Raw genomic sequence first — 144,179 nt, 5'->3', positions numbered from 1 at the left:
AAACTTACCGATTCTGTAAAATACCGAATCGGTAAATTTACCGAATCGGTAAATACAGATGTAGGTGGCACTGAAAACAGTGCCACAGGCCATTACCGATTCGTTATTTACCATGTAATACTATTACATGGTAAATAACTAATTCCAGTTTACATGCACACCTGTGCATGTACACCTGTGCCATGTGGCACACAGACATGCCCTAAGGGCATGTCTGTGTGTCACATGGCACACAAGCCAGAAACATGGGTGCAACAGGGTGTCAAAGTGACACCGTGTCCCCCTTGTAAAATCGGTAATTTTAATGATTCGGTAATTACCGAATCGGTATTTGCTATTTAATCCTATGGGCTTCAAGGCCCATAGGAATCAATGGCAAATACTGATTTGGTAATTACCGAATCAGTAATTACCGAATCTTACCGATTCGGTATTTTTATCGCATTTTTTACCTACATAGCAATTACCGATTAGTAAATACCGAATCGGTAAAATTCGGTATTTACCATTCGGTAATTTGCTATTACCTACATCTGGGCTTAAATGGTTTTGTCAAAAGCCTGCCTGGACCATAGGAATTGCCCCTGGATGTTGCCCAGTGATTCGGATGGTCCAATACACTGGCCAAAAAGATCTTCCCTGTGGCATTCAGGAGGGTGGTTTGATGATAATTGTTTGGAGAAATATGGGAACCTTATTTCAAGAGAGGGAACATGATGCTTCCCAGCCCAGAACGTATGGCTAGTTCGGTAGCAGTACTTAAAGAGAGGGTCAAAACTGTACTCCATCCATCAATATTTTCTTTTAGAACCTTCATGGGGATCCTATCTGGTCCCATTGCTGTGGCAGCACTCGCTTTCCTTATATAGAAGACATTTTGCCTTTCTGTTGGCGGTATTATCTGCTGGTCAAACTTGCTGCAGGGATTAACCATACATAGGTATGCTTCGCTGTAGAATGTCAAGTTAGTTCCTTACAATTTAGTAAGATAACCTACCCATTCCTTTTGTGGAATTTGTGTCGCAGTGGTGGTATTTTATTATCACTAGCTTTTGCAACTATATCCCAAAAGGCCATGATGTTTTTTTGCCGCACTGCTTCTTAAAGGTCCACTCAGTTCCTATTCATTTTTGCTGTGTTGTCCTAAATACAGAGCCTTTGCCACTTTTTTCTTTAAGATGGAAATTTCAGACTTCCTAGTCAGTGAATGGTTAATACATTGGAGTCTGATTAACTTATTGAACTTATTAGGGGGATAGTTCCCTATATAGTCTTTCTTCCTAGGTAGTCTGTGTTTGGTGACGGAAGACTTCCACTGCAGGGTATTAAATCCTGCTATAAGAGTACGTTCAAAGTGGAGAACTGAATTAATTTGGTCGCACAGTTGCACCACTATTATTCTGTTAATTTCTTTATTGATTAACCTCAGATTCTCACCGTTCCAGATTATTCAACCTCACTTTTGTTGGATTGATACCTCTCCCTTTCCATATGCTCGAGACAATGAAAATACTGGCTGAAAAATTAGATCTATTTCAAGGCAAAGTATTGCATAATCACTGCTTTGGATGAATTGTGTCGAGAAATGGCAAAACTTGTTGTATAAGTCATAACTGCATATAACATAGTCTAGTAAGGACAACCAGTTGGACCTTTCCGTGTATAAGACCCGGGTACAACTCCTTCCTGTCTCCCATTCAAGATTATTCTATTGAGTCCACTGATTTCTTCCAATAGTATTTCCCTCTCTTATCAGCCCTGATTGGGACTGGAAAGACAGAAGCTGGAATATAACAAGATTTGTCAAGCTCAGAATTCCTGAATGTGTTTAGGACGGAATTCGATGTTTTAGCTTTAGAATCACCTATTAACTGTAGTTGTACGTTGTTGCTAGAGCCTATCGTAGTTTCAATTACAAGCACTATATTATGTTGAGGACCTTTAATAAAGAAATCAGGAGTCGATCCTAAGACTTTGAAGAATTATAGGCCTATCTCCCAACTCCCGTTCTTGTCCAAAATCCTGGAACAACATGTGCTGAAATCCCTGGCCTCGTTCCTGGAGTCACACTACTCTCTCCATGAAATGCAGGCGGGGTTTCGTGCACATCACAGCACCGAGTTGGTGATGCTCTCGGTGCTGGATGAGCTCAGAGGGATGGCTGACAGTAAGAAGCCGAGTGCCCTGATACTTTTAGATCTATCAGCGGCGTTCGATACTGTCAGCCATACCGTGCTCCTGGATAGACTGGCCAATTTGGGGATTCGGGACATAGCCTATCGGTGGCTGGAATCCTTTCTGTTAGGGAGGACACAGAGGATTCAGCTGGGGGATAAGGTATCGGAGGTGGGGAACTTGACATGCGAGGTCCCTCAAGGCTCCGCGCTGTCCCCACTCCTATTCAATCTGTACCTGCAACCATTAATTAATTCCCTGGCAAAGATGGGTTGTCGTGTATTTAACTATGCTGATGACACCCAGTTGTTATTGAGCATAGATAACACAGTGTCAGTGCAGAACCATGCGCAGGATGTGCTTAGATATACAGTTAGTTGGATGACCATGAACCTTCTGAAGATTAATCCTGAAAAAACAGAGGTTCTAGTGGTATCATCTACATTCTCCCCATGGGGTGACTTGTACTGGCCCCAGGAACTAGGTCCAACCCCTAAACCAGCGGATAAGGTGAAAAGCCTGGGCATTAAGATTGACAGTGAACTGTCAATGGTCAGTCAGATTTCCTCCATAGTGGGGACCTGTACCGGTCTAATCAGACAGCTGCGCAAATTAGTCCCCCTTCTCTCCCGGTCCATGCTTCGCACTGTAGTTTCTGCCACAATCTCTCCCCTGCCATCCGCGGGAGCTCTTAGCCACTTTTGCTTGTTTTAATTTTCACTGGCACCTCGCAGCGCCTCAGCGCGCTTTTTAATCCACTGTCCCCTTACCTGGCTCTGGGACCTCGCCCTCATTCCTCCCTCCCGCGCAGCCGAGCTTGACGCTGCCGCGGCTTCCCTCTGACTTGCCTGCCGCCTTCAGCGGACGCTCCTCCGGCCACGCCCACTTCCTGGCCACGCCCCCTTCGGGGCCGCTACCTACTTAGGAGCTGATTACGAGCTCGCCTCCTCAATAGGATCGCTCCCCTGCCATCCGCGGGAGCTCTTAGCCACTTTTGCTTGTTTTAATTTTCACTGGCACCTCGCAGCGCCTCAGCGCGCTTTTTAATCCACTGTCCCCTTACCTGGCTCTGGGACCTCGCCCTCATTCCTCCCTCCCGCGCAGCCGAGCTTGACGCTGCCGCGGCTTCCCTCTGACTTGCCTGCCGCCTTCAGCGGACGCTCCTCCGGCCACGCCCACTTCCTGGCCACGCCCCCTTCGGGGCCGCTACCTACTTAGGAGCTGATTACGAGCTCGCCTCCTCAATAGGATCGCTCCCCTGCCATCCGCGGGAGCTCTTAGCCACTTTTGCTTGTTTTAATTTTCACTGGCACCTCGCAGCGCCTCAGCGCGCTTTTTAATCCACTGTCCCCTTACCTGGCTCTGGGACCTCGCCCTCATTCCTCCCTCCCGCGCAGCCGAGCTTGACGCTGCCGCGGCTTCCCTCTGACTTGCCTGCCGCCTTCAGCGGACGCTCCTCCGGCCACGCCCACTTCCTGGCCACGCCCCCTTCGGGGCCGCTACCTACTTAGGAGCTGATTACGAGCTCGCCTCCTCAATAGGATCGCTCCCCTGCCATCCGCGGGAGCTCTTAGCCACTTTTGCTTGTTTTAATTTTCACTGGCACCTCGCAGCGCCTCAGCGCGCTTTTTAATCCACTGTCCCCTTACCTGGCCCTGGGACCTCGCCCTCATTCCTCCCTCCCGCGCAGCCGAGCTTGACGCTGCCGCGGCTTCCCTCTGACTTGCCTGCCGCCTTCAGCGGACGCTCCTCCGGCCACGCCCACTTCCTGGCCACACCCCCCTTCTCTCACTAATAAATCATGTGCCTCTACCGTTCGCGCAGCGGACGGGCGCAGCGGGCGCGCCGTTTGCGCGCCGAAGGCGCGCCTAAGGCAAGCCCGTCTGCGCCCGTCCGCGACCGGCCGGGACCAGGGGCCACAGACCCTGCCCGTCCTCTGATGTACTCTTCTGCCCAACTCACTTCGTTTCCTGCCTCCACCCCCCCCTCCCCATCCACAGTTAAACTCTTATCCTCGCATGGCATTTATGTCCCCCCTCTTATTTGTCCAGTCCTGCCCATCGCCCCTCCTCTATCATCTTCCCTGCCGTCCTTCATTCGCACTTCCCCTGGTTTCCCAGTCGCCTCTGCCCTTCTCCTCAACACTCGCTCTGCTGTGAAAAATCAATCTGCTCTCTTCAACCTTTTGGACACTGACGCCCCGGACTTTCTGTTCCTTACAGAAACTTGGTTTTCCTCGGACTCCCTTCCCGACTTGCTGGCCATCCTCCCTGACACCCACTATGCTCTTCGCGCCGACCGCCCAGATGGTAAAACTGGAGGTGGTGTGGCCATGATAGTTCGCCGCTCCCTCCAATTCCAGCTCTTACCGCACCCCGGTATTTCCGGTGTGGAGTTCCTGGTGGCCCGCTCGCTCAACCTCCCGGTTCCCCTGACGGTGATTCTTCTCTACCGCCCCCCTCAAAATATGCCGTCATTTGTGTCCACCCTGCAGGATCTCCTGGCCACTCTGGCTGTAAACAATTCCTCGTTACTTTTGCTCGGGGACTTTAATTTCTGGCCGGGTGACCCAAGGGAGGACTCCTCCTCCAAAGACTTTTCTACCACCCTTCGTTGTCTTAATTTTCTCCCTCTTGTTTTGGCCCCTACCCACATCCATGGTCATACTTTGGACCAGATTTGGTCCCTACGCTGTAACTCCTCGGTCACCTTGATCTCCCCTTGTGTCTGGTCCGATCATTTTTTGATTTCCTTTTCCATCAGCCTAGGTCAACCCGAGAAAGTCTCCCCGCCCAAAAACGCATGGGCCCGGAGTTGGAACAAGACGGACCTTAGTGATCTTTCTTCTTCTCTACTTTCATCGGCTCCCACCCTGACCAACCTCTCTGTGGAGAACCAGGCGGCTGCTATTAACAACTGGCTCTCCTCGGCTTGCGACCGGGCCGCCCCACTCAGAAAGATCAGATCAGCCCGTCCCTATGATGCACACAAGTGGTTTTCCAGCGACCTCAGGTCGCTGAAATTAGAACTTAGGCGCTCTGAGCGTCGCTGGCGCCGCAATTACTGTCCTGATCTTCGCCTTACTTATAAAGCTCTTCTGAACAGCTACAAATCGGCCATTCTAGCGGCAAAATCCAAGTATTTTTCGGAGCGCGTAGCCCTTTCGGCCAACAAATCACGTGAGATTTTCTCACTGGTGCGTAGTCTTGCCACCTCCGACCGCGCTAGTTTGTCCCCTGCCCCCTCTCTATCCCTCTGTCACTCCCTTAATGACTATTTTATCAATAAAATAATAACCATCAAGTCCAACATCCCGGTTGTACCTGAACTCAACTTCCCGGACCATTCCTTCCGTTGCTCTCTTGTTTTTGATCACTTCCTACCCATCTCACCTGAGCTCTTCCGTGACCTCCTTGCTAAGGTCAAGTCCGGCTCTCCGGCAGATTGCGCTCCTGCTCGGATTCTTAGATCCCTTTACACTTCTTGCCCCACTCCCCCCTTAACTCTTCTCAATTCTTGTTTGGCTTCGGGCTCTGTTCCTTCTTTCTTTAAAACTGCCATTGTGCACCCCATCCTGAAGAAAGCTGGCCTGGATCCTTCCCTTCCATCGAACTATAGGCCGATCTCCCTTCTTCCCTATCTCGGGAAAATCCTCGAGAGCTATGTGACTTCTTGTCTCTCGAACTTTATCGAGGAGAATAACATCTTGGCCTCCCGCCAGGCTGGCTTTCGACCTGGCCACTCCACTGAGAGTGTGGTCCTCGCGGTCTTGGATGAACTGAAGGGGAAGGCTGATTGCAATCTCCCCCAGGCCTTAGTTCTCTTGGACTTGTCCGCTGCGTTTGACACGGTCGATCATGCCATCCTTCTCGACCGTGTCGGCGCAGCGGGCATCCAGGGCACCGCCCTCTCCTGGATCGCGTCCTTTCTTCAGGGCAGATCACAGGCAGTTCACCTCTCTGATTTCTCTGCCCCCCCTCTCCCGGTCACATGTGGGGTACCCCAAGGTTCTTCTCTGTCCCCTCTTCTTTTCAACCTTTATATCCGCCCTCTTATCTCTTCCCTTCTCGAGCTGGGGGTCTCTGTGTACAATTACGCAGATGACCTCCAGCTTGTCTTTGATCTATCCTCTCCTACTCACTCTCTTTCCAAGTTCAGCTCTACTCTACTCTTTATTTCCCAATGGATGAGCTTTAATCATTTAAAGCTTAATCCTGACAAGACTGAGCTTGTCCTCACTGGTGGTCCCTCTAACCCCTGGTCTGCTGTTCACTGGCCCCTTTCCTTCGGTCCCCCTCCCTCACCAGTTTCCTCCGTTCGGACCTTGGGCATTAAGATCAGCAATGATCTTTCTATGCATGCGCATATTAGCGCCGTCGTTTCCGCTTGTTTTCTTTCCCTCCGCCTCATCCGCAAAATCTCCCGGTTTTTTTCTGTTGATGCCCTTAAAACTATTATTTCTGCCCTTATTACATCTCGCCTGGATTATGGCAATGGCCTGTTTGTAGGCATCCCGGCTTACGAGACTCGCCGTCTCCAGGCCATCCAGAACCAGGCAGCCCGTCTTGTTTTTCGTCTTCCCAAGTTTTCCCACATCACCCCTGCCCTTAAATCCCTTCACTGGCTCCCTGTTCACTTCAGATCTCACTTTAAACTTGCCTGTTTGGCTTTCCGGGCCCATGCCCGATCTGCTCCTCTCTTTATCAATTCTCTAGTTTCTTCTCATGCCCCCTGTCGCTCTCTTCGCTCGTCCTCTCTCTCCCTTCTTCACGTTCCCCGCTTCCGCAAATCCCGCACCGGAGGCACCCGCTTCTCGGTGCGGGCTCCCCAGATCTGGAATTCTCTTCCCCTTTCTATTCGCTCTATCCCTATTTTCTCACATTTCCGGAAAGCTCTTAAAACTTTTTTCTTTCTTCAGGCTTTTCCTGTCTAATCTCCCCCCGGTTTTCTTTGCAAATTGTTGGCTGTGATCCTCAGCGCCAGGAAGCCGCTTGGCCGCAGTGCGCTTTTATAAATATTTGTTTCATTTCATTTCATTTCATTTCACAATAATTTCGAGGCTGGACTACGGAAATGCGCTTTATTTAGGTCTTCCAAAAACCCTGATCAACAGATTGCAGGTGGTCCAAAAACGCCGCCGCACTACTTATTTTCAGGCTCCCAAGAAGATCCCATGCCTCTCCATTGCTATAGAGCCTCCATTGGCTGCCTATTAGGCAAAGGTCTGTTTTCAAAAGCCTATGTATAGCCCATAAGGCAATTTATGGGCAAGCACCCGCCTATATCAAGGAACGGCTGGAGGTGTACAAACCGGAACGAAGACTAAGGTTTTCAGATGCACAGTTGCTGGTGTGCCCCCGGTTTAGAATGGCCACAAAAGGCGGGAGATCTTTCTCTGTTTTGATACCTAAAATTTGGAACAAACTACCTGAGCCCCTCCGTAAAGAAGGTAATCTCTTTCGTTTTAGGAAAACCCTAAAAACAATTCTATTCAGGGAGGCGTTGAGCTCAGTCTAACTACTCTGGTATTCTTTTTATCCTGCCAAATAAGTAACTGTTCCTTTCAGTCATAAGCGCCTTGAGACCTGCCGGTGAGTTGGCGCTATATAAACCGGAAATAACAATAACAATAACAATAACAATATAAATATTAAAAATATATAGTGGTTTAATGTAAGCATTATTGTTCGAGTACTTTAGCTTGAGGCACTGCACATTAGGGCCAATGAGATGGATTATTTCAAAATCCCACCTCAGCTCTTCTGATAGCAGGATGGCCGGACCTCCCTTTGCAAGCCCTCATCTTGACCTTATGGCCAAGACATTAAAGACAAAATAGTTTTCCAGATGAAAATTGTCCACACTCCATGTTTCCTGGAGGCATATTATTGAGGCATGATTATTCAAGAGACAGGATAGTTTTTTAGGGGCTAGTCCTGGTATGATTGGGCTATTGCTAAAATGGAAGCTTGGCTATCTCATCTTGTTTATTTCCGTTCAGATTGCTTGGGAGCCACAACCATACATTATACTTTTTGGTGTTAATTATATCATTTTCACTATGGTTCCATATGCGTCTTTCTAAATCCTCTAGGCTTATTGTTAGTTTTTCCGGCGATTCAAAATTACGATCTTTTTGGAGAAAAACTGTTTTGGTAGCGTGATGATTGACCTTGAATTTTCCCATATATGATCTGAATAAGGGTCTCAAGGGTGTGTTTCCTACACCTATTACATCAAACCAAAGTTTATGCAATTTTTCACTTTCCTTAAGTATTATGCCTGTGTTGGACCTGGCATATTTGGCGTGGTTTTCCCTTTCTTTTTGCCTCTACCTCCTGTATTTTTTATGCTGTGCTGGATTTCGTTTTTGCCGGTTTAGATGCTTTGGGCACTTTGCCACTGCTGTTCAGTGTCAAAGTGCAAGTGCTACCTGTGTAAATTGATATTGTGATTGGTGATCCATGATTGGCATATTTGTGTCACCAAGAAGTCCCTAGTAAAGTGCACTGAGTGTGCCAGGGCTGGTGATAACTAATACTACTAGTGGGCCTGCAACACTGATTGTGCCACCCACATGAGTAGCCCTAAAATGGTGTCTCAGGCCTGCCACCGCAGTGCCTGTGTGCAGTCTGTGAACTGCCATGTCATCCTGGTCAGTGTCCCCACTGGCCAGGCCTCACCCTTACCTTTCTGTACACATTGATCACCCCTATGGAAGGCCCAAGGTACCCCCTTGTCTATCAGACACCGCCAGCCATATTAGGATGGAGGAAATCATATGCTTTTCCACGGCGGCTTTTCCGCCGTGGAAAAGCATACGGACATTCACTTCAGGGGCCCGTTGCGGGCCCCCTTGGTGAAGGGGGTGTGGGGGGGTGCACATGGGGGGTACCTATGGTACCCCCCTGCATTTGCATGCACAAAGCAGCAGGCACCGTGCGGTGCCTGATGCTTTGTGCACGCAAATGCGATGCATGCATTTTTAACATTGCGGCGGGTGCCACTTGAAGCTGCACCCGCCGCAATGTTAAAGATAGCGGATGTGACCGCCACCCTGGCGGTCACATCCTAATCTGCACGGAGGGAACGCCGCAGCCCATGCGGACGTTCCCTCCTCCTCTGGGGTTGCGGACGGACTCAAGTCCGTCCGCGATCCTAATCGACCCCTTAGTCTGGGGACTTCCAACTGGAGGATTAATTTGAAAGTCTACTAGATACTGTAATACTGTTGATTGCATTTCCCAAAGATGGCCTATGTTTGTGGTAGATAGTTCTAGCAATGAAATAATTGATTCTAGTACCTTTTGGAGGATAAATAATGCATCAGATAATATTTCTTGCTTGCTAAGGAATGAACAGGGGACAGCAGTGGAAAATCTGGTGAGTGGGATACATTTTCTTCTGTACTAGATGGATTACTTGGCATACTATTGAACAGTTCCAACGTCTCTTTAGATGACTTAACTTCATTTATTTTGCGGAAACTGGATCACATTTATTTTAGGGTAGTATAAAGTGTAGGTTGGGATTTCCATTAATGGTGGTCTGCGAAATCTGTTGGGTAAAATCTTCCATAGTTGGGGGGACTCGCTAGAAATTAACTTTTTCTTATTTTCATCTGCATCTCTTGTTTGAGATATCATTATCGCCTTCATTCTCTGCTTCAATTTGTTTTCCTTTTTCTTGTATCTTTATTCCATTTGTATTTGTAACTACCACAGTGGGAGTGGACACAATTCAGTGATTGTATGAGATTGTAAGAGCTCCTATGTGTGCTGATCTCAATTTGCTCTTTCTCAGAGATTGTGCTGTTGCCAATCTCTTCATGAATATTGTGTGGCTCCTTAGTTTTTTAAATGCCAAAATAAGTAGATATAGATAACTATACTGGTCCCCCAGCAAAATTAATCTCTGTAATCGAAGCGGTCCCAATATATCAAACTTTCCACCTCACTGCTTTTCAATAGCAGACCGCTGTATGCTGCTTCCAGAGCTCGCAGCTACAACTCTGCGTCACTCTCCAATGCTTCAGTGTGCAAGTATTTGTACAGAGTCCGATGATTCAGGGCCTCACCCAAGGCCTCACCTTGTCGTCCCTGACAGACCTTAGGCTTGGTTAGATGTAGGGATTAGCCTGTTCTCAAGCTTAACCCTATCAAAGAAGGGCCACTTCCGTGAACATATAGAACCTCACCCAGAGACTGCACTACTTAAGAATACGTCACTCTCCTCTAGTGCTTATTTAAAATAGATAATCCTTGCAGCTCTCACTGAGGTGACCCTAGGTTATTCAGGCTACAGAAGGCAGGAGTTGGATAAAGCCAAAGGGCCCAGGAGGTGAAGAGGATGGCAGGAGACCACAGTCAATAATCAATATAGCTGGATGCAAGAGGTCAAAGATAGATGAAAAGCTACTGCCATCTCTAGATGTCTCAATCTATGTTTACACGCCTCCCAGAAGGGGCTCATCTGCATCCCGCCTGAACTTCCAGTCCTCTCGGTGCAGCTGACGAACTTCTGTGCGCAAATCAGGCTGGGCTGCAACGAGGAGGTGAGCTCAATTTGTGGGGGTAAATCAAAAGCAGCTGGGGCAGACGTGAAAAGCTGCTAGATTCCAGTTTCCACACCCGTACATAGCTCTGTAGGCCCGTATTCTTCTCCAGAGCACCGCGGACCGCTGCACTGCAGCTGCAGCCATAGCTTCGCCGCTCAACATGCTTTCAGCTACTACTTGGCTCTTCCTCATGCAGCTTCAAATTACCAATGCTAGGAAATCCACTTGGCAATGACCAAGATATGGCAGATGCTACATTCCTGTCAATGCCAATGCCAGGACTTCGCATCCAAAGCCCCATTGATGGAATCCTCAACAATGACGCAACAGGACCTCACACTACAGCCTGACTACATCTCCGAACCAGTGCATTGCCTTGGCTACAAAGTGCCTCTTTGACCCAGAGGCACGCTCTGCAAATTGGCTTTTTTTGATGCTCGCAATTTGCGACTCACAAAACGGAATGTACAACAGTGTCTCAACAACTGTTTGCGATTCTCAATGGGGTCGCAAATTACCTGCCTCATTTATATTCATGAGGCAGGTCGCAATTTGCGACCCCATTGAGCACTCTCTGGGATTGTGGCTTGCTGGGGTCAGCAGACCACCACGCCTGTGACTGCTTTTTAAATAAAGCAGTTTTTTTAATGCAGCCAATTTTCCTTAAAGGAAAATGGGATGCACTTAAAAAAGAAAAGTGAAACGTTTTTGTTTTCTTTTTTAAGAGTAGGCAATGGTCCATGGGACCACTGACTGCTCTTAAAAAATATTTTTGCTTCCTGTCACAAAGGGGAAGGTGTCCCCTGTTTTCGAGTGGCTTACTACCTTTTTGAAATAGGTTGTAAACAGGGAGTGTTTTGCGACCGCAATTGCTGTTGCAAAACAATCATACATAGAAGTGCAACTTACAATTAAGAAGGGGCGCCCTTGGCACGCCCCTTCTAAATAGTAAGTCGCAAACCCTATTTTGGGAATCGGTAATAAGGTACTGACTACAAAAAAGGGTTTGTACATTGCACAGACCTATTTTGCAGTCACAAATAGGTTGATTTTCCCATTTGCAACAGCAACAAACGGTCATACATCTGGCCCTTTGTTCAGTGGGCCTTACTGGGACCCTGAAGCTGGCCCTTCTTCGATCGCAGTCAGGCTGAACTTGTAACTTTGTCCCAGTCCGACTTCATCAGATATCCCTTTTTGGCGCTTAGTGCTTTTTGGCAATCTTTCACATTGAAACTTTAAAATTCAATAAAATCTGGTTCTCTGATTTGATTTCTGTTGTTTTAGTATTATAGTATATTTATAAAAAATTACATGATTTTTCTGATCGTGGACATCTTTTTGTGGGATAAATTGAAGTGTTGCACAAATACTTTATACATGCCTTCAAATTAAGCAAGACTGCTCTGTGCCAAGCCATCAGAGTGTGAGCACAGGTTAATTTTAAGTTTGCTTGTGCCTTACCCTGACTATTGGGGAGTTCCCAGAAGAAGACGCAATGGAGACGGAGGGAAGCCTGGGAACACCGCTGATAAGGTAAGATTATTTAAAATTGTAATTTAAAATGTTTTTCTAAAGTTTTTTAATACTGCGGGCGGGAGGTGGGCCATGGGCCGAACGTAACGGAGCTATGAGGAGAGTGCAGAGATTGGTTCCATCTCCGTGCCTTTCCGCATAGACCCCCCTACACAAATTACACCCACCCCTAGTAAAAGAGTGGCGAAAGGGTATCTTGCAAATCAATCTGGCTGCAGGGTTCTGGATTATTTGCAGTCTACGAGTCAGATAGTTGGGAAGTCCTAGATAGAGACTGTTAGCGTAGTCCAAGTGCAATGTAATTAGGGCGTGGACTACTTTTCTTCAACACTCCAAAGGGAGGAAGTGGAGGAATTTCCGCAGGGTACATAACTTCCCAAAACATGAGAAAGAGACTTGCTTAATTTGAGATTTACAGAAGAGTTTGTTGTCAATTCTGAACTACAAGTTTTTCACTGAGTCAAGAGCCTCAGGAGGAGGATTCAGCTTCTGTGGCCACCAGAGCGCGGTGGGGCGGGGGACTTCTGGTTGAAAAAGAGTACCTCAGTTTTATCTGAGTTTAGCTTGAGACAGTTTTGGGTCATCCAGGCTGTGATGTGATTCAGACACCTTCTGAAGTTGGCAAATGCAGCTTCCGACTGATCCTTAAAGGAGAACACCAGTTGGGTGTCATCCATGTAGGAGATCACCCTCACCCCGCAGGATTCAACCAGAGCCAAAAGTGGCAAGAGGTAGGCATTAAAAAGGAGAGGAATCAATGCAGATCCCTGAGGAACCCCACAAACCAAGGGTTTCTGGGTAGAGATAAAGGGGCAGAGAAAGACATGTTGTGACTGGTTTTCCAGGAAGGACCGGCAGGGCTGCGCCCTGAATTCCCTGGCATCTTAATCTCTCCAGGAGAATGGAGTGGGCAACCGTGTCGAAGGCCGCGGACAGATCGAGTAGCACAAGCATAGCAGCATAGTCCTGGCCGATAGTCTTGCGGTCACTCTTGGATACTTCTAGGAGGGCGGTTTCTGTGCTGTAGCCTACTCTGAAGCTGGATTGAGAGTCATGTAATTGGTTTTTAAATTCCAGATATTTGGATAGTTGCCCCTGGACTACTTGTTCAATAATTTTTGCTGGTGCCGGAAGAAGGGAGATGGGTCTGACGTTTTTATAATCTGCAGGGTCAAAATCCTGTTTTTTGATGATTGGTAGGGGATAAGCCTATTTCCATACTGTTGAGAAGATTCCTGAGCTCAAGGTAGTGTTCCAGATCTGCTTTAGTGGGGTGTTAAGACAGGGTGCCAAGAGTTTGAAAAACTGGACAGGGAATCCCTTGGCGAACCAGATTTACATGGTAATAGTTTTTGCAGAGAAACATCTAGAGAGAGAGAGGGCGGAAATTGGTCAACGCATCATGGTTGTCAGGAGAGACTGTAGGCTCTGATATTGTTAGGGTGGAAGTGAAAGTGGTGTGCACAGATTGGATTTTGTCCTGGAAAAAGTCAGACAGTCCGGTACAAAGGAAGGAGGTGGGGAGTACTCCACAAGCAATGGCAGCAGGTTTGGTAAAATCTTGAACAATTTTAAAGAGTGTGTTCGCTGAATTTTCAGCTAATTTGATCTTGTGGGTGAAATAGTCCCTCGTGGTATTACGCTTAAGTCTATGGAATGTTTTAAGGCTTTTCTGTATGCCAGCTTGGCAACTGGGTCCTAGGACTGTCTCCAGGTGTGCTCCAGTTTTTTACAAAGTCTGTTCTCCCCATGGAGCTCAGGGGAAAACCACAGGGCTGACTGTCTCTTCTTAGTTGAACTGACAGATCTGAGGGGGGCAACAATGTCTAAGGCCTTAGACACCCTACTTTTAAAGCTGATTGAGTCCTCGTCAGGTTTCCCAGAAAATTGGAGTGGTAACGTTAAAAGTGAGGGTGCCATACTATTTCTGGTGACATTGCGCTCCATTCTCCTTTTCTCTGCAACGTGCTGTGGTCTGGAAATTAGGTATTTCAGCTCAAAGCTGAGGGGTATTAAAAAGTGGTCTGACCATGTGAGTGGTTGGGGGCCGCTACTCTCAGGTTAGGCTCATTAGAAAAAATGAGGTCAAATGTATGACCAGCAGCATGTGTGGGGGCATTGATCAGCTGTGTCAGGTTAAGTCTGTCTAACGTTTTGGCCAGTTGTTTGGCTTTTGTGCAATTGTCGCTATCCACATGGATGTTAAAATCACCTAAAATTGTGAACCTGGTGTGCTTAAGTGAGAGGTCTGCTGCTATATCGCATAGTTCTACCAGATGGCAAGCTGGGGTGTTTGGGGGTCTGTAAACTATGATCCCGGCCAATTAAAAGTCTGATGCGATCTTAATGCCGAAGAACATGGCTTTTAGAGGCCCCTTGTTTTCAATCTTCCTGGATGAGATTTTCCAGCCCTCTCTGAGAATAACAGCCACCCCGTCACCTGTTTTGTTGCCATCCCTATTAACACCTATTAACGTAAAACCAGCCAGAATGGCTAGTGTGAGGTCAGGGTTAGAGGTTTCCCTGAGCCAAGTTTCGGTGAGGAACATTAAGTCCCAAGGGTTTACCTGCAGGGAGAGCCAAATGTCATCTGAATGTCTAGGGAGGGATCTAAAGTTAATCAGGCAGGCTCTTATAGGGGAGGAGTATTTCCGGGCCTCAATGGTGAGGGCAGGGTTTGTGGTTGGTGCATTCTTAAATATCATGGAGCCTGGCTCAAGAGAGTATGGGCAGAAGCTGTAGTCCGTTGGGTGGTTATACGCCAAGCAGTCTAGTTTGAATGTGTAGTCACAGTCCTAATATTCATACTGAGTAGTTGTTCCCTGGACCAACAGATGCATCCACTGGGAGAGCCGCGGGCAGAAGGGCGGACACTGGCCACGATCTGGATGTAGAAGGGAGAAGATGGGCTTGCCTTTGGCGCATCAACTGCGCGGCCATGGCCCCGTTTAAGTAACCACCCATGAGTGGGAAAGCTAGAGCACTGCCGCAAAATGCGCTGCTTCCAGCCTCACTGTGACCTCTTGTATGGTGAGCCAGGTAGAGAGAGCCTGACCCCAAACGTGTGCAGTATGCCTCACAATTCAAATTCACAGAAAGTAAGTGACAGAAATGTTGAAAAGCAAAAAAACTGTTTTTAAAATGAGTTTGCTTGCAACAGCGGCAATCGGCAGCTTTACGCGCCGCGGTCCCATTTAAGTATCCACCCATGAGCAGGAAAGCTAGAGCTCTGCCCCAAAATGAGCTGCTTCCACCCTCATGGTGACTTCCTGTATGCCTCACAATACAAATTCACACACAGTAGTGACAGAAATGTTAAAAAGCAATAAAACAGTTTGCCTGCAACTGCGGCAATTGGCAGACTAGGAGTGTGGTTGTTGCTTTCCCAGGGCTCACAGCCCAGTCAACCAGTAACCCAATTTCTAGCTTTTACATTACCGTAACCCTGTGGAAAACTGAGCACCAGAACAGAGTAGGGAGGTTTCAGTCATTAAGCCAGGACTTTTCCTAGTTGAGCCACCCATTCTGAGCCCGAAAAGAGTGGATCGACATCTGATGTGGTCCCGATGAGCTCTTCATTTCTGGTGGTCTTGTGTGAGAACACAGGACGTACTGGAAAATGAAGTCTGCTAACGCACCTTCATCTTTCACTTGTTCTGACATTTTTTTATCATCTCTGAGCAGATACGCTGTGGTCTGAAATGTGTAGGCTGCCCGCCAGACTTCCAACTGAGTGTAAGAAGGGCCAAAACTGGAGCCAGACAAGAATAGCCCTCACAGTTGGATGACTAGTGATAGGAAGAAGGAGGGAGAAGTGTGGCCTACTGCAATGATTAATCCTTTTACTGCCCTCTTATCTTGTCTGGGGCTAAGAAAGAGAAGAGAGCACATGTAAGTAAAGGACCATAGCTCGCCTGCTGACCAAGGGTTTATCAGAATCTCCACCACTACATTCCAGCCACGGATGTCAGACTCTTATATGGTCTTAGAGAACGAAAAGTAGTCGGTGGTGGTGCAAGCTGACTCCTCAACTATGGCTGCTTCTGTGCCAACCGTGGATGCCTCTGCAAAATGCTATTAAAGAACTTTAGAACTTGACCGTAACCGTTTGTTAATTATGAGGAGAAGGATTGTAAATATTAAAGCAGACATTGCTTCATGAGAGGAAAAATGGTTTGCCTTACTGTGTGTTATGCCATAAAAATATGTGTACTGACATTCTACAATGTATGCAGTAGGATATATGATTGTCCTAGGAGCGAATAAAGGCACTGTTAAAGGAACTCCTATTTGGAGGGGGTACCAGGCTGATAGACATTAAGACAAAGCTATGTCCAAACCTCATTGCACTCTGTTTGTTCCTGAGATACTGTGGGTTGTTCTTTTTGTTGCCATAGAGCAGAGGTAGTGTTGTACTTCTGTGGCAGGCATATTCATGCTGTGTTCCTGTTGCTAAGGTGGAACTGCTGGGTTCCTAGAACAGTCACTGATTTCCCAGTGGGACATCAGCCCTATCCCAAGAGACTATTTCATTTATGTCAATTACCACCATACAATAAAAAAACTATGCCATAATGATGTAAGCTGATACATTTGAGACGCTCAATGCATGTTATTGATGTTGGCAAATAAGCTCTGGGAACAGCTAAAGCTATTTGCACCAAGACCTAAAACTAGTTCATCCTTCTGTGTGTCACTAGTGGTGGACAATGTGATCTTCCTCTCGCTCTGTGGTAAGTGGTTGCAAAATTGTGGGCAGTAGCATTACTTTTGAATCTACCTGCCTCATATTAAAAAAAGGTTGAATGTAGGCAAAATGCCCTACAGATCAAGACGCAGAGAGGAATGCACATGACTTGGCATTTGTGTGCTGTTCAATACTGTCAGTGGCTGGATAATGTAATTATCCTAATGGCAATTAAATTATTTACATGGACCAACTCCTGCCAGCACTCTTCAAAGCAACGTTTCCAACATGTGTGTGTGGCACCTGCTTGCTTGAACACCAGTAGGACCATGGAGGCAGGCGTGTAACACAAACTGCCCAGCTGGGGAAATCATGGGTCTAGGCAATTTGTTGTCTTGATGTAGTTAGCAGTAACTTAAATAATTTGTGAATCCCCTCATAGTGCTTCTAAATTAAGCTGTGGCTTTAGCATTTTGCCTTTATTTCCACCTACAAAGCAGTGACTCATTCTCAATTCCCCTCCTTGTCCCAAACAATTGACCCATTTTCTATGTTTTACTCGCCACCCGGTAATTTGTCTCACTTTTGCTTCTAACATCTATTGAGGGATGTTTCTTTAATAAATCCCAGTATGCTATTGGTATGGGCAACTCTGAGATCGCCCTAGAGTTTAGAGGATGTAGTGAGAGGCTTCATGCTCGAGGGAGATTAGCTTTAAATTAAGACTAATGACTTCAACAACTCAAACTGGTGTCTTATTGACTAAGTTTGATGTTAATTCAGCTTGAAATTCTATCTTCATTTCCAAAATGGGGACATTTCCATGCTGTTAGATTTGGGGGTCTCTAGTTGGCAGAGGTAGGTACCAAATCGGGACCCTTGTGTCTAATTAGGGTAAGGGGCTACAATCCTAAAATAACCCCTGCTCGCCCCCTTGGTAGCTTGGCATGGGCAGGCAGGCTTATCTCAGAGGCAGTGTGTAAAGCATTTGTAGACACATACAGTAATACTGTGACAACACTACAGATGGACACTCGGGGACTCGATGATCTTTGGAACCGCGACAGGCCCTGTGATGCGCTTCTCCGGTGATGCGACGGCGACCTCTGTGGCGGCATCCCGCTTCTCCGGTGATGCGCTGTGCTCTGGAGATGCGATGATGACAGCGGCAGCGTTGGCTCACTTCTTCGGTGATGCGACGACAGCTGCTGTGGCGGCGACACACTTCTCGCCATTGCGTTGTGCTTCCAGCTTCCAGAGACACACAGTCTCTCAGAAGGCCCAGCACAACAGTAGGCACTTCATTTGACAGCAAGGGAATTCAGGGGGGAGCTGGTTGGTGAAGTCTTGTATCCCTGAGACGTCAGGCAGGAGGCAAGCTCAAGTTCAAGCCATTTTAGATTTTTCTTCGTTGTTGGAAAGCACACTCAGTGCTTTTCTCCTTTCTTTGGCAATGAAGCAACCACTGCAGGTCAACCCCCAAACACACAGCAAGGGATAGTCTCCTCCTTCAGCTTCCTGGCTCTTCTCCTCAGCAAAGGTTCGTCTTGATTCCCAGAAGTGATCTAAAATTTGTGTGTCTGGGTCCCAATATTTATACTCATTTTCCCTTTGTTTTCTGAAGACAGAGAGGCCCTTGCCTAGACCAAACCAGTTCTGGTCTTTCCTTTCACAGTGTACGCCATGGACATCAGACGCACAAGGTGAAGCCAGCATTGTGGAGGGAAGGCACATCCCTATTCAGGTCCCAGGTGCAACTCCTCCCTTCCATTTGCATGCAGATCTCTCTTTTCAGCCCTCTGCTGACTCACCCTGTCTCCTGAAATCACCCAGCCCCTGACACTCAAACTCCAGACAAGGAACACACAACCTAGCAGAGGTAGGCTTGGATAGTTAGGCAAGAAAATACCTACTATCTAAAAGTGGTATTTTCAAACACAGCATGTTAAAACAAACTTCACTAAACGATGTATTTGATCATTCTGAGTTCAGGCATACTAAACTCGAATTTCTACCTAATTCCCTGAGTCTGTTAGGACTATAAGATGTTATAATCAAACTGCCCATTCCGCCCACTGGGGAAAAGATAGCCTTGCAATAGTGAAAAATGAAAATGACTGTAATTCACTATTAGGACATGCCACACACACCAGGGTATGTCCTACCTTTTGCCTACAATGCACCCTGCCCTTGGGCCTACCCGAGGGGTGACTAATATGTATAAAAGGGAAGGTTCAGGGACTGTGGGTGCACTTACCCAGTAAACATGGCAGTACCTGACTGCACACAGACTCTGCAATGGCAGACCTGAGACACACTTTACAAGCTGCTCCGGTGGGTGGCACAATCAGTGCTGCAATCCCACCAGCAGCATTTGATTTACAAGCCCTGGGCACACGCAGTGTACTGTACCAGGGTCTGACAAGTAAACCAAACAAGCCAATCATGGTGTCACTAATCCATACATCAATTTACCATAGGGAGCACTTGCACTGTGGCACTGAATAGCAGTGGCACAGTACCCAAAAGCATCAAAACCAGCAAAAACATAAGAGGCAACGGAAAGAAATGGAGGGGAGACCCACGCCAATGGTGCCTGGTCTAACACATACTAACTAAAAAAGAGGCAAGCTGCATTTATGATGTGATTTTTTTGACGCCCCCTAACTTAATGTCCTTTAATGGGCACCGGGTCAATCAATTATTGGGGAGAGGATGTGATTCCACGGCTAGACTGCCATTTTTGGAGGTGGGAAACCAAGGTTCCAGCCTTGGGGTCGACTCCACATCCTGTGATTCTGGGGCAAATCACTTAATCTCCCTGTACCTACCAAAAACAAAAATGAATGTGTTCTTGTGTAACGTAACTGGTGCTCATGTAAAGCGTTCCATTACCTTCGGGTCGAGTTCACGCTATATACATCCAAAATAGATATATATATATATATATATATATATTACCTACTGGCGGTCGCCAGTAGGTATATATAGTTAGGATTTTTTCTCTATGGGTTTTTTGAAAATTCTATGTCTAATAACTTTGGCGTTTGTGGACGGAATTGGCTGAAATTTTCAGGAAAATGGCACATTTTGTTTCTGAGCAGCCCCTGAAAATTGGGGGGGGGTTCGTCCATGGGGGGGTCGAGAAAAAAGGGGGGTCCCAAAACGTGTTTTTAACATTGAGTTTTCCATAGGGCGGTTGGCCTCACTTTTAGCCCGAACGGCTGAATGGATTTGCACGAAACTTGGCAAAATTGTAGGGACTGGTAGCCCGATGTGCCTTTTGTAGGTCTCAATATATGTGCTCCAGTGGATTTTGAGAAATTAACGTTTAAAAAAAGATATATATCTGTAACAGCGGACCGGGCAGCGCTCCAGTTCGCGTACTTTTCGCGCAACGGAGCTTTGTGAAGCGAAGCTGATTGGTTCTCTGGCGTCTGTCAACATTCCAAACAGTCCGTAGCGGCCGCCATCTTGTCTCTCGGTAGGATCGAGAGACAAGAGGAGGCGAAAGGGAAGGGGCAAATGACGATAAGGGGGCATAGTAGATCCTCCCTGACCTCTTAGGTTTGATGTACCATTTTGCCAAGTTTGGTGTAATTCCGTTCAGCCATTCAGGCTGTAGACGTATCTAAATGTCAATAATCGAATGTCTGAATGGATTTGCACGAAACTTGGCAAAATATTAGGGACTGGTAGCCCGATGTGCCTTTGCTAGGTCTCAATATATGTGCTCCAGTGGATTTTGAGAAATTAACGTTCAAAAAAAGATATATATCTGTAACAGCGCTCCGCTTCGCGTACTTTTCGCGTTACGGAGCTTTGCGAAGCTGATTGGTTCTCCGGCGTCTGTCAACATTCCAAACAGTCCGTAGCGGCCGCCATCTTGTCTCTCGGTAGGATTGAGAAACAAGAGGAGGCCAAAGCGAAGGGGAAAATGACCATAAGGGGGCATAGTAGATCCTTCCTGACCTCTTAGGTTTGATGTACCATTTTGCCAAGTTTGGTGTAATTCCGTTCAGCCATTCAGGCTGTAGACGTATGTAAATGTCCTATGGAAAATTGCATGGGGAAAACACATTTGAAAGTGTTGAAATTTAGAACCAATTAAAATGTTACTTTGGTTTTGTATTTGTGTGTGATGAAAGTTAATTGGTTATGTATATATGTCAAATGAGAGGAAACCACAGCCATTTTGTGATACTACTGTCTGAGGTACATTTGTGAGGAATTTTAGGTGGTGAATTTCTGGTGTTTGATTTACACAGTACTAACACTTCTCCTACTTTTAAAAAGGTGAGTTGTTAATTTGTAAGGGGAACTATGTTGTACACTTGAAGATAATTTGAAAAATGTTTTCTGTTATTTATTTGCAGTCCTTCTGTTATACTAAATACTTGATAAAGTTAGTTTTATATTATGTATTACTAAAAACGATAAATGAAAGTGATTATTTCTTTCTGCAATTTACAGCAAGCAATTTCAAAATAAAATGGCTCACAATGAAGAGACCGTGGCAATTTCTTTGTAAGGGGAACTATGTTGTACACTTGAAGATAATTTGAAAAATGTTTTCTGTTATTTATTTGCAGTCCTTCTGTTATACTAAATACTTGATAAAGTTAGTTTTATATTATGTATTACTAAAAACGATAAATGAAAGTGATTATTTTTTTCTGCAATTTACAGCAAGCAATTTCAAAATAAAATGGCTCACAATGAAGAGACCGTGGCAATTTCTTTTGAATTGTCCACTACATTGATTGAAATTGAGAGGACCAATAATGAAATATTGTCACAAGGAGGAGATGACTTGTATGATTCCATTAGATTGATTGAAATGGACAGCACCAATAATGAAATATTGTCACAAGGAGATGACTTGAATGATTCCACTACATTGATTGAAATTGAGAGCACCAATAATGAAATATTGTCACAAGGAGGAGATGACTTGTATGATTCCATTAGATTGATTGAAATGGACAGCACCAATAATGAAATATTGTCACAAGGAGGAGATGACTTGAATGATTCCACTACATTGATTGAAATTGAGAGCACCAATAATGAAATATTGTCACGAGGAGATGACTTGAATGATTCCACTACATTGATTGAAATTGACAGCACCAATAATGAAATATTGTCACAAGGAGGAGATGACTTGAATGATTCCACTACATTGATTGAAATTGACAGCACCAATAATGAAATATTGTCACAAGGAGGAGATGACTTGAATGATTTTTTTGATCAATCTGTTGATGGCGAATTTATCGAATGTTTGTAGACCATAGAGTTACAAGAATCATCATTGCAGACTTTTCATGAGGAAATTGCTGATGAGGACATGTTACTAGTTCTTTCAAATTTAGAAAATTCTGAAGAATAAATTTATATTTAGAAATCAAAAATTGTTTGAGACATTATTCATTTTTATTTTTAATTTATGAGGTTGTAGCGAAGTGATTGTAGTATAAAATGAGACTTATAGTATAGAGTGCAACATTTTTATGTTACATGGTAAGTTTACTCATATTTACTTCCCTTCTGCCACTATATTATCTCCAATGTGTATTTGACATCTCTTCTTCATCTCCGGCCTCCTTTCTCTCACTGTGTGTCTCCGATGCATCTTATCGCTGCTATTTTGTGTAATTACAGAAGAGAGTAAAATAAAATAGTACGGAACGTGAAAAGGGGGCAAAGTAGAGTACCCCTCACCCCCTAGGCCTTTTCAGGCGGTCCCAAAAGGGTCAGTTTCTGCTTTCCTGAGAGATTATGGTATGAGTTCCATATACCACAATAATTTGCATTACAACATGCAAGATATCTATCTCCTATAACCAACTTTTGGAGATATTCGCGCTAAGCGCGAATATCTCCAAAAAGTAACACCTGCCCTGAGCAGTTCTTAGCCATGTTATCCAATGGGAGGTGGATAACATGGCTAAGAGCATTAGCTCGGTAATGCATGAATATCGCTGACTTTTTAGCGATATTCATGCATTGCGGCCGTTTATTATCGCATTTGCGCTAAACCTTGATAATAGCAAGGTTTATCTTCGATAATTTCTGACGATGCTTAGCGGTAAAAAATTTGTTGGTAAGCATCGTTAGCGATAAATATCGCTTAACTTTGGTAATATGCACCAACGTCTGTTAACGTTCGATTCGAAGGAAATGAGGAAGTGTTGAAAAACATTGTCTGCGCCATCTTGCCTTTTTTGAAATGCCACACTTTTGTCGTGCACGGCAGCCATTTTAGATGCCTTGACCAGACCCACTCTCTGCACGCTGTCGATTCGTAGCATGGCTCCCCACCCTCGCAAGCATCTTCCCCAGGCACTGGTCACCCCCGCTCTCTGTCTTATGCATCGGCAATAAACCTCCCCCCATCTGCGCTGCTCTTCCCTGAAAATCACACTCTGTGCCCGCCCGACACCTCCCTTTCGCCCTATTCACTACCGCACCCTCTGACACTCCTCTTCCTCTGTGTCAGATTGTCCAGGCTATCACCTAGCCCTGCAGATGTAGTTTATGGCCCCAGCTGTAAAGAATCACCCCTCTTCAAAGGAGTTATAGTAGATCAAGGCCCACACCCGATGAGATCCGTCACACCACACGTGTTCCTACTATCTGAAAACCATCCTGTATTGTGATTGGGGAGGGGACCGAGCCTGAAGCGGAAGATTCCAGGAATGACTCTTTGTACATCAAAGTTTTTACAATTATGTGTCACATTAAAAATATATAGCACTCCAACAAAGTAGTAGGAATATAAAACTTTAATAACATATAAATATATACAACAAAACAAAAACAGTAAAAACATTTAAACAACGAAGAGACCGTGGCAATTTCTTTTGAATTCCTGATGAGGACATGTTACTAGTTCTTTCAAATTATGAAAATTCAGAAGATGTTGCCTGGGGGTGGGTCGTCAGTAGCAGTCTGTTGTGCGAATAGTTCCAAGGCAGCAGAACGCGCTGAAATCTAGATGGCACGAAAGTGATGTCTAGTAAGTTGCCGCCCAGCAAATAACGGCGTGGGGCGCCGCGGGGGTGAGTGAGTCCAGTAGGCACCACAGCTATTCTTACCGGCATTGCAGAATTACTGCTGGGGACAATGCCTGTGCTGCAGCAGGGTCACAGCAGAAACAAAAAGGATTCTGTTGAAGATGTTGTTGGTTTTCAATTTGAAAACAGTTCTGGTGTCAACTGCTATGCTAATGTAGTGGTTAATGTTTTGTTTTCTCTAGAAAATGTAAAAGAGGGGGAGGCAGTCCAAAGTTCCGTTAAAAGGGCAAAGGAAAGGATCGGTGGTTTGAACTATCAGTCAAAAAGGGGAGGGGGTGCAACAATTTTTCCTACCGGGTCACACTGTGCTTTCACCGGAACTGAGGTCTGCAGGATTCTAGTAATTCAAAGTGAGGCTGGCGCCAGCATGGGAGCGCCGACGTCCCGCGGATACAGTTTCGTCACTCCACGGGCGATCATGGCAGTCATTCCCCATCGGGGGTCGGAGACTCCCGCGGCTCCTCTTGAATCTTCAAGGTCGTGGAGGACTACGGTGGTGGAGTCAACCAGTGACCGGGCCATTTCTTTATGCTGGGCCCGCTCTTGCCAGGTCGACCGCCATTTTGAGAGTTCGGTAGCTACTGGCGATCGCGGGGTCAAATGAGCGGACGGGCTCCACCCTGCCGGGCGAGACGTTGCAGCATGGCCACAGTGGAAGAACCCTTTTCCGGGCGCCTGGAGCGCTGAGGGTGCAGCTGGGAAGCCTCCACCTGGGGAGGCGGGAGAGGCCTGTTCGCACCGTCTCTCTCTCCCAGTGCACCCCACGGCGTCTCGCTTGAGATTTGTTATGGCCGGACCAGGCGATGAGGACGGGGGGGCGGGGTCGGAGGCATGTGCAAGACATCCCCCCCCCAGTATTGTCGCAGCCATTATTCAAGAAAGAAGAAGTGTCCCGTCCGTCTTCGGGCCGGGCTTCCGGTGGATGTCGGCCGGACGCCCCTGGCTCTGGCCCCATGAACGGGTCCTTGGTTTATCGGCTGCAGCCGGATCCCGTCGGCCTCGGCCCCCCCGACCGTTGGTGGCCGGACCGGAAGAGCATGTGGCGGGACTACCTGAAACTGTCAAGGGCCACCGCGGCCGGACTGGGAGAGAGAGGGGAGGGTCGAGGAGATATTCCCCCCCCTGCAACTCGTCAGCGTTGTAAAGGCAATCCCCTGGCCGGGTCCCGCTGGCCTCGGCCTCTCCTCCGGCTACACCCTACGTTAGGATCTCCTGGCCGAGGCGTGGCAGCAGGTCCCGCCTTATATGGGCTGCTCCCGGCTGGGCGTAGCCGCAACCCTGCCCCACCTTGGAAGTTTCCAGAGTGGGGGCGGATGTTCTACTGACTTGCATTTTCCCTAGTCTATCGATTTTTTGGGCGTGGCAGGCGGTGGGACAGCGAAGGGTGATTTGGTTTCTCTTACTGTTTTTCTGGTCTCTCACCACTGGCATATTTTAACGTTTTCTTGTTTCTAGGACATTAATAGGTTTTATCATTACATTATGTTATCGTTTCTTTGTTCGTTGTTTAATAAAAGTTCATGTTCATCAGTGGCCTACTGATTTTCGTTTTCCTATTCTTTTCTTTCCAGGTTGTTTCATGCTAAAGTTTCTGTTAACAGGATACAGTGATCCCTTCGTTATTATTGCATATGTCCTTTTCACTAGGGGTGCTCTCTGGTCGGGCCAGATGACGTATCTCTAGTAAATGGTCCGGGTGAAACAGGTGCATCAATCAGTGGGGAGTAGATAGGCATGACAGATTACAACGGGGGAGAAAGGTCCGCATTACGTACCCTTTCACTATTTGCAAAGATGGTTCTTTTTTACCTCCAAAAAGAACCAATTCCCAAACAGTCAATGTTTGGGGAAACAATCAATCAATGAGGAACGAAATAGGCACGACGTGTTAAAGGTTTGCGTTACCTACCCTTCACTATCTGCAAAGGGAGAGAGAATATTCCTATTCTTCCTCGTTTGCAGGCAGAGAAGATTCTTAAGAGAACCAACTTCGAACAATTCAATGCTCGATTCAAACAATCAACAAGGGGTACTGTGAACACAAATGAACGCCGCTTATGTACATACACATTGGTATTATCAACAGGTTGTTCCTAATGTTTCTATTTTAGGGAGGTCAAAAAGAGATCCCATTAGTGGCCTACTGATTTTGCTCGATTCCTTTTGTTTTTTTACACGATTTTTCGCTATCTGCAAAGACTAAACAGAGTATTGCGACTCTGTGCTTGTTTGTAAATAGAGAATGAACCAAAGAGAACAATCAATCAAATGGAGAGAGAAGCAGGCACGACGGATTACAACGGGGGCAAAGGCCTGCGTTAACTACCCTTCACTATCTGCAAAGAGAGAGTACTCCTAATAGAAATGAGGGGTGGGGGGCAGCATTCAAAGCAGATCAGTGTGCATAAACACGAAAATGTTTTTACTTACCACGTACTTGACATTCGACAGCTTATGATATTTGCTATTAAAAAACCATTGAAATTCACTGAAAAAACCATAGGTTATAGACCATATATAGTTAGGAATTAGCACCTTATTTTACTCACACAAAACCATTGAAATTCCATATATAGTTAGTTGCACTAACTATATATCGCGCACCCGCAATCCACTGCTGATCATGTCACATATTACATCATTCATGACATGGTCAGTGACATCACTGATGACATCACTGATGACATCTCAAATGACATCACTGATGACATCACTGATGACATCTCATTTGACATCATTCTTGTGCTAATACGATAAACCTCTTCAGACTCTAATATAACCTTAGATACACTCAGTGTATACAGACACTCACACACTGCCACTCATCCATGGAGTTACTCACACACCCAGTCAGTCATGCAAAGAAACAATCTCACCTCCATTTCTTCAACTATACAGTTAAACACACCTTACTTATTGAAACATATACTAACACATATTTACTCTCTTATACAATCCCTGATACAAGTTCACAATGATCGATACAACCACTCACTCATTCAGTGGCTCTCATGCACAGTTATTTATATATGCCAACTCTCACATGTACTGTGTTTAACATATGTACTTACTATGACATGTAGCATTGAGATATCCATTCACTCATCAATACACTCATGCACACAGTCAACTGCCCATGTAGCTGTTTCCACATGCAGTCTTGAACTCATACACCTAGTGAATAAACTGCTCACACATCTATGCATAGAGTCACACACCTTCCAGCCACCCCCACACAAACTCAATCTCCCATAGAAATACTTGGGCAACCAATTAATAACACATATAGCCTCTCGTATAGCTAATGATCAACACATGCAGCAGTTTACATCACAACAGACATAATGATGCACAAATTAAGACAGTTTAGTCACTAACCCATGCATTCAGTGAGACACATTTAATCACTCACTCATACAGTCAGTCACGCACCTACTAAATCCTTCATCCAGACACTTATACATCCACTCATTCTTCAATATGTAAGACATATTTTAACTTTACAGAAACATACAGTCACTGGATGTTGTCATCAGTGATGTCATCAGTGATGTCATTTGAGATGTCATCAGTGATGTCATCAGTGATGTCACTGACCATGTCATGAATGATGTAATATGTGACATGATCAGCAGTGGATTGCGGGTGCGCGATATATATTTAGTGCAACTAACTATATATGGAATTTCAATGGTTTTGTGTGAGTAAAATAAGGTTTTTTAAATGCTAATTCCTAACTATATATGGTCTATAACCTATGGTTTTTTCAGTGAATATATATATATATATATATATATATGTATATATATACATATATATATATATATATTACCTACTGGCGGTCGCCAGTAGGTAGTTATAGTTAGGATTGCTTTCCATAGGAAATCCGCAACATTCTATTGGGAATACCTTTGGCGCAGATTGAGGGATCTGCCTGTAATTTTCCTCAAATTTGCCTCGCTGCGCTCCGCTCCTTTCCTGAAAGTTTGGGGGCGATTCGTCAAGCGGGGGCCGAGATAAAAGGGGGATCCCAAAACGTGTTTTCCCCATGGTAATTTCCATAGGGCGGTTGGATTCACTTTTAGCTCGAACGGCTGAATGTATTTTCACCAAACTTGTCAAAATTGTAGGGACTGGTAGCCCGATGTGCCTTTGCTATGTCTCAAGATATGCGCTCCAGAGGATTTTGAATAATTTAGGTTCAAAAAAATATATATATCTATAAGCGCGCACCGGGGCGCGTACCAGCGCGCTACGCGAGTTCGCGAGCGGAAAGCTGATTGGCTCTCGGGTGTCTGTAAACATTCCAAACAGTCCGGAGCGGCCGCCATCTTGTGTCTCGGTAGGATCGAGACACAAGAGGTGGCAAAAACAAAGGGGGAAATGACCAAAAGGGGGCAGGGTAGACCCCCCCAGACCCCCTAGGTTTGAGGTGGGAGCCATAAAAGGGTCCCGCGGGACAAAAAAAAAAACGATTTTCGCGGGGGGAGCACCCAGTACTCGCACCGGGGAGCGTACCGGGGAGCGTACCATGGGGAAAACCCAGTGAAACAGTAAAATAATAATTTAAAGTGCTTAGAGGTAGGGTTCGTCTGCATAGAGTTGTTGTGTTGTGTGGGTGATATAAGTACCAGCATGTAGGTACCAATGCAGAGTTTTAAATTCAATGTAGATTGTCTCCTCTGTAGATAATTTGCATGTTGTTACAGAAGTTATTGTGGTATATGGAATCCATACCATAGTTTGTCAGGAAAGTAGAAACAACATGGAGGCAGGAGATGAAAAAGAGATGTCAAATACACATTGGAGATAATATAGTGGGAGAAAGGAAGTAACTATGAGCAAAATACCTATGCAACAAAAAAAAGTTGCACAGTATACTATAAGTCTCACATTATATTATATTCATTTTGGTACTATTTCATGAATTACCTATAAAAAAGAATAATGTCTGGAACAATTTTTAATTATTAAATAATAATTTATTGCTGTGATTTTTCAAAATGTAATAACACTTCCAACATTATATCTTCAGGAATGTCCTCATTTTCAGTCCATGATTCAATTTCTTCCACACAATTAACTAACTCTTCGTCTAGAGACTGATCCATAAAGTCAAAGTCTTCCTCAGGAGTGTTTGAAGAACTATTTCGAAAGAAATATTTGCTTCTCCTTCCATTTTCTTGCTGTAAATTGCATTAAAAAAAATATCAGTAGAGTTAGGGCAGTGTTGGGTTTAAGTTTAGACAGGTACTTCTGAGTTTTTAACAGTGAATTTATCTTTGGGCAGTGTATGGTATCAGGCAGGAAGTAGAAATATCAAAAAAGTGTATGGGAAGAAGCCTAAGTAATTTCATATTTATACCAGAGAAGCCTAACTCAATCCATAACTATAACAGAGAAGACTATCTCAATCTATAACTATAACAGAGGGACAGTAAATAACTATAAGAAAACATTTTTACAAATTAACTTAAAGTTCCCCTTACAAATTAACAACTTACCTTATTAAAAGGTAATGAAGATAAATGGAGACATTTTTTTCAAGATGTACCTCAGGTAGGTGTAGTCAAAATGGCCGTGTTTCCCTCTCATTTTTCATTTATATTCATGTACATAACCAATCAAATGTCAGGAAATAAAAATAGAAAATGAAAGTAACATTTTAATTGGTTGTAAATTCTAACACTTCATATGTGTTTTTGTCATGTAATTTACCTCAGGATATTTAGACAGTGCTACAGTTCAAATGGCTCAATGGAATTCCACCAAATTTGGGAAAATGGTAGGGACTTGTATGTAGTAGGGCCTATTCTATATTTAGTGAAAGTCTCCTTCTACCTTACTTTATTTCCCTTTCTGTGTCCTTCACTCTTACTTTGATTTTTAACCTCTTCATTTGTATCTTTTATTTTAAAATACATATTTTACTAATTATAACTTATTTTTTCTGCTCTCTTTCACAGATACAAAATGTAGTAAAAAAAATGTAATTAAAGTTACATTTATTATATGGTAAGTGTGACTAAAAAAATGTAGTTTGTCATCACCCTTTGCTTTAACCTCACTACTATTTTCTCAACCAACCTCACTCCTGTTTCTTTACTCTGCTTCCCTCACGTATTCATATTCTACATGTTTACTACCCTTTCCCTAATTCCCCTCCCACATTCAACTTCTTTCAGTCCCCATTCTTTACTTCCCTTACCCTCTGTTCCCTTCCTTTGCTCCCTCACTCATTCTCTTTCTCCTTAATCATTTACTTCACTCCTACACACACACCTCCCCCCCAACACACACACACACCTCTGACATACACCCCACACACACACCACACATACACCTCACACACACACACACAGCCACACACACACTCCTCACACACACACCCGCACATCCCACACACATACACACTCCACACACATACCCCCCACACCCACACACCCCCACACATATCTCACACACCCACACCTCCACCCACACCCAAACACCCCACACACCCATACCCACACACACACCTTACACACCCACACCCCCACCTACACCCACTGACTCCCTATAAGTCACCCACACTGCCTTACTTACCTTTCTTTCCTGTTTCACTCAGACTCTTTCAGTCACTCCTTCCTTTACTCTCTATCTCTTTTCTCTCTGTCACTCCCCATGTCTTAACCTTATTCACTTTTATCCACCCTCTTTCACCCCTCTTTACTTACACTCACTGCTCTTTTCTCACCCTCCCTCACCGTTGTTCATTTATTCCGGTTCCGTCACTACCCCTCATTCCCCATTCTTTACTGTCCTTCCTTTTACTTTCAACACCCACTCACATTCTACCAGTACCTCTACTTTAGTCTTCTTTTTCTCTTTTCCCTTCTTTCGCTCCCTTATTCATTTTCTTTTTCTCACTTGCACCCTATTACACCTTCTCTGTTTTTTACTATGTAATAAACAATCCTTCTGTGTTGCTCCCTCTAGCTCTTTTTCTATTAACATTACTCTCTCTGTGTTCTTCCCTCATGCTCACTCTTTCTTTATATTTTTTTTCTTTTTTTTTGTGGGTGCGCGCCCCGGTGCACGTACCGGTACGCGTACCCTGCAGAAAAAAGATTGACAGAGATTCTTTAAAAATATAAGTTTATTTTTATAAATTAAAGGTAGTTCTAAAAAGAACTGTTTTTTTATTCTTTTTGTTGTTTTATATTTTTTATTGTTTTTTTTAACATTTTTTACTTTTTTGGGGTTTTCTGAACAGTTTTATATTTTTTTGTATTTTTTATGGGGAGAAACAAAAAACAGGGAATTGTAAATGGCTCAACTGGAGCAAGAATAAAAAAACAGAAACAATTAGGGTTTTTTCGGGCACTTATGGTTATCCCCAGCACAGATGATAAGTTTTATACTTTGCTCACCATAGCAAAATGTCTTTCCACAATATTTGCACACAATTTTAAAATCGTTAAATTTTGGTTGTATGATAGGCATCGTCTCTATTGCCTCTGAACCCGATGGAGTTGGTTCTTTCGATGTTGAGGGTCTGGATGTTGATGGGGGTAGCTTACTGCAGAGGTCCCTTACCTCTGCAGCAGAATAGTTGATTGGGTGCCAACGGATCATGTGCCGAATCATGGTATGATTTCCGGAAGGAATATTTTTTGTTAGGGTTCCCCCTGAACAGCTCAGCACCACAAATCAGACAAGTCACCTTCGCAGCGTTGACTTTTTTGAAACCCCTTGGGATTTTGCAGAAATGCCATACGAAGTGCTCTTTTGGTTTGTAGGGCTGATTATCTTCAGGCAGGAAATGCCTTGTCTGTCCCTCCTCTTCATCATCCTCCTGGAGTTCTGGACTTTTTGGTTCCGTCCAGAGGTGTCAGGGAAAACACCCGAAGACCCCGGAGTTCAACCTGTCTCGGTGCACAAACAAACAGAAACACGGGCTTCTCGATGGTGGCGTCAAAGACCAAAGGTTTATTACTGCAGGGACACAGAAGTCACAGAAACTGCACACGGGCAGTGTCTAGGAGCCTGTTCAATTTGTACAAAGAGGGTTGTTCCTTATATACTAAATATTCTGCTCGGGGCAAATTCTTTACATGTTACCACAGTTCTAAACATTCGTGTCTTAAACAATAAATATTTGGCGTTGCACAGGAATCGTCAACAGTATCTGATGTCAAAACATTACGAATGAGGGGTTCCCACTATTCCATCATAATCCTATGTCAATTTCTCATTCAAGACCCGGACCGCCTCATCGTAAATTTCGTCACCTCCCCCTAATAAAGGCCCAGAAGGAAAGGAGCAGAGCCAGGTGCAGAAGATAGAAAGACAGGATAAGAGATGTTTGTGGGTCGTAAATGGGCACGGTTACCAGCTTCGGCCGCCTAATCATGATCAGGCCAACGAACACAAGAACCAGTATAGCAGGACTGGCCTCAGGCTGGGGAGGCAGTTCTTGCCGAGTCATGCTGCTACAGCGTTGCTGGCCTAAGGTGCACGTGTCACTAGCAAGGTGAATCGCCGGTTAAAGCCTACGTGTCCTTTAATGAAAAGAGGTCATTGCGTGTCCATTGACTATGTGAGGGCAAGGAATACAAAATGGCTTCCGTGTTCTAAGATGGATGCCACGGGTAGAACAGAAATGTGTTTGTAACAGGAGTGCTCTTGCTCGTAGCATAGCGAAAACACCAGGATATACTAAATGGATCATTTGCGGTTCACTGATACCAAAATTATGTATTTATGACAATGTTACAAACACGAGTAAAATCGTCACGGAACCTCAGACCCTCCTTTTGCCCTTACATAGGCAATTACTCAGTCTATGTCAGAGTCAGAGTCTAATTCTATGCTCATTAGGTCAGTGACATGTTGTTGTATCATCATCCTGTCTCGTGCCTTTTCTCCTAATGCAGGTGGTTTTCTGAAACAGGTTGCAACACAGAGACTACACAGAGCGGGACCACATTGGATAATAAGACAGCACGAGAACAGAAATACTAGGATGACACCAATGACCATCAGAACCTTCCATCCCCACGCTGATACCAGAGTCCAAAACCACTCCATGAAGGACCAGTTTCCCTTATCTACGTGTATAGAGTCGGAAATCTTGTGTAGCTTAGAGATCGCTTCATAGACTGTTGGAGCATTATTTGGAATAAAGACACAGCAGCTCGATTGGATCATTCTGCATACCCCACCTCGATCTGCAAGTATTACGTCTAGAACCATACGGTTCTGCAACGTCATGAGACGATCCGCCTGAAGCTCAGCTGTTAAGTTACTAAGGGCACCAGCAGTTTCTGTAATAGTAGATTCAACTACCCGTGTTAGTTGACGTAGATTTCTACTATTGGCCATAGGCCCCCAAAACGGAAGGAAACCTTTGAAAAAGTCTCCAGCTTCTTGACCAGCGGTATCTTCCTTGCTGAAGACACCTCTTGCTACTCTGGTCTTGTGATAATCTGAAGAAGCAGTGTATGTCGGAGGTAACAATCGAGCAATATAACATGAACCTGAAAAGTCAGCAGGCAGCCATGTATATGCTCTGTCCTGACAGATGAAGTAGGTACCCCTAGCAGTCAGGAAGGCAGGGGAGGAGTTAGATGGAAATACGTAAGTCTCAACGCACTCACTCCTCCCTAGCTGAGCTCTCAGATTTCTCCCATTTCCTTGCAAACAGACCTGACCTCGGTGAGGCACGACCCAAACTGAAGTGGAGCTTTTACGCTTGCTTTCTCCCAAACTAAGGCGATACTCTGTAGAGTTCCAACTCAAATACACCCGTAATTCATCTCTAGGGTAAGATGGAGTATTATTGACGTCTTTTAATCATGTCAATAATTCCCTGGACTAAAGCTTTGTTGGCTGAGTTGTATTTAGTGGAACGTGGTGGACGCGGAGGATAGGTCTCAAGGGCATATGAAAAAATGGTCTGAAAGGCCTGAAATGATCCATTGTAGCTAAAAGGCAAGACTAGATAGGGAATGCCTTTATCCATAGTGTGAGGTATCAAGCCGCACACCCAGCAGTCTGTAGTATTAACTACCAGTTGGTGTTGATGCAAGAGCTGTACAAATGTATTGTTAATAAATTCTGAGCGTCGAGCTTGTTCGTGTTCAGGAAATGAGTGAAAAGAATGCATAGAAGAAACCGTAGAAGTAGTAGGATCAAGGGGAGGTACTGTAGTTACTGGCATAAAAATCAAATGTACACCAAAGACGATTCCACCCACCAACGTTATCAAAACAATTAAAAATGTAACTGCACATTGCATTAGAAAGCATTTGCTGTGAAGTATTCTGTACAGTCTATTTCTGCGAACATAAATTACATTTTCTCGTTGCAGCTCAGGAAGCTCCATCTTCTACGACCGTTCGCGACCACTGATGATGTGTACGTAGATGAAAATGCCTCTATCAGCCCTGGGAGTTCCCAGAACTAACAGAAAGATCGACCTTGTGTCTGACCCCCGCAGATTCAACTAGGCACACAGCCACGACCCTACGGCTACCCAGACGGCAAGGCAATTTTAAAACAAAAAGAAACAATACAAAGTATTAGCAAACTTCCTGGCTGGAGGCAATGTATAGGAAATTCAAATCTGAAAATAGGCAGTTTCCTGCTTTATTTGTCCATATTGCGAGGTCGCAAGTTGTATCTCAGTTTTGCAGGAGCTGTCTGGTCTGGAAACAATGTATTTTCAGCCGACGTTGCAATGTTCACGTTTTCAGATGACAAATGTTCTTTTGGTGCAGATGGCAAATGTTCGTTGGGTGTGGATGACAAATGTTCAGGGTTCAAAAGAGCAGTTTCAGGAGGAGAGTCAGAATTTGGTGAATCAGTGATCAGTTCTGCATCGCTGAAAGGTATGAACCTGGGGACTTGTTCCGTTTCAGAGGCACCGATTCCTTTCTTTACCCAGTTGTCGTAAGGAAGTGGCAGAGGCACACGTTTGACATGTGTCGTATGGATCCAGTTCTTCCTTCCGGCCACACGAATAGCAGTTCTCGTTGCTAGTAGGACTTGGAAAGGGCCAATGAATCTGGGTTGAAGATTTTTCGTTCTTGCAAAATTTCTAATGACCACCTGGTCACCCGGTTTCAGCTAATGGCCTGGACTCTCCGGTGGCTTTGGCAATGCATCGAAAACCTGTTGGTGAATAAGACTCAATTTAGCAGTCAAGTCGAAAAGGTAATCAATTAACATTGGGTATTCCAGCTGCTTGAATTCTTTTGGTCTAGGTACCCCCCAAACATTTGCAGGACGACCAAAAACTATTTCATAAGGACTAAGCCCTACTCTAGAATGTACAGTTTCTCTTGTTGATAGCAAAGCCAAAGGCAATGCATCTGGCCAGGGCAAACCCGTGGACGCTTGTATCTTAGCAAGTTTCAGTTTAAGGGTGCCATTGTAACCCTCGACTAAACCCGCGGACTGGGGATGATTCGCACTATGAAACTTCTGTCTAATCCCTAGACCGGCACACACACTCTGCATAACTTTCCCTACAAACTCACTTCCGTTATCTGACCATACAATCCGTGGCATTCCGTATCTGGGGAAGTATTCTTTAAGAAGAATTTTGGCAGTGGATAAGGCAGTATTGTCCTTTAGCGGGTATGCTTCGATCCATCTGGAGAAAGCACAAACTACCACTAGGACGTATTTCAGGTTATTACAACGATCCATGTGAATGAAGTCTAGCTGGATCACTTCAAAGGGGCAGGAAGGAGGAGCGAAGTGACCTGCAGGAGTGGGGATTCCCTTGCCAGGATTATGCATCAAGCATACCATACAATTTCTCACCACTCTCTCTGCACATTTACTAATCCCATCATTCTTCCAGACCGGAGCCAACATCTTACAAATCCCTTTTGAACTGATGTGTGCTGTTCCATGTGCCATCGTTACTACTGCAAGCACATACGCATCAGGCAACATCCAACGCTGTTGTTCCGACAAGTCAATCCAACACCCACTCGAGTCCAATTTACCCGTGCTCTCTCTCCATGCAAGTTTTTCCTCCTCAGTCGCCTCTTTCTGAATTTCCTTCACGCTTTCCACTGTGTCCTCACACATTCCAGACTCAGAAATCCATCTTGCAGACGTTGCAACATACATTCTACTCATCATATTTCTAGCTGTCTGTTTTGCAGTCTCATCAGCAAAAGCATTCCCACGACCAACATCATCCGTGATTGCTTTATGAGCACTGCATTTCACAATCGCAACTTCAGTCGGCAAGGTTAGAGATTCCAACAAGTCATTAACTAGCTGACCATGTTGAATCTTAGTCCCATGGGACGTAATGAAACCTCTCTCTTTCCACAAACGGCCAAAACTATGGGCCACGCCGAACGCGTACTGGCTATCTGTGAACACATTCACTCTCTTTCCCTTAGCTAAAACGCACGCTCTTGTTAGCGCGATCAATTCTGCAGCCTGGGCAGAATTCTGACTCACTCTTGCAGTCTCCACAATCGTACTCAAAGTCGTTACTGCATAAGCAGCAGTCACATCACCATTCTCTAATTTGAAGCAAGACCCGTCAACATACAACGTGCCATCTGGATCTGATAACGGAGTGTCTTTTAGATCAATTCGTCCTTTTGTTTCTTCCTCAGTTTTGAAATAACAGTCGTGTGGTTCGGAATCACTTGACTCTTGGCTAGTCGGCAACAATGTTGCTGGATTCAATACATTGCATCTTTTAATCTGAATATGACTAGCTAACAGTGTCAGTTCATAACCTGATAATCTAGCACTGGTAAGGTGTTGCGTCTTGGTTCGGTTCATGAGTGTATCCACCGCATGAGGAACCATAACTACTAGCATGTTGTTCATTACTAAACCAGCAGATTGTCGAATGGAAGCTGCAGCTGCGGCTGTAGCTCTCAAGCAACTAGGCAACGCTCTAGCTACTGGATCTAATGTTGATGAAAAATACGCACAAGGGCGTTGTTTATCACCAAATTTCTGCGTCAACACACTCAATGCACAACCTTCTCTCTCGTGGACATAGAGCGTGAATGGCTTACTGTAGTCGGGTGTACCCAATACAGGTGCTGAACACAGTGCATTTCGTAACTCAGAAAAACTCTGCTGACATTCTGCAGACCATGGTACCGGACTCTGAACATTTTTCCCAGTCAAGGCTACCAGTGGTTTTGCTAAAAGAGAAAAATTTGGGATCCATTGCCTACAATATGAGGTAATACCTAAAAAGGCACGTACTTCTCTCTGCGTGCTAGGAACATTCATCTGTGTAATTGCTTTTATTCTCTCTGGGGTCAACTTCCTTCCCTCCTTTGACAAGAGATGACCTAGGTAGGTCACTTCTTGGCAGCAGTATTGCATTTTTGAAGGTGACACCTTGTGATTCAAATTTGACAAATGATGCAATAAAGAAATCGTAGCTGTTTTGCAAGTTTTCTTGTCATCAGCAGCCACTAGAAGATCATCAACATATTGTATTAAAGCAGAACCAGGAGGAAGTACGAAGGAATCTAACTGGCTTTTTAATGCTTGACTGTAAATGGATGGGCTTTCACAATAGCCTTGTGGAGCGCGTTTAAACCTGAAGCTTCGTCCTCCTAGAGAGAAACCGAAGATATCTCTGCTTTCTTCGGCTATCGGAATGCTGAAAAAGGCATTTTTCAAGTCGACAACCGAAAACCATGCTGCTGTAGCAGGAATCAACGTTAACAACGCAGTAATATCTGGAACCACAGGAAACTGTGGAATCACAATTTTATTAACCTCTCTGAGATCAATTACAAACCTATATACTGGAGGTTTTGTTGGGTCAGTTCGTTTCAAAATAGGCAGTACAGGACTATTACAGACATTACCTCTAGTTTCTTCTATAACGTCTTTCTCAATCAGATCTTGCACTATCAGTAGGAGCGCACGCTCACCTTCACTAGAGATTCTGTATTGTGGAATTCGAGGAAGTTTGACATTTGCTTTCAAAGTTACTACATAGGGTGGAATTTCCAATAGACCTACATCATTAGGACCAGTCGCCCAAAGAGTATCAGGGAGTGAACGCAGCTCTGGTGGGAGCGCATCCATCGATAAGTACATTGGAGAGATTATTCTTTTACCCAACGTAAGCTGTACTCCTGCTGGAGAACAGTACAATGTCACGTACAGGCGTTTTAACAAGTCTAAACCCAGCAGATTTTCGTTACAACCTGTCGTCAAAATCAGGGGTGCTTTCAATTGACGGGGTCCAACAGAAATAGACAAAGGACCAGAAACCGGATTGTGAACTGGGGCGCCAGAAAAACCTACTGAAACGTTTGTTAAGCCAGACAAAGGTGCGCCAGGGAGTTTCGCATAAATGATAGAACTTTTTGCTGCACCAGTATCCAACAGAAACGGTTCGACTATACCTGATGTTGCTACTGCGACATAAGGCCCACTCTGATCTACTGGAACTGATACTACTCCCTCTCTTTGTCCATGGCTGTCCTAGTACTCACTTTGCTGAACTTCCTCACTAGCTTCATAATAGTCTTCAACATGATACTGTGGAGACCTATTCTGTTGGGCAGATTGTCCATTTCGCTGGTCGAAATAATTAGAAGGGCGATCACTCGTCTGCGGAGGCATAGCACCTCTTCCTCGACCTCTAGAATTTTGCATAGAACTACCACGACCTCTCTGAGCAGCCGCAGCATTATTTTGTGCCCGAACTGGACACTCATTTTTGTAATGACCTTCCACTTTGCAATAGGCACATTGATTCCATTGGTATTGTGGCCTTTGAAAATTATAATCCGTTCTTTGATATGACCCTTGCTGCATACTAGTCTGATTCGTGCGAGGCGGATAAGCTTGCTGTAAAAGTACTTTAGTTTTTAAATCTTTCGTCTTTTTATCTGATTTTTCCTTCTCTTCTTTATCCCTATTTTCATAGTACTGGGCAGTCGCAAGTGTTTGCGCAGTCGTAGAGACAGCCCACGCACTTTCAGAATTCTTTAATTTACCACTAAGTTCTGGCAACAGATTGTGCACAAATTTATCAACAAATAATCTCTGGCCTCCTTCTGTGCTCATATCCTGACCACTATGATCCACGAAAGTCTCCTCGAATCTTGTGAAAAAGTCGGAGACGCTTTCGTCTTTCTTCTGTTTGCACGCGGACAATTTGTCCCAGTTAACGCGCAATGCTGGCATCAAGGTTTTCATTAAATCGATTATCCTACCAGGCAAATTAGCAATTAAGGGTTCAGGTTTAGAACCACCGACTTGTTGACCATCCGCTGCAATTATAGCTGCCCAATCACCACCTAGGGCAACTGGATGATTCTCTTTACGAATTTTAGCCCAAATTGGTTGTGGTACTACATTACCAAATAGCAGATCTATGTCAGCCAGATTCAATACACAAGCGTCAACTGTCTGAGCCAACTCTTTGTAGTACCCTGCAGGATTTTTACGCGGATCTGGCAAGGCCTGTTTTACTGCTAATACTTCAGCTCGCTTCCATGGAATATGTATCCATACTCTCTGGAATTGGGCCGGAGCGGCTGCAATACCAAGGTTTGCATTAGCTTGCACAGCTTCACGCCAAATTGGTGGAACCTCTCTCATTGGGTATTGACGATTTTGTTTCGTACTACGTTTCCCTAACTCTCTTGGTGAACGAAGGGATGAGTCGGTCCTATAACTTAGAACCAGTTCCATCGCTTCTTTTATATTTTGTCCAACTATCATACCTGCAGCAAACTCTTTCTGAACATTAATTAATTCTTCTAGATTTGATTCAGGGTCATCCTCTTCCAATTCCTCACGTAGAAGGAAACACATTTCATCGAACACATATCGTTGTGTCGGTTCATTCCATTGCATAAATGTATCTAATACATCTTGTACATTATATCTTCCAACTTTTGAAACCCATCTAAGAGCAGTCGAATCTAATATTCCTCTTTCTTCAGTACTGGGAAGCTGACTGCGTCTCTGCACAGAGTCAGAGGTAGGAGTCTTAATCAGAGTTTTATAGAAAGGGGATAGAATATTAGAGACAGAATCAGTGATTCTCCGACGAACAGAAAGTGGAGTCATAATATTAGCAGAGGCAGTAAATAGAGTAGCAGTTGGAACAGATAGATTAGGAACAGTAGGAGTAGCAGGCAAAATAGCTTGTGAACTAGCAGGTGTGAGCGACACAGGCATAGGTAAAGAAGCCGGCAACCCTGGAAGAGGGGTTGTCGAAGGAACATTAATATTGACCACAGGAGGTACAGGAACTTGATTCAGGGGAGCGGGAACAGGGACACCAGGTTGTCCAGCAACCGGTAATTGAACATTCGGTATAGGTGGAGCCGTAGCACCCTGTGCATACGGTGGGGGTGATCGTAACAAATAAGACAACAGGGGATCCTTTTCAGGGTCCTCTACTATCTTAGCCGTACTCGATGGTAAAGCAGGATAGCACTTGTCTATCGCTAAATTACGCTCTCTATTGGCCACCTCCATCGCTTTCTCAGACTCGTTGAGTTGCAGCTGCTTAGCAGACTGTTCTAAAGTCAACTCTTGCTCTTTCTGTTCTTTCTTCAACTTTTTAATTTCTCTCTGTTTAGATTCTTTTCGCCAATAACGGAAAGAATCAAACATTGCCGGCCGGGCTTTCTTCTTAAACAACCTTCTTTCTAGATTATCGAGAACTTCAGGTTCAAAACTACCATGTAGTGGCCAACTAAGGACACCATCTTTCTCTGTGAAGCGGATCCATACCTCGTTATAAGAGATAGGGCCCACACCAAATTTGCAATATAGATCATAAAGGGGAGTTCCAATCGGAGGAACCAAACACGAGTCCTCCAACTGGGAATCACTGTTGCAACTGAAACAAGACAACATACAATTTTTCCGACTTACCATTTTATAATCCGGAATACAAAACAAACGAGACACAAACAGAAAAGATGCGCACTCGGACCAAGAACTTAGGCCTACCAGAACTGACAAATGTATCGATACCTGAACTGAACAGAATGATTATCGTAACCAGGATAACCAGTGATAATCTTACAGAACTGAACTGAACTGAGAACTAAAAGGATTATCCAAACAGGAGCAACCCTCACAAAATACTTAACTGAGGCACTGAAGACGTCACCAAGGAGAAACCCGTCACGTCTCGCCGTACTAAGGACTGCACCTCGGGTCCAAGACAGGGCGACGGTCAAGGCAACGGACCACTGCAGCCGTCTGAACGGGAACCCTCGTGGAAGAGAACGTCGGGGCCACTTTTGCGATATGCCGGGATCGATGAAGTGGGGCGCCTCCCTCTGAAATCTTCCCACGAAGCTCCTCGAACTCTTCAGGCTTTTGGACCGGTACCGAATGACGTCGCCCTACGTTGGGCGCCAATTGGAGTTCTGGACTTTTTGGTTCCGTCCAGAGGTGTCAGGGAAAACACCCGAAGACCCCGGAGTTCAACCTGTCTCGGTGCACAAACAAACAGAAACACGGGCTTCTCGATGGTGGCGTCAAAGACCAAAGGTTTATTACTGCAGGGACACAGAAGTCACAGAAACTGCACACGGGCAGTGTCTAGGAGCCTGTTCAATTTGTACAAAGAGGGTTGTTCCTTATATACTAAATATTCTGCTCGGGGCAAATTCTTTACATGTTACCACAGTTCTAAACATTCGTGTCTTAAACAATAAATATTTGGCGTTGCACAGGAATCGTCAACAGTATCTGATGTCAAAACATTATGAATGAGGGGTTCCCACTATTCCATCATAATCCTATGTCAATTTCTCATTCAAGACCCGGACCGCCTCATCGTAAATTTCGTTACCTCCCCCTAATAAAGGCCCAGAAGGAAAGGAGCAGAGCCAGGTGCAGAAGATAGAAAGACAGGATAAGAGATGTTTGTGGGTCGTAAATGGGCACGGTTACCAGCTTCGGCCGCCTAATCATGATCAGGCCAACGAACACAAGAACCAGTATAGCAGGACTGGCCTCAGGCTGGGGAGGCAGTTCTTGCCGAGTCATGCTGCTACAGCGTTGCTGGCCTAAGGTGCACATGTCACTAGCAAGGTGAATCGCCGGTTAAAGCCTACGTGTCCTTTAATGAAAAGAGGTCATTGCGTGTCCATTGACTATGTGAGGGCAAGGAATACAAAATGGCTTCCGTGTTCTAAGATGGATGCCACGGGTAGAACAGAAATGTGTTTGTAACAGGAGTGCTCTTGCTTGTAGCATAGCGAAAACACCAGGATATACTAAATGGATCATTTGCGGTTCACTGATACCAAAATTATGTATTTATGACAATGTTACAAACACGAGTAAAATCGTCACGGAACCTCACTCCTCCTCTTCTTCTTGACCACCAATGTGATCTTCTGGTGGTTTTTTTGATGGTGGTGGTGGTGGTGGTGGGGCAGATGCTCCAGCTGCTGATATGACTGTAGCCATCTCTGTAAGGAAAAAGCAGGTCTTCCTCACTCAAATAACAAAGTGAAAATGAGGAAAAAAGGTGGGGGCTTTGATCATTTGGAAAACAAAAGTGTCCTTAACCAATGAAAAGTGTTATTTTCAAGTCACATGACCAGGGCTTTCATCATTTGGAAACCAAATGTGTTGTGAACCAATGAAAAGTGTTATTTTCAGGTCACATGACCCGACGCGCTTACGCTACGTGCCCCGGGGCGCGCCTTACTCGCGCCCCGGCGCGAGCCCTAGTCGCGCACCGGGGCGCGCCCGGTGGCGCGTTGCGTAAGCGTAACAGGACGTTTCACAATCGTATGCGCTCGCGTGCTTCCGGATGCGCTTTCGCTCTGCGTCATATTACGCATCACGCGGCTACGCGATACGTCACGATGTTGTTTTCGTTCGCGGGAATAGCGCTAATGGGACGCTCACCGGTACGCGCCCCGGGGCGCGCCGTAGCACTACGCTTACCAGTGAGCACATCGGTACGCGCCCCGGGAGCTCTCCGGGGCAAAAAAAAAAAAAAAATAAATAAATACAAATATTACATAATTATACAATATAAAATTCGTTATAAAAATATTACATTTCATACCTATAGAGATTTGCTATTAAAAAACCTATGAAATTCACTGAAAAAACCATAGGTTTCACACCAGTTATAGTTAGGAATTAGCATTTAAAAACCTATTAAATTCACTGAAAAAACCATAGGTTTCACACCAGTTATAGTTAGCTGGAAATTTTACTCGCATAAAACCATTGAAATTCCCATGTTATAGTTAGTTGGACTCACTATAACTTGCGCATGCAATCTACTACCGTCACATATTACATCACTCATGACATGGTCAGTGACATCACTCATGACATCACTGATGACACCATCCTTGTGATACAGTGACAGACCTCCTTTCACTGTAATGTAACCCTTAAAATACATATTCAAAAATAGAAACAAACATTTTCAAAAAAATGGAGATACCCATACCAGTTACAACAACCAATTCAATAATTCCACCATCTATATACACATCCGCTCATTCACCAACAGTTCTATATAATCACTCATACGTATACTCACTCATCATATGTAGTGATACACCTATACATCCTGTTACACACCGACAGTCATCCAAAAGATACTCTCACACATACTCAAACATGCAAATAAACTATTGAACATCCATTTATTTGCATATACAGCTATACAAACACTACCACCTTACTTCTAAGGAACCTTACACATACTTACTCTCTTAAACAATCACTTATAGAAACACATACTTATTTAAACAGGAACTCTTACAATCCCTTACTCTCACATATACTCACTTATATACATCAATATTCACATATACTACAATAAAACATATGTAGTTACTGATAAAGACACTAGTGAGACAGTCATTCAGTCAGTAACACACACATATACACAGTCATCCACCCATACAGTCCTGCACATATGCTGTCTTCAAAACACATACAAACAGAGAGTCAGTCACTCATGCATCTATGTTCTAAGTAATACCCCCACCAATCATATAGACACTCATATTGATATTAAAAAAAAAACATCTAATAACCCATATACATACACATGTAGCTACTCACCAACCCATGCAGCCACTTATACACAAAGTGAAACACTAATCCTTATATTTAAAAATTTAAACATTACTCACTAATATATGTATACACTAAGATACACTTAATAAGCCAGTGAACCAATCAATAAAAAAAAAACATCAATGTAAACCCTTTTTAAACATGTATTCTTCCATCAACTTTTACATATACATATATAACACATATTTATTTTTTAAAAATACACACATTCACTGGATGGTGTCATCAGTGATGTCATGAGTGATGTCACTGACCATGTCATGAGTGATGTAATATGTGACGTCATCAGCAGTGCATTGCACGCGCAAGTTATAGTGAGTCCAACTAACTATAACGTGGGAATTTCAATGGTTTTATGCGAGTAAAATTTCCAGCTAACTATAACTGGTGTGAAACCTATGGTTTTTTCAGTGAATATATATATATATATATATATATATATATATATATATATATATATATATATATATATATATATTACCTACTGGCGGTTGCCAGTAGGTAGTTATAGTTAGGATTGTTTTCCATAGGGAAATCGCAACATTCTATTGGGAATAACTTTGGCGCCGGTTGAGGAATCTGCCCGAAATTTTCCTCAACTTTGCCTCGCGGCGCTCCGCTCCTTCCCTGAAAGTTTGGGGGGCATTCGTCAAGCGGGGGCCAAGATAAAAGGGGGTCCCAAAACGTGTTTTCCCTATGTTAATTTCCATAGGGCGGTCGAACTCACTTTCAGCTCGAACGGCTGAATGGATTTTCACCAAACTTGGCAAAATTGTAGGGACTGGTAGCCCGATGTGCCTTTGCTATGTCTCAAGATATGTGCTCTAGAGGATTTTGAGTAATTTGAGTTTAAACAAATATATATATATCTATAAGCGCGCCCCGGTACGCGTACTGGGGAGCGCACCGGGCGCGCTACGCGACTTGCGCACGGAAAGCTGATTGGCTCTCGGGTGTCTGTAAACATTCAAAACAGTCCGCAGTGGCCGCCATCTTGTGTCTCGGTAGGATCAAGATACAAGAGGTGGCAAAAAACAAAGGGGGAAATGACCAAAAGGGGGCAGGGTACACCCCCCCTGACCCCCTAGGTTTGATGTGGGGGCCATAAAAGGGTCCCGCGGGCCAAAAATCTTTTTTTTTTTTTTTATTTTCACGGGGGGGAGCGCCCGGTACGCGCACCGTGGAGCGTACCGGGGAGTGTACCACGGGGAAAACCCAGTGAAATAGGAAAATAATAATTTAAAGTGATTAGAGGTAGGGTAGCTCTGCATAGAGTTGTTGTGTTGTTTGGGTGTTTTAAGTACCAACATGTAGGTACCAATGCTGAGTCTTAAATTTAATGTACACCGTTTCCTCTGTAGATATCTTGCATGTTGTTACAGAAGTTATTGTGGTATATGGAATCCATATCATAGTCTGTCAGGAAAGTAGAAAGAACATGGAGGCAGGAGATGAAACAGAGATGTCAAATACACATTGGAGATAATATAGTGGCAGAAAGGAAGTAACTATGAGCAATATTACTATGTAACATAAAAAAGTTGCACAGTATACTATAAGTCCGAATTTACATTATATTCAATTTGGTACTAGTTTATGAATTACATATAAAAATGAATAATGTCTCGAACAATTTTTGGTTATTAAATATAAATGTATTTTTCTGATTCTTTTTCCAAATTTAACAGAACTTCTAACAACACATTGTCGGAAATGTCCTCATTTTCAATCAGCAAATCTAATGCTTCTACACATTGAACTAATTTATAGTCCCGTGATTCATCCATGAAATGCAAGTCATCATTGTCTTCAATAACTTTTTCAGCGTTGTTCTCCAGAACAATTTTGAAGGAAATATCCTGCTCTCCTTCCATTTTCTTGCTGTAATTTGCATAAAAAATAAATATATCAGTAGAGATAGGGCACTGTTGGGTTTAAGTTCAGACAGGTAGTTTTGAGTTTTTTAACAGTGAAGTTATCTTTGGGCAGTGTATGGTATCAGGCTGGAAGTAGAAATATAAAAAAGTGTATATCATAAAGCCTAAGTAAATTCATAATTATACAAGACAAGCCTAACTCCATCCATAACTATAACAGAGAACCCTATCTCAATCTATAACTATTACAGAGGGATAGTATATAACTATCAGAAAATGTTTTCCAAATTAACTTAAAGTGCACCACATACTTCAGTTTTCAAAATAACATCTTACCTTTGAAAAAGAAGTTTAAGTTCTCAGTGAAAATCCTTTTGAAATGTACTTTAGGAAGTAGTATTCAAAATGGCTGTATTTCCCTCTCTTTCTTTATATATATTCATGTACATAACCAATCAAATGTCATGAAATAATAGTAGAAAATGAAAGTAACATTTTAATTGGTTGTAAATTCTAACACTTCAGATGTGTTTTTGTCAAGTAATTCACCTCAGGATATTTAGAGAGGGCTACAGGCCAAATGGCTCAGTGGAATTCCACCAAATTTGGGAAAATGGTAGGGACTGGTATGTAGTATGGCCTATTCTATATTTGGTGAAAGTGTCTCCAGTGGTTTTTATGTAAATTAACTTTTAAAAATTTTGGGAGCGCTTCCCGGTGCGCGCCCCGGTACACGTACCGGCAGCGCTACGGGAGTCCGCCATTTTGTGTTTCGGTAGATTTGAGACAGAAAATGGAGGACACACAACGTTGGGAATGGGTATAAGGGGGCATGGTAGGCACTCCCTGACCCTCTAGGTTTTCTGAGGGGGTTTTAGGAGGCCCATATAGGCGACAAAAAAAAAAAACATTTTTCGCGGGGGGAGCGCCCGGTACGCGCACCGGGAAGCGTACCGCAGAGCGTACTTTGGTGAAAAATAGTGAAAAAAGTTAGAAAAAGGAAATCATTTAGAGTGATCAGAGGTACGGTAGCCCTGAAAAGAGCTTTTGGGTTCTGTGGCTGATTTAGGTACCTACAAGTAGGTACCAATGCACAGTCTTAAATTTAGGAGGAATATTCTATTCCCCTCATATGAGAAGTGCACACCATCTGCTCTGTAGATATCTTGCATGTTGTAACGCAAGTTGTTGTTGTATATTGAACCCATTCCATAGTCTCTCATGTAAGCAGAAACAGATTTATTCACATGTTACCGTGCTTTCTCAAATTGTGGACAAAATTCGTTGGACCAGTTCCATTTCTGTCTTTGGCATATATTGGAATATACCATGGCAGTTTGTGGAAAAATGTTCATCAATTGCCCAAAGGTGTCCTTTAAAAGCATCTCCAGACCTACCCCAGTCAAAGTGCCTAGGTCATTTCCACCACAGTGCCAAATTATGAGGTCATGGTGTGGCAGATGGTAAAAGGTTTTCACCAATGGTATCAATTGATGACATCTCAATCCTCTTTGGCCAATCCATTTTATGTGCACATTTGGTAAATCAAGGTTGTGAACATTTCTGGTAGCTGCATACCTTTGAGCCCAGTGAATGTAGCTATGTCCAATAATCCAGACAGAGTACATGGTGAGAGGAGGTTCTGGTGCAGTCAGATGAAGTGTAGGAATGAAATGGCAGTTGGAACAGTAGGAGTTTGCAAAAAAAAACTGTGGAGTTTCAGTGCTCTTGAATCACAAGCAATGATTGGTGGATTCAGATAGTTGAAAACTGAAAGTTAGGGTGCATGGTTCTGTTATGTGAAAGAAGTAATTTGAATGGTTAAGAAAAAGTCATTTAAAGAAAGATTGCATTGGAGAAGCTGGTGTATTGAGAGGTCAAACATGCTTGCTGATATGATTTGCAACATTGTAGAATAAAATTTTAACCCTGGGAGCTCAGTGAGGAGGGAGTTGCTATGGTAACAGGTAGAAAGGGCTGAGGGGGGGAAGGGTGTTGATTTGAAAATAGAGAGGGAAGAGTTTTGATTGGTTACCATGAGGAATATGTGTGTAGAATTAGAGGTTTTCTGTGCCATTAATGGTTGCAGTGCCTGGAGAACATACCTTTTGCTCTGCTAAAGAAATATTGGTGTGTGTATCTGACACTGTTCTGAATCTCCTAAAGCATTTGTAAAGGTGAGTTATGATTCATTTAGATAGAGAGTTCAGATTAAGAAGCACATTGATTTTCTTTGCTGTTGGTTTGTGTGATGCTTTTTGAAAATGCATGGTTTCTATATTTGTAAAGTAGAGGATTTGTATTTTGTGAAATAGTGATGTTTCAGTAGTGAAGTTGAATGGTTGTACATAGGACTTGCACTCTGTATCTAAAATGTTATTTTAAAAATCAATTTTAGGGTAAATGAATGGGTTTCAGTAGTGAAAATGAATGCATGTACATAGGACCTGTGTTCTGTTCCTAAAATGGTAATTGAAAAACGATTTTAGTGCAAATCAATGGTTTCAGTAGTGAAAATGAATGCTTGTATATAGGATCTGTGCTGTGTTTTGTAAAATGTTAATTGAAAAACGATTTTAGTGCAAAACAATGGGTTTTAGTAGTGAAAATGAATGCTTGTAAATAGGATCTGTGCTCTGTTCATAAAATATTAAATAAAAAACGATTTTAGGGCAAATTAATGGCTTTCAGTAGTGAAAATGAATGCTTGTACATAGGACCTGTGTTCTGTTCCTAAAATGGTAATTGATAAACGATTTTAGTGCAAATCCATGGCTTTAACATTTTTAAGAAGGAATAAATAGTGTGTGCATAATTATATAAAAATATTTGATTATTTTACAAACATGTTACCTGTTTTACCTCAGATTGGGAAGCAGACTGAGTTTCTTTGCTGTTGGTTTGTTTCATTTTTTGGGTAATGCTTGGTAGGAATGTTTGCAAGAGATAGTAAATGTATTTTGTAAAATAGTGACTTTTCAGTACTGAAATGGAATGATTGTACATAGGACCTGCACTGTGTTTCTAAAATGTTATTGCAAAATCGATTTTGGGGCAAATTAATAGCTTTTACATTTTTGAGAAAGAATAAAAAGTGTGTGCATGATTAAATAAAATAATTTGAAGCTTTCATAATCATGTCACCTGTGTTACCTCAGATTAGGAAGCACACTGAGAGCGTTATTTATGAAAACAGCGATGCGTCACTTTTAACTGTGCACTCCTTGTGACACCAATGATGCATTATATTTAATGTATGACGCATCATGTTTCTAGGACTTACAGATAAGTCAGTATTTCTGATGTATCTGTAAGCGCAAAAGTGACGAATTGCTGGAGTGTTTCACAAAAATGACGCAACTCCAGCAATGCATCCTTTCACATGGGGAAAGCCCCATGTCAAAGCGTTTGCCTCAGTCTTACGCCTGCAGTGAGGCAGGTGCAAGATTTTGACGTAACAGTGTCCTAAAAGTGACGCAGTGAAATCTCATAGATTTCACTGCGTCACTATTACGAGGTTTTTTGCGGGGGAATGCCCCCTCTGTGTACATTACACCTGACAGAGGTATAATGTGGCGCAGAGGTTTAAAAAGTGACGCATCTACCTACATGCGTCACTTTTTGAATATGGCGCAAAAAGGCACATGTTTTATGCCGCCGATGCGTCAAGAAAAGTGACGCATCAGTAGCGCAAACCTGACGCAGGGCTTTATGAATGAGGCTCATCTTTTTTTTGCACACTACTCCAGTTTAGTCCTGTCTACTGCACTCTTGGACACAGGCCTCACGTGTTGTGCTCCCCTGGACAGGCTTCATCTCATCTGCACTCCTGCTTAGGTGTCAGAATCCTTTCACATGGGGAAAGCCCCATGTGAAAGCGTTTGCCTCAGTCTTACGCCTGCTGTGAGGCAGGTGCAAGATTTTGGCGTAACAGTGTCCTAAAAGTGACGCAGTGAAATCTCATAGATTTCACTGCGTCACTATTATGAGGCTTTTTGCGGAGAAATGACCCCTCTGTGTACATTACACCTGACAGAGGTATAATGTGGCGCAGAGGTTTAAAAAATGACGCATCTACCTACATGCGTCACTTTTTAAATATGGCGCAACAAGGCACATGTTTTATGCCGCCAATGTGTCACAAAAAGTGACGCATCAGTAGCGCAAACCTGACGCAGGGCTTTATGAATGAGGCTTATCTTTTTTTTTGCACACTACTCCAGTTTAGTCCTGTCTACTGCACTCTTGGACACAAGCCTCACGTTTTGTGCTCCCCTGGACAGGCTTCATCACATGAGCACTCCTGCTTAGGCCTTATAATCTTTTTTTGAATAACTTTTGAGAAAAAGAGAAAAGGTCATATGTATAAGCTTTTCATTACACTACAAAAATATTTTTGGGGCAAATTAATGAGTTTTACATTTTTGAGCAAGATTAAATAGAAGGACCTGCACTGTGTTTCTAAAATGTTATTGAAAAATCGATTTTGGGACAAATCAATGGCTTCTACATTTTTGAGAAAGAATAAATAGTGTGTGCATGATTACATAAAAAAATTTGAACTTTTCGCAATCATGTCACCTGTGTTACTTCAGATTAGGAAGCACACTGAGCTTCTTTGCTGTTGGTTTGTGTTATTTTTTTGGTAATGCTTGGTAGGATTGTTTGCAAGAGAGAGGAAATGTATTTTGTAAAATAGTGAGTTTTCAGTACTGAAATGGAATGCTTGTACTCCAGCAATGCATCCTTTCACATGGGGAAAGCTGCATGTGAAAGCGTTTGCCTCAGTCTTATATCTGCTGTAAGGCAGGCGCAAGATTTTGACGTAAAAGTGTCCTAAAAGTGACGCAGTGAAATCTCATCGATTTCACTGTGTAACTATTACGAGGCTTTTTGCGGAGAAATGACTTCTCTGTGTACATTACACCTGAAAGAGGTATAATATGGCGCAGAGGTTTAAAAAGTGACGCATCTACCTACATGCGTCACTTTTTAAATATGGCGCAACAAGGCACATGTTTTATGCCGCCGATGCGTCACAAAAAGTGACGCATCAGTAGCGCAAAACTGACACAGGGCTTTACAAATGAGGCTCATCTATTTTTTTGCACACTACTCCAGTTTAGTCCTGTCCACTGCACTCTTGGACACAAGCCTCACCTTTTGTGCTCCCCTGGACAGGCTTCATCACATCTGCACTCCTGCTTAGGCCTCATAATCTGTTTTTAGAATAACATTTCAAAAACAGAGAAAAGGTCATATGTATAAGCTTTTCATTACACTAATAAAACATTTTTGTGGCAAATCAATGAGTTTTACATTTTTGAGAAAGAATAAATAGTGTGTGCAGGATTACAGAAAAAAAATTGAACTTTTCACAATCATGTCACCTGTGTTACCTCAGATTAGGAAGCACACTGAGCTTCTTTGCTGTTGGTTTGTGTCATTTTTTTGGTAATGCTTGGTAGGATTGTTTGCAAGTGAGAAGAAATGTATTTTGTAAAATAGTGAGTTTAGGTTTCAGTACTGAAATGGAATGCTTGTACTCCAGCAATGCATCCTTTCACATGGGGAAAGCTCCATGTGAAAGCGTTTGCCTCAGTCTTATGTCTGCTGTGAGGCAGGTGCAAGATTTTGACGTAACAGTGTCTTAAAAGTGACGCAGTGAAATCTGATAGATTTCACTGCGTCACTATTACGAGGCTTTCTGCGGAGAAATGACCCCTCTGTGTACATTACACCTGACAGAGGTATAATGTGGCGCAGAGGTTTAAAAAGTGGCGCATCTACCTACATGCGTCACTTTTTAAATATGGCGCAACAAGGCACATGTTTTATGCCGCCGATGCGTCACAAAAAGTGACGCATCAGCAGTGGAAAACTGATGCAGGGCTTTATAAATGAGGCTCATCTTTTTTTTGCACACTACTCCAGTTTAGTCCTGTCCACTGCACTCTTGGACACAAGCCTCACCTTTTGTGCTCCCCTGGACAGGCTTCATCACATCTGCACTCTTGCTTAGGCCTCATAATCTTTTTTTAGAATAAAATTTGAAAAACAGAGAAAAGGTCATATGTATAAGCTTTTCATTGCACTACTGAAACATATTTGGGGCAAATTAATGTCTTTTACATTTTTGAGAAAGAATAAATAGTGTGTGCATGATTACATAAAAAAATGTGACCTTTTCACAATCATGTCACATGTGTTACCTCACATTAGGAAGCAGATTGTGCAGATGAGGTGAGGCATGTCCAGAGGGACAGAGGAGGTGAGGCCTGTGTTCAAGACTGTAGTGGGAGAGAGGCTTTTCTTGGAGAGCGTAGGTGGTGAGACCTGTGTCTAAGAGTGCAGTGGACTAGGCTTCATGAAGCCTATCCCCCACTGCACTCTTAGACACAGGTCTCAAGTTCTTTGCACCCGTGGACAGACCTCTCTTCTACTACACTCTTCAATAGAGGCCATACCTCTTGTGCACCCCTAGACAATCCTTACCTCATCTGCAACCCTGAATAGACTTTAACTGATGAAGTTTTAGGGAGACGTACTAAGGGTCCAGTGTACACTTGGAAGTGTAGTCGTATTTGTAGTGTGCGACAGGAATCAATTGATTTGTTTTGTAATTTCTTACGTACATATATTAAGAAAAGTCTAAAGCAGAAAGTGAAGTTGTTGCAAGACTTAGATCCTTGCAGAGTGAGAGAAAACACAGGTTTGCAAGGGCATTCACTGGCTTGTCTTTCTAGAAAAGTCTGTCAGAGTGTTTTTCATCATTTTAGGATGTTAGCAGTGCATCATACCAAAATGAGGAAATTAGTGAGAATGTTGTATTATGCAAAAAGTCCAGCACTTAAGCTTAAACAATTAAAGAGTGCTCTTTTGCATGGAACTGAATTAGATGTGAAGAAGATTTGTGAAGAAATTGAGATTTGTTATTTTGGTGAAAAAGAGGACAGTGTAGAAATTGACACAGCAATTCAAGGTAATGTGGAAGACAATGTACAGATTTCAAGTACAGAAAAGTTTGAGCAGGAAATTACCAGGTTTAAGGTGAAATCAAGTGAAAGGCCGAATTTTACTTGTGTGTGTTGTCGATGAAGTAATTATAAGCATTAAACTAGATTAGTTGATTTATACGTAAAAAGTGAAAAGATAAATAATTATGAGTGGAAGGATTTTGCAACTTATTTGTGGGTGGAGAATTGTTTTGATTTAAGTTCTGATCAGCGTATTTGTAAATATTGTTATGATAAATTAAATCAAAATAGAATGCCTGCTAGAGCTGTTCATAATAATCTGGAGTTGGTAGACATTCCCCGTGAATTGATGGATTTAAATACATATGAGTCTATTTTGATTCAATGTGTACATCCTTCTCAGGCAATTGTTCGCATGGAGCCTAAGATAGGGAAATTGCCTCCTTCAGATTTACAGAGAGGATTAAAGGGAAGAGTTGTTTATTTGCCTCTAGATTTCAAGAAAAATATTGATACAATTGATGTAGAGAAAGTGGAAGAGGAACCTCTGGTTATTCTAGTTAATGGGGTTCCGACAAAGAGTAAGAAAATCTGGCAAGATTTAGTGGATGTTAGGAAAATCAAAAAGGCAACGTTGTATTTGGTCAAAAACAATGAGTACTACAAACATGTATGTGTTGAAGCAGAGGAAACAGCTGCAGATGAAGACAGTGATTGTTCAGCTGGCCAAATCGAAAAAGTTGATGTGTCTAGAAGTGAAGAAATATATGAACATTATACTGTTCATCCTTTGCATTCCAAAGAAGTGATGGGGAATGCAATTGACTTGTTTGAAATGAAAGCAGCAAAAGGAAGTCCCATTAGTGTATGGGAAGAAAGTTTGGAAGCTCGTTGTTTTCCACAGCTATTTCCAACAGGTCGAGGTGGACGATATGACGATCGACCACTTCAAATTCCTGCATCTGAATATCGAACTGTAAGATTATATGCTGAAGATCCAAGGTTTCGTCAATGCATTCCCTATTTGTTTCATCTACTGTATGAAAGTGACTTGTCTGGGCTTTCTTATGCAGTAAACCATATACTGAAAAGTGGAGCACATTTGAAAAATGTTTCGGCGAGGGACTTTATGGAGAAAGTGAATCTGCAAGATAATATTTTGCAATCTCATTTAATCAATCTCATGGCATGTCAGCGTGGTACAAATGAGTATTGGTTCCGTCGTCATGGGGAATTGAAATGTATGCTAAGAAACTTAGGAACTCCTACATGGTTCCTCACTCTTAGCTGGGCTGAGTATGCATGGGACGACTTACTTCAATTTCTACGAGAGGCAAATGCAAATATTCAAAATATAGAATTCAAAACTGCTGGAGAACTGTGTTCTTTGGATCCAGTGAATGTGTGCAGATATTTCAATCATAGATTTGAAGCTGTGATGTCTTTTATTACCAACCAAAAAAATCCTCCCCTTGGAGAGGTTTTGGATTTCTTTTGGAGAAAGGAGTATCAAGCGAGAGGTGCTCCTCATATACATATGTTGTTGTGGATTAAAGATGAACCCAAATTTGGAACAGATTCGGATGAGACAGTGATGAGCTTCATTGAAGAGTATTCAACATGTGCTGTTCCGAAAACTACCGAAGAAAACAGTTTAAGGCAACAAGTTTTACGCTTTCAATCCCATCGTTGTGGAAAGTACTGTCGTCGAAAATTCAGAAACAAGGACAAGTTCTACACAAAATGTCGTTTCAGCTTTCCACGACCAGTGATTTCTAAAGGAAGAGTTAATAATTTGATGTCTTCTCTGCGACATACTGTGACGAGGAAATCACCAAAAAATACATACAATTTAAAAAGAAACGAAGAGTCCAAGTACATCAACGACTACAACCCAGTGATTTTGTCCATGTGGAATGCTAACATGGATATTCAATTCGTTGCTGACAACTCTATTGCTGTGGCTCGATATGTGACGTCTTACATCACAAAAAAAGAAAAGACAGAACTGAAAGAAATGTGGGAGGACATTTCACATGAAAAGAGTCTAAGCAAGAAATTATACAGTTACAGTCTGAAGATGTTGTCGCATCGAGAAATTGGAGCATATTGTAGTGTAGTTCCTATTATCCCAATAGGCTCTGCGGATTGGGATAATATCTTCAATAGTATAGATCTAGGGCAGAGGTTAACTAGGTCTTCTACTGACGATATTAGACTTAAAGTTTTTGGTTTTGCCAGCCAGCTCAGAGTTCACTAGAAACTTTCTCGAATAGACAAGGAGGAGTTTAACTTCCCTGGATAGACAAGAAGGGATTTAGTTTCTGACAACCATAGAACATGACAACTTTGCTCTCCCCCAATCAAGAGTGTATCTCTAGAGTCGTGTGAAAACAAAAGACAACTTATTTTACTCAGTCAGTACGTGCATTCTTAGTTTCACCAGTTTGTAGAGAAAAGGAAGAGACGGGCGTGTTCAATAAAAGATGTTATTTATTGATCAGTCTCTTTTCTCGTACAAGAGAAATGAATCGATATTATTGCGATACTTATGGTTAAGTAAAGTGCATACGATAAAAGCAGAAGTATAAAATAATACTGCAGAAGCATTGATATGGTTTCTAAGCCATATGATAGTTAAAATTGATAAAATAGATACATACATATATACATTTGACTAACCGTACTCAACTGGTGCTTCTAACCACGCCTACCCCAGTGTACCTGACCTAAGCCTAATACGTGGGCGGGAGTAGATAAGTAGCAGTTTAAGTTAAGTTTGTTTTGCCAAGTGACTGACTCAAGAATTCTCTGCAAGGGGTTGTTCAGTTCTGTACCTGAGATCTAGAATGGTTGAGGGCTGGTATCTCTCGTCTCTGGTCTTGATATTCCAGCTGCCTGCGAGGGCTGCTTGGAAGCGCCGGAGCTGGATTTCTCGGCAGGAGAAAAGCAGCATCTCGTTCTCAGCGCGTCAGGAAGGCGGGGCAGCGCGTGTGGGCTTCGCTCTCTGCTGGGCTCCTCAGCGCGTCTCGCTGCTCCGATCTCGTCACCACCGCGTGTGTTTGCTTAAGGCAATGTCGGTAATATTTATACCTGTAAGGTGTCGAGATTGACGTAAGGATGGACATGGATACGTCAATAAGGATGTCATACGAACGGGCTTGTTCGCACATTCTTTTGCTGAAGTTCTCGGTGAAATCAAAACAATGGCCGCAGGGATTTTCCCAGGTTGTCATAGGTTTGATTTGTTTTGAGAACTCCGTATGCCTTATCAGGGGCTGGAGGAATAGTGCTTGTCTAATTAGATGGCATGCGTTATTACCTAATCAGATAACACGTTTCTGTGCCGTGGTGTGGCTTAATCAGATAACGGTTTTGCACCGTGGGTCGGCTGCTAGTTAAGTATTAACCAGAACAGGGCCGGGAATAGGGGAATCGATACAGAACCTATAGGAATACATCACACCCACTCCACGCGGACTATGTCCATATTTACAAGATCTAGGCATAGCAAATACACTAGTAGAGCATGTGTATACCGTACCACCCCAAAATACATCCATATGCATTTTGAAACATGAAATATACGAAACGATATATATATATACATTATATGCACTCAAGCAGTATATTAATGCTAAATATCACGCATATTCATACATCATAACTAATAAGATATGAAAATTACACATGAAATGGCTCTTAAGACAGAAGAAAAAAAAATGCGAGACCATTTCATCACAAAATAAAATATTTATGAACAGGCTAGAGGGCAGCTAATGATTCTAAAGTTCCTAAAATAGAAATATAGTTCTCTAAGAATAGTCTCTACTTTAAGCAGAAGATGAGTGTCCCGAAAAATTGTAAATAATTTTTGGGGCCGCTGAAAAATAATGTTCCGCTGTCCGTAAACTGGAGAAAATTGTTCATGATACTTTATTATCAAAGTTGAAGGTCAAATTCATGGTGTTGGGAACGCCGTGTGCTAGCCTGCTCAAAAGCCATTATTTCTGCTCTGGTGAGAACATCATATCATTTAGACTCTCGAAAAAGCTGTCAACAGCTTCCTGTGAAAGTTCCATTAACTCGGAAAAAGATGTTACCATGCATTCGTGAGCATGATTGCCTTCATTGATGTTTGGATCAGCATAGCTGACAGAAGGTCGTACCTGATCGATGCTGCTTTCATCTTGAACCTCACTACCCCTTAATCGTAGTGGTGAAGTCTCCATGAATGCCGTCATCAGGATTGGTAGCCGCTGGGGACAGCACAATGCATGAGCCGTGACCGGACCCAACAAAGTTTCTGCATCCATTGGCGCATCCGATTGTAGCGTCAGACAGGTGTCCAACACGCATTCTTCTCCGCATAGCAAGCACCTTAATACAGGTAAAACACAGCTTTGCCACATTGGTCTAAATGAAAGAAACCAAGTCATGTTCAGGTCTCTAAGCCAGGACAGTCCAAGGATTTTAGATATCTGGTCCCGGTATCCAATGGCTAGGATTGTTTCTTCCCTTGTCGCAGGTGTTTTGTCTGTGACACGGTTTGCCATAGCGAAATAACAGGATCAAAAATAGGATTCCTGCCACTAGTCCCAAAAGGAGAGGAAGTCCACCAAAGACGGAATGGACAAAGTCTGGAAAAATACCCAGAATGGCTTTAAATGGTGTTAGAGCCCCTGAAAACACTGTCTTAAATACATTTGAGACCCCACTGGTATCAGAAATATTTAAGATTTCGTTCAGGATTTCTGCGAAATGTATGGGGGAATTAGTTGATAACAATGAATGAATCTCTGCCGTTGTCCTTGCAACTTGGAGAAAATACGTTTCTTTTGATGACGTGAGCCTGGTCGGCGTCTGAAGGAGCACTGTTTTCATTCTGCTTAAAGTATCGACTCTAATGGAAGAAATTTTCAAATTCGGCCATAACCTTGCCTCCCTGTCTGGCATTGCGCTGGGGAACAATACTCGTTCACAGCACATGACCTTCGCAGTCGTACTTATGAGATAAGCTACTCCGGGCACCAAGCTACAACATCTGCGGTCTACGATTATAATGTAACTCCCGTTCGATAGTCTCCTAAAGAATGGTTCTATTTATGTCGCAGCTGTGCCTAGCTGGTGACATGAAAGGTTATTTGAGGACCCTTCACAGGCTCCGTGTAAACTAATACCATTACACAGAAGTGTACCGCTTAGTGACATGGCACAATTATTGCCACTAAGAAACACTTTCCGGCCTTTATTACTGACACAAGCATGTGAATAGGGCAAGTTCCATGTTGACTTAATGTACCCTTTACCCAATTTTTCGTACATGCCAGCCTGTATATATTTTTGGCAGTATTGAAACCTGAAAGTAGATATTGGAATATTAATTATTCCATGTATTATCCACTCACTGACAGGTCGTTCTGACATTGTCAATGGTAATCTCTCGAGTTTCTCAATGCTCAGGATTGTATAATCAGCACCCTTCTGTGCCATACTGATTTGTTTATCAGTAAGGTTAAAGATATTGAACAGTGACGTTGTGTTGATTAAACGCCAAGGCACATAACGCAGATTTTGTAACGTCCAGCCAAGTTGTACAATAGAACGCAATTGGGACTGACCGTGTTGTAACAACAGTAAGTCTTGCGATATTATGTCGATTGCTGAAGACACAATGCTGTCCAAAGAGTATATTCTGGAGGACAGAGTCATTAACCCATTGTCCACTACAGAAAGTGATTTTTCCAAATTAATACGGTCAATTTCCCGTATTCTCTCTGATGTTTCAATTTGAGTTATTTTCCAGGCTTCGTTATAAGCTGCATATACAGAGGCTGCTATGAAGCGTTTTTGACGCTGTTTGCGTGGTCCCATAATGAAATCACGCAAGTCAGCACCATCAGTAAGTAAAGTTAGGTGTTGCTTAATTTCTGCCAGTGTGGATGTTTGTAGCCATTGAAGGCAGAGCTTGCCCACACTGTACGTGGTAATTATCCCTGGGTGTTGTCTTTGGGAATATCTAGGGTCTGGCCTGGTCAATTTGAACCCCTGGATTTTGTTCAGGAATCTGTCTTGACAGTTATTAGTATCTGTGGGCCAGATCAACCACTTTTTCCAATCTGGATGTGTTCTGTTTTTGCTTAATATATGGTTTACGTCTATCTCCTCATCTGTCGAGCTATTACTGTTTATCGTTGGCTTTGGAATAGACGGTTTGTTTAAATCTTTGATTTTGGCTAGGCCAAGACAGGTAGTTTGTTGAATAGTGTCATTCAAAAATATCATTTGTTCTGGGATCATGCAGGCTCTAAACAATGATTCTATACCTTGTACTTGCCATTCCTTTGTACCCCAAACACTTTTTACTTCAACATTTTTGTTCCAGTATTCAAAACCAAACGTACTCATTTGTTCAAAAAACGAGTCTGAATATATCAATTTAGTGTTTGTAAGCATGGTTTTTGTACCTGTCTTGTTTGATAATTTGAAATAAAACGTTTCTGCATTACTTGTGTTGAACCCTGAAAAATATGAATATTTGTCATAAAAGGTTCTTGAGCTACCTTTTGGAGGGGTTGCACAGTGTTCCCATTGATTATAATTTAGAACATTTCTAGGTTGTGCAGATTTATGCAGATAATGATTACTATAGTGATTATAGCAGAACATTTTATCATAATTAGATGAACCCTGCAAATAATCATGTTTTGTAAATTTAGCAGACATCACTAGATCAGACATCATATTATTAATGCTTTCCACGTCCCAATCATCAGCAACTGAGCTTGGTTTTAAAAAGTCACTCAATGAGATCTTGATTTGGTGTGGATATTTCAGGATTTCAACCGGACCATAGATTTCATAATCAGTATTGTCCCATGCTTCCCCACCGGGTATAGGATTGGCTGTGAAGTTGACTGAAGAAAGTTCTCTTTTCTCGACGTGTGAAGACGTGTGTGGTTTGAGGACCAAGTTGATTTTCTGGCTTGCTGTGTCCATTTTAGCATATTTTCCCTCAATGAAGTGTCCCAAACATAGTATCATGATGAGCCAAAGTATGAGGATAAGTGCACCTAAGGCCACCCAGAATTCAATCCATGGAGAAATCAGATAGGTTTCTTTCAGTTGTTGAAAAAGTTCCTTAGCTTTGTCTTTAAAGGTTTTTGTTGATGTTTGTTCCTTTGATTCACTCAGGTTTGAATCGCTGAAGTTGATGAAGTAACCGGATGCCGTTCTGTCTATTGTTCCAATAGTTTCAGGATTGATATTTGCTTTATCCGTGTGTTTTGTTGCAGCAGCATAGTCATTTATTACTTTATTGTAGATTTGTGTGTCTTTGCTAAATGTTTTTATTTGGGTTTGTAGAGGTTTAAGTTCCATAGCATTGTTGCATAGACCTTGTTGTTGTTCTTTTGGCATTTCAAACGTGAGTAGCCTCTTAGATTGAACCTCTGTGTTTGTAGCAAACCTTGGTGCTCTACTACTTATCGGGAGTCCACTTGGCCTACTGTTTGTTATCGGCCACATGATTGTGGTTTAACCAAGTCGATGGATACAACTCGGTTCTCCTTTTTACCAGCAAGGGGCGGTAGTACTACTGATCTTGTCCCGTTGATAGACAAGACAGGAACTGCTTTTCTGTAAGAAGGCCCAAATTCCTTCTTTACCGCGATCTTTTCTCTGACTAGATCCCCGACTTTTGGAATCCAGACAGGTCTTGCTGGGACAGGTGGTTTTTCTTCAGTGGTCGTTGGCTGTTGTTTCAACGTTATGTTGCTCAGGTCTTTCCTTGTTTCCTTTAAGTCCTGTAAAATAGCCAAACGATCTTTGATATCAAAGCTTTTTTCTTTAACCACTGAAGTCTGACTGTCAAGATCTAAGACCATCATTCTAGTTCCAAACAATAGTTCGTACGGACTGAATCCCCTCAGAGAATTTCTTGGCAGGTTATTTAGACTACATTGGACACTTATTAGATGTTTGACCCACCCAGCTCCCGAACCTAATACCTTCGCTGTTATAGATTGCTTTATGCCTTTGGTTTTTTCTTTACACCATCCCGTTCCCTCAGGTAGGAAGTGAGAAGAGTCCCGCTATGCTATGCTCATTTGGCAATGTTTTTCATACGCTTTAGGGCAAGAAGAAAAAACATTCAGCCAAACGTAGTATGCTTCTAGCGTATATGCCATTATAGACTCGCAAATCTTTTTCTAACAGTCCAGACGTCAGCCGAGTGGAAACTAGTCTTTATATGTTAATTGGACGCTTTAGTTTTTATTGTTGATCAATTCTGGAGTGAAACGCCATGCTAATATACCGTTTCTCTCGCCACTGCGATCTCTATTGCAGTCTGGGCAGTTCTTTACAAAGATGTGATGATGCAGGCTCATACCTGGCCACCAGTACACTGATTGTAATTCTTCCAGAGAATCTTTTTGTTTAAGGTGTCTGAGACCCTTACCCATATGTGCGTCTGCTATTAACAAACCTCTCCTGTCCATGTTTGGAATCACTCTGTCCCCCACTCCAGGGATTCGAGCAAAAGGAACGGAGTTTGCATCGATTATGTATGTATAATTGAGTGGATAGTTGATCGGTAGTGCTGAGCAGTCGCCTTTTGATGACGTTTTCACCGCCAGCATAGTTTCACCGTCAATGTGTTTTACTGTACGCTTTTTCTTGACTACGGAAGCCGATTCAGTTGCTGCCGTTGTGGCTTTCTCAGCCAATGAATTCCCTCCAACGTGAACGCCATCACGCTGATGACTCACTGAATGTATCACGTGAGTTTTTGGTAGATCTTTCTGTAAAAGAGCTACTTGTTCCCAAAGCACTTTTTGCTTTATTGTTGCACCTGTGTCATCTTTGTAACCGTTTTGAATCCATTTCTGTAAATCGTTATTGTATGATTTGACGCAGTAATACGAATCGCACACAATAAGTGTCGGGAATTCGCGATCGGCATTATCTAGCGCCATTTTTAACGCTATTATTTCAGTTTGTTGTTCTGAATTATTTTCCACTGAGTGTGTTTTTGTAAGTAGAGGTCTTAATTTACCTCCGCGCCGCACTTCTTTTACAATTTCGCATGTGGCCTTGTAAGCCAGCTCTCCCCAAACTGAGGGTTGAGCATGCCCGTCTGTATGTATTACACAGGCGTACTGTCGTAAAGGCAGAATGTCGATTGGCAGAGGGTATTTTATTTCATATTCTAGAAATTTTAATTCCTTTAATTCTGGATCAAAGTAGTATTTTACTTTGTCCGTTGCAATTGAATTCACCCATTGTATCCATTCTGGATTCAACGCTGTTTTTGGTAAATTACATGGGGTTGTTAATGCCTCAAAGGCTGACTCCGCTGTTCTGACTGTGATATATCTACCGTCGGCGTTGTCTTTTTCTCTTGCTATAGCCGTTTGAACTGCATGAACAATGTTGTCTTTAATACTGAACTTCTTTTCAGCTTCTGTGTACAAGTGTGATTTGTATGCAATTGGTACCTTTTCTCCCTCATTAGAGGTCAGGTATGTGAATCTGCATCTTCCTGGGATGACTCGAATCACAAGATTGCGTGAGTTATCACGTGTTTCTAATTTTGTTTTAATTAGCATGTCTGTTTGTAAAGATCTCAAAATTTCTGTGTGTTTTTGAGTCCAATTGATTCTTTTAAAATCTGGTTTTATTAGATCATAAAGGGGTTTGATCCTTTCTGCGTAATTTGCAATGTATGTTCTTCCGAAATTTAGGAAGCCTAGAATTGATTGCAAGTTTTTTAGTGTTCTAGGAGCTTGGAGTACTGCACATTTCTCTAGGAAATTGTCAGCCAGGCTTTTGCCTTCACTTGATAATTCATATCCTAAAAACAGGACTGTTAGATGGGCAATTCTTGATTTTTTAAAGTTGAATTTGTAACCCTCTGCTGCGAACCCAAGTAGTATGGTGTTCACTCTCTTCAAGTGAGTATCCAAGTCATCATCTGTTAGGTAAATGTCGTCGACATATGATAATGCCTCGTCATCGTATGTTTGTAGTAATTCTGTTACTCTCTTTGAGAATAATCCTGGGCTATTCTTGTGCCCCTGGGGTAAACGGCAGAAACTTTTTTGTGTGCCATTTACCGAGAACGCAGTCAAATATCTGCTTTCTGGTGCTATATTTTGACAAAAGAATCCATTAGAGATGTCTAATGTTGTTTTGTATTTTTTGCGTACTATGTTATTCATTAGTGCAGCACTATGTGAGTTTTGCACTGCAAAAGTTTTGCAACATGAGTTAAGGTGTCTGTAATCCAAAACTAGACGATATGAGTTGTCTGGTTTGGAGACAGGAAACAAAGGATTGTTCATTTGTGAGGTGCAAGTTTCAATCACCCCCTGGTATTCAAGTTGATCTAGGATCTCTTTTACCTGTTTTTTAGCTTCTTGCTTAATTGGGTACTGCCTCTGTGCAGTAGGTTGTGATTTTAACTGGATTTTGTGAGGAGGAGAGTCCTCATCCCATCCTACATGATTTTTATATAAAGCAGGAGCTTGAGCTACTGCCCACTTTCTAGCAAGTGTATATTTTTTATGAATTGGAATGTGATTTGAGAAGGCAGGCATAATTATTTCTTCGCCATGAGGGCACTCTCTGACGAACTCGGGTGGCCAGTCTTTTTCAGCTAGAAGGATGTCATAGCCCTGGGAGAGATTATCCCAAAATAGTCCCCTTATTTTTCTAGTCTTATCCCCCTCTATACGCAATGTAATTTCATATATTTTGTGAGGTTTGCTAACTCTGGTGTCGGCAGTTTCCACTTGAATATATTCATTCGTGTCCACTGTCTCCAGATGATTCATAAGGGCTTTACGAGCTATGCTCACTTCTGCTGCGCTGTCTAGCATTGTCTGAGCCCATTCTCCGTTTTTCAGCTGTGTCCTCAGTATTCTCGGCATCTTTGATTACTTTAATACTGGCTACCTTCTTTTTTGGAAATTGTAACTTTTTATTCGGATGAGCAGGTTCCTTGTTTTTGGACTTGACGTGCTCTTCCCTGTGTTCTGATCGTCCTCTTCTTTCCGATTTCTGCGAGGAAGTCTGAAAAGATTGAGAGGGACGTGTATCATTATCTTGATATCTATCAGGTTTCTTTATATTATCCCTATTTCTAAGGTTGTATTTTTTCCCAGAGGGCTCACTTTGGGGAGACCTGCGTCCTTGGTTCGGAGATCTTTCTCTCCGCCGAGGAGACCTTCCTCTGGACTGGAATCTTTTTTCTTTAGGATTGGATTGTTTGTTTCCATCCCAGCTCTTTTTTTGAGTGTTTAAATTATTTTTAATAAATATCTTTTCAGGACTTTCAATCAGTTGAGGTTTTACCGGTATTCCACCCAGACTATCTCTTCCTAGTTCTTCATAGGATTTCTCTATGATTCTGGCAATTTCAGTTGGTTGGTCTGCTATATCTGTCTCTTTTAACCTTTGGCGGATCGCCACGTTTGCTGCTTCTCCCTTTATGTTGGCTAATAATATTGCAGAGACCTGGTTGAAATCTTTCAGTAGTTTCATACCAAGAGTTAAAGCAGGTTCTGGACCATATTCATCTTGAATTTGTTTTAGCACATCTGGTATTACTGACATGGATGGTACACCATGTGTTTTTGTGTATATGGAAGCAAAGACTGTACCCCAGGTGTCACAGTCCTCCACGTGTGGTGCGATTCCCATTGGAAGACAGATAGTCAGAATCCTGTGTTTTTCTACCGGGGTGGTGTCTGGAAACACCGCCTCTATTTGAGTGATTTTTTGTGCTAGCCAGAAAGGTATTTGTTCCCGTTTTGCGGGTACTTTACCCAGACAGGACTGTATGCTCTGTGGTGTAATTTTATTTGTGTTACCCTGATGAGGGGTCAGCTGTGGAATTTTATTTGCTGGTTGGATTGTTGAAGTCCGCATTACATATTGGACTAATTGTCTATGTATTTTGATTAGTTGTTTTAGCTGTGCTAAAAGATCTGGTGCAGACATTTCTTCAATGTCTGGATGTGGTGTATATCCGGCTAGGACCGGCCACGTTGCTCCTGGTCTACCTAGTGGACCGAGCCTGGTGATGTGATTATTATGTTTTAGGGCGCCATTAAACAAGAGCAGGTGCTCTTGGAATTTGAGTGGTACTTCCACCTCCTCGAAAGGAGTGTAGGTATCCGGTGGTTCCTCTATTTTATAATAGTGGAACTCTTTTGTTACAGCGTTTGCTGCTGGAAAGTTTATCCATGAATAGAATACCTCTGTCTGCCGATATTCGTGTGCCTCAATTACGAATATGACTGTACCACCTCTCGATGTCAGTCCATTTTCTGTAAGTTTTAAAGTTATAGATTTTCTTATGTTGACCGGGATGAGTTTTGCCTCCGGGTCATTTTGCAGCAGAGTATTGTCTGCTACTAGGAGTTCAGCTGCTATTCTAACTGTCTCCCTTTCTTCATCACTGTCTATCATTTTACCGACAGGAAGGTTATTCTGTTTGTTCGCAGATCAGGTTTCTATGGAACCAAAGATTAGATGCACAATATTTTGGAACAGTGTATCCTTCAACGTTGAATAAACCAAGAACCATACATAGGAGTCTCCTCCTGCGAGGTTTGGCGGATATGACCTTTTACCCACTCCAGACGTCTTTGGAGTATTATGGGAAAAAAGGGGTTCTGTGTGAAAAAGCACGACTGAGTTACTCTAATGTCTTGCGTTAGTTTTATCGCCTATCCAAACGTTGGGCGCCATGTAGTGTAGTTCCTATTATCCCAATAGGCTCTGCGCATTGGAATAATATCTTCAATAGTATAGATCTAGGGCAGAGGTTAACTAGGTCTTCTACTGACGATATTAGACTTAAAGTTTTTGGTTTTGCCAGTTGGCTCAGAGTTCACTAGAAACTTTCTCGAATAGACAAGGAGGATTTTAACTTCCCTGGATAGACAAGGGATTTAGTTTCTGACAACCATAGAACATGACAACTTTGCTCTCCCCCAATCAAGAGTGTATCTCTAGAGTTGTGTGAAAACAAAAGACAACTTATTTTACTCTGTCAGTACGTGCATTCTTAGTTTCACCAGTTTGTAGAGAAAAGGAAGAGACGGGCGTGTTCAATAAAAGATGTTATTTATTGATCAGTCTCTTTTCTCGTACAAGAGAAATGAATCGATATTATTGCGATACTTATGGTTAAGTAAAGTGCATACGATAAAAGTATAAAATAATACTGCAGAAGCATTGATATGGTTTCTAAGCCATATGATAGTTAAAATTGATAAAATAGATACATACATATATACATTTGACTAACCGTACTCAACTGGTGCTTCTAACCACGCCTACCCCAGTGTACCTGACCTAAGCCTAATACGTGGGCGGGAGTAGATAAGTAGCAGTTTAAGTTAAGTTTGTTTTGCCAAGTGACTGACTCAAGAATTCTCTGCAAGGGGTTGTTCAGTTCTGTACCTGAGATCTAGAATGGTTGAGGGCTGGTATCTCTCGTCTCTGGTCTTGATATTCCAGCTGCCTGCGAGGGCTGCCTGGAAGCGCCGGAGCTGGATTTCTCGGCAGGAGAAAAGCAGCATCTCGTTCTCAGTGCGTCAGGAAGGCGGGGCAGCGCGTGTGGGCTTCGCTCTCTGCTGGGCTCCTCAGCGCGTCTCGCTGCTCCGATCTCGTCACCACCGCGTGTGTTTGCTTAAGGCAATGTCGGTAATATTTATACCTGTAAGGTGTCGAGATTGACGTAAGGATGGACATGGATACGTCAATAAGGATGTCATACGAACGGGCTTGTTCGCACATTCTTTTGCTGAAGTTCTCGGTGAAATCAAAACAATGGCCGCAGGGATTTTCCCAGGTTGTCATAGGTTTGATTTGTTTTGAGAACTCCGTATGCCTTATCAGGGGCTGGAGGAATAGTGCTTGTCTAATTAGATGGCATGCGTTATTACCTAATCAGATAACACGTTTCTGTGCCGTGGTGTGGCTTAATCAGATAACGGTTTTGCACCGTGGGTCGGCTGCTAGTTAAGTATTAACCAGAACAGGGCCGGGAATAGGGGAATCGATACAGAACCTATAGGAATACATCACAATATGAATGTTCTGATCGATTGTCATCAGCAAGTCACTATGCCAAATCTAGAACCATCATTTGGGTGAGTCTAGGTCTTGCTGCAACACGAAATCGAGTTTTCAAATCTGTACGAGAAATAGAGTATTTGGCGGAGAAAGAACCAGAAAGTACAGATATTTTGAAGACAAACATGTTGGATACATACTATCCAAATAGAAGTAGTCATCTTGAGAACAGTTGTTTGTATGAAGTTCTGCAAAACTATATTTATAAGAGAACGATCAGAAAAGATATCAACAATGGAATATATGCTATCATTGGGTGTGAAGGATGTCTAGTGAGACAGAAAAAAGGCCATTTAATTAATCATCGAAAATTGAGTTGCGAAAATCCAGAGAAAAGGGAATTTTACTATTTAGCTCTTTTGCAACTCTCTAAGCCATGGCGTACAGAAGAGGACAACTTGGTGATTTTCTCTGTTCAAAAGATTCTTTTAATGCAACCAAGGATACTATAGAATGTCCTGTTTTTCCAAATTATCTGCAAATGTTGAACGAAGAAATAGAGCAAGAAGCCACAATTGCTGCAGAGATTGCTAGAGACAGTTTTCAAGACAGTCAGAGTTCTGCTTCATTGAGTCAGGATCCACTTGGAGGACCAATTATTCAAAATGAAGCTGCCACTGCCATGGATGAGGTGGAAAGAGCTGTGGAACAAGCTCAAGATGATGTAGTTAACTTAGAAGATTTGGTGAAACAACTAAACCTTGAGCAGAAACAGATATATGACGAAGTCACAGAACAGATTGAACATGGATTCACTCATGAGAAAAAAGAGTGCTCATGTACATCATTTAAACCAGTCCAACTGTACGTAAGTGGAGAAGCGGGAACTGGAAAAAGTGTTCTGATTAAAGCAATTACAACTTATCTGCAGAAAAGGACTGAATCACCGCTATCTTGTGTTGTTACCGCTCCAACTGGGCTGGCAGCACATAGTAATAAAGGGATTACTTTACATCGTTTACTGATGCTGCCAGTGGAGCATGATAATAAATTGCAATATCACAAGCTATCTGGAGATGCGTGTTCCGAAGTTTCGAGAGTCCTGAAGAAAATGAAACTTCTTATCATTGATGAAGTAAGCATGGTGTCAAATATAATGCTTGCTTTTGTGCATTTGAGAATGTAAGAAATACTTAGAACAGACTATGATGTCTTATTTGGAGGAAAACATAATATTGTTTTTGGAAATCTACTGCAGTTGATTCCAGTGAAAGGACAACCTGTATTCAAAATGCTCACGCATGAAGATACCAGGAAGTGCCTAGGAAGCATTGGAAACGTTAATATATGGTTAAACTTCAAATATGCAGAACTGCTTCAAAATATGCGGCAGGCAAAGGATGAAGATTATAAAAATATTCTACAAGATGTAAGAATCGGAAAAGTAAGTCAGCAAGGGAAAGAAGCTTTACATGGACGATTAATTTCAAATTTGTACCCAAATGAAAACATTCTTCCAGAGAATATTTTTAAGAAAATTAACGAGAAGAAATCTGGCATATGTTTGATGCCAACTCTGAAAGAATGTTCCATGTTCAACAACAAAATGCTAAAGTTAGAAAATGAAGAGATAGTGAAACTGGAAGCTATAGATAAAATTGAACATATGAGAGCAACAATTATTTTGTCTGAAAACTTGAACTCAAAATTGGATTCATTAGAGAAGACTATATCTAAAACTGCTGGTTTTGAAAAGACTCTGAATGTGTGTTTAAATTGTCGTATCATTTTGAGAAGGAATTTAAATGTTGAAAGAGGTCTGGTAAATGGAGCAATGGGTCATGTTGTTGGTTTTGTGAATTACAAAAATAGAGATTGAATTGAAATTTTAAAAATTAAATTTGATGGCATTGATGAAATAGAACAAATTTGTCGTTGTTCAGCTAGATTTTTGCTTGTGAAAGACTTATATGTTCGCCGAAAACAGTTTCCTATTTGTTTGGCATATTCGGTGACAATTCATAAGTCTCAAGGTTTAAGTGTAGATAGCGCTTTGGTGAACATTGGAAGTTCTGTGTTTAATGAGGGTATGGCATATGTGGCATTATCACGAGTCAGAACTTTATCAGGATTTTACTTGATTGAGTGTGATGAAACAAAGATTTGTGCAGATCTAGATTGTGTTAAAGAATACAATAGGTTAAGAAGAGAGTATGCTCCACATTTGTCTCAATATCCTCTGTTTGAAAAACGTGTGGTAGGCCGAAAAAGAAGAAATGAGAATAATTGCAGTGAGGTAGTAGCAAAAAGACAAAAAGTAGATGAAACTGTAATTGTAAGGAGAAAGAAAAAGGATTCTGTTGAAGATGTTGTTGGATTTCAGTTTGAAAAGAGTTCTGGTGTCAACTGCTGTGCTAATGTAGTGGTTAATGTTGTTTTTTTACTTCAAAATATACAAGAACAGATTGTTGAAAATCGGGATCAAAGATTCTGTTGTTTGTTGAATTCCGTGTTTGAGAAATGTAGCAGTGATAGAGCAAAATAGAAAGTGTTTCAGAAATTCGAAATCTTTTAGACATATGTTCTGGTCAAAATCAATTTTCACAGATTATTCCGCAGGATTGTCAGGAATTTTTAATGTATATGTTTGATGTATTGGAAGATGAAGGTGTAGATATAAAAAATCTTTTTAGCCTTTCTTATCAATGGCAGCATGACTGGGACAACTGTACTTTATCAAGTACTACTAGAATAGACAGTGAAAGATTTATATATTTGACTTTACCAGACTGCAAATCAGGGCCTTTTAATAATCTAGTTAAAGCAGCGGATCACAATATGGTGTGTACCCAATGTAAGTCTGCAATGCTGTCCACATTATTTCTACAAAATTATGGTCAGTATGTCATTTTAATGTTCCAACGATGTAGACCTGATGGAACTAAATTGACAACTTCTATTAAAAAATGTGTGGCTTCTCAGTTATCAATATCAGGAAGAACCTTTGCAACTGTAGCTATTATTTTTCATGACGGTCCTTCTACAACCTATCTGAGAGACACGAAAGCAGTACTTCAACTGTTACAAAATCAGACTTTCGATCCCACCTCTCAGATGCTTCTAAGCCTTGATGTGGAGAGTCTCTACACGAGCCTCCCACATGATGAGACTTTACAGATTATTGAAGAAGTACTACACTCGACCAATTGGAGGTATCATACCCCTCGCAGTGTAGTGATGGAATGTATCTCACTGGCGCTCACCAAGAACTTTTTTGAATATGAGGGCACCCTATTTTGGCAGAGTCACGGGACCAGCATGGGCAGCACTTTTGCCCCTAGTCTGGCGGGACTCTATGTCCATCATCTGGAATCCTCTAAGATCCTACATTCAAACAACCCCTACAGGGCGAGGATTCTTACATGGCGACGATATATTGACGAAATTTTGGTTATCTGGGAAGGAGATGTGAACTCAATTTCTGAGTTCATGCATTGGCTTAACAACCAGAATGCATTCCTCAAATTCACCTACCAAATGTCAAGCAGTACCATGGTTTTTCTGGACTTGAACATTTATCATGAGGCAGGCGTCTTGAAGACGGAGACCCATTTCAAACCGACGGCCAAGAACTGTCTCCTCAGATTTGACAGCTTTCATCCGCGTCATCTGAGGGAGAACTTACCATATGGACAGTTTCTTCGCCTACGTCGGAACTGTAGTGACATTGCGAAATATAAAACTCAGGCCAAGGATCTCAGCATGAAACTGAGACAGAGAAAGTATCCTGACCAGGTGATCCAGAAGGCTATGAAAAGAGCCAGAAATAACAACCGAGAGGCCCTCCTGGAGGATAACCCTCAGAGAGACAACCAAGCGGATAGAACAGTCTGTGTTACCACATACAGTCCAGTAACCAATCAGGTTACGAAACTGGTCAATAAACATTGGCGTATATTAACAAGTGGTACTCTAAAACTGGAGAAACCTCTTTTTGCACACAGAAGGGGTAGGAACCTGAGAGACATGCTTGTCCACACAAGACCCCGTCCTATCAAAGAAAAAAAGCCAAGACTGCAGGGGGTACAGGGCCACCATCCATGTGGCAACTGCAATAATTGTCACCTCACCAAAAAAAGCCAAACTCTTACTTTTTCCAATGGAACTAATTGGGAACAACGTGCATTTACGAACTGCAACAGCAAGAATGTTGTATATTTGATAACATGTCCATGCGGCAAAGAATATGTGGGAATGACAACAAGACCAGTGAAAGTAAGACTCAACAAGCACAAAAGTAACATTAGGTGCAAAAAACTTACAACAAAAATGTCAGCCCACTTTATTGAACATCAACACTGTGTCAATGAGTTACAGTGGACAGTGATCGAGCAATTACAGTCTGAGGCAGGTCTTCTGGAAAAGGAACAACGGTGGGTGTTCCGTCTTGGGACCGATACTACCGGCCTCAATGACTCCATTCCTTGGAATCTGCTAAGATAAATTATATCAGCTTGGGAATCATTGTTAAACAGGGCTTCTCAAGTTAAGCTATATCAGGCCAGCTTTTTTGAACTCTGCATCTCATCTCGGTATGTGATGGCCATAGTCAATGGGGTAATCACGGAGGTTCCGTAATGGTTAAACTGCTCCCCAAGATATATCTCTATTAACATTGCCAAATTGACCACACTACTTTTAGGCTCACTCTCTCTTAACCTCCTGGGTCCAGATATACATATTTTGACTCTATCGGGCATTCCCCTTGCTTAGACATCCATTCCTAAACAGCGCTTGGCCGATCCTGGGTACATTAATACCGCTTCTGATCAGTACTTTAATTATACAGATGCGCGTTTACACCGCATTTCCCATTAGTGTTAATGGTACGCGCATGCGCGGCTTCACTCGCCTCGACGCATGCGCACACGCAACTAAGCTTAGGTCTATGCACGAATGCGCGTCTCCAAACGCTTAACCGGGCGCCCAGATCCGGATCTACATTATAACAGTCCCCGTATTTGGGCATTTCCCGGGTCCTATCATTCAATCCACAACCAACTAATTGCTAATTAGGAGAGTATAAAATGGACACCAGCGTTCCCACGCTCACTTCATCGGAGCCGCGTTGAGGGAAGGCAGGCAACTAGCTTTTGCAGTAACCGTGAGTTGGGCCATGACATTAAGTACTACCTTGATGCTTAAGGGAGTTTGTGTGTACAACAAACTAAATCCCACATATTAATGTCTTTTAGGTTACTTTACTGAGCAGTAAGGAATAACACGCATAGGCTCATGAGGTTTTGATTTTGAGAACTATAAGTAAGCCTTTTATAAACCTGTTTTTTTTTTCTCTCTCTTTCCACCAATTGGGCGCAACTGAACCTACCTATATATAAACATTGTTAGGTACATTACACATTGTTGTAAAAAAATTTTTTTATACACTTTTACATTTACATGTGAGTAAGGGGAGGATCTGTGCTTATCCTTGTCCTGAAGAAGGAGCCCCTGCGCTCCGAAACATGTTGACACTTTGAGGCGGTTGTAATACCCTAACATGTATTTTTACAACCCCACTTTGCACTTCTTTTACTAATACCAGCCGAGGATTTAATACAATAATTTTTTCACCTACGTGCCAGGTATTTTTTAACCACTCACTTTCACCTCACCTCACTCACTCCTTTAATAAACACACCCCCTCACATAGTTCACTACTTAGTGCTCCTGCGTAGTCGCGAGTCATAGCACGCTGCATCCCGCAGAGAGGTGCGAAGGCCCCGATGATGAAGCATGACACCAAGGGGCCTGTTGGTGTGTGAGGGGCATTTAAACAACACTGTGTGTTCCCCATCACTTTAGGGATCACCACCACTCTGAGTGGATTCTACTTTGTTTATTCGCATGACCAGGGAGACTGAATCCACTGACTCTCTCTCTCCCCCTTCTGTTTGCAACTTTGGTCCTTCTACAACATCAGGGCATTACACATGCTATATAAAAAGTTGTAAAGGTTGGACCCACTGTAACGACACTCATTTGACTTTTAAACAACGTTTGCCTTTTGGCTTAAAAAATTGTTTTTACAACCAAAATTTAAGTAAAGGTAATTGGCCTATGAAGACGGGAGCAGTTCATAAAGGTTATTTTGCTGTTTAAAAATATATTCTGAGTAAAAGTGATCCAGGTAATATAAAAAATTGACTTGTCATATAGGTACTGTAAGTGGATCTCATAGTAAGTAATATTAGTATTATACAAAATGATGAACATGAGTGTGTCAGAGATGGTTTTACAAATACTTAAGTATAGTGAAAATGTTGTATGGGCCTTTCTTTCAGAACGTCGGAAAAAAGGTAATTTCAGAGTTTCTTAGAATTAATTTGAAAATATACTCATACATCTGACACTATTTGGCCAAAAGGAAAGGTACAGGAATGAGTAAAGAGTCATGACTGAAAAAACGGAGTATATGAAAATAATGAAAATATTTCAGATGTTCTTGGAGCTTTTCTTCTAGAAAGTTTATGAAATGGATTTTTTAGTGAACAGCAGAGTACTTTCCAACGAGAAAAGGACCTTCATGATATACTATTTGGCCTCAAGGAAAAGTAAGTCAATCAAAGATTAGTGTACATTTGTCATTTGTCAGTATCTAAGGTTTTTTTTAAAACACAATCTTTTAGATTGTGTTTTTTTTTCCCGCTGTCATATGATGAGTAATTTGAACTCACTGTTTTAAGTGAAATTCAATATATTCTGACAACAGCAAAAATAAACTATGTAACATGTTGTACAAGTTATTCTGTACTTTGGATTGTGTAAATTAAATTGTATTCCCATTCTCCGACACTCAATTTCCTTTTTCTATCCTCTTTCATCTCTTTTTACTCACTTATCATGTCTTTCTCTCACTTTTTGTAACCCCCGTTCCTTTACTTCACTTCTTTCACAACCCCACATTCTCATTTCAACTGTCTGCATCCCCTCTCTCCCTTGCATAACTTTTCAGCTTTCAGTCTTTCTGCTTTACTTCCCTTTTCCGTATTTTCCTCCTTTGCTCTTTTAGTAATTCCTCTTTACTCACTCAGCAGTATTGGCGCACTCTATCACTATAAATCACCCACTCTCCCTCGCTTATCTTTGTTTGTTCTTTTCTTTTGACCTCTTCTCTCTATTTTTCGTTCACTACCTCTATGTCTTCAGTGCCTCACTCTCCTTGTGTTATGTTCACTTGTGTTTATCTACCTTCTATCATTTCTTTTATAACAACTTCACTGCTCCTCTCTCATCGTTCTTCATCCCATTTCTTTTAGTCTGGTTCCATTACTATCCCTCATTTCCTTTCATTCAATGTCCTTCTCTTTACTTTCATCTCCAAATTATTTTCTCTCAGTACCACTGTTTTAGTCGTCTTCTCCTCTGTTTCCTTTTGTTTGCTCCCTTACTCATTTTCCTTTCCTCACTCATTGTACTCCACTTCACTCAGTTTTTCTCTTAGTGTGTCTGTCTACTAACTTCCTCACTCATTTTCCCTCAATCCTTCTATATTATCCTCTCTCCTTCACTTACTCTCAGTTATCTTTGATTCCTCATTCTTCTAAATGCATCCTTAATTAGACTCATTTTCCTCTCAGTCATTGTCTTTTTACTTACTCCTGTTTCCTGATTTAGTTTTGCTAACTCACATTCTTTTAGTATCTTTCTTACCTTCAGTTCCTTTCTCTGTTCTTCTCTTCCTCTCTGTCAGTGAATCTATATGCCTTACTCTTACTAATTTGCTCTCCTTCTATTTCTTTTTCTCTCTTTTTGTCCTTCTACCTTACTTTATTTCCCTTTCTATGTCCTTCACTCTTACTTTATTTCTAAATACACTGTTATGCTTTTTAACCTCTTCATTTGTATCTTTTAATTTAAAATACATATTTTACTAATTATAACTTATTTTTCTTCTCTCTTTCACAGATACAAAGTGTAGTAAAAAATGTAATTAAAGTTACATTTATTATATGGTAAATGTGACTAAAATAATTTAGTTTGTCATCACCCTTTGCTTTAAGCTCACTAATATTTTCTCAACCAGCCTCACTCCTGTTTCTTTACTCTGCTTCCCTCACTTATTCTTATTCTCCATGTTTACTCCAATTTCCCTATTTCCCCTCGCATATTCAACTTCTTTCAGTCCCCATTCTTTAGTTCACTTACCCTCTGTTCCCTTCCTTTGCTCCTTCACTCATTCTCTTTTTCTTAATTATTTACTTCACTCCTACACACACACCTCATCCCCCTCCCAACACATACACACACCTCTGACATACAGCCCACACACATACCACACACACACCTCATACACACACACACTCCTCACACACACACACACACACACACATTCCATACACACACATACATCCCACACACATACCCCCCACACCCACACACCCCTCACACATATCTCACACACCCTCACCTCCACCCACACCGAAACACCCCACACACCCACACCCACAGCCACACCTTACACACCCACACCCCGACCTACACTCACTGACTCCCTATAAGGCACACACACTGCATTACTTACTTTTCTTTACTGTTTCACTCACACCCATTCAGGCATTGTTTCCTTTTCTCTCTCTGTCCTTTCTCTTTGTCACTCCCCATGTCTTATCCTAATTCAATTTTTCACCCTCTTTCACCCCTCTTTTCTTACACGCACTGCTCTTTTCTCACCCTCCCTCACTGTTGTTCATTTATCCCGGTTCCGTCACTACCCTTCATTCCCCATTTTTTACTGTCCTTTCAACACCCACTCACATTCTCCCACTATTTCTACTTTAGTCTTCTTCCTCTCTCTTCCCTTCTTTCGCTCCCTTATTCATTTTACTTTTCTCACTTTCACCCTATTACACCTTCTCTGTTTTTTACTATGTAATAAACAACCCCTCTGTGTTTCTCCCTCTAGCTCTCTTTCTCTTAACATTACTCTCTTTGTGTTCTTCCCTCATGCTAACTCCTTCATTCATTTATTTTTTCTTTTTTGGGGGTGCGCGCCCCGGTGCGCGTACCCTGAGGAAAAAAAATTGACAGAGATTCTTTAAAAATATAGGTTTATTTTTATAAATTAAAGGTAGTTCTAAAAAGAACTGTTTTTTTTCTTCTTTTTGTTGTTTTTATATATTTTTTAATGTTTTTTTGAACATTTTGTACTTTTTTTGCTTTTCTGAACAGTTTTATATATTTTTTATGGGGAGAAACAAAAAAAAGGAAATTGAAAATGGCTCAACTGGAGCAAAAAACAAAAACGGAAAAAAAAATAGGTTTTTTTTGGGGCAATTGTGGTTGTCACCAGCAAAGACGATGAGCTTTACGCTCTTTTCACCATAGGACATGAGCTTACCACAGTAAATACATGTTACTCTAAAATCTTCAAATCGTTGTTGAATGCAAGGCATCGTCTCCGTTGTTTCTGGTCCCGATGGAGTGGGTTGCTTTCTTTTGGAGGTGGTCCTTGAAGACTGGGGGAGGTTTCTGGCCAGTTCCCTCATCTCTGCACGAGAATAGTTGTTTGGATGCTTGCGGGTCATATGTCTAATCATGGTATTATTACCAAAGGAATATTTTTTGTTTGGGTTGCCCCTTGAGAGTTCTGAGCCACAGATTAGGCAAGTTACCTTGGCCGCATTGACTTTTTTCTTGCCCTCTGGGATTGAAAAAACTCCCATACAATGTGTGGCCTTGGCTGGTATGGGGTATTGTCTTCAGCCAGCCATCTTCTCCTCTCCTCCTCTTCCTCTTCCTCCTCCTCTTCTTGACCACCAATGTACTGTTGTAGTGGTCCTCTTGGTGGTGGTGGTGGTGGTGGTGGTGCAGATGCTCCAGCTGCTGCTGCTACTGTAGCCATTTTAAAGTACAAAATTCTCTTTGTTGTTGAAACAGGTCTTCCTCAGTCAAAGGACAAAGTCAGAATAAGAAAACAAGGTGGAGTCTTTCATCATTTGTAAAACAGAACTGTTCTTGACCAATGAAAAGTGTTATTTTCAAGTCACATGATCCGGGCTTTCATAATTTGGAAACCAAAACTAATCAGCACCAATGAAAAGTGTTTTTTTCAGATCACATGACCCGACGCGCTTACACTACGCGCCCCGGGGCGCGCCCGTAGTCGCGTTCCGGACCGCGTCCGGGGGTGCGTAGCGTACGCGCGTCAGGACGTTGCGCGATCGTATGCGCTCACGTGCTTCCGGGTGCGCTTACGCAGTGCGTCATATGACCATGTCATGAGTGATGTAATATGTGATGTCATCAGCAGTGCATTGCAGGCGCGCAAGTTATAGTGAGTCCAACTAACTATAACTTGGGAATTTCAATGGTTTTATGCGAGTAAAATTTCCAGCTAACTATAACTGGTGTGAAACCTATGTTTTTTTCAGTGAATATATATATTCACTGAAAAAATGAAAGCCTAATGAAGCGCCAGACAAACCCGAACTTGAACCAAAATTGTTGGAACCGCTAAAACGGACTGAGGGGATTGTGGTGCTCCCGGGGACTGGACTCCGGTATTATGGCCCTCCGTCAGTCATGAAAGTGGGCTGACATCGAGGCGACTTGAAAAATAAATCGGAACGGATTTACATGTGCTAAAAGGGTTTGTAACCATAACGGGACTATTGTGCACCACCCACTGGAGGGTAAAAATTCATCAGCCATATGGAAACCACAGGTCCCACAATGCAACTAAAGAAAAGGAAGTGATTCCAAAATGGGCGGGACCATCGGTAGCAAAATAACTTTTAAAGCCTCACCTGTGGTGAACCAAAGACTGATTTGGTAGCAGGCACACCTCTGAAGAAGTTTCAAGCAGAAACGAAACATGTTAGAAAAGATGCCTTGTCCTGTTATACTGCACGAAAAAATGAACGAATAAATGGATGAAGACAAGTTGGTGTTGCGACTCGTTTCATCTCCTGAGGGGGATCTGTTGTAATATATATATATACATATTACTATTTCAGAGAAGCATTCCGACATAACTGCCTCTGTTTGTACTCCTCTAAGATGCCAAAAGTGAACAGATTTAAAAGTCCCAAACGTTCTTGTGTCTTTTCAAGAACAGCTCGGGAATTCTTAACATAATACAACAACATTAAATTCAGCGATTAGTACGTCTCATATTTCGCCGCAATAAGCACTGCTGAATGTGACACTTCAAACTTTAAGAATGTTTTTTGCAAAATCCCAAAACTTTAAACAGGCGTGAATTAGCTTTTCTGGAAAGGCAGATATCCATCAGGGATGCCTCACTGTGCCTTGAAGGCTGCATGAAATCACAGTTTTCCTGCACTGCGTGACGTTTCTTCTGATTTATCACTTCTCAGGATAACAGTGCAGAACAATTCCAGTATGCTGTCCACATTTTCAGAAGAAAACATTCAGAAGAATAAACAAAGTGTTGTTGTGTAGGCTGCTATGATGCGCTAATTTCATATTTTGACATTTGTAAAACGGAGGCACTAATCCTGACTAGTGGTCCAGCTTATGTGTAATTATATTTGCATGAAAATGGTGACAACATTTATAAATGTAACGTCATTCTGTACAAAACATTAATTCATTACTGTATTTAGACTAATGAATCCTTACTACTTCTCAGCATTTACCAAAGTGGAAATAATTTGAAACACTGAAACATTGTTTTGCGTTGAATAAATGAAGAGCGGCTCATTTGAGCGGCTTGTAGATGAATAAATAGAAATTTAAAGGAAAATCAGCATGTGGAAATGGTGAACTCTATCCAGGAGTAGATTCACACCTAGGTGTAGGTGTTCACATATAGGTGTGGAAATCTACGCCTGTAAACTTAAGTTTGTGAAAATGTGGAGAACAGTTAAAATATTTTAAATATCTATATGCCAAAATATTGAGTTTGAGATGTCATCAGTGATGTCATCAGTGATGTCACTGACCATGTCATGAATGAAGTAATATGTGACATCATCAGCAGTGGATTGCGGGTGCGCGAAATATATAGTTAGTACACCTAACTATATATGCGAATTTCAATGGTTTTGTGTGAGTAAAATAAGGTTTTAAAAATGCTAATTCCTAACTATATATGGTCTATAACCTATGGTTTTTTCAGTGAATTTTCAAGGTTTTGTAAATGCTAATTCCTAACTATATATGGTCTATAACCTATGGGTTTTTCAGTGAATTTCAATGGTTTTTTAATAGCAAATATCAAAAGCTGTTAAATGTATTCTACTTTTAAAGGAAAAATATATTTTATATGTATTTAATATATTTTTTTATGTATATATATATATATTTTTTTTAGTTTCGCTGCCGGTCCGCGCACGGGGTAGCTTCCCGTTAGCTAATTTTTATGCCGCGACCCGGTCCGCGTTCCGGGAAACGTACCGTTTGCCCAACTGTCGCATTCGAGAACAACATTGTGACGCGTCGCGTAAGCACGACGTATCGCGTTGCCGCGTAATGCGTCTTATGACGCGCCGCGTTCGCGCACTCGGAAGTGCTCCGGTGCGCGAACGAGGCGCGGAGCGCAGCTTACCGGAAGTGCTCCGGGCGCGGAGCGGGACGCGTAACGTAAGCGTAACAGGTCATGTGACCTGTAAATAACACTTTTCATTGGTTTAGAACTTTTTTTTCCCAAATGATGAAAACCCCTCCTTCTTTCCTCACTCTGACTTTCATCTTTGTGAGAGGAAGACCTGTTTTTGCTTATTAAAATAATGGCATCTGTAGTAGCTGCAGCTGGTGGACCCCCACCACCACCACAACCACCTAGGAAGGAAGGACCACCTCCACAGTTCCTTCCCAACCCAGAGGAGGAAGAGGAAGAAGAAGAGGAAGAGGAAGTAGAGCGGAGGCAGTTCTTACGTGAAGAGCCCCGGAAATCCCACCACAAAGACAGTTTTATTTGGCAATTTTATTATTTTCCTCGAGGCCAAAAAAAAGTGAATGCCCGACATGTGACATGCCTCATTTGTAAAGATGTTTTATCTAGAGGTACAGACAAAAAGTATAGTTATGGTAACTATACTATGCACCGTCATATGCAGAGGTGGCATCCACTGAATTACAGCGTTGCAGAGATGCTTCACCTCCAAGACAACCCACCAACTCCTGTGGCCAGTACATCGGCACAGGTAACTCTGTTGGGACCAGAGGCGAGGGAAACGGTCCCAAACATCCAACAGAATTTTGTGCACATGAAGATAGTGTGCCTTTATTGTGGTGACCTACTCTCATGTGCAAATATGAGTATCAATTTGATAAACAGAGCATTTGAAAACCACAAGTGCTCAAAACGCCCCCCCAAAAAATGTTTTGCTCCTGTGGAGCCCTTTCTAATGCCTGTTTTTCGTTGTTCCCCCCCAAAAAAACCAAAAAAAACATTACATTGTTAAAAAAAAAAAAAAAAAAGGTTCAGAAAAATTAAAAAAATATAAAACAACAAAAACATAAAAAAAAAGTTCTTTTCAGAACTACCTCCCATTTTTACAAAAATTACTAACATTTTTAGCACTCTTCACTTCATTTTTCTCATGGGTGCGCTTCCCGGTATGCGCACCGGTGAGCGTCCCGTTAGCGCAACACAAAAAAAAACAAGAGAAGGAGAGCATAAAAGAAAGAGAAAGAGAGAGTAAAGTTAAGAGACAGACAGCAAGAGAGAGCAACACAGATGTACTGTGTAATACATAGTAAAACAGTGTAAAAGATATAACAAAGTGTAAGAGAGAAAATGTAAAAATATATAAGGCTGTGAAACAAAGAAAGAGAGAAGAAGAATACTAAAGCAGAGGTACATGAAGAATGTGAGTGTCTGTAAAGAGTAAAAGGAAAGAGAAAAAATGATGTACAAATAAAAGGTAATAACGGAACCAGATTTAAATAACACTGGTAAAGGAGAGAGAGAAAAAAGTAGTGTGCATAAATAAAGAGGGATGAAATAAGATGGATAACATCGAATAAAGTTAAAACATGTGGATTGACAGAGAAAAAAACTAAAAGAAGAAAAGAAGAAGTAACAGAAAGGATATAATTGAAGCAGCAAAGAAATGTAAATAACGTAATGTGCTTGAACTTCAGGGAGAAAGCATAATGAACAAGTAGTGAAAGAGTGAAGAGACAGAGACAATTACAGTAAGATAGACAGACTGAGTGAACGGGAATGAAGAACTGTGAGAACAGAGGTACTGAGAAAAGGAGTGGAAGGAGTGCAGTAAGTAAATCACCCACACAACACAACAGCTACCCTACCTCAAAGCACTCTAAAATATTATTTTACTGTTTCTCTTTGTTTTCCCCTTGTTACACTCCCCGGTGCGCTACCCATAGTAAAAGTAAAGAGGGGTGATAGAGGGAGAAATATTGAATTAGGATAACACATGGTGAGAGACAAAGAGAGTAAAAGGAACAGTACCTGAATGGGCTTGAGTACAACAGCAAAAAAAGAGAAGTAATGCAGTGTGTGTGACTTACAGGGAGTTAGTGGGTGTAGGTCAAAGTGTGGGTGTGTAAGGTGTGTCTGTGGGTGTGGTTGTGTGGAGTGTTTTGGTGTGGGTAGAGATGAGGGTGTGTGAAATATGTGTGAGAAGTGTATGAGTGTGGGGTGTATATGTGTTCAATGTATGTGTGTGTATGGAATGTGTGTGTGTTTTTGAGGAGTGTGTGTGTGAGGTTTTTTTGTGTGTATGATGTGTAGGTGTGGTGTGTGTGTGGGGTGTATGTTACACGTATGTGTATGTGTTGGGAGGGGGATGAGGTATATATGTAGGAGTAAGGTAAATAATTAAGAAAAAGAGAATGAGTAAATAAGCAAAGGAAGGGAACAGAGGGTACGTGAAGTAAAGAATAGGGATCAAAAGAAGTTGAATATGAGAGGGTAACTCTCAAGGGGAAGATGGCGGCCGCGCTGTGCGGCTGAGCAGCAGCGGATTGTGAGCGAGGACATGGAGTGATGAATGGACTTGCCTCAGAGCTCAGAGCCGCCGCATAACAGTTTTTTTACATTTACGGAAGCAAATGATTATTTACCGGCTGATGCTGTCACCCGCTGTGCTTCGAGGGCTTGCAGCGACGGGTGCCTCAGTCTTCCTGCTGTCGGAGCTGGAGTCAAGCAACAGCGGAGTTCGCGGAGTCAGTAGGCGGAGTGAACCCAGCGTGCTCACGGTCGTCCTCATTGGAAGAGGGACGCCTTGTCGGCCCGTGAGAATCAAGCGGGGGAAGGCGTTCGGATTCAGGGTTGGAAATCGAGGCGGCAGGATGGCTCCTAAAATCAATATCGGTGGAAAGGTGTCCAAGAAGAAGAATGTGGGCGAAATTGTGAGCACTCCCGCGGTAATTAATGACTGCAGCTCCGGACGGAGTGAGGAGCCGGCGGAGATAATAAAGGGCTTAACACCGGCGCGAGTTCAACCCCCGGCGAAGGAGATCAAGCCAGCAGCAGTCAGGACCCGCCAGAACACCGCTACCACTGCAAGCGTCAGTATAGTGGAGATGCTCGTCCGTGGTGGTAAGGAGAAAGGGGGGAAAGTGCCTGCAATTTCGGCTGAAGAAGGAGCTGGGGTACCTGGAGTACCGGTGGGAGTACCTGTAGGCAAGATAGTGCTGGGGGCTCAAGATGATCCCGAGGGCAATGAAGTCAGCCCAATAGATCAAGAAGGTACTGATGGGTCTGGTGCAACGGATCCTAGTGTCATAAACCCAACAATGGCTATGGCGGTGGTCACGTCTGACATGCTCACAGGTGTCCATCCAGATAAGAGTAACACCCAGGTAGACATTACCACTGTTATCCCTGGTTCAGCACCTGTAACAGTAATGGAACAACAGGAGGTCATGGGAGGCAGCGCAATTAAAAATCAAGATATAATTGAGGTTAATCCCGTTGCAGCCAGTTCCTTGACTAATGATATTATTCCAACTGAGGTAATGAGTAATACTGAAAGTGAAAAGACTTCTAGTGAATGTTTCCACTCAGTGGCCGAAGAAGCAGACTGGTCAGAAGATGAGGGTGGAACAGCTCAGATATAGACTGCAGTAACCTAGAGTCAGACATTGATCTGGAGGAGGATACCCCTGCAACTGCGGTGAAACCAGGAGTTTCTTTAAAAAAAAACGAGCAGAAGGGGCTGGCTTGGGACCACTCTCCTACTACTTTGCTTCAGGGGTCACCGATTCAAAATCAGGATTTTGAGTCCACCCAACGGTCTATGTTAGAGGCAATCCATCAGGAAATAATTGCGCATCGTGAAGAGACCAGGCAGGATAATCGTAAGTCCCAAGCGGCTATGAGGAAGATAAAAACTGTTGTGAGGAAACTTTCAAAGACATGCGCGATAGTGGATGATAGAGTCTTGAACCTTGAAGAAAGAGTGGTTTCCACTGAGGCTGAATCTGCTGCTGCCACTAGTAAGGTGGAATCGTATGGGGCACAAGCCCAGGACATACAGTGGAAACTGGAGGACCTTGAAAATAGGCTTAAGAGAAACAATCTCACGGTCTTGGGGATTCCGGAAGGATCGGAGGGGGGGATGTGAGAGCCTTTGTCGTCAAATTATTTGCTAAAGCATTTCCTGAACTGGACAGTTGGTGTTGGGAGTCAGAAATTCAGCGGGCGCATAGAACCCCGTTTAAGATAAATCAAAACTCCAGGGAAGGAGATAAACCCAGGGCAATCTTGATTTTTCTGGGGAACTTCATTTTGCGCCAGGCTATAGCGGAAAAGGCTAGACCAGACGCTAAGAGAACAATTGAGGCGTTTTCATTTTTTGTTAGACCCGATTTCTGCCATGTGACGGTAGAAAGGCGTTGGAGGTTACGCCAATTGATTAAACCTAGGCTGTGGGGTTTTAGGTTTAAACCTATAATAACTGATAAAACCCCACTGAAAGAAAAATAGCCCTCACCGGTGAAAACATATAAACACTGAAAAAACACCTGCACAACGACAAAGTAAATGCCATTCAAAGAAAGGAAAAAGAAAGTGAAAGAGTCATTTTGTTCTTACTGAAGGGGTCAATAAAATGTAACTTTGTTATACAAGCTAGCAGTAAGAAAGACTGGCTAACATTATTCTGCTTGAGTTTTGTTCTTTAGGAATGCGACTAAAATATTGTTTATACTTCCTTTTACTTTTTTCAGTTTTATGGCCTTTTATTGACTTTTTAGTCCATTCTGGTGCACTTTTTTCTTATGCCCAGGAACTAAAATGCAAATATTTATCATTTTGCGCTTTATGTGGCATCAAAGAAAGTGTCATCCCAACTGTGCCCCATAGCTGACGGTTCTCAGCCCAAGGGGCTATGAATGCTGAGAGGGCCTTTTCACAGAAGTTTACATGGGAAGGAAAGCGCGAGCGCACATGACCAAAGACTCACTGAAGAAGTATTGTATGGTGTACTACAATAAGATTAATTTGCAAAAATCTCTTTGGACCTCATATACACTATACGTACACTGTCTATATACCATGTTCTTTCAGTGCAGAAAGCAAGCAATGATAAAAGCAAAACGTTCCATAAACACCGTAAAAACACTTTTTCTGTTGTTTTTAGTGGCGTGAAAATGTGTAACCACTGATAACAACTGTTTTTTAAGATATTGAAAACACTGAAAAAACCCCACCAGAATTTACCAAAAATAGAAACTGAAAACAGGACAGCCTAATTAAACCCTTCCAGGACAAAAAAGTTCAAGTCTATCTCATAAACCCAGCACAGCTCAAAATAATCCATCATGGGAAGACTTTATATTTTCCATCATAAATTAAGGCTAAGGAGTTTTTGAACTCAATATAATCTCATTTTGGAATTTTTGTGCTCTCAAGTAGGGTTTGGGTGTTCAGATAGATAGATATCAGAATGCATCAGCAGATGCCTATATATGAAGGGATATGATGCTATTGGTAGTGTATGTTATGTTATGTTATTTTTTATTTGTTAAGCGCACATACGCCCGAAGGCTTCTTGGCGCTGGAGAGAATCAAACATAACAGTACATAAAAGACACAAATCACTACTTACAATAAACCTGAGAAAAAAGAAAAGTTTTGAATGTCTTCCTAAAGGTGAGGAGGTCCCTGCTGTGTCGCAAAGTCAGGGGGAGAGAGTTCCACAATGAGGCAGCTAAAAATTGGAAACTGCTACCTCCCTGACGTTTCCTTTTAAAACGGGGAACCTCAAGTAGGTCTTTGTGGGCAGATCTCAAGCTGCGCAGAGGTTGATATCTACGCAGCAGTTGTCTAAGAAACATGGGGCCCTTGCCCTCCAAAGCCTTAAACACAATACAGCCCACCTTAAACATTGCTCTCTGCTCCACAGGCAGCCAGTGCAAGGTCTCCAGTCCATGTCTAATCGATTCCCACTTCGGGACTTTACAAATAAGTCTCGCTGCCTGATTTTGCAGGTATTGCAATCTTTTCAACTGGCCAATAGGAGCCCCCAAATAGAGGCCATTTGAAAAATCGATGTGAGAGAGGACAAGAGCACTGACTGTTTGAATTAAGGCCAAACCTGTGAGGAGATGTGCTATTTTCTTGATCTTCCTCAGTTGGAAAAACCCCGTGGAAACCACTGTTCCAACTTGACTTTCCAAGGAAAGGTCCTCACTGAGAGTCACTCCCAAGCTTTTTGTTGTACGGGATTTTTTTGGAGGCGAGCCCATGTCCGATGGCCAAAAACAAGGGTTCCAACTGATCTCACTCTTCCCAGGTAGAATAAGCTCAGTTTTTCCCGGATTTAGCTTAAGGTGATTTAAAGACATCCACCTTTGAATAAAGGACATGGTTGCTCGAAAATCCTCAGCCGCGTTGTCTGCGTTTAAGACAAAAACCAACTGCAGGTCATCTGCATAGTTGTATACATCAACATTAAACTGTTGTAAGGAGAGCAAAAGAGGCCGCATATACAAATTAAATAATAAAGGGGACAAGGAAGATCCTTGGGGAACCCCACAGAAAGAAATATTTTTAGGGGCTGTAAAAGAACCCAGACGAACCGACTGGGTGCGTTCTGAAATAAAGGACCTGATCCAGGCCAGAGCCGAATCTCGAAGTCCAGCCTGTTCGACACGGTTGACCAAGATGGTATAGTCAACCGTGTCGAACGCGGCGGACAGATCTAATAACACCAAGGCCTGGTGCAGGTCCCCATCAGCATTAGACCTCAAGGTGTTCTGAACGGCCAATATCACTGCCTCGGTGGAATGACCAGGCCGGAAACCTGCCTGGTTAGATTGTAAGTAACCAGAGGCTTCCACAAAACGTGATAGACAATTGGTCACATGGGCCTCCAATATTTTGGAAAGGTAAGGCAGTAACGATATTGGTCTATAATTTGAGAGGTCGGAAGAGTCAATGCCGGGTTTCTTTTTTAGAGGGATCAGCAAGGCCTGTTTAAAACTATCCGGAACAGTCCCTTACATCAGGGAATTGTTGAGCAGAGGAAGTAGGCTATTGGGGATTGCCCGACCAATCTCCCTCATTATTTGAGGAGGACAGACATCCTGAGGAGATACAGATTTAACTCTGGTAAGCAAATCTAGAAGGATTTGGTCAGTGATTGAAGGGAAAGAATGCAAAGTAAGGGGATTAAAAAAGGTATCATCTATCGGCATGCAAACTGGAAGCCTGGATAGAGTATCCTTAATCAATACTATTTTGTCATAAAAATAATCATTCAAGGAATTACAGAGGGATTGTGAAGGGACAACTGGGGGAGAAGTTCTTTCATCATTGCACAGCTCAGTCACAATCCTGAAAATTTCTTTCGACTTATTAGTCGCATTGAGTATTTTAGAAGAGAAATAATCAGTTTTGTGAGTGTGCAGTGTCTTTTGGTAGGCTTTACGAATTAGACAATATGCAGTCCTTGCATGAGGGCAGTAATTGGTACGCCATGTTCTCTCATATTGCCTCACTTCAAGTTTTAGTTTCCTCAACTCCGGTGTGTACCACCTATGTGCGCCCGCACCGCGTGAGTTATCGAAGCGAGTGAGAGGGACACAGGCATTGATGGCCGAATTAAGCCATTCTTGAAGCCTACAGTCAGCAATCTCCACATCCAAGCTCTGTTCTGGCAAGGTAGACTTTAACAAATTTTAAAAAGTTGAAATGTCCAAAGAGGACCATTTCCGAATCAGACTGGTAGCCTTCAGTTTAAATTGAGGGGCTTTCGCGACACAAAAAGAGAAACTAATAATAAAATGATCAGACCAACTACATGGTTTAATATCAATAAAATCAATAGGTAGGTTCAATGACCAGATTTGATCGAGACTGTGGCCCTTTTGATGAGTTTGAGTGTCTATATGTTGTATTAAATTCAGATCACTCAAAAGGACCTTCATTTCAGCTGCTAGGGGGTCTAGTAGTATATTATCAAACCAGAGATTAAAATCCCCGATCAAAAGTAATTTAGAATTATTAGTGGTCAGCATGGCCAATTGCTCAGTGAAAATGGCAGGAAACATAGCCATATTTTGGGGCGGGCGGTATAACAAAACCACCACAAGTGTCCCATTAACAGTATCCAGTTTAGCAACAATGTTCTCCACATTAGGTAAATTCAAGGAGGAGAGTTGTCTAAGTTGATGTTTCTTATTGGAGATAATGGCCACCCCGCCCCCAATTTTACCTGCCGGTCGTGACACAGACATGATGTAATACTCAGCAGGCAAGGCAGCCAAGATGTTCGGTAAAGAATCCGGTGTAAGCCATGTCTCGGTCAACAAGAGTAAATCCGGTTTAATATCAGATAGCAGCAAGAAAATGTCCATCTGATGTTTGGGCATAGAACGAGTGTTTAAATAAACACATTTAAAATTGCAAATAGTGCCAGCCGTACTTTCCAACACCGCATAATTAGAGCCAGGGTCCATAGCTATATTAATGGGATTAGTAATGCCTAAGCGAAATGTCCGTTTCACCGTGTTAAGGGGTACGGGGGGGCATGTGGTAATAGTGGGTCGCAACGCTAACAGGTCAGCGGATGTATACACTACTGGACCAACAAGGTCCTTAGCCCCTAGCCCCGGACGCTCGCGGACGAGCGCAGACGAGCTTGACTCTAGCGCGACTCCGGCGCGCCTCCGTCGCGCCCGCTGCGCTCCCTCCAGCACATTACGTTTTATGTGAGGGAGCCTCGAGCGACTGGACCGCTGCCACAGGTCCCTGCGCTCTCTGACTCCTCCCAATATGGCGCCCGTTCCCACCACCGGACCCGCACTAGGAGCCGCGGTAAGTGAGCCGCCCTCCACACAATCGGCAGAAGCCGCGATGGAACGAGGCAGAGGGGCCGCAATTCAGGTGAGAGTGCGAGTGGCGCTATTAATCAGGCGCCCTGCACACATACAAATTTAAAAGCACTCGCGCGTGCAAGTGGCAGTTGTAATCACCGCTTTGCACAGAGTGACAAAGTGACAATTAAAAACACAATATGGCCCAAAAGAAAATACAAGTTAAAATAAGAGCAATTGTAGTCAGGTCTGCCGTTATGCAGTCTCTCAACCAATGGCGCCGGGCTGCTACCACCAACCCGGAATCCACGAGTGAAAAGAGACTCCCAATCGTTTTATGGGAGGGAGCCTCGAGCGACTGGACCGCTGCCACAGGTCCCTGCACTCTCTGACTCCTCCCAATATGGCGCCCGTTCCCACCACCGGACCGGCACTAGGAGCCGCGGTAAGTGAGCCGCCCTCCACACAATCGGCAGAAGCCGCGATGGAACGAGGCAGAGGGGCCGCAATTCAGGTGAGAGTGCGAGTGGCGCTATTAATCAGCCGCCCTGCACACATACAAATTTAAAAGCACTCGCGCGTGCAAGTGGCAGTTGTAATCACCGCTTTGCACAGAGTGACAAAGTGACAATTAAAAACACAATATGGCCCAAAAGAAAATACAAGTTAAAATAAGAGCAATTGTAGTCAGGTCTGCCGTTATGCAGTCTCTCAACCAATGGCGCCGGGCTGCTACCACCAACCCGGAATCCACCAGTGTATAGCAAAGGATGGCGGTATTGCAAGGATGTTTTTTTTTTTAAGGTCTAGGCAATGAATGGAATTGTCAACCTTGGTATTTTGCTACTTTCTGCTACTCCTTGTTTGGTTGTAGTAAATATGAGCTCTGTGGCCAAGGCCATTAAGGCCATTAAGCAGTATGTATTGAGTCCTCGTGGCAACGCTGCTCCGATCACAGGCACAGACCTAGTCTGAGCACGCCACAGAGGTGGGCGAGGGGCCAGTGAGGGAGGGGGGGTGTAAGGGTGGAGTGGGAGGGGGGAGGGTTGGGATGTGGGGGAGTAAACACAAAAGAAAACAGAGCACGTGTTACTAATTCACACATAAATTCAATTCTAAAAGTACAAAAAAAGTGGTGTTGCAATTATATATCTAATATGTTATTTTGTCGTATGAGAAGTTGGCAATGTCTGGTCCAGGAATATGCTTAAGCTTAAGATTGGCTCCATAAACATTAATGGTTTGAACGACTGGAAGAAGAGGGGCAGATTTGAGGAATATCTTAAAATAATAGATATAGATATCCTGGCGATACAAGAGACTCACTTGCTATGGAAGAAAAAGCATTGGCTTAAGTTAAAAGGGTTCGAGATTCTGTCTTGCTTCTCTCAAACTTCTACTACAAGGGGGGTGGCCATCATTGGGAAGGCGGGCCTGGGAGGCATTAAGCGCTGTAAGGCAGATGCCCTCGGCAGGTGGGCTGTATGTGAAATGAACTTAGGATTTACTGTCTGTTCAATTTATGGAGCCAATTCGGATGATCCAGAGACCTTTGATTTTATCGAGAAGGAATTGATAAACTGGCCAGCCCCAATAGTAGTTTGTGGAGATTGCAATATTTCGGCAGACTTTACTAATGGTACCCCATATACTGGACGTAAACCCAGGGTATATAGAGCCATATCCGCGCTGTTGCTGTCACATGGGTTGAGAGACGTTTGGGGTAATAAAGAAGCATTGGATACTGGGTTTACTTACTTCTCACATCCCTTCAATAAATACTGTAAATTAGATTACTTTTTCGTATCAGCTACAGAAATGAACAAAGTTAAAATTTCTAAACGTCCAATGATAATGTCTGACCATAACCCCCTGGTAATAATAATGGATGTTAACCGACCTACGAAAGGACCCAGACCATGGACTTTTGATAGGAAACTATTAACCGACAGCGTTTACATTGAATATATTAAAAACTGGTCAAAGGCTTTTTTTGATGCCAATAGATATAGTGCCTCCCGTGGGGTAGTATGGGACAGTTATAAGGCAGGGCTAAGAGAGGAGACCATTAGCTACACCAGTAGACAATGGAAAAGGATAAAGTTGGAAAGGGAGCAATTACTGGAAAGTCTGAGTGAGGCAGAAATGCAGCATCAAAGGGATATATGTCAGGGGCGACAAGGATTGGAAAGTCTCGAAAGGATGAATACCATTAAAGCGGGATTACAGAGCCAACTGGCCAAAAAATCAGCGGCAGAATCCCATACACATAGAACCAGGTTGTACGAGACAGGGGAACAGGCCGGGAGGGCATTAGCGCTTCGTATCAAACAGGTCACGTCAAAAAATATAATTACAAAAATAGAGGAACAAGGGAGAGTATATGAGGAACCAGCCGAAATTTTAGAGGCCTTCAGAAGGTATTATCAAGACCTATATCAGGAGGAGGTGGTGACAGATGCCCCAATTAACAGCTGGGAAAGTATAGGCGTAAAACTGGGTCAGCAAGAGAGGGATGATCTTGAACAGGCTATAACCATGGAGGAGGTAATAGGAGGATTGCAAAGTCTGGCATTAGGAAAGGCGGTGGGCCCGGATGGGCTACCACTTGAAATATATAAGTGTCTGCGGGAGGAAATATCCCCTCTTCTTCTAGACCTATTTAACGGGATCATGATAACTGGCAAGATACCGGAGTCATGGATGAATACCACTATCGTGGTGTTCCACAAAAAGGGCAAGCCCAAAGAAAATCCAGGGTCCTATAGGCCTATCTCCCTAGTCAATGCCGACAACAAGCTGTATGCCAAGATCTTGGCTACCCGTTTTGGGAGGATCATCGCGGCTTTGGTCTCGCCCTGGCAGCATGGGTTCATCCCAGGAAGAGGCACGACGGATCATATTAGAAGAGTGATTACTGTGTTTGACATCTGTGCTGCCGGAGGGGAGGGGGCCGCGATGATACTCCTCGATGCGGAAAAGGCTTTTGACCGGTTAAGGTGGTCTTTTCTGTGGAAAGTGTTGGAGGAGAGGGGGTTCGGACCAAGGTTCCGACAGGCCATACAGGCAATGTACTCTACTCCCTCTGCTAGGATCCAGCTGATGGGGGGAAGCTCTGGAAAAATTAATATAACGAGGGGTACTCGGCAGGGCTGCCCCTGCTCCCCTATCTTATTTGCGCTGTACATAGACCCATTAATCACACAAATAATGTCTAACATGGTGATAAAACCAGTAATCATAAAAGGATTTCAAACAAAACTGCTCGCATATGCGGATGATCTAGCTATTATTACGAACGACCCGGAGTCCGCTATGAGGGAAATAGTGACCATGACAAATCTGTTTGGGAAATGCTCAGGATACCGATTAAACGAAGCCAAGACCCAAATTCTGTGCTCCAAGAATATAATCAAACGGGATGTAAGGTATGTTAATTCGGTGGTGTACCTCGGTATAACACTCAATTCACAACCAGGGAATATAATTGGAGATAATTTTACACCACTTTTGAAATCAATGGAACAAGATTTAAAGAGGATGAATACACTACATCTATCAATAATAGGCAGGGCCAACGTCATTAAAATGACTATGTTTCCCAAGATCTTGTATAAACTCAGATCTATCCCATTTAAAATAGAGGATAAACTAATAAAGGAAATTGAAGCCATTTTTATGAAATTCCTATGGCAATATGGCAAGATCAGAAGATCAAACAGGTTTATGTCTTTACCCCAGGAAAGAGGAGGGCTAGGTGTGCCTAGTATTAGGAATTATCATTGGTCCTGCCTTCTTACGGAAATGGCAATACTCTTTGATCAGGAGGGGATGGGACAGGAAAGGGGCCATGATGATATTCCATCCATATTTCAGCTGGCATTGGGTAACGAAGCATTTGGGGTACTCTTGAGAAGAACGGAAAGAAGGTATTATAACAAAACACGGTATAAATTGCTTGAAGGTATAGTGGGGGTTTGGACATCAGTGCAGAAAGTAATGGGAATTCCAAGGTATAACCATCATACTCCTCTATGGAATTCTGAACTTTTCCCAAACTTGTGTATGGATGGATTCTGGAAACATTGGGAGCATCAAGGCATTGTAACACTCTGGCAAATAATGGTAAAAGATGCTTGCAGATCACTGGATGACCTAAGGTTGCGATATTCATTACAGGAAGGGCAAGAATATAAATATCTCCAGGTGGTAAACACAATTAGATCAGTAAGACCCCGAATAAATTTGGGAAAAAGGAGTACTCTTCTGGACTATCTGAAGGGGGGGGGCGCAGAATTAATGGACTGTATAAAATTCTTATGGAAAGCTCTCCAGATGATAAGCTTAAGACCGAGGCAGCCTGGGCTTTAAAATTGGGGGACCCAGAGACTGATTTGGATAGAGCCCTTACATTTGATAAACGATTTTTGCGTTCCTCCAATCTTAGAGCTCAACATTTTAAAACTTTATTTAATTTGTACTATACCCCATCCAAGCTATTTGATTGGGGGAAGAGGGTTGACAACGATTGCCCTAGATGTGGAAAAGGACCTGCAGATATTGTACATATGTTTCATGGGTGCGAGAAACTGGAACCAATTAAAACGGAGATAACGGCCTTCTTAGAGGGGCTGCTAGAAGTTAAAATAAGTTTATCCCCAACATTATTGATTATCGGATGTGATATTAAACTAAAATTAAGGATTGAGGAGGAAGCCTTAGTTTTCATAGCAGCAGCAGTACTCCGAATATTAATATCAGCCGCCTGGAAAGATGTAGAGGCCCCAACATTTCAAATGTGGCTATGTAGGTTTCTCGGTATCCACAACATTGAGGGTGCCCTATATGAACTCAAGGGCTTAAAAAAAAGAGAGATGGGGCTACGGCTTTGGGCACCAGTGGCTAGTTGGAGAACTACAAGGATGAGGGGTCAGCTGAACGGGAACTAAAGTGTCTTGTCTTAGGCCTTTTTTCTCTGTACAGTTTCTTCTATCCTAGAATGCTGCTAGCGGGGATACGGAATGAAAGAATGGCTAAGATTTAATGTAATTTAACTAGGAAAAATCCTTTCCCTTTTTTAGTTCCCGTTTTCTCTCTATATTCATTCATGTTCATAATTGGTTTATGTTTGTTGGCCTTGGTTTATCGTATTTTTGCATCTGGATGAATTGTATTTTGTTATGTGATATGAATACACGAACTCTCAATAAAAACATTTAAAAAAAGAGAGGGTAAATAATGGAAGGGGAGTAAACATGGAGAATAAAAATAAGTGAGAGAAGCAGAGTAAAAACACAGGAGTGAGGTAGATTGAGAAAATGTTAGTGACCTTAAAGCAAAGGGTGATAACAAACTACATTTTTTTTGTCATACTTACCATATAATAAATGTAACTTTATTTTTTTTCACTACAGTTGGTATCTGTGAAAGAGAGAAAAAAAATATAAGTTATAATTAGTAAAATATGTATTTTAAATTAAAATATACAAATGAAGAGCTAAAAACATCATAACACTCTATTTAGAAATATAGTGAGAGTGAAGAACGCAGAAAGGGAAATAAACTAAGTTAGAAGGACAAAAAAAGGGAAAAAGAAATAGAAGGAGAGCAAATTACAATGAGTAAGGCATATAGATTTACTAAGAAAAAGAGAGAGAAGTACAGAGAAATGAACTGAAGGTAAGAAAGATACTAAAACAATGTGAGTTAGCAAAACTAAATCAGGAAACACAAGTAAGTAAAAAGATAATGACTGAGACAGAAAACAGTCTAATTAATGATGCATTTAGAAGAATGAGGAATAGAAGATAACTGAGAGTAAGTGATAGAGTGAAAGGATGAAGGGAGACAGAATAATATACAACAATTGAAAGAAATGGACTAAGGAAGTTATAAGGTAGACACACTAAGAGAGAAACAGAGTGAGGTGGAGTACAATGAGTGAGAAAAGAAAAAAAGTAAGTGAGCAAAAAAAAGGAAAGAGAGGAGAACACGACTAAAACAGTGCTACTGAGAAAAAATAATTTGGTGATGAAAGTAAAGAGAAGGACATTGAAAGAAAGGAAATGATGGATAGTAACGGAACCAGAGTAAAAGAAATGGGATGAAGAACGACGAGAGAGGAGCAGTGAAGTTGTTGTAAAAGAAGTGATAGAATCTAGATAAACACAAGTGAAAATAACACAAGTAGAGTGAGGCACTGAGCACAGAGAAGTAGTGAACGAAAAATAGAGAGAAGAGGTCAAAAGTAAGAAGCAAACAAAGATAAGCGAGGGAGAGTGGATGTCAGAGAATGGGAATACAATTTAATTTACACAATCCAAAGTATAGATTAACTTCTACAACATGTTACATAGTTTATTTTTGCTGTTCTCAGAATATATTGAATTTCACTTAAAGCAGTGAGTTCAAATTACTCATCATATGACAGCGGGAAAAAAAAACCACAGTCTAAAAGATTGTGTTTTAAAAAAAAACCTTACATACTGACAAACGACAAATGTACGCTAATCTTTGATTGACTTACTTTTCCTTGAGGCCAAATAGTATATCATGGAGGTCCTTTTCTCGTTACATAGTATTTTGCTGTTCACTTAGAAATCCATTTCATCGACTTTCTACAAGAAAAGCTCCAAGAACATCTGAAATATTTTCAAAAATTTAATATACTCCTTTTTTTCAGTCATGACTCTTTACTCATTCTTGCACCTTTCCATTTGGCCAAATAGTGTCAGATGTATGAGTATATATGAGTACTCCTCCCGTCTTCATAGGCCAATTACCTTTACCTAAATTTTGGCTGTAAGAACACTAGGTATGAATTTATAAAACCAAAAGGCATACGTTGTTTGAAAGTCAAATTATTGTAGTTACATTGGGTCCAACCTTTAGAAGTTTTTAAATAGCATGTGTAATGCCCTGATGTTGTAGAAGGACCGTCATGAAAAATAATAGCTACAGTTGCAAAGGTTCTTCCTGATATCGATAACTGAGAAGCCACAAAATTTTTAATAGAAGTTGTCAATTTAGTTCCATCAGGTCTACTTCGTTGGAACATTAAAATAACATAGTGACCATAATTTTGTAGAAATAATGTGGACAGCATTGCAGACTTACATTGGGTACACACCATATTGTGATCCGCTGCTTTAACTAGATTATTGAAAGACACTGATTTGCAGTCTGGTAAAGTTAAATATATAAATATTTCAGAGTCTATTCTAGTAGTACTTGATGAAGCACAGTTATCACAGTCATGTTGCCATTGATAAGAAAGGCCAAATAGATTTTTTATATCTACTCCTTCATCTTGTAATACATCAAACATATACATTAAAAATACCTGACAATCCTGCTGAATATTCTGTGAAAATTGATTTTGACCTGAACATATATCTAGAAGATTTCTAATTTCTGAAACACTTTCTATTTTAGCTCTATCACTACTACATTTCTCTAACACAGAATTCAATAAAAAGCACAATGTTTGTTCCCGATTTTCAACAATCTGTCTTTGTAAATTTTGAAGAAAAAAAACAACATTAACTACTACATTAGCATAGCAGTTGACACCAGAACTGTTTTCAAACTGAAATTCAACAACATCTTCAGCAGAATCCTTTTTGTTTCTCTTTACAATTACACTTTTATCTACTTTATGCCTTTTTGCTGATACCTCACTGCAATTACTCTCATTTCTTCTTTTTCGACCTACCACACGTTTTTCAATCAGAGGATATTGAGGCAAATGTGGAGCATACTCTCTTCTTAACCTATTGTATTCTTTTACACAATCTAAATCTGCACAAATCTTTGTTTCATCACACTCAATCAAGTACAATCCTGCTAAAGTTCTGACTCGTGATAATGCCACATATGCCATACCCTCTTTAAACACAGAACTTCCAATGTTCACCAAAGCGCTATCTACACTTAAACCTTGAGACTTATGAATTGTCACCGCATATGCCAAACAAATAGGAAATTGTTTTCGGTGAACATATAAGTCTTTCACGAGCAAAAATCTAGCTGAACAACGACAAATGTGTTCTATTTCATCAATGTCATCAAATTTAATTTTTAAAATTTCAATTCCATCTCTATTTTTGTAATTCAGAAAACCAACAACATAACCCATTGCTCCATTTACTAGACCTCTTTCAACATTTAAATTCATTCTTAAAATGACACGACAATTCAAACACACATTCAGAGTCTTTTCAAAACCAGCAGTTTTAGATATAGTCTTCTCTAATGAATCCAATTTTTATTTCAAATTTTCAGACAAAATAATTGTTGCTCCCATATGCTCTATTTTATCAATAGCTTCCAGTTTCACTATCTCTTCATTTTCTAACTGTAACATTTTGTTGTTGAACATGGAACATTCTTTCAGAGTTGGCAACAAACATATGCCAGATTTCTTCTCGTTAATTTTCTTAAATATGTTCTCTGGAAGAATGTTTTCATTTGGGTACAAATTTGAAATTAATCGTGCATGTAAAGCTTCTTTCCCTTGCTGACTTACTTTTCCGATCCTTACATCTTGTAGAATATTTTTATAATCTTCATCATTTGCCTGCCGCATATTTTGAAGCAGTTTTGCATATTTAAAGTTTAACCATATATTAACGTTTCCGATGCTCCCTAAGCACTTCCTGGTATCTTCATGTGTGAGCATTTTGAACAAAGGTTGTCCTTTCACTGGAGTCAACTGCAGAAGATCTCCAAAAACAATAATATGTTTTCCACCAAATAAGACATCATAGTCTGTTCTAAGAATTTCTTGCATTCTCAAATGCACAAAAGCAAGCATGATATTTGACACCATGCTGACTTCATCAATGATAAGAAGTTTCCGTTTCTTCAGGACTCTCGAAACTTCGGAACACGCATCTCCTGATAGCTTGTGATACTCCAATTTGTTATCATGCTCCACTGGCAGCATCAGTAAACGATGTAAAGTAATCCCTTTAATGTTATGTGCTGCCAGCCCAGTTGGAGCAGTAACAACACAAGACAGCGGTGATTCAGTCCTTTTCTGCAGATAAGTTGCAATGGCTTTAATCAGAAAACTTTTTCCAGTTCCCGCTTCTCCACTCACGTACAGTTGGACAGGCTTAAATGATGTACATGAGCATTCTTTTTTCTCATGACTGAATCCATGTTCAATCTGTTCTGTGACTTCGTCATATATCTGTTTCTGCTCAAGGTTTAGTTGTTTCACCAAATCTTCTAAGTTAACTTCATCATCTTGACCTTGTTCCATAGCTCTTTCCACCTCATCCATGGCAGTACCAGCTTCATTTTGGATAATTGGTCCTCCTAGTGGATCCTGACTCAATGAAGCAGAACTCTGACTGCCTTGAGAACTGTCTCTCGCAATCTCTGCAGCAATTGTGGCTTCTTGCTCTATTTCTTCATTCAACATTTGCAGATAATTTGGAAAAACAGGACATTCTATGGTATCCTTTGTTGCATTAAAGGAGTCTTCATAACAGAGAAAATCTCCAAGAAGTTCCTCTTCTTCACGCCATGGTTTAAACAGTTGCAAAAGAGCCAAATAATAAAATTCTCTTTTATCTGGATTATCACAACTCAATTTGCGATGATTAATCAAATGACCTTTTTTCTGTTTCACTAGACATCCTTCACATCCAATGACTCCATATATTCCATTATTGATATCTTCTCTGATGTTCCTCTTATAAATATATCTCCGGCAGAACTTCATAGAGACAAGCGTTCTCAAGGTGATGACTTCTATTTGGATAGTATGTATCCAACATGTTTGTCTTCAAAATATCTGTACTTTCTGGTTCTTTCTCCGCCAAATACTCTATCTCTTGTACAGATTTCAAAACTCGATTTCGTGTTGCAGCAAGACCTAGACTCACCCAAATGATGGTTCTAGATTTGGCATAGAGACTTGCTGACGACAATCGATCAAAACATTCATACGCTCCAATTACTCGATGCGACAACATCTTCAGACTGTAACTGTATAATTTCTTGCTTAGACTCTTTTCATGTGAAATGTCCTCCCACATTTCCTTTAGTTCTGTCTTTTCTTTTTTTGTGATGTAAGACGTCACATATCGAGCCACAGCAATAGAGTTGTCAGCAACGAATTGAATATCCATGTTAGCATTCCACATGGACAAAATCACTGGGTTGTAGTCGTTGATGTACTTAGACTCTTCGTCTCTTTTTAAATTGTATGTATTTTTTGGTGATTTCCTCGTCACAGTATGTCGCAGAGAAGACATCAAATTATTTACTCTTCCTTTAGAAATCACTGGTCGTGGAAAGCTGAAACGACATTTTGTGTAGAACTTGTCCTTGTTTCTGAATTTTCGACGACAGTACTTTCCACAACGATGGGATTGAAAGCGTAAAACTTGTTGCCTTAAACTGTTTTCTTCTGTAGTTTTCGGAACAGCACATGTTGAATACTCTTCAATGAAACTCATCACTGTGTCATCCGAATCTGTTCCAAATTTGGGTGCATCTTTAATCCACAACAACATATGTATGTGAGGAGCACCTCTCGCTTGATACTCCTTTCTCCAAAAGAAATCCAAAACCTCTCCAAGGGGAGGATTTTTTTTGTTGGTAATAAAAGACATCATAGCTTCAAATCTATGATTAAAATATCTGCATACATTCACTGGATCCAAAGAGCACAGTTCTCCAGGTGTTTTGAATTCTATATTTTGTATATTAGCATTGGCCTCTCGTAGAAATTGAAGTAAGTCCTCCCATGCATACTCGGCACAGCTAAGAGTCAGGAGCCATGTAGGAGTTCCTAAGTTTCTTAGCATACATTTCAATTCCCCATGGCGACGGTACCAATACTCATTTGTACCACGCTGACATGCCATGAGATTGATTGGATGAGATTCTAAAGTATTATCTTGAAGATTCACTTTCTGCATAAAGTCCCTCGCCGAAACATTTTATAGATGTGCTCCACTTTTCAGAATATGGTTTACTGCATAAGAAAGCCCAGACAAGTCACTTTCATACAGTAGATGAAACAAATAGGGAATGCATTGACGAAACCTTGCATCTTCAGCATATAATCTTACAGTTCGATATTCAGATGCAGGAATTTGAAGTGGTCGATCGTCATATCGTCCACCTCGACCTGTTGGAAATAGCTGTGGAAAAAAACGAGCTTCCAAACTTTCTTCCCATACACTAATGGGACTTCCTTTTGCTGTTTTCATTTGGAATAAGTCAATTGTATTCCCCATTACTTCTTTGGAATGTAAAGGATGAACAGTATAATGTTCATATATTTCTTCACTTCTAGACACATCAACTTTTTCAATTTGGCTGCCTGAACAATCACTGTCTTCATCTGTAGCTGTTTCCTCTGCTGCAACACATACATCTTTGTAGTACTCATTGTTTTTGACTAAATACAACGTTGCCTTTTTGACTTTCCTAACATCCACTAAATCTTGGCAGATTTTTTTACTCTTTGTTGGAACCCCATTAACTAGAATAACTAAAGGTTCCTCTTCTACTTTTTCTATACCAATTGTATCAATATTGTTTTTCAAATCTAGGGGCAAATAAACAACTCTTCCCTTTAATCCTCTCTGCAAATCTGTAGGAGGCAATTTCCCTATCTTAGGCTCCATGCGAACAATTGCCTGAAAACGATGGAGACATTGAATCAAAATAGACTCATATGTATTTAAATCAATTCACGGGGAATGTCTATCAACTCCAGAATATTATGAACAGCTCTAGCAGGCATTCTGTTTTGATTTAATTTGTCATAACAATATTTACAAATACGCTGATCAGAACTCAAATCAAAAGAATTCTCCACCCACAAATAAGTTGCTAAATCTTCCACTCATAATTATCCATCTTTTCACTTTTTGCATATAAGTCAACTAACCTAGTCTGAATCTTATCATGAGTCCGTCGACAACACACACAAGTAAAATTCGGCCTTTCACTTGATTTCACCTTAAACGTGGTAATTTCCTTCTCAAACCTTTCTGTATTTAAAATCTGTACATTGTCTTCCACATTACCTTGAATTGCTGTCTCAATTTCTACACTGTCCTCTTGCTCACGAAAATAACAAATCTCAATTTCTTCACAAATCTTCTTCACATCTAATTCTGTTCCATGCAAAAGAGCACTGTTTAATTGTTTAAGCTTAAGTGCTGGACATTTTGCATAATACAACATTTTCACTAATTTCCTCATTTTGGTATGATGCACTGCTAACATCCTAAAATGATGAAAAACACTCTGACAGACTTTTCTAGAAAGACAAGCCAGTGAATGGCTTTGCAAACCTGTGATTCCTCTCACTCTGCAAGGATCTAAGTCTTGCAACAACTTCATTTTCTGCTTTAGACTTTTCTTACTGTATGTACGTAAGAAATTACAAAACAAATCAATTGATTCCTGTCGCACACTACAAATACTACTACACTTCCAAGTGTACACTGGACCCTTAGTACGTCTCCCTAAAACTCCATCAGATAACACCTCTTCTGGTTCTCTAGGCACAAGTTTCTCTTTTTCAATCGGACAACCGTCTTTCACTTCATACGCTCGACCACTGGTGTCAACTGCATGCACTAAATCATTCTCCTGGAAGTAACTCTCCTCATTAAAAAATGGCTCACAACTTGAACTGTGCATCCATTCTCCAGAAAAAACTTTACAAAAATTAGTCCGATTAATTAATCTTTTCCATCTACTGTTTGATTTGAAAACATCAATTGTCTTGTTAAGTGTCCTAATTCTATTGATTATAAAAATAAATAATTTTTTCTTAACTTCAAAAGCCTGATCAACAATCTTCTCTACACTTTTCTTTTTCTTATAAAAAGCAGCTCTCTGTTTACCTTTCCTAATGTTTTTTAACAAATTTAAAACCACCCTATTGCGAAACATTCGTCTACGAATGTCTCTAAACTGATTCTGCCTTCTATTCCTATACATATTATTCTCTCCTGCTCCAGTTTTAGGATTCTTTGAATTTCTCTACTTCCTTTTCAATTTTACTCTCTCATTTTCTTTTTGTACATGGTGTCCATTATTTTTTCTGGATGTACATATGTTGCGTAAAAAAGACTTAGTTGTCTTACCAGGAGCTTTGTTCCTGTTTTTTGAAGTATCTGATGTGGAAGAATGCTGTAATTCCGTTGCTATTTTTGATTTTTCCCGGTTGCGTTCTTTCTTTGTCCTTTCCTTTGTGGGCATCTTTGCTTTTTCTTCAAATAACGATTTCAATCTGTGTTAAAGAAAAACAGTACCACATTATAGACCACTATTACCAAACAACAAAGCAATGACAAAAAGCAAACGATCAATACAGGGTTTCAGATCAGGTGAGGATTCTCCAGTGGTGCACAAAAGGTGAGGAGTGTATTGAAAAATATAGTGGAAGACAGCTCTGTCCACAACTACAAAGAAGATCAGACCTATGTCGAACTCCACTGCACTCTTATACACAGGCTTCACCACCTATGCTTCCCAAGAAAATATTGAGTTATATAGTTATATAAAATTGTATTTTATAAAATTGTGAAGCTCCATGAGAAAGCGTTTGCCTCAGTCTTATTCCTGTTGTGAGGCAGGTGCAAGATTTTGCCTCAGTCTTATCCCTGCTGTGAGGCAGATGATTGTAAATAGGATCTGTGCTGTGTTTCCTAAATGTGATGTCAAAAACGATTTTGGAGAAAATGATTGGTTTTTACATTTTTGATTATAATGTGGCGCAGAGGTTTAAAAAGTGACGCATCTACCTACATGCATCCATTTTTAAATATGCAGCAAAAAGGTACTTGTTTGGGTTTTCCTGGGGAGCGTAGTTGGTGAAGCTTGTGTCTAAGAGTGCAGTGGACTAGGCTTCATGAAGCATATACCTGTCTGCATTTTTAGACGCAGGTGTCAATTTGACTCTTTACAGTGATGTTAGCTGTGTTTTAAATCAGTGTAGGAATCATATTGAGTTTGTTTGCATAGAGGAATTGTATTTTGTAAAATTGTGAAGCTCCATGTGAAAGCGTTTGCCTCAGTCTTATTCCTGTTGTGAGGCAGGTGCAAGATTTTGCCTCAGTCTTATCACTGTTGTGAGGCAGATGATTGTAAATATGATCTGTGCTGTGTTTCCTAAATTTGATATCAAAAACGATTTTGGGGAAAATAAATGTATTTTACATTTTTGAGTATAATGTGGCACAAAGGTTTAATAAATGACGCATACATGAGTCACTTTTTAAATATGGGGAAAAAAGGTACATGTTTGGTTTTTCCTGGTAAGCCTAGGTGGTGAGGATTGTATCTAAGTGTGCAGTGGACTAGGCTTCATGAAGCATATCCCTGTCTGCATTCTTAGAGACAGGTGCCAATTTGACTCTTTACAATTATGTTACCTGTGTTTTAAATCAGTGTATATATATAATATATAATATAATATAATATAAAGTCAGACTTATAGTATACTGTGCAATGTATTTGTGTTACATAGTAATTTTGCTCATAGTTAATTCCTTTCTCCCACTATATTATCTCCAATGTGTATTTGACATCTCTTTCTCATCTCCTGCCTCCATGTTGTTTCTGCTTCCCTGACAGACTATGGTATAGATTCCATATACATACCACAATAACTTCTATAACAACATGCAAATTATCTACAGAGGAAACGGTGTACATTGAATTTAAGACTCTGCATTGGTACCTACATGTTGGTACTTAAATCACCCACACAACACAACGACTCTATTCAGAGATACCCTACCTCTAAGCACTTTAAATTATTATTTTAGTGTTTCACTGAGTTTTCCCCATGTGTGGGGGAGGTGTGTGTGGGGGATGTGCGGGGGGTGTCTGTGAGGTGTGTATGTGTGTGTCTGTGTGTCTAGGGGGGATGAGGTGTATAGGTGTGTGGGGTATATGGATGTGGGTGGGGATATTGGTATGTAAGGTGTGTGTGTGGGTGTGGGTGTGTGGGGTGTTTGAGTGTAGGTGGGAGTGTGGGTGTGTGAGGTGTGTGTGGGGTGTGTGTGGGTGTGGGAGGTATGTGTTTAGGATGTGTATGTATGTATGAGATGTGTGGATGTGTCTGTGAGTTGTCTCTGTGTGTATTGGGGGGGGTGTGTGTGGGATGTGTGTGGTGTGTCTGTGAGATATTTGTGTGTATGTGCATGTGTGTGTGTGTGGTGAAAGGGGGGTGAGGTGTGTGTTTGAGTGTGGGTGTGTGGGATGTGGGTGTAGCTGTGGATGTGTAAGGTGTCGATGTGGGGGTGTGGGGTGTTTGACTGTGGGTGGAAGTGTGCATGTGTGAAGTGTGTGTGGGGAGTGTGTGGGTGTGTGAGTGTGGGGTTGTGTGCATGTGGGTGTGTGTGGGACACACTTGTAGGTACCTAAAACAGCCACAGAACCCAAAAGCTCTTTTCAGAGCTACCCTACATGTAATCACTCAAAATGATTATTTTACACTATTATTTTCACTATTTTTCATCTAAGTACGCTCCCTCGTACGCTCACCGGTGCGCGTAACGGGCGCTCCCCCCCCCCGCGAAAATCGAAAAAAACAAAAAAATGTTATTGTTCCACGGGACCCTTTTATGGCCCCCACATCAAACCTATGGGGTCAGGGGGGTGTACCCTGCCCCCTTTTGCTCATTTCCCCCTTTGATTTTTGCCACCTCTTCTATCTCAATCCTACTGAGACACAAGATGGCGGCCGCTGCTGACTGTTTCGAATGTTTACAGACACCCGAGAACCAATCAGCTTGCCGTGCGCAAGTCGCGTGGCCCGCCCGGAGCGCTCCCCGGTACGCGTACTGGGGCGCGCTTACAGATATATAATTTTTTATTACTCAAAATCCACTGGAGCATATATCTTGAGACATAGCAAAGGCACATCGGGCTACCAGTCCCTACAATTTTGCCAAGTTTGGTGAAAATACATTCAGCCGTTCGAGCTAAAACTGCGACAGACCGCCCTATGGAAATTAACATGGGGAAAACACGTTTTGGGACCCCCCTTTTATCTCAGCCCCCGCTTGACGAATCCCTCCCAAACTTTCAGGGAAGGAGCGGAGAGCCGAAAAATTCAGCCTGATTGCTCAACCGGCGCCAAAGTTATTCCAAATAGAATGTTGCGATTTACCTATGGAAATCGATCCTAACTATATATACCTACTGGCGACCGCCAGTAGGTAATATATATATAGCTATATATCTATATATCTATATATATATATATATTCACTGAAAAAACCATAGGTTATAGACCTATTTGAGATGTCATCAGTGATGTCATCAGTGATGTCATTTGAGATGTTATCAGCGATGTCATTTGAGATGTCATCAGTGATGTCATCAGTGATGTCATCAGTGATGTCATCAGTGATGTCATTTGAGATGTCATCAGTGATGTCATTTGAGATGTCATCAGTGATGTCATCAGTGATGTTACTGACCATGTCATGAATGATGTAATATGTGACATCATCAGCAGTGGATTGCGGGTGCGCGATATATAGTTAGTGCAACTAACTATATATGGAATTTCAATGGTTTTGTGTGAGTAAAATAAGGTTTTTTAAATGCTAATTCCTAACTATATATGGTCTATAACCTATGGGTTTTTTCAGTGAATTTTCAAGGTTTTGTAAATGCTAATTCCTAACTATATATGGTCTATAACCTATGGTTTTTTCAGTGAATTTTCAAGGTTTTGTAAATGCTAATTCCTAACTATATATGGTCTATAACCTATGGTTTTCTCAGTGAATTTCAATGGTTTTTTTAATAGCAAATATCAAAAGCTTTAAAATGTATTCTTCTTTAAATCGAAAAATATATTTTATATGTTTTTAATATAATGTTTTTATGTTTATATATATACTTTTTTTTATGTTTCGCTACCGGTCCGCGCACCGGGTAGCTTCCCGTTAGCTCAATTTGGTCCCGCGACCCGGTCCGCGAACCGGTAAACGTTCCGTTAGCGCAACTGCCGCGTTAGAAAACAACATCGTGACGCGTCGCGTAAGCGCGACGTATCGCGTTGCCGCGCAATGCGTCTTATGACGCGCCGCGTTAGCGCACCCGGAAGTGCTCCGGAGCGCGAACCGAGGCGCGAAGCGCAGCTCCCGCAGAGCGCGTAACGTAAGCGTAACAGGTCATGTGACTTGTTAATAAAACTTTCTATTGGTTCATTTCACTTTTGGTTTCCTAATGATGTAAGGCTAGGTCATGTGACCTAAAAATAACACTTTTCATTGGTTTAGAACATTTTTCTTCCCAAATGATGAAAGCCCCCACCTTCTTTCCTCACTCTGACTTTCATCTTTGTGAGAGGAAGACCTGTTTTTGCTTATTAAAATAATGGCATCTGTAGTAGCTGCAGCTGGTGGACCCCCACCACCACCACAACCACCTAGGAAGGAAGGACCACCTCCACAGTTCCTTCCCAACCCAGAGGTGGAAGAGGAAGAAGAAGAGGAAGAGGAAGTAGAGGGGAGGCAGTTCTTACGTGAAGAGACCCGGAAATCCCACCACAAAGACAGTTTTATTTGGCAGTTTTATTCTTTTCCTCGAGGCCAAAAAAAAGTGAATGCCCGACATGTGACATGCCTCATTTGTAAAGATGTTTTATCTAGAGGTACAGACAAAAAGTATAGTTACGGTAACTATACTATGCACCGTCATATGCAGAGGTGGCATCCACTGAATTACAACATTGCAGAGATGCGTCACCTCCAAGACAACCCACCAACTCCTGTGGCCAGTACATCGGCACAGGTAACTCTGTCGGGACCAGAGGCGAGGGAAACGGTCCCAAACATCCAACAGAATTTTGTGCACATGAAGATAGTGTGCCTTTATTGTGGTGACCTACTCTCATGTGCAAATATGAGTATCAATTTGATTAACACAGCATTTGAAAACCACAAGTGCTCAAAACGCCCCAAAAAATATTTTTTTTTTTTGCTCCTGTTGAGCCCTTTCTAATGCCTATTTTTCGTTGTTCCCCCTCAAAAAAAACAAAAAAATATAAAACCGTTCAAAAAATACAAAAAAAGTAAAAAATTGTTCAGAAAAATAATAAAAAAAATATAAAACAACAAAAATAATTTAAAAAAAGTTCTTTTCAGAACTACCTCCCCTTTATAAAAAAATTGCTAGAATGTTTAGCACTCTGGCAACCTCTATTTCTTTTGGTTCGCTTCCCGGTTCGCTCGCCGGTACGCGAACCGGGAGCGAACCAAAAAATTTTTTTTAAAAAAAAGAAGAGTAAGTATAAGGGAAGGAAACAGAGAGTAATGTTATAAGAAAGACAGCTATAGGGAGTAACACAGAGATACTGTTTAATAGATCTATTTACCGAAGAAAAGATGGAAGAGGGTATAATAGTGAAAAACAAAATAGTTAAGGAAGTGAAAGAAAAAAAGGAGAGTAGAAGAATAATAAACAAGAGTTTCTTAGAGAATGTGAGTGAATGTTCAAAATAAGATTAAAATATGTGGAATAACAGAGAGAAAAACAGAAAGCAGAAAAGAAGAAGTAACAGAAAAGGGATGATTGAAACAGCAAAGAAATGTAAATAACATAGGGGCATATTTTATCAACATAGGTGATAAAATTATCGCTGCTTTTATCGGCAGAAATCTGCCGCTAAAGCCGCTTTTGCGGCAGAAAACTGCAGCTAAAGCCGCTTTTGCGGCAGTTTTCTGCCGATAATGACTGCTTTTATCGGCAGAAATCTGCCGCTAAAGCCGCTTTTGCGGCAGAAAACTGCCGCTAAAGCCGCTTTTGCTGCAGTTTTCTGCCAATAAAAGCAGCGATAATTTTATTGCCTGTGTTGGTAATATGCCCCTTAGTGTGCTTGAACTACAGGGAGAAAGCATAATGAACTATTAGTGAAAGAGTGATCAGTCAGAGACAGTGAGAGTAATAGAGACGGAGTGAGTGAACAGGAGTGAGGAACTATGAGAACAGAGAGATTGAGAAAAGGAGTGGAAGGAGTAGAGTAAGTAAGTAATAGAAAAAGGAATGAGAGAAGTAGCAAAGGCAGGAAACTGAGGGTTAAAGAAATGAAGCAGTGGAACTAATAGAAGTTAAATGTGATAGAAATGTAATGAAAAGAGTACAAAACATTTACCTTATAATTGTCGTTAACTTAGTCACTTGTTATTTTTATACTTTCAATCTGTGAAGGAAAGAACAAAAATTTGAAAAATATTAAAACATATATTTAAAAATTAGAAAAGACAAGGGAAAAGATTGAAGGACAAACAGTTTTTCAACAACTTTGACACTTACAGAAGCATCTGCTTCTCCTTGCCCCCTACACAGTCCTAAATATATACATTTTAAACTAACAGTATCTTGTTGCAGATGAAGTGAGGCCTATCTTGTAACATGGTGCATCTTTTGCATCACTGCTGCATCACATAAGTGATGTAACAGTGGCACAAAAGAGGCGCATGGCCATCATAAATCTGCCCCAAACATTTTAAATGATTGATTCAGGATGCCGATAAGGTGTGGCCTATCCAGGGGTTTGTTTGAGGTGAGGCCTACTCAGGGTTACAGATGAAATTTAGACTTGTTGAAGAGTACAGAGGAGATAATACATGTCCATGCCTACCAATGAAGTGAGTCATGTCCACTGCACTCTTGAACAAAGGCCAGACCTCCTCTATCTCCCTGGAGAGGCCTAAACCTAATCTGCACAATGTGATTCGTAATGTTAGGAAACACAGGTGATGTAATTGAAAAAAGTGCAATTTCTTTTGCTCATTTCACAATCACATCACTTGTGTTTCCTTTGCTTAGGTATCTCATTGTGCAGATGTAGTCCAGCATATGAAAGAGTACGCAGAAGTGCAGCACTGCATGCAACAACTTTGACACTTACTGAAGCCTCAACTTCTGCATGCCCCCTACACAGTCCTAATTATATACATTTTAAACTGACGGTATCTTGTTGGAGATGAAGTGAGGCCTGTCTTGCAACATGGTGCATCTTTTACACTGCTGCTGCGTCACAAAAGTGACGGAACAGCGGCGCAATAGAGGCGCACGGCCATCATAAATCTGCCCATAACATTTTAAATGATTGTTTCTAGATGCTGATAAGGTGTGGACTATCCAGAGGTTTGTTTGAGGTGAGGCCTACTCAGGGTTGCAGATGAAATTTAGGCTTGTTGAAGAGTACAGAGGAGATAATACATGTGCAGGCCTATCAACGAAGTGACTCATGTCCACTGCACTCTTGAACAAATGTCAGACCTCCTCTGTCTCCTGGAACAGGCCTAAACCTCATCTACACAATGTGATGCGTAATGTTAGGAAACACAGGTAATGTAATTGAAAAACTTGCAATTTTTTTTGCTCATTCCACAATCACATCACCTGTGTTTCCTTTGCTTAGGTATCTCATTGTGCAGATGTAGTCTATCATATGAAAGACTACGCAGAATGTGAGCACTGTATGCAACAACTTTGATACTTACAGAAGCCTCAGCTTCTCCATGCCTCCTACACAGTTCTAAATGTATATCATAAATACAAAAAGTACAGAACTAATTATACATGTTAAATGGTTTATTTTTGCTGTTCTCAGAATTTATGAAATTTCACTAAAAACAGTGACTTGAAGGTATTCATCATATAACAGCGGGGAAAAAAACCCACAATCAAAATGATTGTGTTTAAAAAACCCATATAACATAACCAATCAAAAATCAGAACTCCTTAAAATTAACTTACTTTCCATGACGTCGAAGGATATCCTATGAACAGCTTACACTATGTTGTGCTGTTATTATTTTCAGCCCGCCACTTTCTGAAAGAAAAGCTCCATCGTTTTGACAAATATGTTACATACAATAAATGACTTTTCGCTCTCTACCACACTTTTCCACAAGGCCAAATCATGTAAGAGCCATTTATAACTCTTGGAATTCTTCTAAACAAATCCCGTCATTTTCTTTTTCCGCAACTTTCAGAAATAAAACGTTTAAAATCATTTTCACAATCCTGAACTAATAATATCTTACCCTTCTTGCTCACTCATGTTCCACATTTCCTATGACACTGATACTGCTTACTATGAAGCAGACTTACACTACCTCTATGACTACTACAATTATTTAATTCTCTACATCACTTTTAATCACAAAGCAATTTAAAACAGTACATAATATTATATCAACCTCTAGAATCATTATAGGCCAGTTACCTACCCTAAATTCTTTCTTCTGAAAACAGAAAGTAAGAATATTTTTAATAAGATGTGTAATAAGTGGATGTTGTCAAAGGACCATCATGTCATATAATAGCTGCAGTTAGAAATGTTCTTCCTAAAATCAACGACTGTGTAGCCATAACATTTGTAATTAAAGTTGAAAACTTATTTTCATCAGGTTTATATAGTTGGAATTTTTAAATGACATTATAACCAAAAGTTTGTTCAAAATATGTCGACAGCATTGCAGACTTACATTACCTCTACTCCATGTTTTGATTGGCTGCTTGAATTAGCTTATTAAAAGAAACAGTTTTTCTGAACTCATTCAAAGTGCAGTTATTTTTCCATGACGTCAAGTGTTATGGTAAGAACACCGTTTGCTTTGGGAAATACTCTGTTGTCCTTTAACTAATCCGTGCCCACCACTTTCTGTAAAAAACCTTCTTTTTTTTCAGGAAATAGTTAAAACTGAAAAATAACTTTTGACTCTGTACTACACTTATCCTCAAGGCCAAATAGTGTAGGAGCCATTAGAACCTCTTGAAATTCCTCAGAGCAAATCCCGAGATTCTTTCCCTAAAATTTTGGTTGTAAAAACACCAGGTAAGAATTTTTAAGGTCAAAAGGCAATTTTTTTTAAAAACTTAAAACAGAATCATTGCAGAATGACCAGCCGTTTGTAGACTTCAAATAAGCTGTGTAATGTCCTGATGTTGTTGAAGGACTGTCATGATATATAATTGCTACAGTTACAAAAGTCCTTCCTGATATTGACAACTGCGAAGCCACAACATTTTTAATTAAAGTTGTCAATTTTGTTCCATCAGGCCTACATCGTTGGAACATTAAAATGACATACTGGCCATATGTTCGTATAAATAATGTGGACAACATTTCAGACTTACATTGGCTACACTCCATGTTGTGATCAGCTGCTTTTACTAGCTTATCAAAGGACACTGATTTACTGTCTGGCAAAGTTAAATATATACATTTTTCTGAGTCTACACTAGTAGTACTTGATACCCTACAGTTCTCGCAGTCATGTTGCCATTGATAAGAAAGGCCAAACAGGTGATCTACATCTACACCTTCATCTTGCAATACATCAAGCATATACATTAAAAACTCCTGACAATCTTGCTGAATATTTTGAGAGAATTGCGTTTGACCTGAACATTTGTCTAACAGATTTCGAATTTCAGACACACTTTCTATTTTTGTTCTATCAGTGCTACATTTCTCTAACACAGAATTCAACAAACTGCAAAATCTTTGATCCGAATTGACCACAATCTCTTCTTTTAAATTTTCTAGAGAAATTTAATCATTAACCACTACATTAGCATAGCAGTTGACACCAGAACTGTTTTCAAATTGAAAACCAACAACATCTTCAACAAAATCCTTTTTCTTTCTGCTTATAATTTCTGGTTCATCGACTTTTCGTCTTTTTGCTACAACCTCTCTACTATTGGTCACATTTCTTCGTTTCCGGCCTACCACACGTTTCTCAAACAAAGGATATTGAGGCAAATGTGGCGCACACTCTCTTCTTAACCTATTGTATTCCTTAACACAATCTAGATCCGCACAAATGTTTGTGACATCACACTCAATCAAGTACAATCCCGATAAAGTTCTGACTCGTGACAATGCCACATATGCCATACCCTCCTTGAACACAGAACTGCCAATATTCACCAATGCACTGTCTACACTTAAACCTTGCGATTTATGGATTGTCACCGCATAGTCAAAACAAGCAAAAACCTAGCAGAGCAACGACCAATTAGCTGTACTTCCTCAATGCCATCAAATTTAATTTTTAAAAATTCAATTCCATCTCTATTTCTGTATTTCTCAAAATCAACAACATTACCCATTGATCCATTTACCAGACCTCTTTCAACATGTAAATTCCTTCTTAAAATTATACGGCAATTTAAGCACACATTCAGAGTCTTTTCAAAACCAGCAGTTTTAGATATAGTCTTCTCTAATGAATCCAATTTTGATTTCAAATTCTCAGACAAAATAATTGTTGCTCCCATATGCTCTACTCTGTCAATAGCTTCCAGTTTCACAATCTCTTGGTTTTCTAAATGCAACATTTTGTTGTTGAAGATGGCACATTCTGCAAGAGTTGGCATCAAACATATTCCAGATTTCTTCTCAGTAATTTTCTGAAAAATATTCTCAGGCACAACGTCTTCTTCTGGATACAAATTTGACAGTAATCGTGCATGTAAAGCTTCTTTCCCATGCTCGGTCACTTTTCCGATTCTAACATCTTGTAGAATATTCTTATAATCTTCATCCTTAGCTTGACGCATATTTTCACGCAGTTCAGCATAATTGAAGTTTAACCATATATTGACGTTGCCAATACTCCCTAGGCACTTCCTGGTATCTTCATGCGTGAGCATTTTGAACACAGGTTGTCCTTTCACTGGTGTCAGCTGCAGAAGATCACCGAAAACAATGATGTGTTTGCCACCAAATAACACATCATACTCTGTTTTGAGAACTTCTTGCATTCTCAAATGCACAAAGGCAAGCATGACATTGGAAACCATGCTTACTTCGTCAATGATAAGAAGTTTCATTTTCCTCAAGACTCTTGAAACTTCACAACAAGCATCTCCAGATAACTTGTGGTATTGTAATTTGTTATCATGCTCCACTGGCAGCATCAGTAGACGATGCAAAGTAATACCTTTAATGTTATGTGCTGTCAGTCCAGTTGGAGCGGTGACAACACAAGACAGCGATGACTCAGTCCTTTTCTGCAAATAACATGAAATTGCTTTAATGAGGAAACTTTTTCCAGTTCCCGCTTCTCCACTCACGTACAACTTCATCATATATTTTCCTCTGCTCAATGCTGAGTTGTCTTTCCAAGTCTTCTAAGTTAACCGCATCCTCCTGAGCATGTGCCATGGCTCTTTCCACTTCAATCATGGCAGTGGCAGCTTCATTTTCGATAACTGGTCCTCCTAGTGGATCCTGACTCAATGAAACAGAACTCTGACTATCCTGAGAACTGTCTCTAGCAATCTCGGCTGCAATCGTTGCTTCCTGCTCGATTTCCGCATTCAACATTTCTAGATATTTGGGAAAAACACGACATTCTTTGGTCTCCTTGGCGGCATTGAAAGAGTCTTCGTAACAGAGGAAATCTCCAAGCAGTTCCTCTTCGCCCGCCAAGGCTTGAAAAGTTGCAAAAGTGCTAAATAGAAAAACTCTTTTCTTTCAGGAGATTCGCCACTCAATTTTCGATGGTTTACCAAGTGGCATTTCTTTGCTTGACCAGACATCTCTCTCTTCCAATTACAGCATACACTCCTTTATCAATATCTTCTTTGATGTTCCTCTTGAATATGTAATTTTGTAGAACCTCATACAGAAAAACATTCTCGAGGTGACTGCTTCTATTTGGATAATATGTATTCAACATGTTGGTCTTCAAAATATCTGTACTGTTTGGCTCCTTTTCCGCCAAATACTCAATTTCTCGTACAGGTTTCAGAACTCGATTACGCGTTGCAGCAAGACCAAGACTCGCCCAAATGATACTCCTGGATTTGGCATAGAGACTTGCTGAAGACAACCGGTCAGAACATTCGTAAGCTCCGATTTCTCGATGCGACAACATCTTCAGACTGAAACTGTACAACTTCTTACTGAGGCTCTTTTCATGGGAAATGTCCTCCCACATATCCTTCAATTCTGTCTTTTCTTTTTTGGTGATATAAGATGTCACATACCGAGCCACAGCCATACAGTTATCAGCCACAAACTGTATATCCATGTTAGCATTCCACATGGACAAAATCACTGGGTTGTAGTCGTTGATGTACTTGGACTCTTCGTTCCTTTTCAAATTGTACGTATTTTTGGGTGATTTCTTCATCACATTATGTCGCAGCGAATCAATCAATCAATCAATCAAAGACATTTATAGAGCGCGCTACTCACCCGTAGGGTCTCAAGGCGCTAGCGCGGGGGGGGTGCCGTTACTGCTCGAACAGCCAGGTCTTGAGCTTCTTCCTGAAGGAGAGGTGGTCTTGGGTCAGGCGTAGGTCGGTCGGGAGGGAGTTCCAGGTCTTGGCGGCCAGGTAGGAGAAGGACCTTCCTCCTGTGGTCGCTCTTCGGATGCGGGGAACGGCGGCGAGGGCGTGGCTGGTTGATCGGAGGTGGCGCTTGGGAGCGTAGAAGTTGACTCGGTTGTTGAGGTAGCTCGGGCCTTGATCATGTAGGGCTTTGTGTGCATGGGTGAGGAGACGGAAGGTTATTCTTTTGTTGACGGGGAGCCAGTGCATGTCTCTCAGATGTCCGGATATGTGACTGTTTCGTGGGATGTCGAGGATGAGTCTGGCTGAGGCGTTCTGGATTCGCTGGAGTCTCTTCTGGAGCTTGGCGGTGGTTCCGGCGTAGAGGGCGTTGCCGTAGTCCAGGCGGCTGGTGACGAGGGCCTGGGTGACCGTCTTCCTGGTCTCGGTGGGGATCCACCAGAAGATCTTCCGTAGCATGCGCAGGATGTTGAAGCATGACGAGGAGACGGCGTTGACTTGTCTGGTCATGGAGAGGGAGGAGTCCAGGATGAAGCCTAGGTTGCGTGCGTGGTCCGTCGGTTTGGGTGCGGTGCCCAGGGCGGGGGGCCACCAGGAGTCGTCCCAGGCGGAGGGCGAGGAGCCCAGGATGAGGACCTCCGTCTTGTCTGAGTTCAGTTTCAGGCGGCTGGTCGTCATCCACTCGGCTACGTCTCTCATCCCTTCGTGCAAGTTGGCTCTGGCGGCGGCGGGGTCGTTGGTCAGGGAGAGGATCAGCTGGGTGTCGTCGGCGTAGGAGATTATGTTGAGGTTGTGTTGTCGTGCGATGGCCACGAGGGGGCTCATGTAGACGTTGAAGAGGGTGGGACTCAGCGAGGATCCTTGAGGGACGCCGCAGATGACTTCGGTGGCCTCAGATTTGTACGGTGGTAGGCGGACTCTCTGTGTTCTTCCGTCAAGGAAGGAGGTGATCCATTCCAGTGCCTTCTCCTGGATTCCGACGTTGCCGAGGCGCTGCACTAGGGTGCGGTGGCAGACAGTGTTGAATGCCGCGGAGAGGTCCAGGAGGATGAGGGCCGCTGTTTCTCCGTTGTCCATCAGGGCTCGGATGTCATCGGTGGCAGCGATGAGGGCGGTCTCAGTGCTGTGGTTGGCTCGGAAGCCAGACTGTGAGGGGTCGAGGGATCCATTTGTCTCGAGGAAGGCGGCCAGCTGTTTGTTGACGGTCTTCTCGATGACTTTGGCCGGGAACGGGAGGAGCGAGATGGGACGGTAATTCTTGAGTTCGGTGGGGTCCGCTGTAGGTTTCTTGAGTAGAGCTCTGAGTTCGGCGTGCTTCCAGCTCTCCGGGAAGGTGGCGGTGTCGAAGGAGGTGTTGATAATGTCCCGCAGGTGGGGTGCGATGACAGCGTCGGCCTTGTTGAAGACGTGGTGAGGGCAGGGGTCGGTCGGAGATCCGGAGTGGACGGAGTTCATTGTGCGGACGGTGTCTTCGGTGCTGATCGGAGTCCAGGCGCAGAGGGTGGTGGTGGGTGGTGTTGCTTTGGTCGTGGCGTGCGTCGGTTGGATGTTGAAGCTGTTGTGTATGTCCGCGATCTTGTTGTGGAAGTAGGAGGCGAGGGAGTTGCAGAGGTCTTGCGAAGGGGTGATGTCGTTGTTTCCGGCGTTGGAGTTGGAGAGCTCTTTCACGATGTTGAAGAGTTCCTTGCAGTTGTGTGCGTTGTTGTCCAGCCGGTCCTTGTATGCGTTTTTCTTGGTGGCGCGGATCAGTTGGTGGTGTTTCCGGGTGGCGAGCTTGAGGGTGGTCATGTTGTCCATTGTTGGTTCTCTTCTCCATACTTTCTCGAGGGCTCGGCAGTTCTTCTTGGAGCTCTTGAGTTCGTCGGTGAACCATGGGGCTTTTCTGCTGCTGGGTCTGCTGGGCGGGGTCCTCAGAGGGGCGAGTTCGTCCGCGCAGTTGCTGATCCACTTCGTGAGGTTGTCGGCGGCCTGGCTGGGGTTCGCTGAGCCGGCAGGAGGGTGCTGGTTCAGGGAAGCGGCGAGCTGGTCGGCTGTGATCTTGTTCCAGCTTCTTCGGGCAACCTGTTGCTGGTGGTGGTGGATCGTCGTTCTTTTGAAGGTGAAGTGGACACAGCTGTGGTCCGTCCAGTGGAGTCCTGTGGTGTGGCTGAAGGCGATGTCTTTGCTGGATGAGAAGACGGCGTTGAGTGTGTGTCCGGCCAGGTGGGTGGGTGTGGACACCAGCTGCTTGAGTCCGAGGTTGGCGAGGTTGTCGAGCAGGGTGCTGGTGTTTCGGTCGCTGTTGTTCTCCAGGTGGAAGTTGAGGTCCCCCAGGAGGATGTAGTCGGTGGAGGGCAGGGCATGCGGGCTGATGAAGTCGGCGATGTCCTCGCTGAATTGTGTGCGTGGTCCCGGGGGTTGGTAGATCAGGGTGCCTCTGAGGGTGGTCTTCGGGTCGGTGTGGATCTGGAAGTGCAGGTGTTCAGCGGTGGTTAGGGGGTCGTTGGTGTTGCTCGTGATGCGGATGGTGTCCCTGTGGATGATGGCGATGCCTCCTCCCATCTGGTTGGCGGTGCGGTCCCTCCGGGTGATTTTGTAGCCCTCAGGGATGGCGATGGCGATGTCGGGCGCTGAGGAGGCGTTCATCCAGGTCTCCGTGAGGAAGGCGACGTCTGGGTCTGTGGTGTCGAAGACATCAAACTGTTCACTCCTTCTTTAGAAATCACCGGTCGTGGAAAGGCGAAACGACATTTTGTGTAGAACTTGTCCTTGTTTCTGAATTTACGACGACAGTACTTTCCACAACGATGGCTTTGGAAGCGTAAAACTTGTTCTCTTAGGCTTTTGTCTTCCTTTGCCTTTGGAACAGCACCTGTAGAATACTGTTGTATGAAACTCATCACTAAGTCATCCGGATCTGTTCCAAAATTGGGTGCATCTTTGATCCACAGCAGCATATGTATATGAGGCGCACCTCTTGCTTGGTACTCCTTTCTCCAGAAGAAATCCAACACCTCTCCAAGAGGTGGATTTTTCTTGTTCATGATGAAAGACATCATAGCTTCAAATCTATGATTGAAGTACCTGCATACATTCACTGGATCCAAGGAGCACAGTTCTCCGGGTGTCTTGAATTCGATATTTTCAATGTTTCCATTTGCCTCTCGTAGAAATTAAAGTAAGTCTTCCCAGCCATACTCGGCACAGCTGAGAGTGAGGAACCATGTGGGAGTTCCTAAGTTCCTCAGCATACATTTTAAATCACCATGACGACGGTACCAGTACTCATTAGTACCACGCTGACACGTCATGAGATTAATCAAGTGAGAATCCAAAATACTGTCTTGCACATTGACTTTATCCATAAAGTCACTTGCCGAGATATTTTGCATGTGTACACCACTTTTCAAGATGTGGTTCACTGCATATGACAGTCCAGACAGATCGCTTTCTAACAGTAGATGAAACAAATAGGGAATGCATTGACGAAACCTAGGATCTTCTGCATACAATCGTAAAGTCCGGTATTCAGAAGCAGGAATTTGATCAGGTCGCTCATCATATCTTCCTCCTTGACCTGTTGGAAATAGCTGTGGGAAACACCGAGCTTCCAAACTTTCCTCCCAAACACTAATGGGACTTCCTTTGGCTTGTTTCATTTGAAACAACTCAATAGCATTCCCCATGACTTCCTTGGAATGCAAAGGATGAACACTATAATGTTCATATATTTCTTCATTTTTAGAGGCTTCTACTTTCTCAATTTGACCAGCACACAAATCGCTATCCTCTTCTTCACTTACTTCCTCTTCTGCAACATATACATTCTTGTAGTACTTATTGTTTTTCTTCAAATACAATGTTGCCTTTTTGACTTTCCTAACATCCACTAAATCTTGCCAGATTTTCTTACTCTTTCTCTACTCCAATTGTATTAATGTTTTTCTTCAAATCTAGAGGCAAATAAACAACTCTTCCCTTTAATCCTCTCTGTAAATCTGATGGAGGCAATTTCCCTGTCTTTGGCTCCATTCGTACAATAGCCTGAAAGGGATGGATACTTTGAATCAAAATAGATTCATAAGTATTTAAATCCTTCAATTCAGAAGGAATCTCAACCAATTCCAGATTATTATGAACCGCTCTAGCAGGCATCCGGTTTTGATTTAATTTGTTACAACAATAAGTACACACACGTTGATCCAATCCCAAATCAAAACAATTTTCTACCATCAAGTATGTTGCAAAATCCTTCCATTCACTATTATTTTCACTTTCACTTTTCGCATAGAAATCCACTAACTTAGTCTGATTCTTATAATAAGTGCGTCGACAACACACACAAGTAAAATTAGGCCTCTCATTTCATTTCACCTAAAACGTGGCAATTTCTTTCTGAAAATTTTCTGTACTGGAAACCTGTACACTATCTTCCACATTACCTTCTTCTTCTGGGTCAATTTCAACATTCTCCTCTTTACTTGCAAAGTAACAAAACTCAATTTCTTCACAAATATTCTTCATATCTACTTCAGAACCATGCAAAAGAGCAGTGCATAATTGTTTAAGCATAATTGCTGGACTCTTAGCATATTACAACATTCTAACTAATTTCCTCACTTTATTATGATGCACTGCTAGCATCCTGAAATGATGAAAAACACTCTGGCATACTCTCCTGGAAAGACAGGCCAGTGAATGACCATGCAAACCTGTCACTTCTCTCACTCTGCAAGGATCTAATTCTTGCAACAACATCATTTTCTGTTTTAAAGTTTTCTTATTAAATGTCCGTACAAAATCACAAAGCAAATTGATGGAATCCTGTCGCACACTGCAAATACTACTACACTTCCAGATATACACTGGTCCCTTACGACGTCTTCCTAAAACCTCATTACCTAACACCTCTTCTGCCTCTGTTGCCACAAGTTTTTCTTTTTCAACTGGACAACCATCTTTCACCTCATAAGCTCGACCACTGGTGTCAACTGCATGCACCAAATCATTATCCTGGAAATAACTCTCCTCATTAAAAAATGCCTCACAACTTGAACTATGCATCCATTTTCCTGAAATGATGAAAAACACTCTGGCATACTCTCCTGGAAAGACAGGCCAGTGAATGACCATGCAAACCTGTCACTTCTCTCACTCTGCAAGGATCTAATTCTTGCAACAACTTCATTTTCTGTTTTAAAGTTTTCCTATTAAATGTCCGTACAAAATCACAAAGCAAATTGATGGAATCCTGTCGCACACTGCAAATACTACTACACTTCCAGATATACACTGGTCCCTTAGGACGTCTTGCTAAAACCTCATTACCTAACACCTCTTCTGCCTCTGTTGCCACAAGTTTTTCTTTTTCAACTGGACAACCATCTTTCACCTCATAAGCTCGACCACTGGTGTCAACTGCATGCACCAAATCATTATCCTGGAAATAACTCTCCTCATTAAAAAATGCCTCACAACTTGAACTATGCATCCATTCTCCTGAAAAAACTTCACAAAAATTACTACGATTAACTGTTCTCTTCCATCTACTATTTCTTTTGAAATCATAAATTGCCTTGTTTAGCTTCCTAATTCTATTGATTATCAAAATAAATAACTTTCGCTTAATTTCAAAAAAAATTCTCTTATAAAAAACCACTTTCTGTTGACCTTTCTTAATATTTTTTAACAAATTGCCAATTATCCTGTTGCGGAACATTCGTCTACGAATGTCCCGAAACTGATTTTTCCTTCTACTACCATGCACAGAGTTATCTCCTGCTCTAGCAGTAACATTTTTGATTGGCCTTTCCCTTCCGTTTAAATTGGTTCTCTTTTTCTGGACTAAAACATTTTCTGTAGTACTTTTTTTTTTTTCAACAAATGTTTCTTAGGAATGATTTTGTTGTCTTACCCGGAGCTTTCTTGGTGACTTGACGAGTTTTTATTGTAGAGGACTGCTGCAAGCATTTAGTAAGCTGCTGTCTTTGACGTTTTGTAGCCTTTCGATTTCGTTGTTTAGATGGCATTATGTCCTTTTGAAATGATCTGCAGTTGAATCTGTGGTAAAATATAATTAAAAATGTTATTAACCACTATTACCAAACAGTAAATCAATAACAGTCGTCAAAAATTTAACACACTACTTGTCATTTTTACATAAAATAATTTTTAGTGCATTGGCAAATTTAGTAGTCACAAATAGTAGATAAGAAATGGAATGCTTTTACATTTGACCTGTGCTGTTTTATATGTGAATCTGAACTAATTTTATGAGCATATTTGACTATTTTATTAAAGACACTACACACAAGCTGTTTTTGAAGTTGTGTTTAATTTTAAATGAAACTGTTTACATGTTTACTTTTCATTTCCAGTAACTTTTAAAAATAAATGTTTATAGTTCTATAGGCTCAAGCAGATCAGCTTCCCACCCTATGTCATACAATTCTGACAAATCGGCATCCTCATCATGTTCTTCATCATCCTCAGGATTTAAATCATCCAAGGGATCTACTTCCACTGATGTTTCAATCACAATTTCAATGATAATATCGAGATCAACAGATTGCTCATTATCACTCATGCTTGATGTTGTCGTTATCTTTAAAGAAAGAGAACAACAATGAGATGTTGCAGAGTAAGAGACAAATCTCAGAGACTATAATTGTAAAATTGTTTAACAAGAGTAACATTTTGCAGATATTATTTAACCATGTCCAGCGATGCTGTTTCAAACAGGCGTAAGGATTTGATTCAGCAATGCCATAAATGTGACTCAGTGAAATCTTCTTAATTTTACTGTGTTAGTTTTACAGGGCTTTCATGCAAATGACTGGCCACCCTACAACAAAACGGTCACATGAAATCTGACGCAGGTTTCATGTGGCACAGGACTTTACAGGATGACACATCTGCCTAGATGCATCAAGTTGTAAATATGTCGCAACATAGCAAATCTTTTGCACCACCACGGCGTCACAAAAGTGATCTGTCCCTAACATTTTAAATGATTGATTCAGGATGACGATAAGGTGTGGCCTATCCAGAGGTTTGTTTGAGGTGAGGCCTACTCAGGGTTGCAGATGAAATTTAGGCTTGTTGAAGAGTACAGAGGAGATAATACATGTGCAGGCCTACCAATGAAGTGAGTCATGTCCACTTCACTCTTGAACAAAGGCCAGACCTCTTCTGTGTCCGTGGACAGGCCTAAACCTCATCTGCACAATGTGATTCGTAAAGTTAGGAAACACAGGTGATGTAATTGAAAAATGTGTAATTTTTTTCCCTCATTTCACAATCACTTCACCTGTGTTTCCTTTGCTTAGGTATCTCATAGTGCAGATGGAGTCTAGCATATCAAAGAGTACACAGAAGCTGAGCACTGTATACAAAAATTTTGACATTTACAGAAGATTCAGCTTCTCCATGCCCCCTACACAGTCCTAAATGTTTACAGTTTAAACTGACGGTATCTTGTTGGAGATGAAGTGAGGCCTATCTTGCAACATGGTGCATCTATTGCATCACTGCTGCATCACAAAAGTGACGCAACAGCGGCGCAAAAGAGGCGCACGGCCATCATAAATCTGCCCCTAACATTTTAAATGATTGATTCAGGATGACGATAAGCTGAGGCCTATCCAGAGATTTGTTTGAGGTGAGGCCTACTCAGGGTTGCAGATGAAATTTGGCTTATTGAAGAGTACAGAAGAGATAATACATGTGCAGGCCTACCAATGAAGTGAGTCATGTCCACTGCACTCTTGAACAAAGGCCAGACCTCTTCTGTGTCCCTGGACAGGCCTAAACCTCATCTGCACAATGTGATTCGTAATGTTAGAAAACACAGGTGATGTAATTGAAAAATGTGGAATTTCTTTTGCTCATTTCACAATCACATCAACTGTGTTTCCTTTGCTTAGATATCTCATTGTGCAGATGGAGTCTAGCATATCAAAGACTACGCAGAAGGTGAGCACTGTATGGAACATGGCTATGTAACTCAAAGAATCAAAATCTAAATTTGCCAAGCACACATGGGGGCGTATTTACAAGGACCTTGCAGCACGGGGAAATGTCTTAAATTAAAATGGGAAAAATAAAATCAAAGGGACTCAAAGGCCTTGTAAATATGCCCCAAGCAACCTATGAAACTCTAGCAGTACATATCAAGAAACCTAATTGATTTCAAAAAACGTTTTTAAACAAATCATGTAAAGCAATTATATACCTACATTCATGGCAAAGTGACTTAGAATGCTCTTAGACACATGAAAGCGTTTTTTTAAGGCCCTTGCACCATTTTTGCGTCACTTTTAACATGGCTATGTAACTCAAAGAATCAAAATCTAAATTTGCCAAGCACACATGGGGGCGTATTTACAAGGACCTTCCACCACGGGGAAATGTCTTAAATTAAAATGGGAAAAATAACATCAAAGGGACTCAAATGCCTTTTAAATATACCCCAAGCAACCTATGAAACTCTAGCAGTACATATCAAGAAACCTAATTGATTTCAAAAAACGTTTTTAAACACATCATGTAAATCAATTATATACCTACATTCAAGGGGAAGCGACTTAAAATGCCCTAATACACATGAAAGCTTTTTTTAAGGCCCTTGCACCATTTTTGCGTCACTTTTAACATGGCTATGTAACTCAAAGACTCAAAATCTAAATTTGCCAAGCACAGATGGGGCGTATTTACAAGGACCTTGCACCACGGGGAAATGTCTTAAATTTAAATGGGAAAAATAACATCAGAGAGACTCAAAGGCCTTGTAAATATGCCCCAAGCAACCTATGAAACTCTAGCAGTACATATCAAGAAACCTAATTGATTTCAAAAAACGTTTTTAAACACATCATGTAAAGCAATTATATACCTACATTCATGGGGAAGTGACTTAAAATGCCCTAAGACACATGAAAGCGTTTTTTTAAGGCCCTTGCACCATTTTTGCGTCACTTTTAACATGGCTATGTAACTCAAAGAATCAAAATCTAAATTTGCCAAGCACACATGGGGGCGTATTTACAAGGACCTTGCACCACAAGGAAATGTCTTAAATTAAAATGGGAAAAATAACATCAAAGGAACTCAAAGGCCTTGTAAATATGCCCCAAGCAACCTATGAAACTCTAGGAGTACATATCAAGAAACCTAATTGATTTCAAAAAACGTTTTTAAACACATCATGTAAAGTAATTATATACCTACATTCATGGGGAAGTGACTTAAAATGCCCTAAGACACATGAAAGCATTTTTTTAAGGCCCTTGCACCATTTTTGTGTCACTTTTAACATGCCTATGTAACATGGCTATGTAACTCAAAAAAACAAAATCTATTTGTAAAACACTTGACACAAAGCAACATTTTAAATACACAACTTTCTTCATAATTTTCTCCTTAAAGCATACTATTCTCTATTTAAATTAAATGAATCTTTTCTCACCTTAGCAAATACTTTTTGAGTTTCAAAACAGTCTCAGACACACACCAATTTGTCTTCAGCAGAGCAAAAGGTATGCACTCCAGAGGCTGCAACCATCAATGGCACAGAAATGCTGTACTTCATCACACATATCTCTCATGTCACCCAATCAAAACTCTTCCCTCACTTTTTTCAAATCAACACCCTACCCCCCTCTGCCCTTTCTGCCTTTTTTCCATAGCAACCACCTCCTGAAAGACCTCTCATGTTTGCAAGTTCACACAACAATGTTTCAATTGAACTCTGAACTCTCAGTACACCTGCGTATCCAGTGCAATCTTTCATAAAATGATTTTTTCTTGACCATTCAAATTACATCTTTCAAAGAACTCATCATTGCACCCTAACTTTCTGTTTTCAGCAATCAAAATCCACCAATCACTGCTACTGAATCATTAGCACAGAAACTCCACCGTTTTTTTCATTACATACTCCTACTATTTCAACTGCCATTTCATTCTCATACTTCATCTGACTGCAGCAGAACCTCCTCTCACCATGTTTTCTGTCTGGATTGTTGGACATAGTTACATCCACTGGGCTCAAAGGTATGCTGATAACAGAAATCTACACAATCTCAATTTACAAAATGTGGAAATCAACTGGATTGGTCACAGAGGATTAAGATGTCACCAATTGATACCATTGGTGAAAACCTTTTTGCATTTGCCAAAACCTGACCTGTTAATTGTGCACTGTGGAGGAAATGACTTGGGCACTTTGACTGGGGTAGGTCTGGAAATGCTTTTAAAGGACACCTTTGAGCAATTGATGGCACTATTACCTCAAACTGCCTTGGTATATTCAAATATATGCCAAAGACAGAAATGGAAGTGGTCAAACCAATTTTGTCCACAAATTGAGAAATGGAGGAAGCATGTAAATAAGTCTGTTTCAGCTTACATGAGAGACCATGGAATGGGCTCCATCTACAACAATAACTTGCGTTACTACATGCAAGATATCTTCAGAGCAGATGGAGTTCACTTCTCAGATGAGGGGAACAGAATTTTCATCCTCAATTTAAGACTGTGCATTGGTACCTACTTGTAGGTACCTACATCAGCCACAGGACCCAAAAGCTCTTTTCAGAGCTACCCTACATCTGATGACTCACAATTATTTTACTCTAACTTTTTTCACAAATTTTCACCAAAGTACGCTCCCCGGAGCGCTACCCGGTACGCGCACCGGACGCTAACCGCGCGAAATTATTATTATTTTTTTTTTCTCGCACATATGGTCCTCCTCAGCTACCCTCAGAAAACCTAGGGGGTCAGGATACGTCTACCGTGCACCCTTCTACCCATTCTGAACATTATTTGCCCTCCATCTTGTATCTCAATTCTACCGAAACACAAAATGGAGGACTCCCATAACGCTGCCGGTTCGCGTACCGGGGCGCGCACCGGGAAGCGCTCGCTCAAAAAAGGTGGGAAAGTAATTCACAGAAAAACCACTGGAGACACTTTCACCAAATATTGATTAACTCATACTACATACCAATCCCTACCATTTTCACAAATTTGATTGGAATTCCATTTAGCCATTTAGCCTGTAGACCTCTCTAAATACCCTGAGGTAAATTACTTCACAAAACACATCTGAAGTGTTGGAATTGACAACCAATTAAAATGTTACTTTCATTTTCTACTTTTTTTACCTGACATTTGATTGGTTATGTACCTGAATATATATAAAGAAAGAGAGAGAAACACAGCCATTTTGACTACTACTTCCTGAACCACATTGCAAAATCATTTTCACTGACAACTTAAACTTGTTTTTAAAAGGTAAGATGTTATTTTATAAATTTGAAAACATTTTCAGATAGTTATATACTATCCCTCTGTAACAGTTAGACATTGAGAAAGGCTTGTTTATTATAATTATGGCTTGATTTAGGTTTCTGTGGTATAATTATGAATTTACTTAGGCTTTTTCACAGGCACTTTTTAATAGTACTACTTCACGCCTGAAAAGTACCTGTCTGAACTTAAACCCAACAGTGCCCTATCTCTACTGATATATTTATTTTTATGCAAATTTCAGCACAAAAATGGAAGGAGAACAGAACGTTTCCTTTGAAATTGTCCTAGAGATTAACAATGAGGAAATCATTAAACCCATTGACTTGGAATTCATGGATGAATCACGGGACCATGAACTTCTACAATGTGTAGAATCTGTGGATTTCTTACTTCATTATCAGGACGGTCAAATGTGGGAAGTTATCAGACAGTCAAATGTTAGACGTTCTATTAAATTTTGAAAAAGAATCAGAAAAATAAATGTATATTTAATAATCAAAAATTGTTTGAGTCTTTAATCATTTTTATATGTAATTCATAAACTAGTACCAAATTGATTATAATGTAAAGTCAGACTTATAGTATACTGTGCACAATCACAAAAATAAATTTATATTTAATAATCATAAATACTGCTACTTAAATAAAAAAAAACAAAAAAAAACAACAAAAAGAACAATCAATAAACATACAATATTTCAAAATATCATAGTCTATCATTCTTTTTTCCTTATAGTACGCTTCCCAGACCGCTTCCCGGTGCGCGTACCGGGCGCTCCCCATGCAAAAAAAACTAATTTTTTTTTAATCCTAACTATATATACCTACTGGCGACCGCCAGTAGGTAATATATATATATATATATATATATATTCACTGAAAAAACCATAGGTTATAGACCATATATAGTTAGGAATTAGCATTTACAAAACCTTGAAAATTCACTGAAAAAACCATAGGTTATAGACCATATATAGTTAGGAATTAGCATTTAAAAAAACTTATTTTACTCACACAAAACCATTGAAATTCCATATATAGTTAGTTGCACTAACTATATATCGCGCACCCGCAATCCACTGCTGATGATGTCACATATTACATCATTCATGACATGGTCAGTGACATCACTGATGACATCACTGATGACATCTCAAATGACATCACTGATGACATCACTGATAACAACATCCAGTGATTTTTTGTTTCTATAAAGTTTAAATATGTCTTACATATTGAAGAATGAGTGGATGTGTAAGTGTCTGGACGAAGGATTTAGTAGGTGCATGACTGACTGTATGAGTGAGTGATTAAATGTGTCTCACTGACTGCATGGGTTAGTGACTAAACTGTCTTAATTTGTGCATCATTATGTCTGTTGTTCTGTAAACTGCTGCATGTGTTGATCAGTAGCTATATGAGTAACTATATGGGTTATTGATTGATTGCCCAAGTATTTGTATGGGAGACTGAGTGTGTGTGTGGCTAGCTGGGAGGTGTGTGACTCTGTGCAGATCAATCTGTACTTGTATCAATGATTGTATAAGAAGGTAAGTATGTGTTAGTATATGTTTGAAAATGTAAGGTGCTCTATGTTTAACTGTATAGACAAGAAAATGGAAGTGTCATTGATTCTTTACAGGACTGACTAGGTGTGTGAGTAACTCCATGGATGCGTGGCAGACTGTGAGTGTCTGTATAGGTGTATGAGTGCATATGATAGTGTTGTAAAGATGAGTGATTGTATGTATGAATGATTGTATGGGTGAATGAGTGAAGGTGTGTGTAGACGTAGCAATCAGTGAGTGCGTATGTAGTAACTAGTATTGGTGTGTCAATGGTTTCAAAAATTATACTCTCTTTTTAACACTGGGTGAAACAGAGGTTATATTAAAATGTGAGGAGATGCATTGTATTGTCACATGAATGATATCATCAGTGATGTGGTCATTGATGTCAAATGAGATGTCATCAGTGATGTCATCAGTGATGTCATTTGAGATGTCATCAGTGATGTCATCAGTGATGTCACTGACCATGTCATGAATGATGTAATATGTGACATCATCAGCAGTGGATTGCGGGTGCGCGATATATAGTTAGTGCAACTAACTATATATGGAATTTCAATGGTTTTGTGTGAGTAAAATAAGTTTTTTTAAATGCTAATTCCTAACTATATATGGTCTATAACCTATGGTTTTTTCAGTGAATTTTCAAGGTTTTGTAAATGCTAATTCCTAACTATATATGGTCTATAACCTATGGTTTTTTCAGTGAATTTCATTGGTTTTTTAACAGCTAATATCTGTAGCTGTAAAATTTATTCTTCTTTAAATCCAAAAATATATTTTATATGTTTATGAATAATTATTTTTTTAAATATTTTTTTTTCTTCGTTCCCGCTTCGCGAATCGGGAACCTTACAGTAAAAAAATGTTCAGAAAAATAAAAAAAAAAGTTCTTTTCAGAACTACCTCCCCGTTATTAAAAAATTGGTACAATATTTGGAACTGTGCCAACCTCTATTTCTCTTAGTTCGCTTCCTAGTTCGCTCGCTGGTACGCGAACTGGAAGCGAACCAAAAACAGTAAGTATAAGGGAAGGAAACACACACTTATGTTAAAAGAAAGACAGCTATAGGGGAGTAAACTAGAGATACTATTACCCATAATCCACTACTGATGATGTCACATATTACATCATTCATGACATGCTCAGTGACATCATCAGCAGAGGATTGCGGGTTTTTTGGCAACATGCCTTATCGACGGTTTAATAACGCTGCCTTTTGCTTTATATAAGTTTTCAAATTGTATGAAATATATACCAATAGGTCTTTATGAACCTTTAGGTAGTGCTTTTGTTCATGAGGTCTGGTCGCTTCCATACACATACAGATGTTTCAAAGATGATCAAGAAGTTTATCTGAATGGAGAGGAATGCACTGAGACGCCAGATCATTCACTAATGTGTAGGCACATACAGTTACACGATTCATGCAACAAACACCGACCAAATATGGCTTGCGTGATGCAAGGCACGCCAGTTCCTGCTATCATCCCCACGTTCAAGTTGTTGGAAAATGGTAGTTATTTGATGCTCAATAATGAAGATTGTTCTGAGTTAATTAAAAGTATTCCTTTTATCGTAACAGTAAGTGAACGGGTTATTTGCTGCAGAAATGTTCTATTTCCTCCCACACATGAACATAGGGAGTTTTCAATCTGGCCACAAATACCAACCTTGGGACACGTTTCAACGGCATGACAAGAATAAGAGCTCTTTTGTCTCAGAGAGAGGTGGCCTTGAGTTCGGCCCGTGAAACTTTCGTACTTCACATAGCGAACACCCGTACACAGGTTTGCCTTTCAATTTCAGCAACATGTTTCCGACTATCTTTAACGCATCCTCCACAAAATCCCTGGCACACTTTTTTAAAGTTGTTACCAGTGGTCTCGTGACTTCATTTGAGAAAATCTTTGGAGTCATCCCTGCTCCCTTTCATTCCATTTTCTCCACTCTGGTTCGTGGATTGCATTTTTACTTGCATTACCAGCGGACGCTCTTGTGCTTTTTTACATTTTTAAATATGGATGTCCCTCCTATGCAACCTCCGACCCTGCAGCTGCTGACACTGTTCCGCAATCGCATGCTAGAATATTATGGCACAATGCCGTTGGCGATATTAAGCACGGCATATGGATTATCTTTTCGGTTCTCCTACTTCACCTGTGTCCAGCCTGTATTTCACTGCCTGACCTGTGATTTCGATTGGGCCATTGATTTGTGTCTCTGCAGACCGGTTTCTCCTGACGTCGACTTTAATCAGCTGATGACTCCTATCATTACTCACGAGTTGATTTGTCCTGGCGAAAGGATTATGGCTGTGGCATTGATGCATGGACTACTTGGTCCCTGGAATTTACTGGCGGCAGCACAGTCTTTCTTGGAACACAGCTTTCTTGAAAACCCACCGAGCTGTCCTCTGATGGTGATAGAGGATCCGGTGCTGGGAGAGCACGTATGTTCTTTTCCGCTTTTAAATTGGATGGCTGAACTGTTTTCGGATGAAGACGGTGACTTCCTGTTGGAGGCTGTTGCAGCTTATTTTGCATACACAGTTATGTCATAGACCTTTTTCATGTTTCATATGCTGAGTACTAGCATTTCATTGACAATTCATTGACTTAATTGTCAAGTTTTTATTATTTACCTTGCCTATTGGCTTAAGACTCGATAAAGTACTTGGCTGTTTTATTTTTCTTTAGCATTGAATTTTCCTAGTTTTTAATGCTTTACCTTGCGGACCGTCCACATATAAACTTGCAATCTGCTCTCATGAGATGGCACTTCTATTATCTTATTCAGTTCGTTTCCGGATCATGAGGAGGTGTCATCTAGGTCCTGGATATCTTTACACCGTGTTAAGTTAGCATGGGCTCATTACCGGTTTAAACGCCATTTTTCCTTTTTTGCAACTTCTGCACACGACATTTAGTTGTTGCTTTAGCTTTCCACCTAGTAGTTCATCGTGGTTTACATGAGAATAATATGTTATTGGTCTACTATCTGCTTTACTTGTTAAACTATATCTGTACAGCGAGTGCTAAAGTTTCAAGAACAACACGGTACAGAATTGTTATGAGGTCTGATCTCCACGACTTCATACTCATAACATAAGTGCAACTTCTGCCAATTCTGGGCATGAGGCGGGTTTTATATTGCTTTGCCGAACACACATACACAACAGTTGATGCGGTTCACATGAAGAGAGAGCTGGTGTATGCTGATGTGATTCCTTCAAATCTAAGACACTAAAGTATGGGCACGCCCTAAACCAACACAAAGAGACCTTCTTAGCAAATAATATAATATGTGTATTAGGGAGGGTGAGATATAAGCAGCCGCGGGCCGTGGAGGGAGTTACGGTGAGGCAGGGAGGCGGGGAGGGGGAGAAGCAGGGTGGAGCCCTCTCTACCTTGCCCCTCCCCCTCCCCGCCTCCCTGCCCCACCGTAACTCCCTCCACGGCCCGCGGCTGCTTATAAGTGTTGCTAACTCTTATTCATTTACAGCATGTTAACATACTATCACCATTCGCTTTTTATGTACTAGTAACTATGCTGGTAATTTTGCTACTGATAATATGTGTACTTGTATTCTCCACCCTGCTTCTCCCCCTCCCCGCCTCCCTGCCTCACCGTAACTCCCTCCACGGCCCGCGGCTGCTTATAAGTGTTGCTAACTCTTATTCATTTACAGCATGTTAACATACTATCACCATTCACTTTTTATGTACTAGTAACTATGCTGGTAATTTTGCTACTGATAATATGTGTACTTTTATTATCTAAGGTACTACGCCTGAGAAGACGGCATTAGTAAATAAACATTTCAAATACACATGTGTTCTTCTTAACTCCATGTTCTGGTTTCTAAGAAATATATAACGACCGACTGTTCATGAGTTCCACGTATCCTGAGGTACTATAAGTTCATATTCTGGATTGTCTAAACATTGAGAGTTTGTTATATCCAATGTGACACTGTACCTAGCTTGCTAAATAGTTTTTGATTACTAACGTGAGTTTTGGGACACCCTAATTCGCCGAGGTTCCAATCCTCTGTCCACAGTTCTGTGTGAGAACAGAAACCCTGCGACAGGGGCACCCCCGACCCTTGCTGGACCTTCATCACACTTGCGATACAACTCCAGCAATGCGCCACCTTTACGGCACAGATACATCACGCATCTGTGCTGTTTTTGCCCCGTGATGCGCCGCATTGTAAATGCAGCACACCATAGGTGACGGAACAGCGGCACAGAATGACTAACACATCCCTGGTGATGCGCCAGTCATCATAAATCTATCCCTATGCTTCTTATCTTGTTAGAGATGAACCGCCATATGTATCATCAAAGTTATTTGCATTTCCTAAATAGCGAACTTTAAGGAATAAATAGCGATTCTTTACCATTCCTAGTTTGCGATGAGCTATTTGCTAATTAGCCGAATGTAGCCCAATGAAGCCCAATGTAGCCCAATGTAGCCCAAAGATGGCCGCCAGACACACAAAAAAACAAATGTAGCCCAAATATCAGCCAGATGTAGCCCAACTATAGCCCAGTGACAGAATGACCAATCAGCTTCGCAAACCTCCGTTACGCGAAGCGGAGCGCTGTTACAGATATATATCTTTTTTTGAACGTTAATTTCTCAAAATCCACTGGAGCACATATATTGAGACCTAGCAAAGGCACATCGGGCTACCAGTCCCTAATATTTTGCCAAGTTTCGTGCAAATCCATTCAGCCGTTCAATTATTATTTTTATTATTTTTTTTTGCCCCGCGGGGCCCTTTTAAAACCTCCACATCAAACCTAGGGGGTCAGCGAGGATCTACTATGCCCCCTTATAGTTATTTCCCCCTTTGTTTTGACCTCCTCTTGTCTCTCGATCCTACCGAGAGACAAGATGGCGGCCGCTACGGACTGTTTGGAATGTTGACAGACGCCGGAGAACCAATCAGCTTCGCTTCACAAAGCTCCGTTGCGCGAAAAGTCCGCGAACCAGAGCGCTAACCGGTCCGCGCTTACAGATATATATCTTTTTTTAAACGTTAATTTCTCAAAATCCACTGGAGCACATATATTGAGACCTACAAAAGGCACATCGGGCTACCAGTCCCTACAATTTTGCCAAGTTTCGTGCAAATCCATTCAGCCGTTCGGGCTAAAAGTGAGGCCAACCGCCCTATGGAAAACTCAATGTTAAAAACACGTTTTGGGACCCCCCTTTTTTCTCGGCCCCCACTGGACGAACCCCCCCCAAATTTTCAAGGGCTGCTCAGAAACAAAATGTGCCATTTTCCTGAAAATTTCAGCCAATTCCGTCCACAAACGCCAAAGTTATTAGACATAGAATTTTCAAAAAACCCATAGAGAAAAAATCCTAACTATATATACCTACTGGCGACCGCCAGTAGGTAATATATATATATATATATATATATATATATATATATATATATATATTCACTGAAAAAACCATAGGTTAGAGACCATATATAGTTAGGAATTAGCATTTAAAAAACCTTGAAAATTCACTGAAAAAACCATAGGTTATAGACCATATATAGTTAGGGATTAGCATTTAAAAAACCTTATTTTACTCACACAAAACCATTGAAATTCCATATATAGTTAGTTGCACTAACTATATATCGCGCACCCGCAATCCACTGCTGATGATGTCACATATTACATCATTCATGACATGGTCAGTGACATCACTGATGACATCACTGATGACATCTCAAATTACATCACTGATGACATCACTGATGACATCTCAAATGACATCACTGATGACATCACTGATGACAACATCCAGTGACTGTATGTTTCTGTAAAGTTAAAATATGTCTTACATATTGAAGAATGAGTAGATGTAGAAGTGTCTGGATGAAGGATTTAGTAGGTGCGTGACTGACTGTATGAGTGAGTGATTAAATGTGTCTCACTGAGTGCATGGGTTAGTGACTAAACTGTCTTAATTTGTGCATCATTATGTCTGTTGTTCTGTAAACTGCTGCATGTGTTGGTCAGTAGCTATATGAGTAACTATATGGGTTATTGATTGATTGCCCAAGTATTTGTATGGGAGACTGAGTGTGTGTGTGGCTGGCTGGGAGGTGTGTGACTCTGTGCAGATCAATGTGTACTTGTATCAATGATTGTATAAGAGAGTAAGTATGTGTTAGTATATGTTTCAAAATGTAAGGTGCTCTATGTTTAACTGTATAGATTAGAAAATGGAAGTGTGATTGATTATTTACAGGACTGACTAGGTGTGTGAGTAACTCCATGGATGAGTGACAGAGTGTGAGAGTCTGTATAGGTGTATGAGTGCATATGATAGTGTTGTAAAGATGAGTGATTGTATGTATGAATGATTGTATGGGTAAATGAGTGAATGTGTGTGTAAACATAGGAATCACTGAGTGCGTATGTAGTAACTAGTATTGGTGTGTCAATGGTTTCAAAAATTATACTCTGTATTTAACACTGGGTGTAACAGAGGTTATATTAAAGTGTGAGGAGATGCATTGTATTGTCACATGAATGATATCATCAGTGATGTGGTCATTGATGTCAAATGAGATGTCATCAGTGATGTCATCAGTGATGTCATTTGAGATGTCATCAGTGATGTCATTTGAGATGTTATCAGTGATGTCATTTGAGATGTCATCAGTGATGTCATCAGTGATGTCATTTGAGATGTCATCAGTGATGTCACTGACCATGTCATGAATGATGTAATATGTGACATCATCAGCAGTGGATTGCGGGTGCGCGATATATAGTTAGTGCAACTAACTATATATGGAATTTCAATGGTTTTGTGTGAGTAAAATAAGGTTTTTTAAATGCTAATCCCTAACTATATATGGTCTATAACCTATGGTTTTTTCAGTGAATTTTCAAGGTTTTTTAAATGCTAATTCCTAACTATATATGGTCTCTAACCTATGGTTTTTTCAGTGAATTTCAATGGTTTTTTAATAGCAAATATCATAAGCTGTCGAATGTCAAGTACGTGGTAAGTAAAAACATTTTCGTGTTTATGCACACTGATCTGCTTTGAATGCTGCCCCCCCCCCCTCCCCCTCATTTCTATTAGGAGTACTCTCTCTTTGCAGATAGTGAAGGGTAGTTAACGCAGGCCTTTGCCCCCGTTGTAATCCGTCGTGCCTGCTTCTCTCTCCATTTGATTGATTGTTATCCAAGCATTTACTGTTTTAGAATTGGTTCTCTTTGGTTCATTCTCTATTTACAAACAAGCACAGAGTCGCAATACTCTGTTTAGTCTTTGCAGATAGCGAAAAATCGTGTAAAAAAACAAAAGGAATCGAGCAAAATCAGTAGGCCACTAATGGGATCTCTTTTTGACCTCGCTAAAATAGAAACATAAGGAACAACCCCTCATGACAAACACGAAACTATTGAGATGAACTGAACTCCACACCATGATGGCTGCAATACAGCTCGGCTCCGCCACCCACCCCGCCCAAAATAACGATAAACTCTATGCAAATATTACAAATATATACAACACACCAGCAAAGTAACAGGGTAAAACATTTTATTAAACAACTATATACATAACTATTTTATACTTTTTGTTGCCCGATCCGGCTAGCTCAATCGATCGAGCATGAAACTCATGCACTCTGATGCTTCAAAGTTTTGAGGAGTGCTTGTAACACTGTCTGAAGCCTATTTGCACTTGCTTCAGCTTCACTATTCTCAAAGTAAAGTGGGGGCTGTTTGAGGACGTGACTGCATTTGTGAACAATGTAATGCGGTGCCACCCTGAACCGCTTGACGGAGGCCCCCGAGGGACGGTGTGATGGCGCGGACTCGGAGGGGGCGCTTGGCTCCGGCTCCCTCCCCAAGTCGTGTTCTCCTGGTGTAGCCTGAGATCGCCCCCGACATAGGTGGCTGGCTCCCGGGATCAAGCGGAACTTTTTGCCTTTTGGTAACTCTTCCATTCTTGACCTTGTCCCACAATCCGTTTCACCTAAAGACACGCTGTAGTGGGGCGCCCCTTTACCATTTCAGTTGCCATTCCGCCCGCTTTTGCTACACTGTGCCTCTTCCGCTATTCAGCTGTTTACCGCCCGCTCTTTTGACTACAGCGTCTCGCTCACCATGTAGTTGAGTTGCTCCCGCTCTTGCGGTGCAGCGATAGCCGGCTGCCACAGTACTCTCAAAATGGCGGCCGGCTCTTCAGATTTGGGCGTGGTCCACTAAAATTGCCCTGCGACACCTTGGAACTCGGACGCTTGTCTGCTAGAGATTGGGCTCCATTCTCGAAAGCGTCCCCTCAGCCTTGAAGATTCTACAAAAGTCTTGGGGGCCCCCGACTCCCGCAGGCTTCTGGTGGGGAGCGGCTAGCATTATTGCTCGTCGAATGGCCACGACGAAGCTACGAAATGGTGGTGCTTTCATGCTGACGCCAGCTTCAGTCTGAAACATCCAGAAACAAGGTGGGGCTTTCATCGTTTGGGAAAAAAAATAGTTTTCATCCAATGAAAAGTGTTATTTTTAGGTCATATGATCAAGCCTTCCATCATTAGGAAACCAAAAGTAAAATGAACCAATGAAAAGTTTTATAAACAAGTCACATGACCTGTTATGCGGCATAGGGTATAAAAAGCGTAGAAAATCCGTTGGCACGTGAGGCGGCGTCAGTAGCGGACCGATGTGCGAATAGGCCGAAGGCAGCACAACGCGCCAAGATCCGGATGGCACCGAGGTGGTGTCCAGCAAGTTGTCGCACTGGTGTGGCCATCCTACAATGCTGAAAGTCAGCGTGGGGCGCCCCGTTGGCCTGTGAGATGCAGAGAGTGGGTCTGGTCAAGTCATCTAAAATGGCTGCCGTGCACGACAAAAGTGTGGCATTTGAAAAAAGGCAAGATGGCGCAGACAATGTTTTTCAACACTTCCTGATTTCCTTCGAATCGAACGTTAACAGACGTTGGGGCATATTACCAAAGTTAAGCGATATTTATCCCTAACGATGCTTAGCAACGAATTTTTTACCGCTAAGCATCATCAGAAATTATCGCAGATAAACCTTGCTATTATCAAGGTTTATCGCAAATGCGATAAAAAACGGCCGCAATGCATTAATATCGCTGAAAAGTCAGCGATATTCATGCATTACCGAGCTAATGCTCTTAGCCATGTTATCCACCTCCCATTGGATAACATGGCTAAGAACTGCTCAGGGCAGGTGTTACTTTTTGGAGATATTCGCGCTTAGCGCGAATATCTCCAAAAGTTGGTAATAGGAGATAGCGATGTTAGCGACTGTTTCCAGTCGCTAACATCTTGGCATGCCCACTTTGCATGTCATTAGTGATAAATATCACTGACATGCAAAGTGGGGCCCAAGATGGTCGCTATCTCCTACTAGCGGTCGCTAACTGGTGTTAGCGACAGCTAGGTAATACGGAGATAATTTTATCTCCGCTTTCTTGGCTTTTAAAGCCAAAAAAGCGGAGATAAACCCCCTTGATAATATGCCCCGTTATCTCTCCCACACTACCGGTCCCCCTGGGCTTAAACGCCGAGATGGTAGGGACTGCATCCCGTGAAGATAGGCCGAGACGTCACTCAGCAGAAAAAAAAGTTAAAAAAAAGTCTATAAACATACAATAAGTTAAAAGTCAATCATTCTTCATTCCTTGTAGTACGCTCCCCAGTCCGCTTCCCGTTACACTAACCGGGCGCACCCCACCAAAAAAACGGAGAACCAATCAGCTTCGCTTCACAAAGCTCCGTAACGCGAAAAGTACGCGAAGTGGAGCGCTGCCCGGAGCGCTGTTACAGATATATATCTTTTTTTGAACGTTAATTTCTCAAAATCCACTGGAGCACATATATTGAGACCTAGCAAAGGCACATCGGGCTACCAGTCCCTACAATTTTGCCAAGTTTCGTGCAAATCCATTCAGCCGTTCGATTATTATTATTATTTTTTTTTTTGCCCCGCGGGGCCCTTTTAAAACCTCCACATCAAACCTAGGGGGTCAGGGAGGATCTACTATGCCCCCTTATGGTCATTTTCCCCTTCGCTTTGGCCTCCTCTTGTCTCTCGATCCTACCGAGAGACAAGATGGCGGCCGCTACGGACTGTTTGGAATGTTTACAGACGCCGGAGAACCAATCAGCTTCGCTTCACAAAGCTCCATAACGCGAAAAGTACGCGAACTGGAGCGCTGCCCGGTCCGCTGTTACAGATATATATCTTTTTTTGAACGTTAATTTCTCAAAATCCACTGGAGCACATATATTGAGACCTAGCAAAGGCACATCGGGCTACCAGTCCCTACAATTTTGCCAAGTTTCGTGCAAATCCATTCAGCCGTTCGGGCTAAAAGTGAGGCCAACCGCCCTATGGAAAACTCAATGTTAAAAACACGTTTTGGGACCCCCCTTTTTTCTCGGCCCCCCCTTGACGAAACCCCCCCAAATTTTCAGGGGCTGCTCAGAAACAAAATGTTCCATTTTCCTGAAAATTTCAGCCAATTCCGTCCACAAACGCCAAAGTTATTAGACATAGAATTTTCAAAAATCCCATAGAGAAAAAATCCTAACTATATATACCTACTGGCGACCGCCAGTAGGTAAAATATATATATATATATATATATACATATATATATATATATATATATATATATACTCCCCTTTCTGATATGGGGGTGGTAGGACCAGCACATGCCTGGATACGATCCTTCCTGGCCAATAGGAGCTTTCAGATGCATTGCCCACCTTTCAAATCTTCCCTCAGGAAGGTGAGCCATGGGGTTCCCCAGGGCTCGAGTTTGAGCCCTACTTTGTTTAATATCTACATGGAACCCCTGGCTCACGTAGTGGAGGCATTTGGAGTGGGCTTTGTTAGCTATGCTGACAACACCCAACTGATGTTCAAGCTTACGCCCGACCACAGAGAAGATGCCACAAACTTTTCCAACTGTTTGTCATCTGTGGCATCGCTGCTGGTGGTTAGGAAAGCAGCATCAGCATGGTATCACATGTGGTGGCCCACTGAATTGGGCAGCCCTCCCCTTCCTGTGGAGTCGGTAAGAAATCTCGGCGTAATGCTTGACTCTGACCTTTCTTATAAGTCCCACGTTAGCAAGGTGACTGGTAGGTGCTTCAGCATACTGAAGGTTCTTCGGAAGGTTTTAGATCTCCTCCCTATTGGAGCCAGAAAGACTATTGTCCACGCCTTGGTGACCCCCCCATCTTGATTATGGGAATGCTCTGCTTGTAGGCCTGAGTAAGAAAGGCCTTCACCAACTTCAGTGCATTCAGAACGCCGCCGCACGCCTTGTGCTCGGGCTTCCTCGCAGAGCTTCTGGGAAGACCGCTCTGGCTAAGCTTCACTGGCTCCCAGTCAGGGAACGGATTAAGTTTAAAGCCCTTTGTTTGCGCACCGTATTGCCCAGGGCAAAGGCCCAGGCTACTTGAAGAATCTTCTCACTGTACATCGCCCTATCCGGAATTTGAGATCGTCCGGCGCGATGCTGTTCAAACTTCCCCATATCACCAGAGCCAGGATGGGTGGCTCCTCTTTTAGGTATCTGGTTTCCAAACATTGGAATGAACTTCCGCTCCACCTCCGAATGGAACCCTCTGAAACCAGATTCCGTGGGAAACTTAAAACGTTTCTGTTCCCTATTACTTAATCTTTCTGTTTTCCTCCTTCTCTGGCTTTTTTAACATCTGCCTCCTGAAATCTAGCAGTAGTTAGTGCGGGGACACACTGTTCTCTGTGTAGCCAGGCGCTTTACAAATGGTTTATTATTATTATTATATATATATATATATATATATATATATATAGCATACACCATGATACTCCTGCTGGGATACTGGGACCCACTGAGCGGTGGCGTACACACCGGTGGAGCGTGCCGGTAATCGTAATCAGAGTCCTTCGCAAATTTCATACATACGCTCTCAGGAAAGTGAGTCCTTTAAGCAGCACCCGCCGCAAAGTTAAAAATGCATGCTGTGCATTTGCATGCACAAAGCGGCAGGCACCGCGTGGTGCCTGCCGCATTGTGCATGCAGCTGCAGGAGGGTACCATAGGTACCCCCCATGTGCACCCCCAGCCCCCCTTCAACCTGGGGGCCCGCAACGGGCCCCCAAAGCAGGAACCGCCACGGAAAGACATTCCTCTCAGGCCATCCTAATATGGCTGGCGGAGCCGCCACCATATCAGGCCTTTTCCGCCACGGTCGCCAGGCGACCGCGGCAGAAAAGCGGCGGATAGTCTTCTCCACCGCCACGGTCCCCCCGTCATTGTAATATGGCGGGGGGAAGAAAGGTTGCGGACGTGCAAAGATGGCGGACGGATCGCCAACGCCTGCATGGCGGTGGTGATCCGTCCGCCATCCTAATGGACCCCTATATTATTGACAACAATATTTAGGATTAGTTTTTCTTGTACTTACCTGTTTGTTGAAAGGAATTCGATATTCTGTCACTCGATATTTTTTCATCGATATTCTGGTAGCTCAATATTCTGCTCCTCGATATTCCGTCAGTGATCTGTGAAAATGTTTGTAATATTGCAAATAAGAATTTCATGAAGAAGCCTTGCATTTTGATCCTGCTGGGAATTACCAGTTATAAGCATCTAACCAGTTTAGAGTAAAATCTGGAGATGATCAGAAGCCAGTATGGGCTCAGTGGAAGAAGAGGGTTTCCCTAATTGTTAAGTTGAAGAATATCTCCTGAGTCTGTGATGGATCTAAAGATTTATAGAGAATTGAGACTTGTATCTGGAGTTTTTTTAATGAAATCTTTGGAAAAAGATGTTTGAGCAATAGACTAAAGGGTGTCTATCAGTGGGAATTGGAAAAAGAAATGCCGGTAAAATGGCTGGAGGGTGAGGAAGTAATCTATTCTGAATTACAATGAAATTGAAATTTCTAATAAAATAATAATTTCTAATAATGGAGCTGTAACCAATGTTTAGAAGAGCTGAAAGGTTTGGCCTCCTTTCTATCTCCTAGCATCAACAGCTTGTGCTGGTGGCCAAAAATATAGCTGCCATGTGTCTTCATGTGATAGTTAACATCTTTATTCAGGCACAACTCTCCAGCTTACAATAACATGCAGGCTCAAATTTGAAACTCTATATGTGTAACAGGAAATCCAAAATGGCAAATAAACATTGTTTCAAAAGACAACATTTCCTGAACTTCCACACATTCCAAAGCTCTACGTGTCATCTATGCGGGAGATGTATCTAAAACACTTTTATTAATGTTAGCCCTCCCTAATGTTACCCAGTTCAACAAGAAAAGACACGGCTGTGGAGCTAATTCCGTATGCTCTGGTTTCCATGCCTCTGTGTTTAATATTAGCCCTATTTTTGCATCTCTGAACAATGGCTTCACTTCAACTCAATATTAATTTATATGGAATAAACAAGATCCTAAAGGGTAACTGAGTGTTTTTTACATAAAAACATGTACTACAGCACATAAATGGTGAAAGAATAGTTACGTAGAAATCAATGAATAAGAACAAATTACAAAGTTAGATCAATATAAAAAAACATTTCCAGTGAAAGAGGAATGAGAGCTGATTTTAGAAGCCTGTGGAATGACATTGGGAAGCAGACATTTTTCTATCCAACTTGGGTTCCACCATTTCAGCATGCTTGCTTGAAAATACACAATAATGTAGGTGTCAAGTTAATAGTGTACCATAGCCCAATGTGGTGGTCTCCAGGATATCAGGAGACCAGGGGCCTACCCAGAAGGTCCTTAAGTTGATTGTTACAAAACGGGTCTGGATTTGTCAGAGGTATACACCTGTCCTAATAGAGACCACTACTCTTGTAAGGGTAAATGAGATACACAATAAAATATAACCTGTGCTCACCATCTGCTAGCTTGGCACAGAGCACTCAGTGTGATCTACGTAGCTAATATGTAAAGTATTTGTGCATCACACACACCACAAAAATACATCACACTAGTTTAGAAAAATAGCCAAGAATGTTATAAATAATTTGGGGCGTGGCCAACTGCCGACCGGAATGGCCATGCAGTAGCTGAGCTCCGCTGCGCCACTTTCTAAACATCCGTATTTCACCCATCCGCCCCAGCCTGATCTCCTTCTGAGAGGCGCATAGAGGCGTGCCATTACTGACCCAGCGACAGACAATGTTGGGGCCAGATACGTGAAGTGCGGGTGAGGCAGCCCTTGACGCACGCTCTGCAGTCTGTAACCACCCCGTGAGAGGGAGACGCAGAGGGGCTCCACGCAACTCCGCAGTTGCGGCCAAGATCGCGGCCGGATCCCAAAGCTTGCGAGTTGACGGGTCCGACATCCCTGGTGTGGCAAACACATCGGGCATCCAGTGGTGTGTTTTGGCAGGGCGGTGGTCACCGGGGGGAGCCTCCATTTCGCCGCTATTGCCCATAATGTGGGGAGCCTCCTGAACTCTTCCTTGTATTCCTGAGGCCATTATTTAGGCGGCAATCCTTCCTTCGCCTGCCTCATCTGTGGACCTGGGGGCCTCTGTGATGACTTATTATCTCCCCGCTTGCGTCTGTGACCCCTGAGGTTGCAGTGAGCTGCGTAGAGTAAGTGGGGACCGCTGCGGCGCATTGGACCATCAGAAGGGCTGCATTGTCCTGGGATTAGACCAGATTGAGATGCCTGCCTGAGGGAATTGGGGGACCGAAAGTACTGGGGTCCCTTCCCTACTGCAGAGAAAGACCAGCGGGTGGCAATTGCTGACCCTAACTAGGTGGGCCAGTTCTGGTCTGGGCAGAGCACGCATTCCTCTAGATCTGATGGAGGGGGGTCCAGTCTGGCCAGAACTGGCCCTGCTCCTGGCAGAGTCCATCGGGTGCGATGGGGGAGTGAACATCTCAGGCCCCTTGAGCCACTGTGGGGCACCCACGGTGAGGTATTGAATTAGGGGGTTTGGGTGCCACTCCACAAACCCGACAGGCCGGGTGGGGTACTTCCACCGCTGGCGGTGGTGAATAGCAGTTCCACCCAGTCCCTTCATCGTTGCCCCCCTCACGAGAATCCCATGGCGTCAGGCCGCAGTGGACGCACTGCGGCGCAGGCCAAGCTGGAAAAATTTGCTTGGCAGAAACACCAGGAGGAGAACTGGGGAGCGCCCTCGGCCCAAGGCGAGACCTCTGAGACTACGAATAAAGATATCTTTGAAGCGATCACCATGGTATGGACCTCTCTCAAAACCTGGATTGACACCGCCGCCACGAATGTGGCCTTGATCCATGAGGACATGAGGAAGATGGCGAACGTGTGGGCACAGTTGAGAACACTGCTGCGGAGCTTGTGTCAGACACTGCCCTCCTTAAAACTACAAGGGCAGGATGAGGCGCAACAGCGTTCGTATTCTTGGTGTGCTGAAGCTGGCGGAGGAGCAAGCGGCCAATCTGTTTGTCGAGGACTTGATTCTCAAACACCTTAAACCACAAGGTTTTTCCAAGTGTTTTACCATTGAAAGAGCTCATCGTGTACCCCGGGGGTAGGTCGAAGCCGGGTGCTCCCCCGGCCCCTCCTGGCCTGAGTCTTCAACTTTTGAGACCGCGATGTGACCCTTCAGACGGTGCGAGCAACCCCCACGTTGTCAGTTGAAAACAGCGTGGTCACGATCTACCCGGATTTCACCCTGAGGGCCCAAAAACAACACCGTAGTTTTCTGGAAGTGAAATGGGCCCTTATAGATCAGGGGATCAAATACGCCATGATGTTCCAAGCAAAACTCTGGGTGGAATCTAACGGCAAGCTGTGATTTTTCACCAGGCCAGAGGACGCATGGGACTGGCTTGATGGTTGGCGTACAGTTGGTATGAAGGGGCTAAAATCCACAGCGACGATCACCTCTGCACTCTGACTCAGACTCTCAAGGGCTCACAGGGTGATTGTGGACACTGCTGCTCTGACCGGGACTATGTGGTATTTATTTTCTCCCTCATGCTTGGGGGGTAGAGGGAGGCTGGTTTCACTGCAAGTGTCCTCTTCTGTGTTTTGCCTGTGACAACTGATTCATTCTTAGTTTGGTTTGCTGATATCTAGGTCTCCTTAAGGGTCTAGCTGTACATTTGTCCTGATAACCCTGCAGACGTGCATTCACTAATGTTTTACCCTATGGGTCTATTAGCCAGGGCGGACTACAGGACTTAGGTATTTTTGGATGAGGGAGTGGGGTTGCTCATGTTCCTGAATTTAACAAAGGGTACCTCGTCCCGGCGACTGTTTAAGGAACGTGCTCTATATTTGATTTATATGCCCTGTATATTTAATGACTTATGTTTTGCCTTGAGAGAGCGTGTTGGCCAGGGCAAAGAATGAGTATTGTATAAGGTTGTCTTAGGGAGTGGGTTTGCTCACATTCCCGAAGTTACTCAAGGTTGGGCGACAGGCACTCTGCATGTTGGGGGTGGCGGGCGGTGTTAGTCTCGTTGTGCAGGGAGACAGAGTGGGGGTAGGGAATCCAGTTGGGGCAGGGAGGGATGGATTTGTTGGGTTTTTTTTGGGTGTCTTGCATCGGTGCGTTGTGATTCTTGGAATGTGGGAATGCTTGGTCCCAATGTTTTAGTACCAGCAACGTCTATCGAAACAATCTCTGGCAAATTGGTGGAATTGGTTTTGCTGTGAGGGGGGACTCAGGACACACCCCAAGGGAAGGCCCATCCGACAATGTAATTTTACCTCTGAAATGCTCTTATGGCACCTGGTCAGGGACTTAGAGTGTCCACTTGGAACATAAATGGACTGGGGGACAAAATCAAAAGGGGTATTGTCCTACAACATGTTAAACGACATGCATTTGACATTTGACATTGTAATGCTGCAAGAAACACATCTCACAGGAAACACATGCATGGCCCTCAATAGGAAGAGATATTGAATGATAGTACATTCTGGATTTACCACGGGTTGTAGGGGGGTAGGGGTCCTTCTTCACAAAGGCTGCCCCTATATGGTTCACAACACCTGAATAGACGCTCAGGGCAGATACTCTGCAGTCACTGGCACATGGGAAGGGCATGTCATTAATGTAGTCTCCATTTTTGCCCTGCCCGGACTACAGCGACCCGACTCAAGGCTCGCAACTTCAGGAATTCACCAATGCCCTGGGAGTGGTTGATATATGGAGGTGGCTGCTCCCTCACCGCATGCATTACACATTTCAGTCTGGGGTGCATCTCAAATTGATTATTTGTTCACCCACGCCAAGATATACACGCTTTCATTGAGTCCCAATGTCTGGCACGAGGGATATCCGATCATTCACCTATTTTGACGATCTTTGGCGCACAACCCACCAGTCATCCTGGCCCAATCATGATACAACCATGGGCACTAAAAATACCCACATTAAGGAAAGCCTCTGGCAAGATACTGAGTATTATTTTGCTGAAAATGTGGGATCGGTCACCTCGACGGTTAAACTTTGGGGAGCATTTGGCGCAGTAATTAAGGGCAGGGTGAGAAATAGGACCAAAGAGTCCAGGAGGGTGGTCGAACTGGAGAGGGACATCTCGTAACATGGAGGAAGACATTTCTCAGGCCCCCGGTCCTGATATCCACCACAGTCTTAAAATGAAAAGACAGGATTAC

The sequence above is a fragment of the Lissotriton helveticus genome, chromosome 1_2 (assembly GCF_964261635.1).
Source record: "Lissotriton helveticus chromosome 1_2, aLisHel1.1, whole genome shotgun sequence".
NCBI classification, from domain to species: Eukaryota; Metazoa; Chordata; class Amphibia; order Caudata; family Salamandridae; genus Lissotriton; species Lissotriton helveticus.
The sequence above is the reverse complement of the archived record's forward strand: the minus strand, read 5'-3'. Positions refer to the sequence as shown.